Source organism: Eschscholzia californica, unplaced genomic scaffold (assembly GCF_041429995.1).
Source record: "Eschscholzia californica isolate CP2 unplaced genomic scaffold, dmEscCali1.0.p SCAF_6, whole genome shotgun sequence".
NCBI lineage: Eukaryota > Viridiplantae > Streptophyta > Magnoliopsida > Ranunculales > Papaveraceae > Eschscholzia > Eschscholzia californica.
In genome coordinates this window covers 4,598,134-4,702,414 of record NW_028238483.1, presented here as the reverse complement: position 1 = coordinate 4,702,414, position 104,281 = coordinate 4,598,134, and the positions used below count along the sequence as shown (strand labels likewise).

The 104,281-nt window shown below is 36.1% G+C and overlaps 4 protein-coding genes across 9 annotated transcripts; 1 reads left to right on the top strand and 3 right to left on the bottom strand.

Moving 5' to 3' along the window:
- Positions 1-38,162: 38,162 nt before the first annotated feature.
- On the top strand, positions 38,163-43,500 carry LOC147530928 (protein NRT1/ PTR FAMILY 4.3-like). Its single transcript, XM_086650443.1, has 5 exons — positions 38,163-38,472; positions 38,582-38,799; positions 41,186-41,620; positions 42,182-42,297; positions 42,446-43,500. The coding sequence occupies exons 1-5, from the start codon at positions 38,322-38,324 to the stop codon at positions 43,323-43,325; spliced, it is 1,800 nt and encodes a 599-aa protein (XP_086506569.1). The 5' UTR covers positions 38,163-38,321; the 3' UTR covers positions 43,326-43,500.
- A 1,032-nt stretch (positions 43,501-44,532) lies between these two features.
- On the bottom strand, positions 44,533-63,359 carry CAND1 (cullin-associated and neddylation dissociated). Of its 4 annotated transcripts, none has more exons than XM_086648387.1 (29): positions 63,131-63,359; positions 62,117-62,240; positions 61,843-62,012; positions 60,042-60,252; positions 59,599-59,764; positions 59,333-59,462; positions 58,243-58,357; positions 56,900-57,057; positions 56,678-56,801; positions 56,354-56,404; positions 56,183-56,265; positions 52,681-52,765; positions 52,494-52,595; positions 52,305-52,403; positions 51,297-51,407; positions 51,134-51,217; positions 50,885-51,025; positions 50,108-50,200; positions 49,849-49,970; positions 49,570-49,732; positions 49,249-49,488; positions 47,495-47,743; positions 47,213-47,398; positions 46,973-47,119; positions 46,737-46,853; positions 45,956-46,124; positions 45,478-45,555; positions 45,247-45,385; positions 44,533-44,978 (listed from the first exon to the last, which is right to left on the bottom strand). In XM_086648387.1, exons 2-29 carry the CDS (start codon positions 62,156-62,158, stop codon positions 44,882-44,884), a joined length of 3,672 nt encoding a protein of 1,223 aa, XP_086504513.1. In that variant the 5' UTR covers positions 62,159-62,240; positions 63,131-63,359; the 3' UTR covers positions 44,533-44,881. The 4 variants fall into 4 exon arrangements, with proteins under 4 accessions (XP_086504513.1, XP_086504511.1, XP_086504512.1 ...); XM_086648385.1 differs by having other exon boundaries at positions 62,117-62,225; XM_086648386.1 differs by having other exon boundaries at positions 63,178-63,359.
- Positions 63,360-69,557: 6,198 nt separating this feature from the next.
- On the bottom strand, positions 69,558-75,310 carry LOC147530926 (phosphoglycerate mutase-like protein). Of its 3 annotated transcripts, XM_086648106.1 has the most exons (11): positions 75,140-75,232; positions 74,994-75,033; positions 73,886-73,947; positions 73,627-73,734; positions 73,405-73,484; positions 71,921-72,083; positions 71,543-71,617; positions 71,297-71,385; positions 70,965-71,084; positions 70,068-70,112; positions 69,558-69,935 (listed from the first exon to the last, which is right to left on the bottom strand). In XM_086648106.1, exons 2-11 carry the CDS (start codon positions 75,016-75,018, stop codon positions 69,824-69,826), a joined length of 879 nt encoding a protein of 292 aa, XP_086504232.1. In that variant the 5' UTR covers positions 75,019-75,033; positions 75,140-75,232; the 3' UTR covers positions 69,558-69,823. The 3 variants fall into 3 exon arrangements, with proteins under 3 accessions (XP_086504232.1, XP_086504233.1, XP_086504234.1); XM_086648107.1 differs by lacking the exon at positions 74,994-75,033 and having other exon boundaries at positions 75,140-75,310; XM_086648108.1 differs by lacking the exons at positions 74,994-75,033; positions 75,140-75,232 and adding an exon at positions 74,091-74,862.
- A 5,257-nt stretch (positions 75,311-80,567) lies between these two features.
- Positions 80,568-85,416, bottom strand: LOC147530925 (uncharacterized). Its single transcript, XM_086648606.1, has 5 exons — positions 84,859-85,416; positions 83,871-84,032; positions 82,708-83,469; positions 82,330-82,470; positions 80,568-82,147 (listed from the first exon to the last, which is right to left on the bottom strand). The coding sequence occupies exons 2-5, from the start codon at positions 84,021-84,023 to the stop codon at positions 81,545-81,547; spliced, it is 1,659 nt and encodes a 552-aa protein (XP_086504732.1). The 5' UTR covers positions 84,024-84,032; positions 84,859-85,416; the 3' UTR covers positions 80,568-81,544.
- Positions 85,417-104,281: the final 18,865 nt, after the last annotated feature.

The window sequence follows — 104,281 nt, the reverse complement described above, 5'->3', positions numbered from 1 at the left end:
CTTTTGATGATGAGAAGGTAAAGAACAAAAGTAGGCTATTTATACTAGAAAGAAATAGCCAAGAGACTTCTTGAAAATAGATGAAGGGTCATTAAAGGTAAAGACCAAACACATCTCGAGAACACCCAAAGGAATGATGACCGAAGGATACGCACATCTCAAGATGGGTCAGATTCGAGGGGATATCAGCGGGTTTCGAGAAAACACATCAACTCCCCCACTAACAAAGAGCCATGTATCCACGCATGATGACGGAGTTGTCGTGCGCAGTTACCTAAAAGTTTATCGCCAAAAACGCGTGATCAGAAGATCGGATCTATGACGTCACAGAATCACGCATGGAAAGGAAATTAATTGTTAAGCAGAAGGCGAAACGTGTCTTGGGAGAACAAATCACACGTACATCAACCCAAGGCAAACACAACTTGAATCAATTCTGGCAAGTACAACCTTAAGGAAAAGAGGTTTTACCATCTGCAGTTTCTACCAGCTCGGTGTAAATCAGCTCAGGAATATGCAGCTTTGGGAAACCAAAAGAAAGACCGAGCTTCACAAAACAGCTCTGATCCAGGTAAAATCCTTGACTTCAAGGTCTTCAATGTTTAAAACAAACAAGTTACTTCTACTCCTCAGTCTCATTACTTTCGACTAAGGAGTGGCAGGACTCATGATGCCTAAAATGTCCAGACGTTGACTAACGTCTGAAGAGTCAAGATCAGACCTGAAGTCTACAGGGTTAAGCCGGCTTAAGGTAGCAAGACAGCTGAGATCCTGATGGTCCACAGAATATTCCCCTAATTGGGAGGTCGGCCAGAAGAAACCAGCCCTGCAAAACGCCTTTGGCATGGACAGATCAGCCCTGTGGTCTTTAAAGGAGTAAGGGGGTCCGCACAAGTTCGACTAGTGTCTTACGTCTAGAACTGAGGAGGCAGCAGCGCCAAGCGACCTATCGACTTAATCCCGAAACTTTTAGAAGGATCTCAGTCGGCTACACATCTCGAAGTGTTTAAACCAGTTTGGATTCCCTGTCTCTAAAGGAGGAAACTTCTCTTTTAGAGTCTATCACACCGGCAAGATATCTATGGAGAATCCTTGAACTTAGGAACTTCCACTTATCAAAGATCCGGGATAGACTCTGAGAGAAACCTTAGATACTCAAGAGAGGAAACTTCTTCTTCGGTTTGACGGCAACTACCTCACCACCGCCACTAATCACAGTCGGTCTAACATCGCCTATAAAAGGCCCCCCACATCGTCCTTCACAGGACGCGATCTCCCTACCCCAAAAAGATCACAAGAAACTCAGAGTTCTCATAACTCTCCCCCAAAAGGATTAATCAATATTCATTCTTTTACTGCAAAGAGCACCCTGATTGGCTTGAGCGTCAGAGCGGTTTTCGAACCCTTTGCAGGTTTTTCCGCCTTGGGATCAGACGAACACGAACAAGGAGCAAGGAGAAGGAGCAGGAGCAAAGAGCATGAGAAAGGAGCTAGGTGCGAGGAATAGGAAAAGCAGAGAACCAGAGCCGGAAGCAAATTCAACTGCTAGAGTCTGACTTGACTTAAGAAAACAATCAACTTAACGGAGATTGTCATGCATCAACTCTCTGTTTCATGCTGATAAAAGGGAAGGCCAATTTTTGACATCAGCACGCTTGATTGGATAGGCTGATGAGGTTGGAGACCTCTATATTTTACGTCGTAACTCTAAAGCACTTACTTTACATAAGTCGCTTGACATTTGGCACCGTCGACCAGGACATCCGGGTTTCCATCGCCTCAAACACTTATCTCAACGATTTGATTTGATTTTATTCGCTTCGACTCAATGCATAACTGTATAATTTGTCCTTTGGCAAAGCAATCTAACTTGCCCTTTCATAAAAGTACTTATGTTAGTACTTTTCCTTTCCAATTAGTTCATGTTGACATTTGAGGACCCTTTCCCGTTCTATCACTCACAAATAAGCGATACTTTCACACTTTAGTTTATGACTACTTTAGATATACTTGGACATTTCCCTTAGAGTCTATCTTGTATCTAAGATAACAGGAAATTCCTACGTTCAAGGATACTTCGTAGATATCTTGTCGAGGTGATAGATCTTTGGGGTGATACTTTCTCTTTGGAGACTCTTGAAACCCAAGCTTGCTTAAACACTTAAGATCGTTAACTGACTGGGATCTTTTAGGGAGATTCTGAAATTGAGTCAGTAAGCCCGCAGCGTTGTCCTGCCTCCCCAGTTTAGGGTGTGAGGCAGACGCTTAGCTTACATGGACCCTCCCCCATTCCTTTAGAGATTCTTGGGCTGACCTGTCTGTGCCGAGGGCGAGAGGGAGTTGTTACCTCTTTGCTTGTCCCGACCGACCTCCCAGTTAGGGGTGTAGGTGGCAGAGCGTTGAGGGCTTAGTTGTTATGCTGCCTAAACCTAGGTTGACCCGTTGGACTTCTGGTCAGTTCTCGACTTTCTGACGTTAGTCAACGTCTGGACATTTTATGCATCATGCTCCACAACAAAATGGGTTTATTGAACGCAAACACAGACACTTGCTGGATGTCGCTCGTGCCTTGCGATTTCAAGCTAACTTCCCCTCAATTTTTGGGGTGAGTGTTTAAAAACGACAACTTTCTTAACTAATAAGATACCAATTCCAATTTTATGTCTTAAGTCACCTTATGAGGTTTTATATGATACTGCACCAGACTACTCGACCCTCCGTGTTTTTGGGTGTCTGTGCTTTGCTCATAATGTCAAAACTTCTACTAAATTTGATATAAGAGCTAAACCAGGAATTTTTGTCAGGTACCCTTGTGGAAAAAAGGATTACACCATTTATGACCTAAAGACTAATACCCTATATGACTCTCGAATTGACATCTTTTTTTTTAAATAAATTTCCTTTTGAGTCAGTTACTAACATTTCATCTGACTCGCACACTTTTACTCCTTTGAATATTTTGGATGGCCCTGTGCCTTCTCCCCACACTTTTCGTTCTCTGTTGCGACCCAATATTTTTCCGCATCCGCCTTCGGTTGAGTCTTCGCCCTCGCCTTCGGTTGAGTCTTCGCCATCGCCTTCGGTTGAGTCTTCGCCCTCGCCTTCAGTTGATTCTCCTTGTTTTCCTTTTATAGAGACCTCGCCTCTTACTTTGGTTAAGCCCCTGACTCCCTCTGATTTTAACGAGGATTTATCTTTACCATCTCTCGTAGAGCTGCCTATAGTTTCTTCTGACAATGCATCTTCTCGCTTTTGTCATCACTACGGAAGAACCCAAATCTTATAAAACGGCATATGCTTCTCCAGAATGGCGTGAGGTGATAACTAAAGAGATTTCCACTTTCGAGACAAATAATACTTGGTCTCTGACTTCCTTGCCACTTGGCAAGAAACCCATTTGTTCTAAGTGGGTTTACAAAATTAAATATCGTTCGGAGGGATCCATCAAATGTTATAAGGCATGTCTCATCACCAAAGGGTATACCTAGGTTGAAGGTGTCGACTATCATGATACTTTTGTTCCATTTTCCAAATTGGCAACTGCTCGTGTCCTCTTATACCTTGCGTCTACCCAGGGATGATCGTTGCATCAGTTAGATGTCAATAATGTTTTCCTCCAAGGAGACTTGGAAGAGGAAGTCTATATGACCAATCTTCTAGGTTTAGCAGCAAAGGTGACACTAGAGTTTGTCGCTTGAACAAATCATTATATGGTTTGAAACAAGTTTCTAGGCAATGATTTGCTAAATTTTTCTCTGGTTTGAAAGCCGAAGGTTTTTCTCAATCTTCGTCAGACCATTGTCTTTTTAGTTATTTTAATGGTCTGACCGCTATCTATAATCTTGTCTATGTAGATGACATCATCATTACAGGCAAAGACAACAAGGAAATTGGACTCCCTTCGACAACGTCTCGAGAAATGATTTTCTCTTAAAAATCTTGGGCGACTTCAATACTTTCTAGGTCTAGAAGCTTCTACGTCTCCTTAGGGTATTTTCCTCTGTCACCGGAAATACACTTTAGACATTATCCGTGATTCTCGGCTTCTCGGAGTCAAACTGAGTTTATTTCCTATGGAACAACATTTGAATTGGTTACCTACAGATGGTACACCTTTAGACGAACCCACTTTTTTCTGGCGTCTAATTGGTCAACTTCTATATGTCACTGTAACGAGGCCTGGTATCGCCTTTTCAGTGAATTATTTAAGTTATTTTATGCAGCATCCTCGTTCCAGACATATGGATGCAGCGACTCGAGTTCTACGTTATTTGAAAGGGGACCCTCGATCATGGGATCCTCCTTTCAACTTGTAGCTCTTTGACACTTTCAGGTTTTACTGACTCTGATTGGGCCAGCTGCCCTATCACTTCTCGCTACACCACCGGCTACTTCTCTATACTTGGTGAGAGCCGCTATCTTGGAAATTAAAGAAACAACCAACTGTCTCCAGATCATCTGCTGAGGCAGAATATCATGTTGTTGCTTTCCGTACTGACGAGCTCCAATGGTTGAAATACATTTTCCAGCACCTTCGGATTTCCATTCCAGAACCTTTTCAGATCTTCTGTGATAATAAGGCGGCAATGCATATAACTGGAAATCCAGTTTTTCATAAACGCGCTCAACATATCGAACTGGATTGCCACTTCGTTCATGAGATGCTTGAAAGTGGCCTTATTTAGATCTCTCATGCTCGCACCACCAATCAGGTGGTTGATATTTTTACGAAGCCTTTGGGTTTTGACCAGTTTAACAAGTTACTTCCCAAGTTCGGCTTGACTCAATTTCCTTCCTCCGCTCCAACTTGAGGGGGTGGGGGGTAATGAAGTAAACCGAGAGGTGCCGTCAGCATCAACACCTTCGATCAACTCTCCGCCAATCCAAGAAGGGACCTAAGGATACATATTTGTTTCCATGTTATTTGAAAATACCAATATTCCATTTCCAAACTTATGATTATAGTTTCTAGTTTTAATCCTTTCCCATATGTAAATTCCCCACTGGTAAGACTATATATTTGTTCATTGTATTAATAAAATCACATTTGATTCATCTCTAATTTTGCTGCACTTATAATTTTACAAACTTTCCCATGGTTAGTTGTGGCAAGAAGAAAAATGTCTCCCGATTTAGCGCCAAAGTAATGAGGTCGAAAACTGTTTCATTCAGTTTTATTTTTGTTTCTCTCATGCTGATCCAAAATCTAACTCTCCTATCTTCCTTCACTCATCTTCTCTCTAAAACGAAAAGTTACATATTTTTTTCTCTCTCTTTCTATCCCTAATTTGCTAATTTATTCTACGTATTAGTTTTATTTTTGTTGAAATTATTTAAGTGAAGTTATTTCTTTTATTGGGGTTGCTAATAATTTGTAAGAAATCACGTAAATTTTGATTTTAAATCCATGAAAAATGTACATAAATCAATAACAATATTAACCAAAAACGTCTACCATGTCTACAGAGTGCGATGGACACCAAGTTTTAATTAGTTATATTAAATTAATGGATTATTTCCCAAATAGCCCCCAACTTTGTGACCGGTTTCCTGCCTACCTACTTTATCAAAAATACCCAGGTGGCAGAGAGAGGTGATGAGATGTAGGAGAGAAGGTGATGACTAGTTAACGGTGTTATAACGGTAATTGAAAAAGGGGGTCATCTGGGAATTTTTTATAAAGTAGGGGGCTAGGTAGGAAACCGGTCATAAAGTTGGGGCTATTTGGGAAATAACCCTAAATTAATCCAGTCAAGTGTGTCTATTTCAGTAACTTGCCCGCTCTTAGCCTCACTAAGGTGTCGTTTGACAACACTAAAATAAGTTTTTTTTTTACTTATTTAAGTAGAAAAATAAAAAAATTAGTTTGCTAACGTGAAAATTTCAGACTTCACTTAAGTTAAAATTTGACTTTCTTTTGAAGTTCATATTTTCAACTTTTGACTTTAAAGTTAAGTAACTTTTCTTCTGCATATGCACGAATCTTACTTTACCAAAAAAAGTTATTTGTTTATTTCTTCCCCACCACCCCACCGTTGTACCACCACCACCAACCACACATCAAACCTCCACCACCACTGTATCTCAACCACCACCACAACCACCTTCACCACTACCTTACCACCACCACCATTTGTACCTCAACCACCACTGCCACCACCGTATCTCCACCACCACAACCACCATTATACATCCACCACCACTATCCCATACTTCCATCGTACATCCACCACCACCATCATACATCCACCACCGTCGTGCCTCCACCACCACCATCCCCATGCATCCACCACCACCATCCCATACCTCCACCACCACCATCCCATACCTCTATCACCACCACCATCATACCTCCACCCCCTCCACTGCCACGACGACCATCAGACCTCCAACACCTTCATATACCTACCACCGTACCTCCACCACCACCACTCAATCACATCATAACCACCACCGCTTCCATCACTATATCTCAAAGGCTCCACCACTGCCACCGATATCACCACCACCTCTTCCAAAAGAGTAGTCATGAAAACTATAAATAAATTTAATTGAAATCATCTATCTTTATGAGGAAAAGAAAATAGAAAATTAAGTTACATTACCAAACTAAGTTTTTGACTTTTTTACTTATAATAACATTTTCGTCAAACATACTTCTGATAATCTTTTTTACTTTTTTAAAGTAAAAGAACTTCTACGACAAGCAAAAGAACTTCTACTTTTGGTTGCCAAAGGAGACCTAAGGGTCCGTTTGATACGTGTGAAAGTGTGAGTAAGAAAGTCGTTTTCGTAGAAAAATCAGTTTTCGCCGTTTGGTTGGCCACTTTGGGTAAGAAAATCGATTTCCTAAGAAGAAAAAAAAGGTGTGCAAATGGTCTAATTTTTTTTCTCACCTTTTAGATGAGAAAGTTGATTTCTCACTCTCTCTCTCCTCCCTTTTTCTTATCATACTTATGAAACAACTATTTCTTTAATTTCACATGGAAAGGAAAATGACTTTCTTTCCCGTTAGAAAGATTTGACTCTCTTACTCGGGCATTCCCGCGTATCAAACAGACCTTAAGTAAACAAAGTAACCCAACTTATAAGGAGAAAGAAGACCAAATGGAGGCAGTTTTTATCCAATGTTGTGCTCAACCACCGACTAATCTTTATGTCTTTTGACTTTATGTCTTTATATGAAGAAGCAAAAGCAAAAAAAGTAAAAAAGGTGTATCAACTAGAAAGTTTAATGGCCGGTTCATTGTCTTTCTTTAATTTTTTGTGCTTTTGACATTTTATAAATTAGAGTTTATGTATTTGTTAGTAATAATCATCAAAATTGAAAACATAGAGGGTGGACAGTGGACTTGTAGAGGGGTGGCAAAGTGAAGTAATCATGGTTCCCTTGGCGGCACGGAAGATATCAAAAATTTCAACTAAAATTGTTCCTCTTCCACTACTCAAATGTATCCACTTTTTTTCTATTTCCAATATCACTTCCAGCTTAGATGGAGAGGTTGAATTTAACTGACACCTACATTTCTTTTAGGTGGGTATTTTGGGGGAAACAAAATTACTTGGGTGGAAAAATCTGGTTACCTCCAAATCTTTTGAAAAAAAAAGTTTCTTTTTGTATATGACTCCCATTTATTTAGCAATATTACCCCTAAAAACATTTTCGTTTAGGCGTTAACCCCCAAAACCCATTTTTCCGTCAAATAGCCGTTATGTGAGGAGCGTGCGAGTCACATGCTCGATCTCGGACCAAAATACCCCCATCCTAATCCCACTGTTACAAACATTTTAGTATATGACCCTATTTATTTAGCTATATTAAGATTACACTCCCGACCAAAATACCACTTGGAGCTTCACAACCACCTATTTTTCAAGTATCTTCTTCCTCTCAGCCATCAACTTCACAACCTGCAGTACATAGGGAAGGTTGTCTAACCTATTTTGGGAGGAAACCAACTAGACCTATTGGTCAGGTGTTTAAGCCATCCAAGAACATGATGGGTTTTATACATGGATTTTATATGTCATGGCAGGAATCGTTCGACTAACACTTTCTTTTGCTTCCCAAGATATCAAAAGATTTTCAAGTGAAGGTGAATGACATGTCTTGGGTTTGAGTTTTGTAGAGGATGTGTTATGACCGTTGGAGGGGGTGAAGGGCAATTTGGGAATGATGTTCCAACAACTACAAAAAGGGGGATTAGATCAAGACCCTTCATCACTTTAGTTTCCTTCAAAAGTAGGTTAGGCAATCTACCTTATGTACTGAAGGTTGTGAAGTTGGTGGCTAAGAGGAAGAAGATACTTGAGAAATATGTGGTTGTGAAGCTCCAAGTGGTATTTTGGTCGGGGGTGTAGTCCTAATATAACTAAATAAATGGGGTTCATATAGTAAAAATGTTTGTAACCGTAGGATTAGGATGGAGGTATTTTGGTCCGAGATTGAGCATGTGACCCGCACACTCCTCACATAACGGCTATTTGATGGGAAAATGGGTTTTGGGGGTTAACGCCTAAACGAAAATATTTTTAGGGGTGTAGTCTTAATATAGCTAAATAAATAGGGGTCATATACTAAAAAATCCAAAAGAAATATTTGATACCCTCACTTTTACATTGATGTTAGGACTACACCGTCGTTTTCTTTTTAAAAATTTTATTTACACCCCCACGTAAAGAACGGTAACTTCTAGTTAGATGTCAAATGTGCGAATCACACATGTGAATCAAGACAACAATGTCTTTATTTATAATTTTGACATTAACCCCCACTTTTATACCGGTAGTAAGATTAGACCCCCATTTTCTAAAACTTTTGATATACACCCCCACATGGACGAAAAACGTTAACGTCTAGTTAAACGTCAGTTGTGCGAATCACAAATGTGAATTAGGACAGAAATGCCCTTATTTGCAATTTAATTTTCATCTCAATACCTTCTTCTTCTTTCTTCTATTCATCAACCACAGACAACCATTCCCTTTTGTCGACTGCCCCACCCCTACACTGGCACAACCACAATTTATCTTCACAAGCCACCATCACAACCATATATCATCAACCTTAGGGGTTAAAATCAATGATCAAAGTTGCGTGTCTTCTTTGGTTGATTAGAGATAATTGAGTTAGAGGTCAACTCATAGAAGAAATCAAATTTGAGAGTTGATTAAGAAAAACATGATGATGGTGGTGGTGGTGTCATTAGTCGAAGTACGCCATGATTTCAAAACAAGCTCATTCTGGTCCATGTTTATGAAATCAGATGATTCCTTTTTTACCTATTGATACTTATTTTCACAAAATTTCTCAAAATCACTGTTGGGTAGTGCTGATAATGATGGATTTGGAGATGACGAAGATTATAAGATTCATTATCTAAAAAATTAGTTCAAGCAGTTTGTGAAGATGAAGATTGTGGCGGTGGTTATGCAGGTCAGGGAACATGAAGACGACGATGAGATGGTGGAAGTCGATGAAGGGGATTGGTTGTCTATGGTTGATGAAGTTGATTACTGGAAGAAAGAAGAAGAAGGTATTGAGATGAAAATTAAAATGTAAAAAAGGGCATTTTGGTTCTGATTCACATTTGTGATTCCCACGACTGTAATTTAACTAGAAGTTAATGTTTTTGTCCACGAGGGACTCTAAATCAAAATTCTTACAGAAAAGGGGGTGTAGTCCTATTACAATATAAAAATGGAGGTCAATGTCAAAATCATAAAGAAGGGTATTTTTATCATGATTCACATGTGTGATTTGCACAACTGACATTTAACTAGAAGTTAACGTTCTCCGCCCACGTAGGGGTGTAAATGAAAAGAGTTTCTAGACGTTGACCACCCAGTTATTTAGCGATATTAGGACTACACCCCTAAAATGAAAATATGTATGGTGTTGACCTCCATTTTCGATTTCTCCGTTACATATCAGTTAAGTGGTTCAGGTGCCAACAATATGCGTGATTTATGACAAAAATGAAGGTGTAGTCCTAATATCGATATAAAAGTGGGGGTTTATGTCACAATCTCCCTATTTTCTCTGATCTTTTCATCTCTTGTTCCCACTGGTTACCTTCGCCGGAAATATTTTTCTCCAGTGCCTTTTCTCATCATCAGTCTACTGCCTCTTCTCATTATCCCCCTCTCTCGTTGACTCTCTTCTCTTTTTCCTTTCCCACTTTCTTCTATTTTCTTTCTCTTCTTTTCCTCTCTAAATTTCGGGGAGGGGGAGGGTCCCTTCTCCAGAACCCGATTCTGAAAAACCAAAAGAATGAAGGGTTCCTTGGTCTGGTTTCCAAACAAAGGTCGTCTATATATAGAGGTTATCCCTTTTGTTAGGGGAGAGATGGTAGAAGAGAGAGGGATTAGATGAGGAGAGAGGAAAGAAAGTGGTGATGGCGAACAGAGTTGGTGCTGATGTCAGAGTTGCACGTGGTGGTGGACAAAGGAGGATTTACCATATGGCTAGTGTTGGGCTACGTAGTTAACTAGTGTTTTAAGCAGAATCTCAGACCTCTAATATGTCTAACACTAACTACCAGGATCATACTATGCAAGAACTAAACATGAACTAGGATAGGATATAAGCTTACTTGAATCGCTTTACCTCGAACTAAATTTGATGCCTTCATCCCAAAGAAGAGAGCTCTAAATTGCAGCTTCTCTACGTGAGACACCCGAGCAAGTTGACTTTATCTCCCTTCTTTAATGTCAGCTAGGACCTTATTAGAAGATTGATATGAAGAACTTTTCTTCTTTGACTAGATAGACAGATTGGAAGCTTTTTCTCTAAAATCTATTTCTCCACTTGATGTTGTAAAGATAGATTTTCTCTTAAGAAAATTCCACACTTTTTCTGATCTTATTAATGTCCTTATATAGAGAACCCTAAAGTTAGAATTATATTCTAATTAGGATTCAAATAAGAACTCCAAACAAGATAAGACTCAGAAACCTTTTTCTAAGTGGGGTTCCCATATAGGAGTTCTTTCCCACCTGGAACTCTCCTTTCGTGTGGTCGGCCAGGGCAGCCTCTTTAGTGGGTTGGGCATGGCCGCCCCCTTCATATGGTCGGCCATAACATGGTCTTCCATCTTTTTCGATCCAGACCTCTTTTCGGAGTCTGGATCTTCTTATCTTTGCTCGGATCCAATCCAAACCTTTTGGGCTTATCAAATTGGATCTTTCCATCCTTTTGCCTAGGTCCCTCTAGTCAACTCTCTCCTATTAATTCACCACCTTTTGGCGTAAGCCGTTGTAGGATCTGGTCGATATTAGTCGCGAATGACTGAAGTGATCAGACGATCGTAGTTGGCCTCTAGCTAAGCATCACGATCCCTGCTTCGACCGGACTAGATGATGTTCTGGATAAAGTTATCATCATCTTATACGAAAAATTGAGTGCATTACCATCTTGGTCGAAGGACACTCCTTCAGAAGGAAATTTCCTTCAGACCGAAAGGGCATATCCTTCATCTTCTCACTTCTACTTAGAAAAAATGCAATTCTCGATTCCCATGTCTCTTTATTTTTCATGTAATACGTCATACCTTTCAGACTTTATTGATCTAGGGAACAACCGTCAAACAAATGATTAACTTCTAATCATTTGAGCACGATCATGCATTTTTAGCTGTCACTCTTCAAGTGGCCTTGAGATGCTAATCCTAATTTATTTAGGAGGACATAATCCATTCTTGTACTCCCACTCAGCTTCATGTCTATCATGTCTCACTCAGCTTCTACCTTTATAATCTCCTTCTACGGCGCGACGTTTGACGGGACCAGAGTTTGGCATTTCTTACAAAAGATAAATGGAGCATTCATGTTTACGAGGAATCTCTCCAATTTTTCTAATGAGAATGATGACGTTCAACTTTTGAAGATCTCTCATTTGTGGGTTTCCAGTGAACAAGACACCCATGCTATTTGACTTGAATACTTTTATTCTTATTGCCCAAGAAACCACGATATCAGTCAATCTCACATGCTAGTCATTATTGTCCATTCGGTGACCTGGACTAAGGAGCGGATAATAAAATGGTTCCATGTTCACTTAGTAGGGTTTCATTTATTAGATCATGTATCTAATAAACCTATTTGGAACATTCCATTATTTTAGACTTTCGTTTAAACAGTAAACCGAAATTTAGATGACGAAATAAACTTTTATTTCTGATAAAAAAAAGTTTGTAAAAGTGAGTTTTCTGAGCAAACTCTTTTGCATACTCACGAGTCTGGGTCATCCTTGTATGATCCTAATGTCTCAGATTTCATATGACTTTCATGTTTGATCTGAGGTGATAGTTTAGTTTTCGATTTGATCCATTTAATACTTTGCTTATTATCATTTTACTGAAGAACGTTTTTATCAGTTTTTATGATAATATCAGTTACTTAAAAATTAAATTAATGCTTCCAAAGTTTAAATTATTTTCTTTATTAGTAAAATTTGCAACGACTACCAACTTGAATTCTTTCAGCTTGTTGTCTCTCCTAGTCAAGACTGTTATGTCTATAATTTTTGATGATTGCATTTTATGACTCGCTTCAACCTTTTCTTTTCCTGCTTGTTGAGATTTTATCCCAGATGTTGTTAGCGCCATGGGACGTTCTCTGTTTGCAGTCCAAAATACTTTCTTCAGAACTCATTGGTGACGACTTCTTATACTCCAAGTATTTGAGATGTCGGGTAAAAACCAATCACATCTTTCATGATTGATCTTATGTGTAAGACATAAGTATTTCTCTCATGTGTGTGCTCTGCTCATCACCTTTCAGACTCTGAGTCTTGTTGAGCAGTGTGCTATGAGAGTTGGGTAGAACTTTTCTCTTAGAGTCTTTCTTATTAGCCTTCTTCAAGATTTTCTTGAACAAGTCCTATCATCGTCTTGATCTATAATTAAAGACCTTTTGATGCCCAAAAGTGTTTTACCCTTGTCTGGTGTATTTTATTGAGTCAGTTTCTTAATTGCTACAACATTCTAAATGTTGTTCTTAATGTTTGTATGTTTCATACATACATGACAGAACAAAACAGGAGTACTCCCACTTACCTTCTTGTAAAACAATTTTTTTTTTTCATTCTTTTAGGAGATCAAATCATTTTATTTGCCTTTTAAATGTAAGATTCCACACTTTACCAGTTCCATGAGTCAGTTATTTTTTGGATTCTTATCTCCATGTCCAAGTTTTGATCTTTATGGACTTTGATTTTGTGATAGGGACAAAGATTTTATTCATGGTCTTTTACCATAAATTCGTAATCTTTGTCCATCACTAGTTTTTAGAAACTTCGATGTTTCCATCCTTGTCTATTTTTTACTTTGAAAACTCAATTGTTTCTTACTGGAATTACCCTGTTTGAGCAGCAAGTTCTAAACTTGATTTTAGACATGGACTCCATTTTGATCTTATGGCTCTCAGCCAATTTTGGAGCCTGGTTTCGTCATAGCTTTCGTGTGGTCCTCTAGGACTCACAAGGGGTTTTGAACAACTTGTGAAATCTTCCTAACTTTTAAGAAGTTTTCGTGTGGGATAGTCTTAACTTTTAAGATTTTTCTTTTGCAAATCTAATTCGCCTTGGCCTGGAGCCAGCACGTTCGGCTCTGTGCGAAGTGTGTCTTCGTAAGGGTCAGAACGTGCTCCGGGCCTACAGGCTAACACGCATCCTGGGCTTCGGCCGTGACGTGCCTATGTTGGCCCAAACGTATCCTAGGACGCATCAAGCCTTGGGCAGCGCCTATGCCGTCTCGGACTCCAAGTCCACGATGCGTTGGGTTTTCCCAGACGCGTCTTAGGCGCGCCTAATTTTCGTTTTGTCATAGGTCGTCTCGGACTCCAAGTCCGAGACGCCTTAGGAAAACCTAGACGTGTCTATCCTTTGGTGGGGCCTAGGTCTTCTCGGACTTGGAGTCCGAGATGCCTTAGAAATGTGAAGATGCGTCTGGTTCTTTTTTTTGGTCGGATACAGGTCGTCTCTCACTCCAAGTCTTACATGCCTAAGGAATTTCCCAGACGCGTCTGGCTTTGGCCAGTCCTGGGTCGTCTCAGACTCAAACTCCGAGACGCCTTAGAAAAAACAGATAAGTCTGGTAAGGTCGCTCCTTTCGCGTCTGACCCGACGCGCTCCTAGCCAGACACGAGATTTCCAACCAAAAACAAATTGGTTTTTTTTTGTTTTTGTAATTCCACTTACTGTACTTTGATTATTCAAAATCAAAATTCCATATTTGAAAACTTTTTTCAAAATTTTGTAAAGCTTTTTTTATCTTTCTTTTCGAAAACACTTTTCGAAATTCGAAAATCTAAAGTTTAACTTATTGAAACTCTTTCAAATTCTATTTGATTATGCAAAAATCTTATTCAGACTTATCTATCTTACAAAACAAGTCCGAAATTAGTCTGTCCAGCCGAAGTTAGCTAGTGCAAGAGGCTTTGACGTCACAACTGGGTTTTAGTGTCACCTAGTGTTCTACTCGAAATCATATACGTCTAATACTAGCTACCAGGATCACATGCAAGAACTAAAGATGAACTAGAATAGGATAGACAATTACCTGCATCGCTTTCCCTCAAAATAAATCTGACGGCTTTATCCCGAAGATGAGAGCTCCTAATTGCATATCATATACTTGTGACACCCGAGCAAGTTGACTTTATCTCCCTTTCTTAATGTCATTTAGGACCTCATTAGAGGTTCAGATGAAGAACTCTTCTTCTTTGACTAGATAGATAGGTCGGGAGCTTTTTCTCTCAAATCTATTTCTATACTTGATGTTTAGAGCAAGATTTTTTCTTCATAAAATTCTACACTTTTTCTGTTCTTAGTAATGTCCTTATATAGAGAACCCTAAGGTAAGGATCATGTTCCGATTAAGATTCAAATAAGAACTCCAAAAAAGATAAGACTTAGAAACCTTTTAAGAGTGGGATGCCCAGATGGGAGTTCAGTCCCATTTGGGACTCTCGTTTTGTGTGGCCGGCAAGGGAAGCCTCTTTAGTTAGTTGGGCCTGGCCGCCCACTTCATATGGTCGGCCATAACATGAGCGGCCCATCTCTTTTGATCCAGGCTTCCTTTTGTAGCCTGGTTTGTCTTATCTTTGTTCGGATCCAATCTGAAGCTTTTGGGCTTATGAAATTGGATTTAATCCATCCTTTTGCCTAGTTCCCTCTAGTCAACTCTCTCCTATTAAGACACCACTTTTTGGTGTAACCCGTCGTAGGATCCGGTCAATATTAGTCGCAAATCTCCGAAGTGATCTGACGATCGTAGTTGGCTTCTTGCTAAGCATTAGGATCCCTAATTCGACCGGACTAGATGACCTTCTGCATAAAATTATCATCAACATATTCAACAAATTGAGTGCATTGTCATCTTGGTCGAAGGACACTCATTCAAAAGTAAATTTCCTTCAGATCGAAAGAACACATCCTTCAGCTAGGGGGTGCTATAGTACCTGCACAACCCCAACTGAACTTTGAAAATATGTGATCTTAGAACATCTCCAATGCAAGACTCAAGAAACCCCTAAAATACCTATGTGTAAATTGTGAAAAGTGGATCTTTAAATGGTCTCTTTCCTATTTGGCCATTTGGAGATACTCTATGGGAAATACTTCTCCAATGCAACACTCAATAAAAACACTAAAAACCTATATTTCGGTATAAAATTGATTGATTTTCTTATGTGATACTTATATATCCTCAAGAGGACACTCTAAATTTGGAGTGTTTTTTAAAGAATCTCTAAAATAACTACTGCCACCTCATATTAGAGATCCGAATTAAGGTTTCTAGGCAAAAATTCTAAAATATCCTATGTGACACTCTAAATTTTAGAGTGGGAGTGTTGCATTAGAGCTGCTCTTAGCCCCAACTAACAATCAAGATCTTTGTGTTGCAATACTTGTCATGCAATTTGGATTGGCTTAGTGGTTCTTGTTGTAACACTTCATTTACCGTGTGCGGGTTCGAGTTCCATCTTTAGCGTCTTGCAATTTTAATCTATAAATTTGTAAGAATTTTCATGTAGTCGCTTTAACACTCATTTGTAATTTACCTCATTAAATTAAAGGAAGTCATCAATAGGTAATTATATCTTTTTATGATCAAAATTCTCTTGATATAATTTAATATTGGACACCATTGTCCCAAACAATTTATCTAATTTACCTAGTAATCATCTTCTTTTTCACTCTCTCTTGTCACTCTTATGTAGTTAAATGTGCTAGGATATTTATGTTCATCTATTTTGCGAGAAAAAAAGTATATTAGTTAAGTTTTATCTTGTTGGCGCTCAACATATTTTTAATAGAATGAAACGTGTAGACTGTATTTTTGTATATTATGCTTTAGCTGACACAGAATTTATATTACAATCAATTTGAACTTAACGATTGGTTCTAAGTCTAAATTGAGATTAAGCTATGAAATATATATATATATATATAAGAAAATAAATGGTAAAATATAATGTTATTTTCTTGCTTTTATTTCGAAGTAAAAATTATTATAGGTCGCGGTTTTGGGACATAAAGAATAATCTCTAAGGAATAAATTCTCTAGGAAATCCATGTTTTTTTTGTACATTTTCGGAGCCATATTCTTTTTATCCCAAAAATTAACTTGATCAAACATTGCCCCCTACTCTTCATCTTCTCTATCACCTTCACCATCACAACTTCCCACTACTACCATTGCCACCTCTTCTATTTTCTATCTCCTCTCTTTTCATCTCTCACTCACGGTTGCCCTATCTCCTTCCCTCTCTCTCTCGCTCTCCCTATTTCTCTCTCTCACACTATTTCTTTCTCTCCTTCTCCCTTTTCCTCTCCCTTTTTTCTGCTCTATCTCTAATTGTTTTTCTCTCTAAATTGTTTTATGTCTATCTCATTCGACACCTCTCTATCTTACAACTTTTCGCTCTCTCACGCAGCTCCGACAAAGGGGACCTCGAGGGGGGGTTTTGCCAAAAGCTCTCCTTGAGGTCTGATTCCGGCAAAGGGAAGAACTGTGTCTATGTGAGAGGGAGATAGAGATCGAAAGAGAAACATTAAAAGATAGAAAAATAGAAAAACAATGAGAGGGAAAGAGAGAGTAAGAGAACAAAAGAAAAAAATTATGAGAGTGGAAGATAGAGAGAGAAAGAGGTAAGAGAACGATAGAGAAATAGTCATAGAGCGAGAGAGAGAGTAAGAGAACGATAGAGAGATATTAAGAGAGAGAGGGGGAACGAGTAACATAAAAGAGAGAGAGAGAGAGAGAGAGAGAGAGGGGGAGAGAGAAAGAGAAAGATAGAGGGAGAGAGACAGAGAGAGTACGAGACCTAGGGTTTTCATTAGGGGTTTGTTTAGGGTTAAGATCCAATTGAGAATACTTGGATAAAGATCAAGATTAGAGAAGTAGAGAAATTTTCAGTTATTAGATAAAGATCGAGTGGTATCGAAATACAAGGGTTGTTGTCAACAATGGTGATCTCAGTCAGCTTGCACAACATTCTTCTAATTTTTTCAATATTAATTACTTCATTTAACTTTTAAAACATTTCATTTTAACTACAATATAGCCTACTACCTTAATCCAAAGTAACAATACAAAAATGGTCTCGCGTTCGAGAGTATCTATGATCTGACGTGGAGGAAGTGGTCGAAAAACAACTACTACCAGAAGAACATGCATATGGTCTACTGGAGGTTAGCTTACTTATATATTAAAATAATTTTAAGATTATGGAAAATTAATTAATTTTATCTGAGTTATTAAACAACTAAAGCCTTTTAGAGAAGCATCAAGTTCATTTGGTAAAACGTCTGCAGTCAATGGAATTAGATAACTCAACCGTGTAAACCGTTTACAATTTAATATATAAATATTTACAGTTCATAATTATCTAGCTAAATTACTTATTTAATTAAGTGCATGTGCTTGCAGTTGAGCGGTGGCTCTTGTATGGAAATGATGCTCCTCATTTAAGGGTAGTTGTTATGAACATTTTAACTTAGACGACATCTTTATCTGGATGCGAGAGAAATTGGAGCACCTTTGGTCCTATTCATAGTCAAAAGTGAAATCGACTAGGTCATGAATGACATGAGGCTTCGGCTGAAAAACTTAATAATAAGACTACCATCATTCAAGTCCTATGGACCTAGGAGATGTATTTTGCGAAGAAGATAAAGAAGATACATTACATAAATTGGTCAGAGAGGTTGGAGAACCTCAAATGGATGATCCAAACAATAGGCCAAATTCTCAAATTGCATGTACACTGAGATTGAATGATGATTCCTACATTATCACATCACATATTGAAGATTTCAATCGTTTGATGGACTCTAGTACGTCAAGTACTATTTCACCTTCTTGCTCGTTAGGAGATAGTGAGAATAGAGATGATAGACACAATAACTTGAGTAGCGAGAGTATGAGGAAGATAATAATGCTAGAAATGAAACATATGTTCTTTACACAAAGGAACGCAACTTTGATCATGCAACGCAAGATCTGGATCGTGGAGTACTATAGAGACCAATTAAACTTGTATGCTATGCACGTAGAAAGAAAAACCAGTTGACTAAAATGGATGTCTTAAGTACTCTTTCTTGGAGCAGTACTGTTGCTGAGACTTTCAATAGTATAGGTCTTGAGGATCGCTCTTATGGTTATTGGTGGGTCATAAAAATGTCTCATCTGAGTCTTTTAATTTAGGCAAGTTAGTCCATTTCGAGTCTTTATTATAATTAAATAAATGTTCTGCTTGATTAGGTGTATTTTATGGATTCAGTGCAAAATATGGATAAAACGAGAGAAAGATACTCAAAAGGCCATTTTGGTCAGTTAGAGGCAAAGGTAATATGGTCAATTTATCCAAAGTCAGTATATGAGTGAAAAGTAGAGCTAGAGACGGACCCGTAGCCGAAAATGGAAGTTAAATCAAAGTTCGGACGGGCAAATTAGCCAAAGTCAAAGATGTGTCAACTGCATTTGACTAAGTGGGACACATTCGGGTTCAATTTGGGCAGGTGGGACATTGCAGCATGAGGTGGTGTTCTCTGGTGCATTCACAAATTAAATCCGTGGCGCGAGATGCAGCAACCGAACTTCAATGCGTCTGCATTCAGTGTAACGCGCCACAACCTTGCTTTTCGTAGTCCCAAGAAGCGTGCGTAATCTGAATTGTTGCCATCCGCATGGCTCGGATCCAACGCTCATCGTTCTCTGTCGCACCTCAACTCAGACCGCGAAGCACATAATCGCGCCTTTCAGCAAGAGCGATACCATGGAACCTGCTGGAACTTAATTCTATAGCCCCGAGAATGATAACCCTCTAGATATGTGTTCTCTGTGATCTAACGGTTGCTTCTTGTTGCCGAACCGATTGTCAACAACTACGGAGACCAGTAGCACCTGAACTTCTCATCCATTTCCCAACCAGACGCCAAACATCTTTAGTGCGTAAAATTTAGGGTTTTATACTTTTCAAACCCTACAATTACTTTGTACCCCTCTTTTGGTCTCCACTTATTGATCAACCAACAAGTGTCATTTCTTGCACCAAAAGCAAACTAAATATTTTTATTTTACCCTTCTCTACTTTATCTTTTATAACCCTAACCAGCAACTCATATAAATAAATCATAAAATGTCAATGAGAGTTCTCGTCCTCTTTTTCTAGTTCTAACAACAAAAACCTTAGGCTCCATTCTTCTCTTACTCCTTCTACCCTAATTTCTTCCCAATTCCTTTATAATCTATCTTTCTTTCTAAATCTTTTCTTCTTTTCTCACAATTTCTTGCCTTCTTCATTTTTTTTCTAAATCTATTTTCTCTACATCTTCTCAATTACCAAGATCTAGCACTTGGAATTTGGAGCATAATTTGGGGCATATTTGGAGCAAAGATTAGATTCCTTTGGTGACTTCTCTTTCTTTGTCTCTTGTATATTCATGTATCTTGTTTCATCAATGAATATGTTTGTAAATTAAATGAGTAGCTAATTTCATATCTAGGATTGTAAAGGAAACCCATACTTCTTTTTGAGATACGTCATTGATTAATTAAATCCTTTAGTTGAGTTTTAATGTCTATTGGTTGTCTTCTCATATAGTTTTTATCTTTTTTTTCATTGTTCATGTTTTATAATTAGATATCCTATGCTTTCGTTAAGTTGTTAGATGGAATATGCTTGTTAGATGATGAATAACGATTAAAAGAATATAGTCTTTATAAGTTAACCAATTAGATATACATGATTACGAAATGAATTTATCAAGAATATCTTCTGAAATTTAAATAGTCCATTATATTAGATTTCGAGTTATAATGGAAAAGAATTAGTTCATTAATCGCATGTTCAAGGGAGTGAATTTATGTGGCGGAATCGAAAATTCTAGATCTTTTCTCATATTGCTTTCAATCTTCTTTAGTCTATTATTGTTTTCTTATAAAAATCATTTTCAAAATAAAATCAATTTTAAGAAAAGGGTTAATTTCTAGATTTTAAAATAAAGTTAATTATCCTTGAGAATCGATTCCGGACTTTCGAATTTAGTATTACTTGACCCCGTATACTTGCGGGTATAAACCCATTTTGGGCTTATTACTATAGTTCATCCACATCATTTGGATGAAACTTTCCAAGTTATGATGAACAACCGTTTATGATTATGCCTTGAGTACCCGGTCTTTTGTGTACTCTTAATAGCCGTTACTAGGACCATTAAGTGATATTCAAGCGGAACAATACATGCTAGACATGAAACAATATCAGAATTGGTTCCAAAATCAAATGTCATCATAGAAATAATATTGCAGTGCTATTGAAAATGAATCTCATGTACGTCCAAACCAAGACAGTGGTGAAGAGGGTGGGAAATCATTTTTGTTATAATGTTTAATGTAAAAAAATGGAAGTAATTTACATTTCTATCTCAATCAGCTTTCTTTCGAGTCAAGATTACATCTTTCTTATGCTTAATTATGGTGAAAGAGTCTTGTTATGCACACTGGCGGACCCAAAAAATTTTGCTTCCGGGAGAACATTTTAGTAGTAGTAAAGAAATATTTAAACAACACCGAAAAATATTAATAACACAAACACACACACACACGCAAACACACACAAAAACATACACAGACATACCTGCACCGAGTTTTCATGTTCTAACACAAAATTAGATTAGAAAATTCTAAATCTTTAAAATTTTAGTATAGTTTTGAATTAATTATAATATGAATATGAAAGATACTAACTGTTGGAAAGAATGTGGAGTAGAAGTAAAAAAAAAAATAAACAGAAATTAAAAACTACACAAAGTAAACATTGAAAATTGTATCAAGTATTATTCATTGATTATAGAGATGTGAGTGTGATAGAAAAAAGTAAGTGTATGTTAAACTTTCCATGAAATTAAAGTAAGTTGAGGGACTTGAGTTTAAAACAAACATAAACCTATTGGCCAAAAGGAATCCGCAATGGGCAGAGCTCGGATTTTATATCAAGCTTGACTAGCCTAAAATTATTAGACAGTAAATTTTCACTTGTCACCTATATGCATTTGTCAACAATATGCATTTGGATTTTGGAACCAATTCTGATATTGGAACCAATGATAGAAAGATCCAAATGCATAATTTAAAGTCTTTGGATCTTTCTATCATTATTCTACCATATATTTAAATTTTTAGATTCAAACTAAGTTGATTTTAGAACTTCATGTAAGAATAAATGAGATTCGCGTAACTTTATTGATGATTGAATCATCATAGAAACATCATAGGAATGCATGAAACTAACCATTTAATGTTTGTTATATGGAGAAATAATAGATGTCATAGATAATTTTTAGAAAAAAATATAACATGAATAATAATTTAGATGAAGTCTAACACAAATGTAGGCCATAAATTGCATTATAAAAAAATTGGCCGAAAAAGATCCTGTCAAGAGTAGGGGAAAGTTAAAATAGACAAATACAAGGGGCCAACAGGGAAGCAAGGTAAAAATCTATGAGCACTCATTGGATCCGTAGTACGTGAGACCATTAAAACGTACGGAAGTGCTAGAATTACAAAAGATTTTGACAAAAGAAGTTACTCAGCTGATGTGGCGGTTGTGATATTCATCTCTAAACAGTCCAGATTTAGTCAAACTTTCAGACCACAACCGCCACATCAGTTGGGTAGTTTCTTTTGTCAAAATCTTTTGTTATTTTAGCATTTCCCTAAAACGTAAGACCAGCTAGGGAACCACTTCTCTAACCCTAATTAATATTATAATGTTAACTTATTAACTTAATATAAGCTTTACTTGGACTAGAGTCGCGGTTCACCGCACTATGGCTCCGCCCTTGGAATATTTATGTTATATTTTTATCATTTCCATAAATTTGTAAAACTTTCAGACTGACTGAAATATTTCTGCAAATTTAAATTCGGATCGTCAAAAATTTCCATTAAAACAGACATTTTATTCTTTATTTATAATTGTCGTCTCTGCCGGAGTATTTTGCTCCATGATTTGTGGGTAGAGTATATATATATATATATATATATATATATATATAATATACTTAAAAACTAAGTTGAAAATACGATATGATCAACCACGTAATGTCTGAGCTAATTTGGACTGACATACTGCGAATGAAGTCTAGTACTGAATAAAAGATAACTTCACTCAGTCATTGCAGCCAAACTTGACTAGTGTTTGACTCCATCAATTGTATGACCTTCGCTTCGTGGAAAGATCCTTAGAAAGTTTAAGGTCTGTAGGGGTGGAAGGCTCATGATCAAGTAAAAGAATTGTGAGGTCCACCACAAAAGACTAGTGTGTGTTAGGTTAATCCATTGCCACCAATTCTTTACTTCTCAAGTTCAGCAAATATCACGTAGGAAATTCAAAAATTTGATTCCAAATCATATTTCTCATGTTTCATATGAGGTTGTTATATATATATATATATATATATATATATATATCTCATATTCTCTAATATACAAAAAAGATATATTAGAGAATATTTTCGGTTGTTGCCTTGTTTGTTGAAAGCTTGATTTAGTAGACTTAAAGATTATTTTAGACAAGGCAAAGTAGTTTCATCCATAAAAGAAAACAGGGTTGGTGGCTTAGGGGGCTAACAATCCCCTGTGACAACAAACCAAGAGAAGATTACATTGCAAATGGCCTACATCCTGATCTTGACATCCCAACTTCTAACAAATTGACTAAAATGAGTATTGTTAATCTATTTCTAATTCCAGGCTCAAAAATAAATTATTCTTTGCATCTTAACAACTAGTGTATTCTCTACTGATTGTTCAATATCATCTTCTTCCCGCAAGACCCTTCAAAACTCAGTGATTTATCTCTAACCCAGGACCGTGTGGTGGGAGGTGCAGGTCGTGCGCCGACACAGGCCCCCACAACAAGGGGTCAGTTTTACCTTTTTAAGGTGTAGCGACTAGTAATTAAGTAGGCGAATTAAGTAGTTCGGTTGGTTTGATGCTTCACTAGCCACATGAGAGGTCTCTAGTTCGAGACTTACAGCTGACAATTTGCGTTCTTTTTAAAGCCACATGAGAGGTCTCTAGTTCGAGACTCACTAGCCACTTGTATACTTGTGTGCTCGCTAGCTAATTGTGCGATATTGAATTTTAGTTTCATTTGCATACCCTTTTCGTATAGTTTTTGCACATCAAATAAGGAATAAGGACTGCAAATCACAAATCCCTCTTCATCATTCTCTAGCATATATCTTTCTTTAAATTTGTCATTCGCTTGCTCATGGCCCTCAACCCTCTTTTAAATCTGTTCTAAGTCAAAATCATAATGGATAGTCACACATTGAAATGATGATAATTTAATTTTTCTAGAATCTTACGCAACAATAACATTTGATTATCTCAAAAAAGATTATTTTGTCATTATGGAAAAAACCAAACAAGGCTAAATGTTAATTCCTTATTCTCGTAGTTTAATTTTGATTTCTTAAATTCCAAAATGTTGTTGTATGAAATTAAAAGACTCTCGTCAAACCAGAGAAGTTTTACATGAAATGTGTTATGTCAATCATATATTCACATCATACATTGAGTTTGGATTCGTCAATGATTCAATCTTTATTTTATACTTAAATCATTTCAAAAAAAAAAAAATCAGGTAAAAGAAATCTTTCAACTCTCGGTTTTCATGTAAAAGGGCCACGTTTCAAGTTTGCCAGCGGAACCCTAAATTGTCAGCCACAACCCTACTCTAGCCAAGTTGCCCAGATAATGGTTGGAGGGATACACAAATCAATAAAAGACTTTGTATTTGTAATCTTCGTAACTTTCCAATCACGAAGAACTTGAGAAATGGTGTGGACACTAATGGACAGGGCCTGATTAGGATAGGTTGAATCCCAAACCTTATAAGTGAACGGGCAGAGACGAAAAAGGTGAGAGGAGGTTTCACAGTTCAACTCACAAAGAGAACATCTGTTTGGAATATATAATAGATCATCTTTTTATCATACTATCCATGGTTGTCCAGTATATAACATAATAGCCCAAAGAAGAAATGACACCTTTGAAGGGACAAATTTATCCTAAATCCGTTTTGGAATTAAACTTCGATGAACCACATTGTTGTCGGAGCTCTTTATAAAAGGAATTGACAGAGAAACCATGTTGAGAGGGCATTCATACCCGATTATCTATCATGGAGTATAAAAAATGTGAAGCTTGAGTTGTCTCACTAAGAAAAGTTGAAAGATTTTCAATCTCATTACTCTGTATAGGTCTTGAGAGATGGAGGTTCCAAGAGTCATCACTAAATTCTCAACCCCAAGTGTTCTTAGATAGGTGCATATTTTTTCTTGTTTGCTTTCCGAAGAGTTGGAAATCGAATTTTGAAAGACCATTCTTGGTTCAATCGTCTATCCAGAAGCTCAGATGCTTGCCTCTGTTAATCTCTAGCTTCTAAGTTTTAAGATACTTGGGATTATTTTGGTCATTGATTTCCATGGGCCTGAGTGCTTTGATGCTTTTTGAGTTTTAAGGAATCATAAGGAAGAGAAGCTTTTTTTATTTTTCATGTATTATTGATCTTCTTTAGAAAATGTTAAGTTCTTGACCATATCACCAAGGCCATTTTCCTATCATTGCTTTGTTCATAAGCTCCATATTTTGTATGCCTAGTCTTCCAAATTTCCTACTCAGACATAGTTTCGGCCATGCCACCCAATGGTGTTTTCTCTTGGATGAGGAAGATCCTCAAAAGAAGTTTCTGATTATCTTATCAATGAATTTCTAATAGATACTGGCATGAAGAAGAAATAGAGAGGTAATACAAAGGTATAGCAGAGAGATTAATTTTAATCAAAACCATTCTTCCTCCTTTAGTAAGATACCTACATTTCCAAGTTGCTAGCTTCTTCTTTAGCTAATCTATGATTGGATCTCAGAAAGATTTGCGTTTAGAAGATTTTCCTAATGGAATACCGAAACAAGTAAATGAGAATTTCTCTAGCTTACACCGAACAATCTTGCTAATATGTAGCAATAGCTCATCATTAGTATTAATACCAATAATAGATGATTTTTCTCTGCTAATCTTTAGATCTATAGAACATTCAAACTTCTGCAAAATATTACAGAGAGTGTCAACCTTAGGGATATCAGCTTGCAAGAAGATGGCAGTATCATCTGCAAACTGCATGTGTGTAGTCTCACAGGCATGATCTATAATGTTAACCCATGAAGACTATTAGAGGATAAAGCTTCTTCAATCAATTTAGTGAAGATTTCTCCAACTAAGATGAAGATAAAAGGGGACAACGGATCTCCCTGCCTTAATCCCTTGAAGCTTTTGAACAAACAATTTGCCTTGCCGTTAACTAAGATTGAAAAGTGAACTGAACTCATGCCTTTTTAGATCCATCTTCTCCACCTCCATTTGAATCCCATATATTCTAGAACTCAGTCAATTGAATCCCATTAAACATTGTCAAAAGCTTTTTCAATATCAATCTTAAAGATCATCCTTGGCTGCTTAGATTTAATAATAGAGTCAATTACCTCACATGATATAAGGATGAGTCGAGAATTTGTCTTGCGGCAACAAAAGCACCTTGTGTACCAGATGCTAGCCAGATTGGTCAGAAATGGCTTTAATGTATTAGATAGTACCTTATTGGATATTTTTTGTATGCCATTGATGAGACTTACGAGACATAACACATGAGACCTCTTTTTTGGGAATGAGAGTGATGAAAGTGCAATTGTGTCTAAATTTTGTTTTGAATTCGTTCGTAAATCCATCAGGTTAAAGAGCTTTCTTTGTTTTTAGGTTCTTGATAACTGTAAATATTTCTTCTAAAAGAATAGGCTTCTCTAATTCAAGGATATAATCCTTCGATCTGAAGGAGATGTCCTTCTGAAGGAGTGTCCTTCGACCAAGGTGGCAATGCATACAATTTGTCAGTTAGGATGATGATGACTTTATCCGGAAGATCATCTAGTCCGGTCCAATTAGGGATCGTAATGCTTAGCTAGAAGCCGCTTACGATCGTCGGATCACTTCGATAATCCGCGACTAACATAGACCGGATCCTACAACGGATTACATCAAAGAGTGGTAGCTTGATCAGAGAAAGTTGACTCGTGGGAGCTTGCCTATAGATGGATATGATCCAATCTGATAGTGCCAAAAAGATAGAAAGAATCGGGCTCGAAAGAGATTCTCGAAAAAGCGAAAAAGCACACTTTATGGGTCGGGAAGGGAATCCCTTTAAGCGATTCCCTTGGTCGGCCATATAAGATAAGTGGGCCGAGCAAAACATGCCCATAAGGGGCAGTTATGGCCGGCCACACTAAAGGGGAAACCATAATTAGGGTTTATCCTAACTAGGGAATCCCAGAAGAATAAAAACTCTTCTTCTACTTATCTTTTTTGAGGGACTTTTTTAGGATTCCTTATTTGAGTAGGACTCTACTAAGGTTATGCCTATATAAGGACCAGTTCTAAATTCAGAAACGGTGTGGATTTTTTTCAAGAGAAAAACTTCATCTCTCTCACAATATACAGCTAATGCAGAGAGGGGGTTTTAGAGACAAAGCTCTCAATCTATCTATGGAGTCAAAAGAAGAATGGTTCTTCTTCTCAACCTTCAATGGAGTTCTAGCGGATAACAAATAAGGGAGATCAAGTTATTTACTTGGGTGTCTCAAGTAGAGGAGCTACATATGAAGCTCTCATCTTCTTCGGGATAAAGTTAATCGAATCTAGTTCGTGGGAAAGCGAATCCAGGTATTCTTCTTTCAGTTTCTAGTTCATTATTAGTTCATGCATATGATCCTGGTTAATTAGTGTTAAACATATGATGTTTGAGATTCCGCTTACAACACTAGTTAGATGATTAGTATGTATTAGATACGTACAAAACCCTACAGTGGCATCACGAGCCATTTGCATGTAACTAGTATTGACTAGAACGAATTAGATTCATACTTGATTTATTAGATATATTAGTTTGAATATAGATTCGGACAAGTTCTTGAATAGTTTGAATAAGATTCGAACATGTTCTTGATTAGTTTGAATAGAGATTTGAACACGTTTTGATTAGTTTAAATTAGATTTATATGTAATCAAAACGTGATTTTGAAAGGGTTTCAAAGCATAGAAATCTTGGATTTTGAGTTTGTTGAAAAGAGTTTTCGAAAACTAAAGTTCTAGGGTTTTGGGTTTTTGATTTGGGATTCAAAAACCACTGTTTTTTATGAGTTTATCATCAAAAACAGTAGCAATAGCAAGAAAAGGGAAAAAGAAGACGAGAGTTTAGAAGTTTCTAAACTCTTGTCCCGGGCCAAGCAGGCTGGTCGCGTCTAAGACGCGTCCAGGACGCGCTCCAGACGCGTCCAGGACGTGATCCAGCCGCGTCAATGACGCGACATTGTTGCGTCCTCTCGGACATACTCGGACAAGAATCCCGATGGATCCGCGTTCGAGCATATCTGGTCGCGTCTAGGCATACCTAAGTCATCTCGGACTTGGAGTCCGAGATGATCTAGGATACGAAAGTTTCGGTCTAGGACCGAGACCTCGACCATGCTCCTAGACGCGTCTAGGACGCGTCTAGTGCCTCCTTGTTTCTCAGACTTCCTGTCCGAGAAGGCTACAACTCGGTCAGACGCGTCCAGAACGCGTCCTAGGCCAAAGGACGCGTCTCGCCTAGGGCCAAGACGCGTCCGGAGCAATGGGCCCGACACGTTTGGAACGTGTCGGTCCGGTCTGGCCAGTGCTAGGGCTAAGTCCTAAACTTGTCACGGGGCAACCCGGGCTAGTCAAGGGACATGTTGACCAAGTTTGACTTGGGTCTTTCGAGTTTTACTCGGGCCTTAATCCGAATGGGAGGTCTTGATTTTTCTTCTTCCGATTTCACCCAAAAATTTTCGAAATCGACCCGGGCCATCTGAGGGCCCAAGCGGAGTTTTTCCTTGAATCGATTTTAGAAATCATTAAGGAAGAAACATAACGTGCCATTAGTTCACATTTTACGAGAATTGACTTAGTAGCATGTTAGACATAGATATGTCACAATTTCCCACAAATAGCAAAACCTAGAAACAAATCTAGGTCGCGTACTTTATTTATGATTGTCGTATACTACCTCCGTCTCAAAATGAAAGTCCATTAATCCTTTTTGGGTTGTCTCAAAATGAAAGTCCCATACCATATATAACATATAATATCTAATGTTTTGACAAATATACCCCTCCTTAATTCTATCAATATCAAGTGCATTCATTAGGAAAGATAATGCATGCACTACTTTTGTCCAATAAAATTCACTAGATTGAATAACAATAAATGCTAGCATTCTTATTTAATAAGGACAATATGGGAACACACAAAACGAAAATAAATCGGGTGAGTTTCGATAATGGACTATGAATATGAGACTGAGGGAGTATTTTGTATGTATATGTGAATGCGTAGTGTAGTATTGCCTTTAGTTAAGTTGACGACTCTTGTTTCTAAGCACAAGTGAGTATGTGCCCGAGTAATACTTAGAGTATAGGGTCGTAGAATCCATTGATGAACCGAACTATGAGATCATAGTTCAAGTGGGAGTAATCAATGGAGGTTCAAGGACGTAAATCCAAACGAACCATAGACGAACAAGAGGAAACCTAAAAGATTAGATCTTTTAGGGGCTATACTAGGAACTAAGTAATTCCTTACGCAAACTCACATAAACTTTACGTCATAAGTCATGAATGGTTATGATAAAATTCACAGTAACACAAACTTGATAAATTACGTAAAAGTCCCCAAAAAGAATTTTGAGAAAAGCCTACCCAGAATAAGACACCTACTGAGCCCTTTTTCATCGATGGTGGGTCTGCCTCTGCAGGGTGCCATCTTTTACCTCGGGACAGTACGGGTAGATCTATGAAGAGGTCTACATGCCTAACTGATTATTCTCAACGAGTCAGCAAAAGGGTTTTAGATTTCGAGGCAAAGGATGAATTGAACACATAAACGTGTTATTCATCAACCAAGAAGCATAGGAGTATGATCAGTAAAGAGTTACTCATCCAAGACGATGGGGTTAAGGGCAGTGCCCTAGTACGCTTAACCTCAAAGAAATGGGGTCTTGGAATCACATTGTTCAACCGGGGGAGGTGTATTGAATAATGTGGCAAAAACTATGTTTTTGCAATTATAATAAGTTTTAGGATTTTGTTTTTTTCTTTTAAGGTAGAATATATATGACTATTAGAAAATAGTTTTCCAACCTTCGTTTATCCCTTGAGAAGGACTTAAACGAAACTTATTTTCTTGATTGGATTAGAATCCGAGAAACGTTCTCGAATTCGAAACAAAGAAAACGTCCGAGAACATCCTATTCCTAATGTTCGATGTTACCTCAGTTAGTAAAGACAACTGAAAAGAACATTGAGGAACATTTGAATCTAAGAAACAAGTTCTTCAGATTCAGCAACAAAAGGAATATAAGAAGAGTTCTTATAATTCATAGGGACAAAGGGTCAGAGTTTTAAAAGCAATGGCTAGGCCATTACAAGAAACCACCTTAAGTACCTGGAAGACAAAGAAACGGAATTGAGAATTTCGGTTCTTGCATCTTGTTAACAAAGTTAATCTAGCAAGTTTAGTAGATTTCCTTCATGGGATTTACATACTTGACTAAAAAGAGAAAAGATCCAAGAGGGAGCAGAAGCAAGTAATTGCTAAAGATGCTGAATTGGATCAAAGTCTTCTCTTAGACACCGATCTAGCTTAGAACTTAATAAGTGTTATTATGTTCTTCAAGAAACATCTAATGTTTTAAATCAGTGCTAAATTAACAAAGTCGGTTCTAGGAGAACTGAAATGTTAACAATGATACTATAGGCTATGATAAAAGGATTCAAACGGGTCAACTCTGGTTTTGTCATTGCGTCTAATTGACATAAGACACATGAGGAAGATCCAATGATATGGACTTCCAAGTCTAGTGATTTTGAATCATACGACACATGTGAATTTTGTTCAAAAAGACTATTTGACAAAGTCACCTTTTCGAAAGGAAGCTATGACTAGTGAATTAATAAGTCTTCATACATACGAATGTATGAAAAACTATTAATACACTAACGAGAGTTAACCAGAATCCAGTTGACATAAATATAAGTCATTCGACTGGATCGAGATGATGAATATTTAAGTAAAAAATTTGATGACCATCAAGAAGTTGAGAAATAATTTCTCATCTTGCTCCAACAAACACATCATATAGGTGATGAGTCCAGTGGGAGTAATCGAACAAGTTAGACATGAGTAGATTAATAATGCGAATAGGCCAATCTTCCAAACACTTTCGAAGAAATTCGATAAGAGCAACAAACTGACAATGGTATTACAAACCAATGGTGGTATACGAATGTCAGAAATTGCGGTTCCTATCTATTCTAGCCGATAGATATGGAAAGAAAGGTAGAGATAGCAGATCTCGTAGATCCTTCCGCATAAATCGAATTAGATTCGAATGAGAACACTCAAGGAATGGAGAACGTCTCAAAGTTGTTCAAACCCCTAGTAGGCCTTGAAGGCTCATAGATCTGTCTTAGAGGACTAAATCCCACTGAAGAAGAGATGAGCTACCTACACAAAAGCTATGACGGAATCACTCCGAAATATGGCTTGTGGCCTTAAGATTATAATGGAATCCACGTCTGAAGTCAAGTTTGGAACTTGATCTATTTTCTTAAGGGAATAAATATTAAGTACAAATAGGTGTTTCAAAGAGTTTGAAAAACGGACAAGGATGGAAACATTAGTGTTTCCCAGAGATAGACTAGAAAAGAAGGTCAAAGAGTTCTTGGTTTAGACCATGACAAGACCATCTCTCAAGTCACAATGCCTAAAGGCCATAAGGATCAAACACTAGCAAATAGAATGTGTACGTAACACATCCTGGAAGAAGTTAACACTTCTAAAGTTAGTGAAAATTGCAAGCTTCAGAAATCCGTCTGTGGATTGAAGCAGGCAAGTAGGAATAGGAATCTTTGATTCTACAAAGTAATCAAGAGTTGATTTCTTTGAGAATGAAGTGAAATCTTGATTTAGGAAGGTCAAGAAGGTTAGTGGGAGTGACCCAGTATTCTTTGGTCCGGTATGTAGATGACATACTATAAGTCGAGATTAACATACGGATGTTGAAAACAGTTTAGAACTAGCTCAATTAAAAGGACCCCACATAAAGGTGAAAGGCTTTTGGGCATCAAAGATCTATAGGAATAGATCGAGAAGATGATAAGACTCTTTCAAGAAAAGTTTTCAAAGGTCTAATGTGAAAGACTAAAGAAGAGTAATTCTACCCAAGCCTCGGGGAACATAGCTTGGCAAGATTTAGAATTCGAGATATTATGATGAGCAAGCATGCATGAGAAAGATGGTTATGCTCAAGGCATAAGATCGGTCATGTTAGACATGATTAGCGTTTACCTTGACGTCTCATAATACTTGGAGTATCTATGGTCGTCACCAATCAAATCCAGATAAGCTGATATGGATCGCATAAAGTTCTTAAGAAAAACTTATTCACGATAGGAAAACAAAACGGTTGAAAAGTCATATGTTGCAAACTTCTAAAATAAGATGACAATCTTGACTTGGAAGAACAGCAAGCTAGAAGGGTTCCAGGCAAAGACTGTTGAAAACTGTACAAATAAAAGAAAGTAGTTAAAGCTTAAGAAGCTTTAATTTAGTATTAAAATACTAAAGATTATCATAGGGATGATAACCAGCAAAATCCGCACAGATTAGATCTACTAAACTAAACTGTCACCTTAGACTAAGTACGAAAGTCATACTTGGGTCATAAGCATTAAGCTTTCCTAAAAAGCTTAGACTGGTAAACTTGAGGGCGTAAGGAGTTACACGCGAAGGCTCAAGATTTACAAACTCTTATTATCTGAACTAATTTAATTATTTCGTCGTTAAATCGTGGTTTAGTATTTAACCGACAGTCCAAAAATAGTGAAGCATTCTAAGTAAGATTATCAGATACGTGATCTGGTAAATGAAACCCTACTAAGTGAATTTAGAATAGATTCATTATCAATTCCCTGGTCCAGGTCATTGCATAGACAACAATGACTTACGAAGACTAGCATGTGAGATTGACTGATAGCGCAGTTTCATGGGCTATGTTAATTGGGAATTCGAGTCAATTACATGGGTGTATGATTGGGATTATACACTGGATAACCCAACGTGAGAGTTCTTCAATGATTAGTGAAATATGTCATGAACTCTCATAGGCAAGATTGGAGAGGTTCCTTAAACATGAGTGTTCCACTCATCTTATGTAAGGAGTGTCTAACTTTTGGTACCGCCAAACGCCGTGTCGTAAAAGGAGGTTATAAAAACGGATTACCGAGAATGACTTGATAAATATGAAGTTAAGTGGGAGTACAAGACTGGATTATGTCCTCCTAACAAGGTTTGGATTAGTATCTCCGGGCCACTTGAGGAGAAGCAACTGAAAAAATGTACGGCCGTACTCTAATAGATTAATAGTTAATCATTAATTTTGCAGTTGTTCTCTAGATCAAGAAAGTCTGAATAGATATGATGTATCAGATGAGATGCGAACTGACAAGGGAATCGATCACTGCACTTGTTCTAAGTACAAGTGGGAGACTGAAGGATATAGTCCTTCGGTCTGAATGAGCGTCCTTCGACCAAGGTAGCAATGCGTACAATTTGTCAGTTAGGATAACGATGACTTTATCCGGAAGATCATCTAGTCCGGTCCAATTAGGGATCATAATGCTTAGCTAGAAGCCGCTTACGATCGTCGGATCACTTCGATAATCCGCGGCTAACATAGACCGGATCCTACAACGGGTTACACCAAAGAGTGGTAGCTTGATCGGAGAGAGTTGACTCGTGGGAGCTTGCCTATAGATGGATATGATCTAATCTGATAGTGCCAAAAAGATAAAAAGAATTGGGCTCGAAAGAGATTCTCGAAAAAGCGAAAAAGCACACTTTATGGGTCGGGAAGGGAATCCCTTTAAGGGACTGTTATGGCCGGCCACATTAAAGGGGAAACCCTAATTAGGGTTTATCCTAATTAGGAAATCCCAGAAGAATAAAAACTCTTCTTCTGCTTATCTTTTCTAAGGGACTTTTTAGGATTCCTTATTTGAGTAGTACTCTACTAAGGTAATGCCTATATAAGGACCAGTTCTAAGTTCAGAAAAGATGTGAATTTTTCTTAAGAGAAAAACTTCATCTCTCTCACAATATACAGCTAATGGGGAGAGAGGGTTTTAGAGAAAAAACTCCCAATCTATCTATGCGGTCAAAAGAAGAATGGTTCTTCTTCTCAACCTTTAATGGAGTTCTTGCGGACAACAAAGAAGGGATATTTTATTTACTTGGGTGTCTCAAGTGGAGGAGCTACATATTTAGCTCTCATCTTCTTCGGGATAAAGTTAATGGAATCTAGTTCGTGGGAAAGCGAATCCAGATATTCTTCTTTCAGTTTATAGTTCATTATTATTTCATGCATATGATCCTGGTTAATTAGTGTTAAACATATGATGTTTGAGATTCCGCTTACAACACTAGCTAGATGATTAGTATGTATTAGATATGTACAAAACCCTACACTAATAGATTGTCATCTTCCTCTGAAAGGTTGTTGAGTATTGGGAGTTCTGACCACTGAAGGGAATGAGAGGGGGGCTGGAAAATATTAAAGAAATAGTCGACAAAGGATCTTGTTGTCTCATCTGGTTCTGTAGTCATCCCATGATGTGTAGTCATCCCATGATGTGTTTGGATTGATTTTTTTTTAATCTTTGATTATTGTTTGGTTACTGTTTCTTCAAAGGTTTACCTGAAACACATCTAAGAGTACTATCTCAGTATCATTTGAATACTATATTCTAAAAATGTTGTAATCCGAGTGACCTTGTAGATAGCAATTTTGGTCCTACAGATTGTATTACATGAAAATAGAACTTAAGGTGTGCCTGAAGGATTTGATTCTATGACGTAATTATGAGATGAGCAAATCTATCGACATTAGAGAGAGGAAGTCTACATTCAATGTCGTCAAATACTTGAATTTGTTACAACCAAATATTAATATTTTTCATAGATTTATTTGCTCATATACGGATAGAGATAATGGAAAATGATCAAAATGACATATATTCCTGGAAACTAGAGGAACAATTTTATATAAGAGTCCTCCTGAAGAGACTATCAAATTAGAGATAAATGTGGTTCATGTTCCTAAATAAAATTCTCTAAAGAGGATATGTCTGAAAAGAGACAATGGTCCTCAACGAGGCACGAAAAAAAACTCATTGAAATATATGCAGAATGTGGAAGTTTATGAGATCAAATAAAATCGTTAGAAACGATGTATTTCGGAAAATAGTAGTCGTTACGATCGTATTGATCATGCACTACTCAAAGTAATTGACTAAATTTTGACGAATAAATTCATTACGTATGGATTTTTCTTGCAAAATAATTTAATCTTCCGATTTGAAGTCGAAGCACCAACAGTGTTACCTTTAAGGTAATAAAGTAGATATAAGTAAGAAATGAAAAGTCATTTAGTCTATAAAAGGCTTAACATCCATTTATAAATTTTCTATATGAGTTAAAAATATCGAGTTAAATTATGAATACTAATAAATCTCATTGACTCCTGGAGAGTTTATCCGAACCCCAGAGTAGAGTTTTCGAAAAGATTTTTTGAGAAAGGAAAATGTTAAAAGTAATATAGTCAGGAGATAAAGGCTCTAAAATTTAAAGAATCTCATACTATCTCGATTTATCATCTTCATGGAAATTAAGGTCCAGAAGTACCTAATGTAGTATAGGCAATACATTACGCATATGCAATGTGGTTTCAGAATAAGTGACCACAATTCACATATTCCTGTAAAAGGAAGAATTCCATATTAATATTTTAGCAAAGGGAGTATGATGTAAAATGTCTATATTAAACTTTTATGCGTTATACTCTTTTTTCTTCTCAAGGTTTTGTCCCGTCGGGTTTCTGTTGTCAAGGTTTTAATGAGGCAACTATGCGTATTAAAAACTGTTTTAATTTTTTAAAAGTTGTAGTCTTTTTCTTTCGTTCAAGTTTTGTCCTGCTACATTTTTTTGTCAAGGTTTTGATGCAACTAACAAAATAGGATTAGGATTTTATGCTAAGTGGGACCGTGACAAGTCAGGGATTGGATGACCTACGGGAAGATTTTCTATTTTTAGTAGTTTCCAAATTTTATATTTGGGTTTTTTGAGCTTACCCCCTCACAATTAATTGGTAGTTGAGTTTACCCCCTTCAGTAATTGGTAATTGAGCTTACCCCCTTGAATTTAGATTTTTTGTCAAAACTACTAAAGATATGTTTGGTATGTGATAATAAAATCAGAAAGTAAATAATATATAAACAAAATCGATATTTACTAATCATATTCCTGACCAAATCAAACAATAAAATGAGATAGAGTCCCTAATATGAATCATATTGAAGAATAATTGTTCTTGGTAGTAGCAATTATTTCACGTACGCCAAACATAGCCTTTGTGTTTTTGTCACTAATAGTAAGTTCAAGGGGGTAAGCTCAATTACCCATTATTGAAGGGGATAAACTCAATCACCAATTAGTGACGAGGGGGTAAGCCCAAAAAACCCTTTATATTTTCTTAGCTTTAGCAGTTTCAGAATTTTAGTTGCTTTTGGGAAGATTTTCTAGTTTTTAGCAGTTTCCCAATTTTGATTGGTTTCCTAGTTATTAGTTGTTTCTAAATTATAGTTAGTTTAGAGTTTTAGTAATTTTAGACTTCTATTATTTTAGGGTTTCAAGTCTATGAATAGGCCTTTTATGTTAATTGTTAAGAGAGTTTAGTTTATTGAATAAAATTTTGTTTTATTTAATCAATCATAGAGGAGCGATCTTTATACTTTTAATCTCTTACCTACTATGCGTTGCAACAGGTTTTAGCGAGACAACTATCTTATAATAATAGTCCTCGAATGATCAATTTAACACCTATTATGTGTGTCAGGTGGAGTGTACATATAATTTGTAATGAATCACATTCGAATCTGATTAGTACATCGGTTTCACCAAATATTATAATTTCAATGTATATGATACACAAATATGAATCACTAAAAAGTGATTTCAACTGAAATCCTTGAAGAATTTAAAAAGCTTCAATATAAAGTATGCATAAATTTTAAAGCATTATATGAATGCAACTTGAAATCTCGAATGCAAGATAGTATATTTTTGTGTATATATACCAAAAAGAAGCTGACAATAAAAAGTTGAACAATACCCTCATCTTTTATAAGGGGGGGGCAAGTTTATGAAGACAGTGTATACTACTACATTTTCATATTATATTATTTTCCTTGGTTAAGATTTTTTCCACATGATTTTTCCTAACAAGATTTTAATGAGACAGATTATGTGAGCATCGAAGATGAACAGATAAATAGAATTTGTACTGTTTTCCTTCACTATGGTTTTATCTCAATGGATTTTCCTAGTCAGGTTTTAATTAGACAATTTCTAATGTAGTGGGCATCCAGAGGGAGTGTTGTAAATATTTGATTTATGGTGGATGACCACCACACTTTATAACTCCCACCACCATAAGTTCTCCACCACTACTTTGTATTCTAGCACCATTATTGTGACTCTCTGTTGATTATGTAACTCATCAAAAGACTTATATAAAGGGATTCCATGCTATTGAATAAGATGTATTCTAGTACCAAGTAGAGAAATCCTCGACGAACATAATAATTCAAATCTAGCTCTTTTTGTCTCTATCACTTGTTTTATATTTCTATTGTATTTCTTGTTCACTCTTTTATATTTTACAGCAAATGGTAATTTATTGATTCATTGACACAAGTACTTATGGACTTTACTGAGAGGTCATTACACAATTAGAGATATCAACACAATAAAACTTATCTAGAAATTCTAAGATACCATAGTAATGGTGGTTGTGGCCTGCGTCACCCAATTACACATTTGTATGGGAGGAATTTACTATCCTAGTACCTCAGTGATTTGGATATTATTCTAAGATATGCAAGTGCTAAAAGGCCTGAAATTTGGTGTTGACCACGGGCCAGAAGGTGATGTGGTCAGCCCTAATTGGTCAGACTATTTCTCTCTCTTCGTGGCATGACCAATTGGGGCCAGCCACATCGCCTTTCGCTTGTGGTCGTCCACAATAATAATGGTGATGCTACGTTGAAAAAATGTACTCCTTCCGTCCCATTTTATTTGGTTGTTATTCCTTTTATGGATGTCCCAAAATGTTTGGTCACTTTCTTTTTATAAACATTCATTTAATTATTAAAATGTGAAACTTCCAAGACTACCCTTTAGTTTAAATACCATTCAAAAGTTCTAATTGGTTCTACGCTTCTATCAATGTTGTATTTAATGAAATGTTCTATATTAAATGGGGCTAGTTTAGGGAAATTCTTTATATTTGTCAACAATAAATATCATTCCTTAATAAGTTGAATTCCCCAAAACTACAAACAAAATGGAACGCAGAGAGTACTTAATTGGGAAATTATTGGTACCCAGCAATTGGTACAGGCGATTATAAATACAGCTCTACTGCCACACAGAAACCAAAACAAACATGTCTGGATAATTCATGAGAGACTCTGCTAACTAGCTAATATTACTTTAGGAGTAGTAGAAAGAGAAAGAGAGGAACAGTGGAGAGAGAGAGAGAGAGAGAGAGAGAGATGAATACAACAGGTGATGATATTGAGGAAGCTAAATTAAGACAGAGTTCTCAGCTGAAAGAAGAACCAATCGTGTCTTCTCTTAACTGGAGAACTAGACTCTGTAACACTAACAAGCATGGTGGAATGAGAGCTGCTTCCTTTGTTCTTGGTATCTCTCTCTCTCTCTTTCTCTCTCTTTCATTTAATCAAGATTGGAGAAATTAATGGGATTTGTGTTTTTGTGTGTGTTTAATTTGAGTTTAAAAATAAATGGACAGGGCTTCAAGCATTTGAGATCATGGCAATTGCAGCAGTAGGAAACAACCTCATAACTTATGTGATAAATGAGATGCACTTCCCACTGTCAATATCTGCAAACATAGTGACAAACTTTATTGGGACTATCTTTCTTTTGTCCCTCCTTGGTGGATTCATCTCTGATTCTTATCTTGGCAGTTTTTGGACCATGTTCATATTTGGTTTTGTGGAACTCTCTGTAAGTCATCTCTCTCTCTCTCTCTCTCTCATCTTCCATTCATTTGTTTACCAATTATTTTTTTTATTTATAATATCTTAACCAGGTTAACAAATCATTAGAATCAAATTGTCCTTAATTTTTATCAACGGTGATGCTCTGCTGTGCATTTGACCGGCCGGAGTATTTGACCGGACAAGATTTAGAGAGAGAAAATAAAACACTTTTTTACTTTCTAAATTATAAGACCACATACCTGGGCAGGGCAAAGGGACATTTTCTAATTTGTTTTTTTCTTTTTTTTGAAATTCAAATACTTTCATAAAAGGGAGTTACAATAGGTCCTGATACATCGGAAAAATCAGAACAAGGACTAAAAAGTAACTAAGTTAACAGAAAGGGCTAAATGCTCAAGAGCCACCGATCTTGGGTCATTTCAACTTGTGCGAGATTCTGAACCACTTCGTTATTAGTACGACGGCAGTGGGTAATGGTGACGTGGTAAGATCGCAACCGAACACGCAGATTTTTTTAGTTTGGTAGATAAGCCCCAGGGAACCGTAAATTCTGGGGATGAAAGGAAATCTACCATTAATTTAGAATCGCCATAGAGTATAAAAGTTTGAAGCCCCACCTCCTCAGCCAGATTAATCCCTACTGTCGAACCTTAATAGCTCCTCGAAGAGAGGCGACACTCTCTCAGATCTCCACCTTAGCTATTGAAGCTTCCTGATTCGTGTTATTTTGTTAGGTGTTATTTAATTTTTATAAGTGGCTAAAATATTAATTTGTCAATCAATTTTCATATAGCATTCATTTTATTAAAATGTAAACAGTAAAGAAGTTTTTTCTTACCACCCAAAATGTCACTAGTTCAGCAAAATAGGATTAGTTAATCCAACTTGGAGATCCGGTCATCCTCCATTAACGAAACACTAATTATATTTTGGGGAAATGATAGAGTGACTTAGAATTTGGTACTTAGAAGATGACATCTTTCCTCGTTTGAAAACAAAAGCGGTCCCCACCGTAGTCAAACTTTAAAAAAATCTTGTCTTTTTGTGAATTCCACGTCATTATGTCATCCTCTAAAGTAACTCTAGCATCTCCCAATCCCTATGTCTTGAGACATAATAGAGTTTACTACCCAAAAAACTAAGAACAAAAGAATATACTTAATCGTTGTTGTGGCTAATGGTTGTAGAGAACAACGCTGGTAAATTTTGTAAGGTTTCTTGAATGTTGTTTGTGGAGTTTAAGAGCAACCCCAATGTGCATGGGTTGGGGCTCCCAAATTTAAGGGAGCCCCAGCCTAGCCCTTGGACGCTCCAACCTCGGAACCCCAGGGCTAGGCTCCTAGTGGGGTTGAGGCACTCCCACCCCTAATTTCTAACGTTCGGAAATGTAGGAGACCCAGCCAAACTCTTGTACGCTCCAACTCGAAAACCTCGGAGTTAGGCTCTTGGTGGGGTTGAGGAGCTCCCACCCCCAATTTATAACCGTTAGGAGCCCCAACAGCTACTTGGGGACTCCCAACATTGAAATGGGGTGGATCCCCTTTACTTTTCTTTTTTGTTTTGTTTTTTTTTGTTATTTAGATCTTCTTTAGTTTTAAGTTTAATTTCTTTCAGAATCTTTTTTTGTTGTGTTTAAGTTTCTTTTTTTTAGCATTTTGGCTCTAATTATTTTTGTGTTTTTTTTGTTTATCTTATGAAAAGTCTCTCCCTAGAATAATATCAAATTTCAATTTGATATTTAGGGTTAATAATATAAATAGATAAAATTTAAATTAACATTCTACGCGCGTACATCACACACGTATATAATTTGGATCTAGGAGCTCTTGTTGGAAGTCCGACATTGGAGTTGAAAAATTCAGGGGCTCCCAAAATTGTGAGCCCAAGATTGGACTTGCTCGGAGGAAGTAGCTAGACTGAATAGTGAAGTAAGACAAATAAAACTTCGATCACATTTCAATATTTTTTTATTTTTCTATAATAAATAATATTCCATTCATATTTAATCCAAAAATGATGTCTACACAAACATCAAAACTAAAAAGTAATTATTCAAAAAAGCTTCAAAAATATATTTCTATCATATATAATCCCTAAAAATGATGTTTATATATTTATTAGTATAGAAACAACAAAACTAAAATAACCAATTATTCTTGGGTGTCATCATATTATAGTTTTTGGGTGGTTCTTTAACACCTTTACCTTAAAAAGTTGGGTAAAAAGTTTGTCTGTTAATTTATATAAAAGAAGCTTCCAAGAAATGAATCAACCTCACAAAAGCAAAAAAAAAAAGGTAAAATAAACCAAATAAAAAAAAAGTTATCCTTATAATATGGATAATGGTAATACTATTTTCATACTAATAATGATCAAATACATAATTACAGGGTTTCATCCTACTATCACTACAAGCCCATCTTCCTCAACTAAAGCCACCACAATGCAACATGATGAAAGATGACAATTGTGTAGAAGCTAAAGGTCTCAAGGCCTTGATATTTTTTGTTGCTTTATATTTGGTGGCCTTGGGAAGTGGTTGTGTGAAGCCCAACATGATCTCACATGGAGCTGATCAATTCAAGGAGGACCCAAAATCATCAACCAAGCTTTCTACATACTTTAACATGGCCTACTTTTCTTTCTCAGTTGGAGAACTTATTGCTCTAACTCTTCTTGTTTGGATCCAAACTCGCTCGGGTATGGACATCGGTTTTGGAGTTTCGGCCGCAGCCATGGCTATGGGTTTGCTTAGCTTGATTTCCGGTACACTTATGTATCGGAACAAGCCGCCTCGTGGATGTATTTTCACACCCCTTGCTCAAGTAATGATCTTTCTTTCTGAAGTTCTTTTTTTTTCCTTTATTAGCTTAATGTGGTACAGATATATATGTTCGCCTCATTACATTATATGATATAATCTTCAGTATCTTTATATAGTGCGGCGTTTTAGACTGTGGTTTTAGAAACCTTGGTGTACCTCTACTTGTATTAGCTTAACTTGAAGAAGATGATAAACTTGGAGAAATCTTGAGTCTCTTAAGAAACGAGAAAATAGAAACTAAGTTTACAAGAAAATAAACTTACGAAACTTCCGTAATATATGTAAAGTAGACGAGGCCTTAGAACTTGACTAGTGGGCCTAATGGACCAAAAAGAGCAAACCGATTTATCATCGGTATGCTTGCGCATATGGCTTCTCCATCATGTATACCTTAATATCATCTTAAGATAAAATTAGTTTGATTCTTTGTTGTGTATATTTCAACGTACAAGCTACAAACATGGAAGAATCATAACTTCCAATTTTTCGAGATTTTGCTCTTGTTGGCTTCTGTAGCTTTTATAACAATCAAACTTTTTCTTTCTTGGATTTGTTCTTTTAGGTTTTTGTAGCTGCATTTGTAAAAAGAAAGCAACTATCTCCAATCAATGCAGAAAATCTTCATGGAAATCATCAGAATGGAACCGTTAACCGTATTCTCCGTACAGATAAATTTAGGTATAAAATGGAATAATATCTCGTAAATTTTTCATTAAATTTAGGATACATTTATGTTTAGTTTCCTTGAAACCAATTTTACACCAATGATTCCATAGTTTTGTCTATACAATTCAGACATAATTTTGGAGTATGAGATTCTTTTCAGGTTCTTGGACAAAGCTTGCATAAAAGTACAAAATGAAGCTCACATGAAGGAGAGTCCATGGAGATTATGTACTGTGACACAAGTTGAGCAAGTAAAGATAATATTGTCTGTGATACCAATATTCGCTTGTACTATCATTTTCAATACAATTCTAGCTCAACTCCAAACGTTTTCGGTTCAACAAGGAAGCGCTATGGATAATAGGCTCACTAACAATTTCAAGATCCCACCAGCTTCACTTCAATCAATACCTTATATATTTCTAATATTTGTAGTTCCTCTATACGAAACCGTTTTCGTTCCATTTGCAAGGAAGATCTCTGGCAAAGAATCGGGAATTACGTCTTTACAACGTATCGGAATTGGCCTATTTGTTGCAACTTTCTCCATGGTAGCAGCTGCAATAATAGAGAAGAAAAGAAGAATTTCAGCACTAGAATCCAACAAGATACTATCTATCTTTTGGATAACGCCGCAGTTTCTCATTTTCGGGTTATCGGAGATGTTAACAGCAGTGGGTATGATTGAATTTTTCTATAAACAATCTGTAGAAGGGATGGAATCCTTTCTAACAGCCATGACATATTGCTCTTACTCATTTGGGTTTTACTTAAGCTCACTCTTGGTATCACTTGTGAACAAGATAACATCAAATTCATCATCATCATCTGGTGGAGGGTGGCTAAGTGAGAATGATCTCAATAAGGATAGACTTGACCTATTTTATTGGTTGTTGGCTGCCCTTAGTATTATTAACTTTCTCAACTATCTTTATTGGTCTAATTGGTTCAAGTACAACCCATTTTTGTCAACAAATAGTAATACTAATCCAACCCTTAATTCCTCCACTCAAGAATTAGAAAGCCTCAGCTCTTCATGATCAACAAATAGTAATACCCTAGTTGATTACATACTAATTATTATCTATAGGGTAATTTTGACTTTTTTTTCACCTTTACTAAACTATTGTATAAAGGAGATTATATGTAATCATTCAAGAAAAGACCCACTTACCCGGGTGAATATGGGTTACAGACTTTGTGGTGATTTAAAAACCTTGAGCTCTTTCCATCTACTTTCATTTTGCTTTGGTGTTTGACCTTTTTTCAATATAATACAGGTTAATGTTTAAGTTTGACTTTCGTTTGAGAGATGAGAAAAATAATGAGGGCGAATGGATTTTGTGGCGGTGGCCGAATTTTGCGTTGGTGGTGGTAGGTGATGAGGAAGAAAAAGAGTTCCTTTAAGATTTTGCACTCCGAAAAATTAATCAAAATTCACGTTTTCTCTTTAAAATTTTCAACCAAGTTAGACCGTTATTTCTCCTATATATACTTGTAACCTGGTCACACCCCTTGGCTGCAGAACCACCTCTACATTCCAGATGAGCAAGAAAGTCTCTAAGACGGCATTGACGTCCATAAGTCCAAACTAAACAAACGTAGTACAAACGAAGTTGAATCATATGAAACGCAAGTAACATATGATCATGATGACCTTTGTGCTTATGTTTTTTTTATAAATACAGCAGGTGGCTTTACTCGGTTTCCTAACAGGCATGAACGCCTGAGAGCCCGCCACCTGAACTACACCTCTGAGCAGCGAAAAGACCGTGTGCACATTAAGCCCAGCTCGGGCTCACCGAGCCCTTGAAATCAAGTGTTAATTGTAATGACACGGGTAGTTCCTCCCACCTGTGTCAGGCCCGATAAACCCGCACATGAAACACCCATAGGGTACTTTTAGCTCGCATAAATAACCTATCGTATTAATTTAGTCCAAAAATATCATACATCATCTCTATCAACGGGGCATCTCTCTCTAAAACACAGTAAGTACAAAGGAATCACTGGTAGACTTGCCCAAGACCCGTGAAGCCTGTCAGGGTACACTGGCGGGCAATGGGCTCTAAGTCTCTACTTATACCCCCCCCCCCCCCCCCCCCCCACGAACTGTCCAACTAAACTAGTGTGCACTTTGACATCCTGCCCGACCCAACCTCATCCAGCAATCTGCAAACCCGATCTTGAACATACCAATGAAACATTTCCCTCGGACACAGAAAAAAAAAAGATACTAAAACAGTATAGTTAAATTCCAATTCATGATTATATGGATGATTATATAGGACCTACCAAACTCAGGAAGCATCTCAACATTTGTAATGACACCAACAAAACATGGAAAATGGAAGAAAACTGAAGTCAGAACCCCAACCCAATTTACAGTCAGTAGACACTTTCTAGATAATAACAAAAATATAAAGCCACTGTCCAATTGAAAGTTGATTATAAAGGTTGCATTATCCAAAGAAAGGCAGTAGAACCAAGGTCGTACGAGAACCGCCAGCTTACTCCTCTTGGCAAAAGATAGTGTTTTCTTCTTTCCTATCGGACTCATGCACAGAAGGAAAAGGTGATAAATGAACTCATGGTATTACTCGTTATGGATGGAATTGAACTTCTCAGCCAGGGCTGGAGTTTTTGTTATCTCACTCATCAGGCTCTTGAATTTAATGCTGCAATCTCCTCCACTGTAAACATAAATAAACGGTAATTTAGAGAACATGAATCATGAAGAGGAGATAAGTGTGACTTCTAAGAAGGATCGAAGTTCACTTGTAAGAGTTAAGAGGTTCGAATATGAATTTAAAGAATTCCAGAGATGTAATCTTTATTTTAAAGATTGTAAACCTAGTCACTTACGGGGACGCGTTTAATTCAGGAGGTGGGCATGCTCAAGTAATAATATTAAATCTTTTACACAAACAGACTAAAGAATTTGGAATTCCAGTAACAAACCTAATGCGATTCAAAGAAGAAATTGCCCGAAGCGCACTCCTGATCATGTCTTCGTTACGATCCACCTCTTGCTTCACAGCATCTCGCTTTGGCTTGTGATTAATAGTTCCTTGAAGAGGATCAACCAGAGAATCCAAAACTGAAAAATAAAGCAGTTTCCTATCAGATGGAGAAATACGATTTACCGCAAGACAAGAGTGCAAAATAAATAAATCACAGAATTATAACTACCTGCGAGAACAGCAGCAGGACACTTATCCGCAAGCTTCGAAAGAATGAGATGGCAAGGCATTTTGACATCATAGTGATCTGGAAAGGGCAGAAACATCAAAATTCCGAAATCTTGTAAATTAAGACTCTTCATTCAAATATTTTCCAAGAGTAACAAGATATTTGTACTGAGGGCGTCAAAAGAAGTAGGGCAGTGTTAGTAATTACACTCAAACTATTTGTGGATAAACTACACCAACCGAAGAAGTATAGAAACTATTTTACAGATCGCAATTAATGATAATTTTTCTACAACGAAATATAGAAAAAGCTATTAAGGAGATTGAATGTTTATATTGTTTCTTGCATCTGAACTTCCCCTTTTTCAACTAATTGCACAATGACTATATATGAAGTAATTGATTGAGCGCACGGAATGAAATTGATAAATTATAAATACGCAACCAAATACGAGAACACTAATTCAGTCAAAACTCACCATCCAAACCAGATTTAAGGTATGGAACAATGAAGGACGAAGGATTCACTTGATCAAGACAATTATCGAGCAAGGTGTCTACACACTCAAAAGCAGCTTTTCTCAACTCGAGCCCATCATCCACAATGTGCTTAAACGGACCAAGATCAACAGTCCTTATCAATTCTTTCTGCACCGGAAACAGTGACATAACCCAAACAAAATCAGAAAAATGATGACCACAGAATCATGAATTAGCAAGGTATCATAGATGTACATCTTGTGTTTACTTGAACAATAGTACCAGGACCATAAGCAGATAAGCTATCACCCTAGGTTAACGTACTCTGTGATAATAAGACAATAGTTGATATAAAAACAAAAATATTGCAAGTACAAGAAACTTGTAACTAAACAAATAAATGTGTGTGTGTGTCTGTGTGTGTGTGTGTGTGTGTGTGTGTGTGTGTGTGTGTGTGTGTGTGTGTTTACAGCTCAATATCGGACACTTTGTATTATTCTTAGATATTGCCCAAACAAATTCTTCGTCAATCGTCTAATACAGCGAAAGAAAAGAAGTTAACGAAAAGGAAGCGAAAGTTAAACATCAAAAAATATAATATATATAAAGCATTTACCTATGTATATATATAGTTATGATGAATCGCTCTTGAAATATGCTTTCGCAGGTTAACTAAGATTTATTGGCCTATTGGGTTTGGCCAAGACAAGTCCTACTGCCACTTGCCAATACTAGACAATATACAAAAGTACCTCGAACTCTTAAGGAGATATATTTTACCTTCACAAGAGTCTGGTCGTAAAGAAGTGGCAATAACTCCGGAAGAAGACCCTTAATGAGGTTTGGCTTATTGTGAGCTGCTGTACTCAGAGCCAGGACAGCTGCACGTCTAACATGCTGCAAAGACAAGAAATCAAAATGACTCCTATACGTAGTAAAGTGGAGCAAAAAGGAGTAAATGGGCAATCATAGACAATATAAAAGCTGTCCTTCAACGAATAATTATTAAGGTTTACCCTGTCTTGATCCTTGATAAGCATGAGGAATGAGGAGATTTCAGGGTATATAATCTCATCTATTTTTTCTGGTCGCTCGACAATTGAATATTTTACTGCAATAACAACTGTAGCTCTGGTGAAAGCAGCTGGAGATGCTGTTCGGGCCTAAAGAAATAATGTAAAAGAAACATTATTCATCAGGAAATAACAGATAAACATACTGAATGCAAGACCATTTAATTCTATTTTTAAAACTACCTTAAGTGTGGGAACAAGTTTGGCAGGCTGGATAAGCGCAATTTTACCAAGACACTCGGCTACCACATTGCGAACTCCTTCTTCCTCACTTTCACAGTGATTAAAGAGCAGTTTCAGTATCTTCTCAACACTAGTATCTTCAAACTCGGACTGACCAGATTTATTCATGGATTGCCTCGCTATAACCTGTAAATGCAAAGTAGTTTGCAGATTGAGTAACTGTGGATAAACTGAGAAACATTGTCTTTTGCTTTAACAAACCGTAATCTGAAAATAACACACCTCTTTCAAAGAATGAAGCAAAAGATACTGCTTCTTCTGTTGATTATCGATCTGATCCAAGATAAATGGCAAGTACTTGGAAAGGTTTCCTACAGCTATATTTCCAAGTGCATAAGAGGCAGCAGACTTGATCTCTTCAAAAGGAGATTGAAATGACTCAATGACGATATTTTCTATGTGCGCATGTGAACTTAAATCTTTCTTTCTTCCAATTTCTCCCAGACAAAGCAATGCAAGGTGTCGTTTTGCCTGAAACAAATACAACTTCAAGATAAAGAACAAGAAACGCACAGTCTGTGTTTTCCTCTATATATATCTGGTATCTCAAACGGTCACTAGCTATATTTGAAAATAAACAATAACAGGTTTAAACAAATAAGAAAAAAGTGGGTGCTTATAGAAGTGCAAAAATTAAACACATGAGAGCATCTGGATGTAAGTAGCAGTTAAATATAAAATTAAGGGCCTTGTACTCCCAATGGCCAGGTTTAAGGTATCTTATATCAAACAAACTTTGTTGACCAGAATAAAATAATAAAAATAAAAAAGAGAACTAATTCAAGACAAAAACGTATAAGTTTATGCATGTACACTATCGTCTCCTTGTTTCAGCCTTGTTTTTCACTCGCCGTGTTCAACACATCAAACGACTGTGTCAGATAACAATACCCGTAATGACGTCCATCTTACACAAGTTTTTAGCCTTGAGGTGGTTTGGCATAATAACTGTAACCTCAAGCCAGCACCGAGGTGTAAGTATCGTTTAAGACTCGAAACCTAATAAATATTTTACACACCTTAAAACTCTTTACTCCTTTAGTTTGCTCTGTATAATTATGATACACCTTTCCACTTATTTTACCATTCCAGATACTCCATCAATCAGATCTACTTGATAGGACACAAGAGTACTCTCGTTGACCACTCAGTCACTTCAATACGTATAATGTGAGATTTTGTATGCACATAGGTAGGAATGTACACGCCATCATCCTAGGACTATAAAACACTGCTTTAGGTTAACATATTTTGTGACCTAAAAACAAACACAAATATTGGATACCAATTAGGAGCTTTTGTGTTTATCTTTCCTAACTAGCATTGACTTAGGAGAATGTTCTATTGTCTCTTTCCAAAATAATAATTGTGTAACAAGTCAGAGATCATCTTTACAGCCCTAATAAGTGCTTACTGTCCTTTAATCCAACGGTAGTGAAACAATACAAGATTGACGAAACTAAGCCCTAGACGACCTCTTTGTAAGGTTAAGATACCCTCTTCCATAACAGTAAGAAATCTAACTTACCTCGTCTTCATCACATTTCTCTTGCATTCTTGTCTCTCAGTCTCTCTAAAAATCACCAGTTAACTTGAAAGAAAACAAGTTATTTCCGCTTTTGTAAGGATGATTGTGAGAAAGGCACATCCAAGCATAAGAGAAACATCAACTAGAATAACAGACTTGGAGTTTGTGGGAATGAAAATAGATGATCCGAAGCAAAACCAGGTTTTTTTCACTACCAATAGTTTTTGTCTTTACAGGATGTGTACGCCAAATATGATGTACAACTGTACCAGTTCGCAAACGCCCCTGATTCCGGTACGCGCGATCCTGATCGCGGTGCGCAGGAGTGTTAAGCGAATCTGGTAATATTGGTTCAATTGAAAAATTGTGCATAACCAGTGTCGTACTATCACAGATCGATGACTAGACACATGCAATAACAAAACAAGTTTTGATTTCGAACACTTACAGTATTGGCATTAGTGTCATCTTTAAGAATGTTGGTGAGCATTTTTACTGTAGATCGACATTTCTGATCACCTGAGGCAAGGCAAAGTGCAGCAACACACTGAGCTACTGAATACAGAGCCTGTTTAGCAAGGCCACCAGCCTGAGGAGATTGTTTAGCACTTGAAAGAAGAGAATCTAGTAAAGCATCAAAACTTGTGTTTGCTGAAAGGACCAAGGACTCGAAGAAATTTCGCAAAGCCTGCAGAATTCAAGAATATAGTTTCAATACCATAATTATTCATTATCAGCTATAATAGCCATCAGAACTTTGAAAATATACCATAAGGGCTTGTCCCTGCAACAGTGAGCTTCTAATTAAAGCTAGTGCTTGAGGAAGAACTTTATTCCTGACAGTCAACCCAACTATCGGGCTTGACTTTCTGTCTGTCATCAATGTACAGCAGAGTTCCAATGCTAGAGCAGTCATATGCAAGTCTGAATCACTGTATCATCAAAGTTAAAGGTTAGAGGTTTATACATATACGCCAAAAACCAAATCAGACCCAGAATCTTTAAGAGGGGAATTTAATAGGATAGACCACTGAAAAAAGAGATGAACCTAATAAGAGCAGAGAGTTCCATAATGATGACTTCGTAAGTAGAAGAACCGATTTTATCGCCATATGCAGAAAGTAACGAATTCAGTGTTCCTAATGTTGCTTGCCTCAATGCACGGTTAGCCTATTTTGCATGCAAGGGAAAGAAAGTAAAAGATTTATAATTGTTAGATATCTTGATAAAATGATACAGAACAGTCAAACATCATTACGAGAAAAAGTCATTTACGCAATGAATATAGAAGAGAGTTTAGTAAGCACCTTCCGCAGGAATGCTGTTAATTCAGCAATGACATGGTCCAGCACACACGATAGATTAATCTTGAGTGGAGAAGCAGCAATTACAGCAAATGACTACAACAAACAAACGAAAACTATGTTTAAACACAGAGAATCAAATTTAATGGACAGCCAGAAAGTAGCCAAAAGTGCCGTTTTATGGCTCAGAACGATATATTTACAGAGATAAAGTTATGTATAAACGATAGGGTTCAAATGCAAAACAGCCAAAGAAAGTACTAGTTTCCTCCCTTAGAAGTTATACAACCGACTCATCGTGCCACTGATACAACTATTGAAGATAAATTTTGGTCTAAATGATCATAGAAACTTGAAACTCAGAGTACATATGCTAGAAATAAGGAGATAAAAAGGTGCTGTATTGCTACTACATGTAGCAGTGCATACTAAGATTATAAACCTGCATGCAAAATTAGTACCATAGGTGTACAATATTTTACAAGTTCAACTAAATACTTCACGGCTTTGACATGTTTCCAGAAATTGAAAAGAATATACTCTTGAGACGTTTCGACTATTTAGGCAGTTATCAAACGTGATTTTGATCCTGGTCATATTATCTACAGAAATTGCCTAAATTGCGCAGGTTACAGAGTTCTAACTTCTTAGAGTACACGAGCAACCAAAGCTTATGATAACTTGTAAGAACTCGATGTAAGCTTGTGATATCAGACAATAAAAGTGACAGCAGAACTTCTACAAGTAACTACTAACTATTGTGAAGATTTATGGACACACCTTCACTGCAGTAAGTCGAGTTATCTCATTACCCATCCGATCAACAAGAACAGGAAGGCATGTAGGTAATTGTGCTTGGAGGTTATCACCAAAAGTTGAAATGACAAGCCCCATGCAAGAAATAGCACACTCCTTAACTTCCTGGAACAGTAGTTAGTACACGATACAGCAAACAAAGAGTGAGAACTTATCCAGGATATTTTTAGAAAAATAGTTGGGGACTCGACCCTAGTTAAAATTTGTACCAACCTGATCTTGGTCTTGGTTAGCTAGACGCGTTAAAATGGCATTATAAATCGGATGAACATAGGGTTTAAAATCAAAACCAACATCCTGAAAAAGAAGGCAATTCATATGAACACCAGACCATTAAGGATAATATAATGTTAAACTACATCATCTCAACTCTTACAGAGACGTTTGGGCGCACAACACGCACAAGTTCCCCACACACTCTTAATGCTTCAGCAGTTACTTTGTAATAGCGCTCACCAACAGCAGATAACACAGGAGTAGACAGTACCTGAAGAAATATCAATTAAACCTTAATAAAGTATCAACCAACACCACACAAACCATCATTGAGTCAAGTAAAACAATTAACTAGATCTACGTTTGCAACTAGAAGTGAGATACACAATTGTTTTAAAAAGGCAAAGAATGGCAGAGCATTATTTTTTTTATTAATGACACCTCCAATATAGTTAAGAGATTAAGAACAACGATTGGAGCCTCTTCTCTATCCAATTCGACAATACAAGAAAACAACCATCATTAGCCACCAGAAACAGTAACAACCAGGGTCTCTCATACGCAAGTAGAACCGTTAGAAAGGTAGGAAGGGGTCACAACTCCCTTACTCCCCCAGAACTGTGATTTTGTAATCCCAACAATTACTACGACAATGTTTCAAATATCATTAAGCTGACAAAAACTGTGTTCGAATCCTCCTACCTATTCACTAGAAAAGTTAAAAGTGAAGTACAAAATGTCGCAAAATCTCAGGTTGCATAGCACCACATTTTACTCAATCTATTTAGTCATTGACAAGCAATAGGCTCGTAATCGGGGTTTGTTACTACAATTTTTTTACTAACGATTCCCACAAATGGTCCAAACTCTGAACGCAATCAGAATAAGCTATTGAGTTCAATTGCAGTTAGAATCTAAGCAATAATTTTATGCACTTAAGAAAACAAAACATTGACTTCACTTCCGTCGAATAAAGTAAACGTGTAAAGTGTTGTAGTGGGAAAAATGGATATTTCTCATTGATTCACATACCCGAGAAGAAGAAAAAAACCTTGAATATTAATTGGCTATTATATATAGACATAGAACCGTAACAGTAAATCAAGTATAAGTTTCAACAAAAGAGTGAAACAAGTTCAGCCTTTCTACACAAGATTTCTTGTTTTACCTTGACGAAAGGATGGAAAATAGAGGGTGAATGTGAAGACATAATTAATCTTGTAAAGGTGAGAGCCTCGATTTTCAAGTTTGAGGTAGATGATTTATCCTGGGGACGAAAAGAGACATGTTAACTAGAAAAACAGGTAAATCCAAATGGATTTTGACTTGACTTGATGTGCTCAAGAATCTCACTTACATTTAGTGCTCTTTCAATCCCAGAAACAAGGGTCCCAACATGGTCTGCGAGGCAGTCTGGTAGGACAACTACAAGTTCTTTCAAGACAGAAAATGCACCAACCTGCACATAAGAAGAAGGTAAAGAAAGGGAAGAAAAATGTCTCAGTAGTAGACCAACATACATCAGCAATCTTGTGCCCACCAACCTTTGTCTTGACAGATTTTTCACGAAGCTGCCTATTTAGAGATTTAATAATTTTTGGGACTTCTTGCTTCAAGAGCCATCTTGGACTGCTGGACAAAACTAAAAGATTAGAAACATTATCATGAAACTTATCAAAGAAAGCTTTTAAAGGTTGTAAAGACCCACTTGTCAAAACGAAACTTTACACAGTAGGAAAGAGGTAACTTCTAACATTTAGACCTACAGCAAAACTAACCCTGTTTCCAACAGTCCTCATATGCTACGGGCTAAGGGCATCAAAAATACGGCACTCTCAATTACTAAAAGTAACTACAAACAAATTAAGAATTAAATTATTGGAATAATGCAAGGACCGCAGGGTAACAAAACCATTCAAGATGTATTTCGGGATGTAATCCTATGGCTACCAATGTGCGTCATTTGCTAACAGAGTTGAACAGTTACTAATGAAAAATCTACTAAATGGGAACTCTGATTTAGCATTTATGATGCACCAAACATCAGATACTAATATTGGATGCTCAGGTACCCACAGTCAGTTCAGAGGGCATACTATGAGATTTTGTACATACAACTTGTGTGTGATTGTACATAATTCTTTTAGAACCACAAACTACTACTCTAGTAGACTAGTATAAACTGAATTGGCAAATTGTATACCACGAGGGAATAACTCTTGCCCGCTGAGCACGGACAGTTCTATCAAATGTGTAATCTCAACATTGGAGATAAGTTTGAGAGGTGTAATCTTAGCTATCGAAGAGGGTTTCAAGATAAGTTTGGGAGGTGTAATCTTAGCTATCGAAGAGGGTTTCAAAATAAGTTTGGGAGGTATAATCTCATCCCTTTGAAATAAGCTTGGGAGGGGTAATCTTAGCAATTGAAGAGAGTTTATAGATAAATTTGAGAGATATAATCTCAACCCTTGGAGATAAGTTTGGGAGGTGTAATCTTAGCCATTGAAGAGGAGAGTATATTCTAATAAAGATATACTCCTCCCATATTATATAGATATTGCGAATCATTTTATTATTTATACATTTACATTTAAATATATAATATAACTAAGATATATACTTGTTATAATACAAATATTTATATATAGCTATTTGGATACGTGTATACCTCAAATATATGAACCCAAAAAGTTACCTCTTTTTTTACATTGGCTTCAAATACAGATTAATAAAGCGACTTTGCAGACACTCCCCTACCTTAGAGAAAATCCAATGTATGAGGGGTTGGGCTCCGAAACTCAAAATTTAAGAGCCCAGTCCCTCGTACATGGGATCAAACCGGGGGTCGGGAACCCCTCACTCCGCGGGTCGGGAGGCCAAAGGGCCACAAAGCCCTTTTGGGCTCCCAACAACTATAATTGGGGTGGATCCCCTAAAAAAAGGGGACCCACCCAGTTCCATTTCTATATTTTTTTTTTGAAGAACTTAAAATCAAGGAATGAAATGTTGAAATATTTCGGTTTTTCAAATTAGGTAGACGAAACTCTACTTACAGATGTTTCGAGCAAGATATCGTCCGACATCTACAAAATTTCGATTGAAACTTCAAAATCTTCGAAATCAAACCGAAAAATACCAAATCGATTGAACAATAGTAACATTTTTGGTCGATTTGTTCTTCATTTGCTTTACAGTAACAATACTTGTCACCTCCTTGATTGGAACTCCAAGAGAATTGAAGAGATTCGTCTTCTTCATGACTGTTGAATCTTAGAGAGAGAGCGGCAGAGAAGAAGGAAGACGAATCTCTTCCAAACCCTAATGTTTTGTTTTGTAAAGATATTTTAAAAGCGCCCATTTTAAGTGTTAAAGGCGCCTTTCAAGGCAAATTCGTCAGTGTAAGAAAGAGGCGCTTTTATGCTTGCGAGAGCGCCTATAAAACTTCCCTTTTGTGTATTCTGGGCCACTCTTTAACTTTTAAGTCAACATAATTGTTTAGTTTGTAACTTACCCTCTAAAATAACTATGAAAATTAAAATTATTCAACTTAACCCCCCAATCTAAGTGTAAGGTTGCAGATTACCTCTCCAACTAACGAATTGTGTTACAAATCCGCTAATCTTTTTTGTTTTTGACCCATGTGTGCTTAATAATGGTTAAAGAGTACTAAATCATATTTCTACCATTTTGGAAGATTTGTAAAATTTCCACACTGACCGAAACGTTTCCACTTTTGGACCGACCGAAATTTCCACCGAAACTAAAGTTTCATTCCTTGCTTAAAATATTTTTTTTTTAATCCTTCTTTTGTTTTAAATCCTTTTTGTAAGTTCTTGTCTAATTTTTTTCAAGTTTTTTTTTTTGTTTATCCTTTTTAAAAGAATTATATCAAATTTTAGTTTTAAATTTAAAACAATAATTTATAGTTGAAAATGGGATTAAAGTTCCAACACAAACATCAAACACATTTAAGTTTTAGTAGGGAGCTCCTCATCTGGGGGCCCGGGTTGGAAGTGGAAAATTCACGGGCTTCCAGAATTTAGCAGTCTCCAAAAATGGGAGCTCAGCCCCTCTACATTGGGTTTGCTCTTAGTCTTGCAAAAACCACCAGAAAAAGCAGGTAGTGTTTTCTTCACTGTTTTTTATTCTATAACTTCCTCAGATGTGCGAAATGCATTATGGGATCAAAAGTGAATCCCAGATTCACAATTTAATTTCAAGGTCTGATTTATTCAATCTCTGCGACTCGATTTGAATCGAAAAATTCAAATCATGAACCATGCAATTTTGACAACACTGAGTAGAAGTGGATAATAATGTCATAAGGGTTGTTCCATAGGTTTAATAGTTTCAGTAAAGATGAAGGATCAATAAATAAGAAAAGGATATATATATATATATATATATGTGTGTGTGCATCCCCGCACCCATTTTGTCCTTATTCAGGCATCGTATCCGGTTCCTCAAACTTTTTTCCAATGTCGAAAAAAACGTTTTTGCGCCTCGATGCAGTTTACTTTGACAATGTGGGGCGGTGCCTCAAGGAAGCAAAGAGACATAACTTCGCTTTCAAATAATTTAATGTAGTATTAGTATTTCATTCTATTAAGGGTATATATTTTGTAGAATTTGTTACAACAAATTAGTTTTTAAATAGTAATTTTAAGGAATTGGAATGCTTTTAGTCAGTTCTAACTTTTAGACTACCTCCACAAGTTCAAGAAAAGGAGGGGAAAGAATAACAAAATCGTCACCTGTCACTTAAAAATGCAACACGAGGTGCCACTTCACTGCCTTGTCACTTAAAAGGACGACTGACTTGCTAACACGTTTGCCCCTATAACGCATAAAGAGGCACAAGTTCTGATGTCACACCTATGTTTTGCCTCGAGGCTTGCGCATTGATGTGAATCTTATGCGCCTTAATGTTGCTTTTTTCCACTATCATTACCCGTACGATTGTGTATTTTCGTAATATAAAACTATAAATTGGTAAATGCAGAAATATAGAAAATAAGTAACTTTTATGCTAAGAAAGGTACTTGCCTCGACTCATCGATTTCAATTTGACCCTTGGTGAAATTTCCAGTTTGTCGTAGTAGCTCAATGAATGTATTAAACACATCCATCTGCACCAAATAATATCAGATAGTCAAGCAAGTGAACACAAAAAAACTTTTATAAAAGATAAAGTACTGTGAAGTGTAAACAACTCACCTTGACATTTTCTTCCCTTTCTCTAAACCTTTCTATTAACTTAGAGCATGCCTGCGAGTGAGCATCAGGTATTTTAGATAGATATCAACACGAATTGGTAAAAGGTAATCAAATATCTTCAAACACTAGATATAGCTGTTATTTCGAATGCAAGTGCTTTCTTCTGACTTCTTTATACTAATTCACAGTTTCAAAAAAGAGCCAACTCAAATTTTAGTTCTCTCAACCAGTGTATAAGAGATCCCGATTCCCGACAGCGTCTTTTTCAAACTTATGATGCTCAATCAAACCTAGTGCAACCAAACAAACGTTTTCTTTTCATACCTCTCCGTACAGTTTAGAGAGCATCTCGGGACGAGAAACTATGATGGCTGCCAAGCATTTTGCTGCTGCTCTTCGAACTTTCCAACTGCTATCCTCATCATCTGTATACTCGTTTGCACTCTCACTACAAAAAGAAAGCGGTAAACAATCACAAGCTTTATGGTACAATAATTATCTTGAGTTAAGAAGTGGTGACACTCTGTAAATGGCCTAGCAACGTACTCATCTTCCTCTTCCTCGTGACTCTCGTCATCTGTGTCTTCCTCCATGTTGTCAGTGAAGTTCGGATCATAACTTAAAAATTCCAGCGTAAGCTGATGAATTTCATTACAGTAGGATGATATATCTCTGGGACATCTAAGAAGAAAACTTTCTAGGGCCTGCATGCAAAGGCTGCAATCAGGGCAATACAAACTTGCAATAAGAAAAAGCTAAATAACAAACACGTTAAAAAAATCTACAAGAGGGGAGATATCCTCCTGTTTGATTGTTGAGATCTAGACAACCACCCATGTAACGGTCACAGATTAATAAGAAAAAAAAGGTATCTTTTGGCATCTCCTTATATCCCACCCAAATTTTTTTTCGAAGCTTTTTTCCTCAAAACTGCTGTCCATACGACGAAACTGCTGACTTCTCTCTACAATCGCCGGCCAAAGGTACAGTTCAATATTTGCTGATTTTCCCTATCTCCATCTACAAGTTCATGGTTCATGTTTCCTGATTTTTCTTCTCTCTTTATAAGTTTAGGGTTCAACTTTGCTCGAAACTAAGTTTTGAGTAGGTTAAAGCATTAGAGTAAAGAGGGTTCAGATTCCATTTGGATTGAAACTTAAAGCATTTTAAGGTTACTGAACACAGGTTAGAGTGTTTTGGGATTTAGATTTTGGATTAAAACCCAGTTAGATAGAGTTGAGATTTAGGTTTGGCAGCAGTACATACGGTTAAAGGATTCTTCAGTTTGGTTTCAATCATTTTCAGTAAGCCAGTAACATACTAACATCACATGTTTGCTGGTTTTTGTTCAGTTCGCTTCATGCTTGGTTCAGTTTTCTTCCTGTTTGCTTATTCGTGCCATAAATCATTTTGGCAACAATATCTACAACTTAAATTTTTCTGGCTGGTTCGGTATCCACTGGTATCCAAACCAAACCATGAGTGGTTTGGTACGATTTTGACAAATCTAATACCCAAAACCCCCTGGATTGGTTGATGAATGACTCCAAATTACCGGATACCAAACCAACGAACACTCCTAGAAAAAACACAAAGTTTTATGGCCTTTCCCGAGACATATCATCTTAATCACTTGGTGATACAATACTTTGTTCTGCTTTAATAAGTTGTAACAGGTTTGTAACGTTTGTTATATGGCACTGCTCAGTAGTCATTTTGATGTTCGTAAGTGTAACACTCTCAAATATGCAGCTTCCATTAACAGCATCAGTGGAAAAGCTTTACAGTCACAGCCCCATGTAATCTGCTCGAAAAAACTGTATGTGTCCTACGGGCACGTGTTACACCCTCGTACATATATGATTGACAACCAAGGAAATGAAGAATACCTGTAAACTGTATTCACGGAGCTCTTCGTCATTTTCTGATGCACTTATGCAGTAATTTATTACCACCGGAACAGTGTCTCCAAGATGAGGACCAAACCGGTATCCAACAGAACGACTGAAACACCAAAATAAATGAGCATTTTAACCAAAGAAAGGAAAGAAAAATTCGCATAACACTAGTCAATGTTGTCTCGCGTTCTCAACTATAGTGACCATTTTGATAATTGATCCTACTCACATGGGATGGAATGTACTTCCATTGTGCCTGTGTTCTCCAATTATGAAGCATATCTGAGTGATCCTACTCACAGGGGACCAGAACCCAGGTGGTTTGGTCAATTGTGGGCCATCAAATATTGAATGGTGATGTTGGTCAAGCGCGAGGGAAATAAACACTGGATTCTTTATGGAATGAGGAATTTATTTTGGTCATGGTAGTAGAAAATGGAATCCTAGAATGGCACCTTACATCTATCCTTCCTCAACTGCAAAAGGTATTCATGTTTTAGATCTCACTAGAAACTGCTCATTTTGATTGGAAGTTTGTAATTTAGTTTTTGATGCAGCAACGAATTAATTAACAATGAAAGAGAATTTTTTATTGTTGATCGTTCAATCTTGTGATGGGGTCGTGCGATACAATCCAACCTTGTTATAGCACAGTAACAAGAAATGATAGAGATCCTCAAGTTAGAAGTTCACCCACGGATAACACATTATATTGTATCATAATAAAACCAGATTTTTTTGGCCTAATTGTGAATTTGTGATGATGGTAAATAGAACCAGGTCAAAACTATAAAAATACACGCCACCGTTAAAACATGTTATGAAAGAGATTTTGTCACTAACGTCTATACATGAATACTACTTAGATTCTTTTCAATTCCTAAAGACCTCGAGACTCATACACAACCATTAACCATAAGCTGTATGGTCCATATCAACTTTGATGGCTGTCATACATATATGCATGCATAAGAGAAGAAGTCATATCATGAAATTGATCATATAGGCTTACGGATCAAATAAATATATATAAAAGAAAAGAAACATAAAAGAACTAAAATAATAGATATGAAGAACCAACCTTAGAGCACCAATCATCTGAATGTTTGTTCGAGTCATTTCAGATTTTTGGCCTTTGGTTTTTAAGAGCTGAACAACTTCCACTGTTGCTTTTGCTAATAGATCATCTGACAAGCTTGAAGCAAGGGATGCTAGAGGAGAACAGTGCATCGTATAATTAGGCTCAATAATTCAATTGCCCAAGAAGTTCATTTTAAAGAACTATCCTACCTATTAATAAGAAACATCATTAAACAAATCATTTCCCCAACGAATATTGGACCTTACCAAGGCATGCTACAGACTTCTTCCTGATAGAGGCTTGATTGGAACTTAGTTGGGATAATAGTGAACTTAACAGCAACCCGTGGTCTGCTGTCATAAGATTCCCAAATCTATGAAGAACATCACAGAGGATATCGAGACACTCGCACCTGATTTCTGTGCTCATTCCCTTCAAAGATAAGACAGTGAAATATCAAGGAACTCCTGAATCAGAATCGTAGGCAATGCATATAAATATAAATGTATATATAATCGTATTTTGGTGCATATGGCTGGACATTATACATATGCATTATGATTAAGAAAAGAGATCGTGGAATAAATGATAAGAAAAGCGATTTCTCATGATTGCAGATATATCAAATCTGCATTAACATTAGGAAATGCACTACTTCCCCAATTATAGTCATACATATTAAGCCAAATTGATAGCAATCAAAACTTACAGGAGCAGTTATTCCTTTGATTAATTGTGGTATCAGAGATGCAACGATACTCTGTGCTACTGCTGTGCTAGTGACTTCTGAAACAATTGTCTTCAAGGCTATACTAGCAATGTCTCGATGCTGATCTTTGGCATTTAACAATTTCGCACACAGTTTTTCAGTCATTTCTAGTACTCGTGCCTCACTGACCTTCTTCACCAGTGGAGCTAGACTGCAGATACAATTAGATAAAATGTTAATAACAATAATAGATATTTAAATAAATAAATATCGAAAAGGAAATCAACAGAGGATGCAAAAAAATAATTGGAAATGATCTATCAGCAGAGAAAATCAGCAACTAAAACCCTGCTTCTAGATAAGTTTATTTGAGGCAACAATATGCGACAAAGTGCTAAGCACTGCTACTCAACATTTCAATATATACATCAGAAAATCATTTGAGAAAGGTATCCTATCAGAAGAGATGAACAATTTAAACAGCAATCAATTTACAAACAGAAAGAGTAACAAGAAACAAACAGCATGATGAAAAACAAACTACAGCAAACGAATACATGGAATCAACCCACACCCTTTCATTTCTCAAACAATAATTAGTTTCAGGCAACAGAATACCTTTAACTATTAATACAGATTAAGAAGATAACGGGCTTTTGACGCATGGTTCACCTATTCCCTTCTTGAATTTGACACCATGCCATGAATCCCAAAAACCACCATCACCTAATATGTTATGAAACTCTTGGTACTGCTGATTACTCGCTAGTCGACAATCCACCAAGTTGACAATAAAGATTGACAAATTGTCCCACTCATTTCGGTCAACTCCCCAATAGATGGCAGATTCAGAGAAGTTCACCAACTCACTACTAGTAACGTAAATCGGAGATATCGAGTAATGTTCGTTTGGTATATTCCTTAAAACTGGTAACGTTAGGATTTCTGCTGCTTATAGAATGTTTATTTGAGTTGATAAAGCTAATATTATACTATCTTTAACGTAAATTTTGTGGTAATGTTACATAGTTTTATTAAATGTTCGATACTTGGTAAAACCTTTGTGGTAATGATGTACTTTATTACAATGCATATAGAGCCCTTTGTTATAGTGGCTAAGCGACTCCCATTGCTCTTGAGTACTCAGTCATAGTAGCCAGTCCCTTCACAAAAGAGAAGCAGCCGTTTTTAAACAACTGCTAACTTTGAAACGATACCAAAATGCCTTCAGGACAAGAAAATGAACTAGCACTAACCCCAAGAAAACATGACTAAACCTCCCTCTAGCGCTCCCAGGAGCAAATATTACATGAAACTTCACCAGGAAAACCCCATTTTGTTTATTTTTAAGCATCACCACTTTATGAAAAGGCTCGCAATTCAGCCTTTATATCCAGTTTTTCTTTTAAAGAATAACTGTAGGTTCAAGTCAGGGGAAGCGAGCAGCCAACTGGAGGAACGGATAAATGCAAGCTCATAAAATGCCTGAAGTAACTTTGACAGTTCTCAGTCATGCAGTGTAAAAACAAAAGGTCTGTTTTTATGGCCTTGCAGTTGAAACATGATGCACAGGATGTGGAATTATGATCTCACCTATCGAGTGTTTTCCACAAGGAGGAAAGGCAAAATTACAATATAAAGAAAGAATATAGATTTAGTTGAGATAGCATAGTTAACGTAAATTATAAACATATAGCGGAAATAGAGGTAATATGTAGTGCCAAGTATCAAGATAAAAGATTAGCAGCATTTCGTGGTTAAAATACTACAAGACGTGCTAAAATAGTCATAAGGGGCAAACCATTTCACAGCCAGTCCAGAGATATCGCCAGATGCATCATCAAGCTGCTGCAGCACAGTATGTGAAATCTTGACCTCCAAGTCATTATCGGCTTTAAATCCCTCTTTCGACAACTCATTCAGCAAATCAGAAGTTGCCATGTATCTGAAGTCTTTATCTTTACCCGTTATCTGCAAACTCGCCGTGAATGAACAGTGTTTAAATTATTCTTAGTGATCGGAAAAAACAAGTAGTAATGGAAACCTAGTTTTTCAATATATTATTCATTAATTACCTTTTCCAATATAGCCGTTATAGTTGTACTTGACAACGCCATGTTTGCTATAACTTTTCAAAATTGAATTGCTTTCCACTCAATACTTTATCCACTATGTAGAGGTGATCTGGAATAATTTAATCTTCATCAAATAAAAACCATGAATTACAGAGGCTAAACTTTGCAATTTTGATTTGTGGAGATGAACTTGTGACAGAATAAAGACGATCATCACTTCTCTAGATTCTAGAATATCAAACAAGGAGACTATACTACATATACTTTATGACAACAGAGAGCAATAACATAGAGCAGAGATCAAATTTCATGATTGTTCGCAAACCATTACAGAAAGATGAAATATTAGTTATTAGGTCAACAAAAATAATTGTCAATTATAAGAATATGAAATATTGGACTATTCCAATTTATACATATGTTCATATACCACAAAATGGGAACTGGAATAAGAAGGAGACATGGTTCAAAAAGCTTGCGTACTTGCTGGTTTCCTTTTTTAGACTTCTTCTGCAACTAACGAAAAATACAGCTTACTAATTGTTTTTCCAAAAAGAAGAGAAAAATGGTGATGGTGTGACGATGATATGAAGCAATATAGACTATTTCTCCCTCAAAAACATTCACCAATACTGGGAAACTTTCACCAAACACAATTTTGAATGATAATCTCTCCTTTTCTTGAGATTTAGAATGCTAGTCTAGGTTAATGCATTCCTTACTCTGCCCTAAACGCTATTAAGTACTCAAAGCTGATTGATCAGTAAAACTTCAATACTACTAAAATAAACAGTATTTGGATGACAAGTTAAACTTCAAAATAAGGAGATAACCTATCAAATAAGAACTAAAAATTCATTATTTTAATTCGAAATTCCATTAAAGATCAATCAAACTCTCAAAGTGATGAAACATACCAATTTTCTTGTAAAGACAATGTTTGACTAAAATAAACAGAAATTTTAACAACACAAAAACAATCACAAATAGAACAGTAATGTTTATCGATTGTACCCTAGAAGTAAAGTGAGAATCGAACGGGAATGAAGACAGGAACTTACATTCGTTCGAAGTGTGTGTATGTGAAGGACTGAAAAAAAAACCCTAGTTCCGCCCTGATTGAAAAATAGAGATGAATGAAGGTGATTTTGGTGTGTTTGTGTGTGATTTGATCGATTCGGGGTTCAAAAGCGAAGGTGGGAGATACGAACAGAACGAGAGAAACCCTTGCGCAAGAGATTCAGACACTGATAAAGTAATTTAGTAGGCTTTTTAAAGCAAATAAATCCTAACCCAATGAATCCCGAACCCGTTTGATTCAACGTCCCGCCGAGGTAGAGCTGGGAATTGATCCGGGCATCGGACTCTAACTTCATTGGGTCGGTCGGCTCAGACATCTACTGTTGGTGCCCACTTGTTCGTAGGGGTGAAACTAAAAACCGCGGAGATCGAAAGACCGGTGAAAACCGAACCAGACCGGACCAAAAAAACCGGACCAAAAACCACGGTCTAAAATGGTCGGTCTTTTTTTGGTTGAATAGGTCTTTAGGTCCGGTTAGGTCTTTTTTCTGACAAGTCCGTGGAGCCCGAACCGAACCGAAATAAGTGTCATATATAATTATATGTTAAAGATGCAGGAAAAACTCTTATAAGCCTGAAATAAAAGAACTAAAATACATTATAGAATTGGAAGTTTCCTTGTTAGTGGAGGTATTATTACTAAATCTTCACGTTGGGAGTTGAATTCCTATTTCAATAAAATGAAGTTTCCCAAATTTGAAGAATGTAAATAGGGAAATATCACTACCACCAACCTATATGGAATACACTTTTAAGAAGGGACGAATCGGGTTGTACAAGATTCAAATTGTACGTTAGAGCAATTCTTAGAGCAAGATTGAGTAATGATTCCCTTTGTTTTAAGTCTTTCCGATTTAAGTTTTTTTTAATTTTGAATAATCAATCAAGTTAGATATTATTTTTGCTCTTGTTCTCATATTTAATTCGATACACTATTGAGTGAATGAAATTTTAGCAAAGGTTGATATCGTTGTTAATATATAGTTAAATAAAGTTTAAATTAGGTTTAAACCGAAAAACCGGACCGAAAGATCGGTTTTCAAATTGATGGTGTATTTTGTTCTTTACGGATTTTTGGTCGGGTTTTTTCACATATAAAAACCGGACCGTTATAATAGGTACCCGTTCAAATGTGTTAAAAAACCGGTCCACCCGGACCGGTTTCACCCCTACTTGTTCAGTCGAGTAGTCACGTTCAAGGATTGTTTGGTCCATTAACCGTCCAAGCCCAGTCTAAATCCGGTCTTTCCGAGAATACTTACAGGCTTCTTCACCAAATATTTAGAGAACGGAAATTTCATTTTCATTACCACATAAGTGAAAAGACAATTATCTCATAAAAAAAACTGAAAAGACAATTTACATGTTATGTATTAAAAAGATCCCACCATAGAGAAACTCGCAAGTTATAAAACAAAAAAAATGTAATCATCATTTGGCAGATATGATGAAAACATGTGCTCGAGAAAAAAAGTACACATTTGAAACAACTTCAACTAACATGAAGATTTTCTAAAACAAACTAAGTATAGCTCATTTCAAACTAAATATCAAAATTTCAACAAGTGTAACACTTTTGAACAACATCATCTAACATGAAGACTTTCAATACTCATTATAATAAAAATTATTCGAAGTAATGTAGATGTCAAATACTCATTATATAATGAAATGTCAACGAGTATACTCATTATTCACAATAAAGTTGATGTCAAGTTAGTCTGTCAATAGTCATGAACTCGAGATATGCATAAAGATTATAGAAAACATGAAGAACAGACTCGAGATAAGAAAAGGGTTTTCTGACTTTACCCCCTTAATAATTGGTAATTAAGTTTACCTCCTTCAATAATTGTTATTAAGTTTACCCCATTGAGTTACTATTTTGGACAAAATACTAGGGTAATGTTTGGCGTAAAGGAATTGGAATCACAAATTAAATAATCTACGGGCAAAATAAGTCTTTACGAATCATATTTTTGACTAAACCAAACATTAAAGTAAGGTATTACAATTACTAAAATCACATTAACCGATCGTTATTCTTGTTAGCTATATTTTGTTTTCACACATCAACATTGTTTTGTTGTTCTTACTAAATTTAGTAAGTCCAAGAGGGTAAACTCAATACCAATTATTGAGGGTGGTAAACTCAATCACCAATTAGTATTGAGAGGGTACAGTAAAAAAAATCCTCAAGAAAAAGATAAAGAGAAAAACACATTCAGCTTTCCTTTTGCAATTGCCAAAACAAGACAGGAAAGAATACAATTTGATGAAGATATTCAAGTGGGCGATAAGCCAATAAATAAAAAGTTACGGAAAGACTCACAAAATGGGTAAGTATTAGACTAATCATAGGCATTATTTTTTGGGAGGTAAACTCATTTACCAATTATCGAGGGAGGTAAAGTCGGTTACCAATTAGTATTGAGGGGTAAAGTCAAAAACCCCTCAAGAAGAAGATAAAGAGAAAAACACATTGGAAGTACTTGTGAAACAACCATTGAAAGCCGAATTAAACGAGATATTTCCTTTTTGCCCCCTAGTTTGTGACCAGCTTCCTTTTTGTCCCCCTGTTTTTCATAAATTCAAACCCCTTTTAATAAAACCGTCTGTTAACATTAATACCTAAGTTTTTTGTTTCCCTTATTACCCTTCCTTTAAATTGATTCTCATTTCTTATTATTCTTCTCTCTCTAACCTCATCTCTAAATCTTTTTAACTCCAAAATCAATATAACATAAGGAATTGGGTAACACTAATTGACTAACAACATGCAAATTTTTCTGATATAGATTTATAAGATCTGACTTTTGTGGGTTGATATCATTTCTTCTAAGATCTCAAAAGAATATAAACCCCCTTTCAAAATATTATCTAACTATTCACTTTAAAGTAGAAAATTGTAACAAGTATATTCACTGGTCCTTCAGGATCTATAACTGAAAAACTTGAAATTTTGCCCTAAATTTCATAAGCAAATAAATACCAGATCCAGTTGGTGCAAATCAATTAGTATATAAATGTCACTGAATGGAAGATAGAAAAAAACTAGTAATCAAAACTAATATGGGAGGAAAAACTTGCAAAGTATATACAAATGGACCAAGTTTCTAACCAAATTCAATTTTCTCTCTTCAGGGATAAAGGGAGAAACGAATATTGGTCTATTTGATCCATCCACTCTAAATTCTTCCATAGTGATCTAGCATGGATGACGACGAGCTAGACAACCCCCACCCAAAAACCACTCAAATTGTCGAGCCCGTCACCCCAACAACGGAGGTGAGACAAGAAAAATCATCCCTGATGGAGAAGATGAAGAAGAAGGACAAGATAGGGATGTATGGAAGATGATTGGTAAAAGCTTTCGTTGATTTCGAACTGTTTTATATCAAAATTGAATTTTGATTCAACAAGTTAACGAGATCACCAATCGAAAATTCCAGATAGTCTTACAAAGAATGCCTCCATAATTCAAGAGATTAATGATAATATTTCTAAGGTTGTATCTTTTTACTACGATTTCTCGACTAATATCTCAGTTTCTTTCGTCGGCACCGAATCAAAAATGACAACTTGTTGATAAATGTAGATCGCCATGGGATAGGGTTTGAAGATGAACTGGAACCCTTCTCCACATCGTTTTGATTTTATCAAAATAATCACTTTCTCTCTCTAAACTTATGCATTCTTATTTCTTTCTCTCTATTTCTAAGAACTTGTGGTCTTTTGTCATCTCAATCTTATAGCCTTTATTTTTGCTTCTCACGGCAAGATGGGGAAGAATTAATGATCCTACTATTTCACCAAAAATGCTTGAATTTCTTCTTATTCATGTTTTTGGGGTGTGTTTGGTTTGTTCTCTTGTTCATTCCTGATAGTGGGATACTAATTTTAATTTCTTACCTATAAGGGAGAAGAACGAAGAAGAATAAAGAAGTTGGTCACAAATAAAAAAGAGGTTAGAGAGAGGAAGAAGAAGAAGAAGAAGAAATAAAGAACACACAAGAAATATTTTCTGGAAAAAAGGTAATTATGGAACTAAGAAATTAGATGTTAAAGTTAACTGACAATTTCAAAAAAGGGAGTCAATTTTGAATTTACGAAAATAGGGGGCAAAAAAGCAAATAACTCTATTTGTTATTAGAAAATTACGAAGTATTAAGAAAAGATAAAGAAAAAAACATAAACTTAAACAAGACAGGAGGTTTGGACCAAAACTTCGATGTATTTGTGAAAAAACCTCTGAAAGTTGAATCGAACATGAAATTCATGTGAAGCAATCCTCAGGCAGCAAATGATCGAATTGTACCAATAATTATGAATTAAACTAGTAAGTATCAAGCAGAGAAAGAGAAAAACATAAAGACAAAGTAAGACAACCCTTCAAAGTATGATTAGCTATAGATGGAAGTGGAAGTTTTATGCGAAACTTGGAAACAAACAGTAAGAGAGACTCAAATTAGGGTAAAGGTATCCAGGGAGATAACGATCTAGATGGAGTGCTTAAAGACGATCAAATCTAGATGAAGAGGCACGGTAGCACCAAAGAGAGGCGGCAAGGTGTAAAGTGGGAGAGAAAATGGGAAGTGTAGTCGTTTAAGAATTAAGTTAGAACTTACAAGCAAATAGAAGATTTTGTTTTATCCTTGGGGGAGTATTTATATAAAGTTGGGTTAGGCTTTTGGGTTTGTTAGGTCTCTGGACGTTCTCTATCTAAGAAATTCGACGGTCTTTAACCTACCTAAGATTAGGTTTTCGCCTTCGGTCAGTCGTAACTGTCACAGTAACGGGTCATATATGTCGGGTATGTGGACAGATCTTTTTGGAGATCGGTTATCGAACGGTTTGTCGACGTAGAAATTTACCCAAGTCTAGCCTGCCTTTTTCCCATCTGGTGCTCGTGGTCTCTTTTGTCTCGGACAGATGGGTAGGTTGCGGTCTTCCAGGTCTTCTTCCCCCACCACCCAGAAATCCAGGATTGGTAATTTGAGAAACATTCCATTCACGACCAATAATACACTGTTGGATTGAAATCAAAAGAGGTTCCTTTGGTCAGTAAACGATGGGGCTCACATAAATATGCAATTTAAGGAAGGTAATGGCAGATTGGACCAAAAAAAAAATTGGGAAATGGCTGGTGCTGAGCTAAATATTTGTTAGTTTTGACTAAGTCATGATGGCAACAAATCGACTATAATAATACGGGCCGACTCGCATCAAAACCATCCAGAGGGTGGACCCGACAAAACCTTGCCACCTTAGTCCTAACATGAAAGGTCACCATGAGTCTCTATAGGCGACTTCAATCCTCCTCTAGTTTAGACGTAGGCCGAGAGAAAAAGTTAGATCAGTTCTTGCAGGAGCTCTGTCTTGACCCTTAGAATGAAGACGCAGGATCTACCAAAACTAACTCGGCGTCTTGAGCTCCATACTACCTCAAGGCAAGTGGGAAGGTGGATCTGAGACAAAGTTTAACCAACCTAAACCCCGACTAGCTAGGGGTCCAGCGCAGAGAAATCAGCTGCCCCACAACTTCAATTCTTTTGTCGATGTAAATATCTCAAATCAAACCATCATCTTTAAGATCATATTCAAATTACTAAAGCTTTTTGTTGGTGTTTTAAAGGTAAAAATCATAAAAAGGAGAATCTTCACATTCTAATTTTGTTCCAAATGAAACTAGAAATACTGGAGAATCACCCATTAAAAAGGTATAGCAACATCCCATGAATCTTCGTTTTTAGTTTTTCTTTCAATGAAAGTGGTGTTGTTCTCAAAAAGCAAGAAACTTCGTAAAGTATTCTACCGGAGGTGCCAGTCTGACAGATTGCATTACAGGTCGACAAGAAGCTACAGATATGTAATGAAACATATCAGTTTTATCTTACAGACGAAAAGTTATCAAAATTCTCTTCAAAAGTTGTTCTATGTTATCTCTCGATAGGAATGTGCCATGTACATAAGGGTTTCATCTTTCTGACAATTTAAGTATAGCAACGGTCTCATCTTATAGACATGAACTTATCAGAGTTCGAATGAATGTTCCTCTATGTTATGTGTCAGTATGATTGTACCTATGCCTTATGTTACACATCAGTTTCATCTCCCCTATAGTTTGATATAGAATCAGTTTCATATCACGGATGAAAATTGGTCAAAGGCATTTGACAAGCATGTGAGTGTATAGGAATAGCCAGTGTGCTAGGGTAAACATAGGTTTTAAGTGGGAGTGTGAATAACCGTGATGTATCGGATAAAAACCGTAAATGTGTATGACATTTCCTTATAATTTATTTGCGACCATGATCTCCACTGTCCATTTTCTTGGTCGTACCAATCACCACCACAAGGATGAAAAAGAAAATTAATATATAAAACTGACCAAAGTGAAGATAGGCCAGAAGTGACTGTACCTAGTGTTTTCAACAACAAAACGGCATGCAAGAAAAATTAGTCACATTCAATCCATCTCAGCAAAAATGAAATGAATGCCTAATCCTAGTCTCCTGTAAAAAAAATATTAAGGATTTGCCCAAACAAATGGACATCTTCAATAAAGTACACAATTTGAATAAGCCCACTTCAGAATATATGGTGGGATAAGGAATTTGATTCAATTTATGCTGACGAATTCGATACTCCTTTTTCTTGAGCAACGTCGCTAGGGAGATCAAGCCCTCCAGGAATCTTTCCTGGATAATTGGTGGTTGATGAATCGGATCCTCTCAAGCTACGAGTTGAGCAAACACAGATTAATGAACAAAGTAAACAGTTAGAAGGACATTAAAGTCGAGCAAAAACAGATTAATGAACAAGGTAAACAGTTACAAGGACATTAAAGTCCAAGGAAACGTGAATTTACCCTCTGTCGACGATCACCACTGAGCGGAGCTCACAGTTCGCAAAGCTGCGTATAAAAGAATACAAAAACTTAGAAACCATTAATGAACATCCAAGCCAATGTTACATGAAACAATCATAGCGCTCATAAATGCAGTAACCTAAAATGTGCATTACGCAGAATGCTAGAAGTAAGGCATTCAATGACAATTTTGGGTCGTGAAAACTTTTCCCCTGACACTGTAGTTCTATTATCCATTGTGCCCCCATACTACAAAATCCCAGACTTCAAATCTTATGCTTAAAAATTACATTAGACTAACATTTTACAATAATTTAATCAACTGGTTAATCTATATGTACACACAAATACAGACAACCCAAACACACACAAAAGAAAAGTTGGGAGAGGACGAGTTCGAAAATTTCGATGCCACATATAAAGTACTGGACCACTTAAGAAAAGTGGGGAGAGGACGGGATAGTAAAACACAATATGCATTACGGAGTAGATTCTCCAAAAATACCTGATCGAGCCTGCTAAGGATTTCATTAAGAAATTTCAAATTGATTATGTAACTAATACTACTTTCAAAGGTGGTGTTAGGGAAAACATAAGTGTTTTCTCTTACCAACGTATGAAGGCACCATTTCGTAATTAATAGATAAGGAACATGGCAAATACTGAAAAGAAGAAAGAACAACCAAGCCTTCAGCTTTACTTTTGCAATTGCCAAAACAAGGGTAGGAAAGAATACAATTTGATGAAGATATTCAAGTGGGTGATAAATAAAAAGTTTCGGAAAGTCTCACATAATGGGTAAGCATTAGACTAATCATCGGCATCTTGGGATGCCTTATAAATGCAAACTCAATTAACAAACACATTCTTAATTAGATAAAGAAACTGAACACTTACTGTTTACAGATTTCTGTCTGCACCACTTCATGACAGTCCTTTCCAAATGCACTCAGGGTGTGAAACAAGAACCCACTATGGGAAACAACTGCAATCTCCTTCTCTTTTCTCGTCCACAACCTACAAAATCAGTCAACAGTCTTATTCAATAAAAGATTTATTCTATACTGAAAACATTTGCAATTTCTGAAGAAGCATCAGTATTCTGAACATCATAGCACAATAGCATATACCAGAATACCAAGCTGTTCAAACAAATAGATAGATTAAACACAAATGTCCTTATCGACATTATCATTGATTCAATATGTTATGAAAGAAAAATTATTCACCAGTTTATAAACTCGATTCCCCTCGCTGCAACATTCTCATTTAGCTCTCTAGTATCGGGCTTCCACAAAATGTCCTCGTCATTTTCTATCTGAACAAAGGAAGCCAAATATCATGTAAATATGACATTTCTTTCAAACTTACCTTCAAACCTTGTTCAGTCTCCATAATGGAAGTGGTGCCAAATTAATGCATTAAAAGTATTTGCCCAGACTTCAGAGATCCTATAAGCTTCATTAAGTACTTGCCAGTGAAAAATCAATTGCAGGAAATAGCGTCTCGTACTCACTAATGCTTCTCCTCCTATCACATGGGTGAACTCCCTGTAATCAAAATTAAACTAACTGGAAATTCAAGCCTTCAAATGTTAAATGCAATACCCGAAAGGAACTGCCCTAATTACTACTCCTTCACAAAAGATGCAAGTAATACTACAAAACTAGGTAGTAAATAACATTTAGATACAAATGATGTACTAAAATGAACTAGTAATTCGTCATAAAGACTTAAAACAAATTAACTATGCACCAGAAATGTTTCTTTTATCAAAGTCTCGAGGAATTTATCTACTATATCAAGATACATGTTGCTTCCTACTAAATTTTGTTTTACGTCTTAAAACTTACCAAATGCTCTCGACAGAGCTCGACTGCTACGAAAGGTGGGCTATTTAAACTTGAGATTGCAGAACGATCACTGTTCCCTGCATTTGCCACCATTAATGGAGTTACAGTCAACCCATCCACATATTCTTCGCCACCAAATACTCCAACTGCCGTCTGCATCGTCCTGATTCAGTTCGAAGATCCCCACACTTCAAATTTGTAGGAAACTTAAATACAATATTTATAGAGTAATATATCCATCAAAAATCCTCCATGAATACAAATTTTTACTTTCTATACGAAAGTTGAAAAGTTTTTAGTAGGTTAAACTCCTAAGCACATAAGTTTTCCGATCATTACTTTTTTAATACAAGAAACATAAACTTTGAAGCCGGTGAAATCAGGATCTTGGTACACTGTACTCTGTAGAATAGGTAAAGTAGGGACAGATTCGGGGGGGGGGGGGGGGGGGAGATGGGGACACACCCACCTCGTCTCCTATCCGAAACAAAAGTAGTTATAGTTATAAAAAATACATGTGTATATGTATAAATTATATAAGCCAGAGACAGAAATAAATAACGGTTCAGTGCTCAAGAGTATGCTTGACGTGTATTTTGTCAGAGTTTGGATCCTTCTGACACCACTTCGTCTCCTATCCGAAACAAAAGTAGTTATAGTTATAAAAAATACATGTGTATATGTATAAATTATATAAGCCAGAGACAGAAATAAATAATGGTTCAGTGCTCAAGAGTATGCTTGACGTGTATTTTGTCAGAGTTTGGATCCTTCTGACACCACTTCTTTGTCATATTTATGCACACAACCATAACTTCTTACGTTTTTCTTGGTCAAATTGCTCATTGTGTTTAATGATACGATTCAAATTATGAAGCAATTGTGCTCGAAAAAAAAAAAAAGCTCAAATACATTGGTGGAAGCAAAAAGAGATAAAGCATATCCCAAGGGATATTTGCTTATCACTATATCATTAACTTTGGCAGTTGTAACTGCCACCGTTGAGAGAGTTTTTTCAGCTATAAATTGGTCAAGACACACTTACGGAACAAGATGAGTGGTAAGTAATGATTGGTTGAATGATAGGTCAGTTATCTTTATTCAAAGAGAAGCTCTAGTAATATTTTTAACGAATGTGTTATGCTTACATTTCAAAATAACAAAACTCATAGAGGTCAATTGAGTTTACAGTGCTTAATAAATTAATATAATGAATGAATGTAGTCTTTTATTTCTTATTGTGCTTAAACTTTTTTGTAATTTTTCTATATAATTCCACCGCACCATGGTTCAAATCCTGGATCTATCCCTAGGCAGTTGAACCTTTCTACTACTCGTTTTCACTTAATTGAGTACATTCACATAGAGTCACATAATATGCTACCTATTTGAAAGATCATACCGAGCAGCAAAAGAAACACAAGAGTGCAATCAAATAATAGGATAGAAAAAAATATAAAATAAAACGAATGATATATTAATACCTTAGTAAAGGAGATACGATAACTAATTCAACCTTCTTAGCAAGTCCACATGCATTAACATGCTTATGCAAATTATCAACCTGTAACATTACCCAAAAAACTTCTTGAACACTTGATAGTTGATACATCATACATTTAACAGCCTATTCCAAAAGCATAGACACAACGAACAAATAACAATACAAAAGTCAAGTTGTTTAACTAGACATAGTAAATTAAAACCTGCTGCCAGCCCAGAGGGGTAAGTTGTGCATCAAAAAGTTTTTCAGACAAGTAGGCACTATGATCCTTTTCTCCTTCTACGTTGTGAACTCCTTGTGCATGTCTCACCTGGTGGATAGTTAGATATGATCGGAACACACTTATAGTTTAACAAGTAATAGAAACAAAGATTTATATAGTAAAAAATATATTCGGAGATTTCTAAGTCGAAAGACCTGTAATTACTATGATAATGGGAAGCAAAATAAAAATGTGATACCAGATGTAAAGTTTTGGTACGGTGTGATGGAAAAAGAGTTGTAGTTGCTTTGCCATCCATATCTGCAAGGGAACAAAAGAACTGTGTCGTTAGAAGAATAACAAATTTCAAGAGAATATTCTCCACTGGAAGTACTAACTGAGCCATGCAAAGCAATCATAAACTTTCAAGATGACAAAACAGTAACTGCCTAAGAAGATCTTACGAGTAGAGAATTAGTATAAAAGAAGCTCGTCCCACTTTTTCTTTTTGTTTCTTCATGTTGTTTCCATGGAACTCCGTATTGGTAAGAAAAGAATGTATATTTTCTTTTCTTCGCATAAGAAATAATATATTTAATTATGTGTATACATTTTTTTTTTGAAGAGTAATTATGTGAATATATAAATGTATACATATATCTAATTATATGTGAAAGACTTAATGCCAGAGAAAGTTTTTAGCGGAGTGATTCCTGAGTCACGCGACGAGCTCAGTTCCAAGTCCAACTACTTAGTTACTAACTCCCCCATATCGGAAGAACCAAAAGGATCGAGTCAATTATTTCACTACTTCTCCGTCAAATTCTCTTACCCATCCCGTTGCAGATTCGTCATGGAGGGTAGCAACTTAATAAAACCCATAAGCCATAACATCACTTCCATCAAATCTATGACAAATTAAAGAGAAGCTTCTCTAACCGACTCTACAACTTGTGTTCAGCATAACCATGTAATAATAAGCGAATATCCTAAAACTAATCTGGACAAAGTTCATATTACTGCAAAATGCTAAGACAAATCAATTACTAGACCAATCCCATAGTTTCATATATATGATATATCACTAGTGTTTTTTTATGGAAGCCATCTCTTTTTTTAGGACAGCTCTCATTGATATATCTCTATCATATCCCTCAAAATTTATGGAGAACCCTAATTTGAAGATTAAAAGACACCCCTTTTCATAGTCTAAACCATAAATCTAAAGTTCCCAACAAATTATAGAAATTTCTTCCGCAGTATTAAATAACTACAAAAGAAATAATTAATTAGTGATAAATCTCAAAATGAAACAAAAAAAATAAAATAAGGAATCAACCACGATACTTAATTTAAAATAGAACTACCCGGTAAATAATTGAATAATCTCATGAATCAAAACAAAATCTAACAAAAGAAAAGGAATAATCTGATTAGATCCAGGTAGTAACATATGAAGTTCCGAAATAATAACCAAACAGTAGAGATTATAGAGATTATGTTAGTTACTTACCTGAGCGAGAAGAAGAATAAGAAGCAGAGAGGGAAAGAACAGGAGTAGGAAAAGGGGGTAATGCTAAAGAGAAGGTTTACCAGTGACCAGTGTGATGGGGAAAACCGGAAAACGGATCCGGTTCTTTAAAAAAATAGACGAATCCGGTTCTTTAAAAAAAATAAAAAAGACGAATCCGGTTCTTTAAAAAAAAAAAGACGAATCCGGTTCTTAAAAAATAAAATAAAAAGAGGATTCTGGTTTAGTAAGATTGTCATATTATTAATAGTTTTTTGATGAAAGGCCCAAATTTTGGGCCCAAATACAAAAAAAAACCCAACAAGGTTTAATATCTCACCCAAAACCCAATAATCCAATAATAACTCATATCAAACCCAAATACACATCCCAATGTGCAATCCGGGCCCAACTCTTATCTCTAAGATTTCCTATTTTCTTCTAAACCCTCTTTTGCCCTCCTATATATATCCAACAACTCTAACAAATCATATCTTTCTCTCTCAAAAATCTGATTTACTTTCTCTCTCCAAAATCTGTTTCCACCTTCTTATCTGTCTACCTAAACCGAACCCCAAACCCTATTTTCCACCTTCTTCTCTCTACAGTCATCATCTCTTCAATCATCATCTTCGTTTTCACCTTTCTCTCTCTAATATTTTCATCATCTTCGTTCAGTCATCACCTACAGACACAAACCGAGATACAAACCCTCTTCTTCATTCATCATATCTATTCATCTTCTCCAGCCATCAACTTGTTCGAATCACCATCTTCTTCTCCTATAAATCCAGGTAACTTTTGATGATGAAACTCTTTTTTATGAGATTGTATGCTTTTGTTCATCCTTCTCGTGTAAAGCTTAGTTTCTGAAGTGTCCGTACAGTTCTTTCGCTGTCCGTACATCTTTTGTGTTTCTGTTATAACTTTAACGTTTGTGTTAACATTTACAAAAATGTCGGAACATTTCGTTACATGTTACAGGTACTTTATCGTGTTAACACATTTGTTTCTTAGCTATTGAATTAGCAGTTTGACCAACATTTGATAGAATGATCAGACATTGCTTCTTGGACCACCTGATTATACCACATATTCGAAGCATTCAGTAGAATGTTATCCATCATTTTCACATAATTTCACACATTTCATTAAATTATACCACATTCTCCTTGATAACTGAACATTCCTACGCATGTCCAGACATTCTCTGTGTTGCCGCGACATTACACTAGATGTTCATACATTTGTTAACCTGTTAAGACAATCAATGATACTTTCTTAACATTTTATTCAATTTTGCAGTATGGAAACTGAAAGGTCACTTTCTACATCTCAAAATAATGACAAGAAGTTAGTATGTGACTCATGGGGCGACGTATTTACGGAGATTGGGCAAATATTCTCTGGTGGTGTCAAAGCTTTTCGACACGCTCTTGGTCGTTATACCATTGCAACCAAGAACAACTACAAATATATCAAGAATGAACCATGTCGTGTGACTGCCGTTTGTTCCAAACCCGGATGTAATTGGAGAGTCCACGGGGTTGCACCATTGGGATGTAAATCCGTGTTTCTTTTGAAAGAATACGAACCGATACACGATTGTCTCGATGTTGTTCTCAAACCTGCGGATCCCAAACTCTCTAGTAAACTTGTTGGCAGCCTAATGGATGACGACATCAGAAAACACCCAAATTGGAGTACTGCTGAAGTTAAAGAAAAGTTTCAAGACGATTACGGTGTTGAGTTGAGCTATTACTTTTCTTACGGTGGTAAGAAGGTAGCCATGGACAAAGTATTTGGGCAGGAGGGTGATTCCTATGCAAAGTTGAAGTGGTACGTAGATTCTTTGGCGACTACTAATCCCAATAGCATAATTGATTTGCAAATCGAACCCACTACCAATAGATTTGTCCGAGTTTTTATTGCGCTTCACGCATCTATCCTTGGGTTTCAACACTGTCGTCCCGTGATCTATATTGATGGAACATTCGCCAAAACACGTTTTAATGGCTGCATTTTAGCTGCGGTTACCAAGGACGGAAACGACGGTATGTTTTCATTTTGACATCGTACGTTAACATTCTAATGTTCCTGCCAACACTTGACTAAATTTTAAGAACACGATCTACAATGTCGCTGCATCCAGTGAGATGATGCATCATTTATTGGTGTCACTGGACATTACCACGTATGTTTAGACATTGGATCATTTGCTAATGCACTATTGGTTTATGAATCAACAGCACTAATTTTGTATTATTATTTTTTTGTTAGGTCTGTTCCCCATTGCTTACGCAGTTGTGGACATTGAGAATGATCATAATTGGGAATGGTTTCTGCAAAATTTGAAATTAGTGGTGGATCCGATCAAACGTTACACCTTTATTTCGGATAGACATGCTGGAATTCTAAAAGGCGTGAAGAATGTTTTTCCCACCGCTCACCACTCATTCTGTGCTTGGCACTTACGATGTAATCTAAACTTGAGAATACGTAACGGGGCGCGCCAGTCACGTTATTTTCAGAGTCTTATGTTTACGGCGGCACGTGCATTACCCGAGAGCGAGTATCACGCAACCATTAACAAATGGTTGAGATGGGTGGAACCAATGTGGAGAGGTTTTTCCAATCCCTTAATCCGGAATCATGGGCAGATTCCTTTTTCCCCGGAGATAGGTATTTTGTTTACTCATTTTCAATTGAAATGTTGAAACACCACGAACCTTGTTACCGGCACACTTTAAGTTTACACAGTAATTTTTTCACATTTAATCATAGCTTCTGTTATGAAAGGACATTCGCCCTATTGTTTTGTCATTCCAATTAATGTTCATACATTTAGTGTACGGTTGGAACACAACATGATTTAATATAAGCATTCCGTAAACTGTTGTGACAGACGTTATAATGTTGTCTTACAGGTATGGCGCCATCACTTCCCAACTGTCTGAGAGCTTCAACAACATGGTAAAGAAAGCCCGCGTTCTCCCTATTACAGCATTGTTGGATGCCATAAGACAGAAGATTATGAACAAGATGAGAAAGCATAGAGACGCCGCTATTGGATGGAATACATTTCTTTGCCCATCCATTAACTTGGAGCAACAAGCGAAATACAAAGTTGCGGAGACTTGGAGATACGTCGAGGCAGCCCCACTTATTTATGAAGTATATTCGACTCCACGCCATTCCGTAAATCTTGGTACTCTCACATGCTCTTGTCGGCGTTGGCAAGTAGATTCGCTTCCGTGTCAACATGCAATGTTATGCATCAACAAGACTCGGGGTGATAGTACGTGTTTTTACGATCCAGTCTGGACGGTTGAGGCTTACAGAAACACATACCAACATTGTGTTTACCCCGTTCCAAATTATGACGAACCCTATACTTTTGATCCATTAACCAAGACTCTTCCTCCACTAGTTAGAAGGGCACCAGGGAGGCCACGTACAACACGGTTGCAGAGTTCCGGAGATGTTACCAGGAGGAAAAGAATATGTCGCAGGTGCAACCAACCCTCTTATCACAACAGTGCAACATGTCGGGCCCAACTGTAGTTCTCATTTTTCTAAATGCTTCAACATCAACGATATGTCTCAACATGTTACAGACTGTCTGTACATTGTGTTGAATGTTTTAGAAAAATCTTTTGGTATTTAGTACATATTTTGTTCTCTTGTGAAAATGTTATAACATTCTACAAAATGTTCAGTTAATGAATCCTTACATGTCTTACTATTATTTACAATGTGTTAACATTATGGATTTTTTGAATACATTCGTAATAATGAAGGAACATTATTACATATTTCTCAAACATTTATCAATTTGGCCCAGCATTGAAAGGAATGTTCTAACATATCTGTGTATGTTCTTCCCTGAAACAAACTCTAAGTGGACAATGCATGTCACACATGTTGTTGAAGAAAAATAATAATATATTCAAATTTACTTCATATTGTTTTAACATAAACATCCCATCCAAAATCATTGTATGTAATCTAATCAAGAATGTTAACATCCCAAAATAATTTACAAACCATATTTGTTTGTAATCTAATCAAGAATGAAGTCGTTTCGGGTTTAGTGATATGAACATAACCCGTTACCTGAACAACTACTTCATTTTTGATTAAAAAAGATCCTTTACAAAAAAAACATACACAGGGGAAACTACTTCAAGCTCGGGCCATCCTCCAAGATATCGTATTCTCTCTCAAAATGTTGTGGGTTAACTTGGCCCTCTTCCTTTGTGCCAGGGATACCCAATCTGGGTTTTCTGTACGCTGTTTGGGTCCTGTTGTCGTGCAGTCTGCCACGAGCTCTTCAATTTTCAAAATGACAAACAGACCGCAATCCGGGCTGTTCAAGACACAAACGAAATGTTAAAGCATAACCAATAATGTTTCTACAGTCACAGACAATTCTGAAACATAATGTTAAATGAGACTAAATTATTAATAACTACGTGTTTTTTATCAAATTTATAAAAACATATAAGGTTTTGTACCAACATTTCCCGGAATGTTGAAACAATTTCCAACTAATAAAAACATGCATCGTAATGTTGGAACAGATAATGAGTGAGAACACTTACTTTTCTCCCTGAGTAGGGAATTCTGGCTCCCCAACGACATCTGCATATTTTTGTTGGGTTCCAAACATTGTGAACCCAACTTCTTCCATTACATCCTCGACATATGCCGCGTACTCCCTGGCATTTTCGTAGCAGTCCTTGGCCTTCTTCTTGTCAAATGCCATTGAGTCATAATGGGTCCACCTATGGAGAAATACATTGTATATCAATAGTGTCCAGTGCCCCCCCCTTGCTGCGTCCCCCGTTGTTGGGTGGCAGATTGGTGCACACACAAACAATATCTCCGGTTTCCCAGCATTATTACTCAACGTGCGATTGAGCATATGTTCGATTGAAGCTTGGTTGACCTCCGACTTTATCATTGTCTGTCGAACAAACACAAAGTTATCAAAATGTTCACTCATATAAAAGATGACGATAGGAAAACATTCTAATCTCTTCACTTACGTAGATCTCTGATGGGAGGCAAAGCACACACTTTTCTTTCAATTCCTTGTGATTTGTGACGAAGGAACTGGCCCAGTTGATTATCTGTGAATCGCATTCTAGATTCATCATCAACATGTCGAGCTGCTTTCCACATATGTCGTTTATGCCGTCACTAAACCACACTTTAGTACTGGAAAATGTGGAAAAAACAGTGTCACCTTTTGTAATGATAAGACATACCGGACAATGCTAGAACATTACAGTAAGCCAAAATTAATGTTTCAACACAAACAAGAATGTTTAAACATTATTGTCAGTGCATGAACATTACAGTAACCTACTCCTACCTTTTGTTACTTTTCCTGATGAATTCTTCCATCAGACCCTTTTCATCTTCCTTGACATTCTTCCACACCGGGCTTCTTCTCCAGTTACCTAGCTTCTCACCTTCCTCCTCTGCTGCTGACCTTCCGCCTCCCAACTCTACAATTTCTTCTACATTAATTGTCTTTTTCTTCTCGAGTTGTTTTGCTTTCTCGGTCATGGTTCGGGTTCTTGGCTGTGTTTTAACCCTCTTCACCAAAGAGTTTGGTTTGTTTTTATCTTTCTTTTCCACAACTTCAGCCGTTTCAACCTTTGGCTTATCTACAAAATCGTCTTCAGAAGAACTTTCGTTCTCCACGATCTCATAGTTCTCATATACTTTTGCCACTTCACAAACCTCTGAAAAGAAAGCTGAAGGCCAAGTCAGCTGGAAGTCAACTTCTTCCGTCTCATTTTCACCTACATTCAAAAAACTTTGAAAATGCTTTTCACCTGTTCCCACCACCACACATTTAACTAGTCAACATTCGATAGAAAACCAAATCTTAACATAAATGATTATCCAATTCTTGATCAATATATATAAACGTTATCACGTATGTTCAAACATTTTACGTATTTATGTGGGAGAAGAACACTTACTTGTTTGTTTCTTATTTATTACTTAGCCGACCAGTCTATTGTCGTTCGTGGTAAAAGAAAGTCTTCAATTGTCGTGGTAAAAGACATCGTGGGAGTACGATAGAACTCGTTTACTTACCGTTTATCAAAAAACTTGTAACGATGGCGGAACAATTTATGTTCATACCAATCATCTGACAAGTAAGTAAGAATTTCAGAGAAGAGAGATTGATTGCACACAAGTTAATACGTTGCTTAAAAAAAAAAAAACTAGAAATAAAACCAACTTTAATCTAAACAAAGACAATATTCATTACTTTTTATAACAATATCTCAAATGTTGAAGCATTCTGGTGTTTGCTCCAACATTTCCAAATTCTTATAAAGCAAAGACAGGAATGCCAACAGAAGTAAAGATTTGCGTGAGCATTTACTCACTTGACCCAGCAACTTGGCTCACTTTCTGCTCCTGCTTTTGCCCCTCCACGGAAGATTGACCCTCATCAGAAATTGCCTTCTTACCCTTATTGTCTATTTCTGCTCCTTCAGTTTGGGCTTCGGCATCACTTTCTTTTTCGATGCTGGGTTCTACGTTTACTTGTTCCGGATTTTTTGGGGCTACTTCCTGCTCCACTATCTTCTCTCCACTATCTCCACTCTCCACCTCTTGTCTAACCTCCTCTCCAACATTCACCTCATCTCTACCAACAGTCACCTCCTCTCCAACAGTCACCTCATCTCTACCAACCTCTTCTCGAACATCCACCTCCCCTCCGACACCAAAATCAAATTCCAAAACATCATTCTTCTCTCCTCTCTCTCTCTTCATCCTCTCCAATTCCTCTCTTAATACTTCTCTCTCTCTCTTTACCATCTCTTTCTCTTCTCTCAACCTCTCCACTTCCTCCTTCAACTTTTCTACTTCCTCCTTCAACTTTTCTACTTCTTCTTCATTCATCTCCACCACCACCCTCTCAGTGAACTTTAACAACTCTTCCTCTTCAACAGACTCTGGCACCAACTCCACCTTCACCTACAAGGAGGGATACATATGGTTATTATTCAACACCTCTCAAAAAAGTCATACATTTAATTAAATGTGAACAAATTCATACAAATGTTCCAACATTTACCACAATGTCAATCAGACATCAGTTATGTTAGAACATTTATTAAAATCACAGAGACATTTTAAGAAATGTTTCAACAAATTACCTGCTCCTCTGTAATGCTTTCCAGCTCTTCTTCCAGTCCTTTAAGGAAGAATGGCTCGATCATCCATCGAGCTATTCTAGGACTGACCCCTACTTCTCCAACCAGGTCCTCATGGATCCTGGTGTGCATGCAGTACCAGTACTGCAAATAAATTAAGAGAAAATTAAACACAAATAGGTCAGAAGTGTTGTTCTGTATCATCACAAGGAATGGAAAAACATTTTATACATTGCCCAAACATTCTACGAAATGTATCAGCATTACAGAAGCCCCAAAAGATTGATGACACATTTTGGAGAATGTCAAAGCAAAATAACTTGATTTATTTGCACCTTAAGAAATTATGGAAAATTTAAGTGCATTGTAATGAATACTTACGGGGAGAAGAGTCAGGCATCCTGAAGCTTTTGCCGGGTCTTCCGAGTGCTTGTTTATTCTCTCCATCATGTAGGAGTGAATAGCTCTCGCCCATGAAACTCTTTTCATCATTCTCTCCGTTTGGAGATTGTGATAAAAACTCCCGACAACCGAGGAGCCGGCAGCTGAAGCAAACAGGAATGTGGCTGCCATGTATATAATCCATAGTTTCAAAAACTCAATGGCCGGAGCCTTTGTTCTTGCAGCCACATGCAAAGCCTTTTCGATGCTGTGACCCCCAAAAGATGCAGCCTTTCCCTCAACAATACAGTCTTTGAAATACTTGCTCAAAAACTGGTCCTTAGCCACATCTATGGTGACATTGGTTGGGAATGCATCATATATTTGTCCTTCCATTGGGACTCCCAACAACAAAGCAACATCTCCGGGAGTGAACTGAATCAACTTCCCTCCGATGTTGAAGGCTTGGCTCTGTTTGTCATAGCAGTACAGAAGATCATAGATGGCTTTGTTCGGCTTCTCCATCACATTCTCTGTTCGGAAACTAAAACTGGTCACTGCCTTAAATAAGGCCCCGAATGGTGAAGAAAGCAACATCTTCCTTTGCTCTTCAGTAATATATAACTGCAATTCCCGCGCCACCTTGAAAACTGCTTTAAAATTACATTTGTAATTAAAAGCAGTTTTCTTCTTCTGCTCCATAGGCTCTTTTGGTTGAGGCTCCACCATGGGCTCTCTCTTCTTGGAAGTATATCCTCGGTGCTTCACACAAAAAGTAACAGATATGTCAGCACATTCTACAAAATATACAAAACTACACTGAATGCTACATCACTATAAATAATGTCAGATCATTTTGGAACGTGTCCACACAATAGAGCCTATGCCAATGCTGGTCTACACAAGAATGAAGGACCACTAATTGAAACAACATTTCAAAGAATGTCAGCACACTAACAAATATGCCAAAACATTATATGAAATGTCAAACCACAAACATTAAATACAGGACACGGGTCAAAAATGTGTATACAATAAGATACCTTTTTGCTTATTTTACAGAATGACAACACACGAACAAATATGCCAAACCATTTTAAGAAATGTGAGAGCACAAACATTAATTACAGAACATTGACAAAGATGTGTATACAATAACATACCTTAGCCTGTTTAGGACTAGCAACTTTCTTGCCTTTCTTGCTAGGCCCAGCAGATGATGGCTCTTCACTAGCCCTCTTTCTAGGGCTAGCCCTCACTGGAGTCTGTTGTCTTTTTTGAGGATCATCTCCTTTCTTTGTTGCAGCTTTAACCATCTTTGTAATCTGCAAAATTTATTATGTTTTGTATTAGACACCCACATGTTTCAAACAAACACAAAATGTATGTACACAACCAAAAATGTCTAAACACATACTAATTTCGTTTACACAACCATGAATGTTAAAACAAACCATTCATTTCATCAACAAAGACAAACACCCATAAATCCAAAACAAATGACTAAATTCCTCCACAGAAAGCTAACTTTCGTATCACACCCCTAAATGTTAAAACAACCCTAACCTAGAAACTTGATGAAGACTCATAAACACCCAAATGACCTTTCTGTGAAGATGCATGCTTCCGAAATCACAAACAACTATCAAAATGTCTAAACATAATCCAACATTTCTTCAACACAACCTAGAATGATAAAACAAATCATTCACTTCATCAACAAAGACAGACCCCCAAAAATGGAAGACAAAGTACTAAATGTCTCCACAGAAACCTAACTTTCGGATCACAACCCTAAATGTTAAAACAAACCTAACCTAGAAGCTTGATGAAGAACCATAAACACCCAAATGGTTCCGAAATCACAAAACAACAACCAAAATGTTTTATCACAAACTTTAGAGCAACTTAACCCTAAAACTTTTTCGAAAAACAACCCAAAATGATTTATCACAGACTATAGATCAGACTACTAAACTTGAAATCATAAACCCTAATTGTTTGAAAACTCCCCCAAATTTTCAAACACCCCTAAATCTGTACCAAAACCCACAGATGTGAAACAAGAAACCCCAAAAATGTTCCAACAATCCTAATAATTTACCAACAACAGAGAGGGGATCAAGAGTTAGACGAAGAACAGAGATGTACCTGTTTGTGAAAGAGAGAGAAATCGAGAGAGAAGCTTGAGATTCGTTGAAACAGAGCGAAATAGAGAGAAAAAAGAGTAGATCCGGTTGCTTAAATAGGTTTGGTTGAGAGAGATTCGTCGGTAACATTTCGAATCAAAGAGGGTTTAATGGCTTGAGATTGTTTCGCTTGAAAAAGAGAAAGAGGGAGATAGAGATGGACCGGTTTCTGGTTTTGATCGAGATAGAGAGGAGAGATAGAGAGGAGAGAGAGTGAGCAATCGGTTGAATGAAGAGAGAGAGAGAGATGGAGAGTTTTGTGTCTCACCGGTTTGAATGAGGAGAGAGAGCGCGCGGAGTCCGAGAGAGAAGAGAGTAAGGCTGACATGAGTGATGAGAGGGTTGTGTCTAATCAACCTTTTTTTGGGCGGGAATTGAGTGAGGGATAAGAGAGGGAACAAATTGTTTTGGAGGGATAGAGAGGTAATCTAACATTTTGGGTTTTTTTTGAAATATAATTCCCTATTGGATTGGATTTCCTATTTGGGCTCCTTTTTTGGGCCTTAGATTTATCCTCTCTATTATTAATCCATAATTTAAGAGGAATTTTGGATCATCATATCAACTAAATATTATTTAATTAAAAAGATGAAAACAATATACTTGTAAGTAGCTTTCATTTTTTTTTAATATATGTATTTATATACGCTTTTTACATACACATTTAATTGTAAATAGTTTTATTTTTTTTACATCCCTACTTGGTAGTTTCTTAACTGTTTTTTCAGACGTTTTCTAGGATCGGAAGGAACCGCTATAATACGTATTTACTAGTAAATAGTTTTAATTTTTCTTTTTTTTATAAAATTTTATTTTATATATATGTATTTACTTTTAAAGAGTCTTAATAATTTTTTTTTGTAGATAGTTTTATTTTTTTCATTTTTCTTTTTTATATACCTTTGTGTTGGATCATCATATAAACAAGTTATCAACTAAATACTATTTAATTAAAAGGTGAAGACAATATACTTGTAAATAGTTTTAATTTTTTTTATATACGTATTTACTTACGTTTTTTATATACGTGTTTACATGTAAATAGTTTTAATTTTTTTATATACGTAATTTTTTTGGCTTTGAACTGTTTTTTTCACTTTTACTTAGATAAACATTAACTTTTGTAAATAGTTGTAAATAGATTTAATTTGACAAAACTGAATATTTAAATCAAAATTATATATCAAATAAAAGAAAACAAAAGTTATGTATAAAAAATAGTTTAAATAGAATATAAAAATCTAAGACGTCCTTTCAAACAGGATGGGTCAAACCAACGATTCCAGCATAAACTGCATGAACATGCAGGATCACCATGATACGTTTTCGACAAGTTTTAGTCAAAATAGTAGGACCTCTAGAGCTTTGACCTGGTTTTTTGTGAAATTTGTCGTCATATTCCGTTATTCTGCCGTCATAGACAAGAATATACACTTGTTGATTAATAAGTCTAAGTGTCGTAGTTCCTTTCATCGCAACTGAAATATGGAAATTGAAAGGTATAAAAAAATAATCAAAAGATTAGACCTGATTAACGTAACAAACAATTTCTATCCAAATAGGAGTATAAGAATTCTTGATCAACTGAAAAGATACCTTTATTTCTTTCTTTTAGATAAAAAAAATGAAACAACTTGAGAAAACAAACTTTAGCTTGTTAAAAATAAAAAGAGTTTGAAGTATAAACGGTTTTATAATTAAAATTTATATTCTTTTAATATATGTATTTTTTATATACGTTCTTTTACATACTTTTTTTAATATACATATTTACTTGTAAAGAGTTTTAATTTTTCTTTCTTTTATATACATTTCTTTTTTTTATATACGTATTTACTTATAAATATTTTTAATAAATATTTTTGTAATTTTACTTTTTTATTTATGTATTTGTTTTTGTCTTGGGAGACCAAATTTGGTACCTCTCTATTGCAGGGTGGGTCTCGGACCACTACATCAAGAACTGGTGGACACTTGACATAATATTAGAACTTATCACTCATTTTGACATGTTTAAGTTCCACCCTTTCTCTTTTCAACAACAAAAAAAAAATATCCACCCTTTCTAACCAAAGGTCATTATGGTAGTTTTATTACATTTTGACTAGATGTAAATTTTGACTCAAGTAGACCGTAAAAAAAAATAATATGAAAGACTCAAAGACATTCTCATATGCATCATTTTTTTTATCACTTTGCCTTATAAAACCAGACCTCAAAGCCTTTTTTTTGTTATTGGTTGAAATAGACCTCAAAGCCTAGAGTTGTTTCACAAAAGAAGCCTAAGAAAATACAACCACCAAACTTAATACTCAAAGAAGATGAATTCCTACTTAAATATCATGCTTTCCTTCTCTTCCTTCTTTTTCTTCTTTTTGTTTGTTCGTCTTTCACTGGTGGTGGCTCGGAAAAACTCATTATTCGAACCATTAGGTCGAGATGAGATGGTGCAATTAGCAGGATGGGGAGGAGAAACTATCATCGGTGCTAGTAAGTGGTAATGTTGTGTGTAGAGCATGTTTGAAGAAAGAAAATGATCAACATCGTACATGGCCAGTTGCAGGTTCATAAGAAATTGTTCTGCTTCCTGGAAATTGTTCTGTTTACTAGCCATTTTGGTCCTGGAAATTTTCTTGTTTCTTGAAAATTGTTCTGTGTACTGGTCATTAGGTTAATGTACTAGACATTTGTGTACAGGTTACATCTTTGTGTACAGGGAATAAAGTTGTGTACATGGAAGATACTAAACACCATTAAAGCTACAGTTTTACTCTATCGAATCCGATCGGAATGAATCCTTCTTATTTTTTTTTTCTCATGAAAGATGAATCCTTCTTGTTGTTGGTCCACAAGCATCAGATGAGGTAAAATTGAAAAAAACAACGACAACGTCATTAGGTACTGGACATTTTGGTATTGGAAACTTTCTTGTATCCAGGAAATTGTTCTGTTTACTAGCCATTTTTGTACTGGAAATTTTCTTGTTTTCTAGAAATTATTCGGTGTACTGGCCATTAGGTTAATGTAGTAGACATTTGTGTACAGGAAACATCTTTGAGTACAGGGAATAAAGTTGTGTACATGGAAGATACAGTTTTACTCTATCGAATCCGATCGGAATGAATTCTTCTTGTTTTTTTTTTTTTTTCTGATGAAAGATGAATCCTTCTTGTTGTTGGTCCACAGGCATCAAACGAGGTAAAATTGAAAAAAAACAACGACAACGTCATTAGGTACTGGACATTTTGGTATTGGAAAGTTTCTTGTTTCTAGGAAATTGTTATGTTTCTTGGAAATTGTTTTGTTTACTAGCCATTTTTGTACTGGAAATTTTCTTGTTTCCTGGAAATTGTTCTGTGTACTGGCCATTAGGTTAATGTACTAGACATATGTGTACAGGAAACATTTTTGTGTACAGGGAATAAAGTTGTGTACATGGAAGATACAAAACACCATGGAAGATACTAAACACATATTTTCTCTCTCCAATCTTACTACTTTCTTTTTCTCAAACATTTTTGCCTTATATGTTGGTAGATTTTTCAAAAGATTTCCATATTTCCTATTTTTATTCTTTTTATTTTAGAAGTCGATAATCTTTCAAAAAAAATTCTAGTAAAAGAATATAATTGATTTCGGAATAATTTACAGAAAATTGGAAAATGTTCAGTACAACATTCTATGCACTCAACATTTGAATATTCCCAGAACAAATATGTGAAGTGAAATAAGCAAAAATAGTCCAATTCTGTAACACATGTTAAGCTCTGATTCCGAAGACAATTCAGTGTTTTATCATCTACTTACGCCCATTGGATATCAATACACTTTTTCTATCGTATCTTTCTCTTTTTCATATCGTTTTTATCTCTTTTTTGTATTTTTTACAGCACAAATTTTAGAGAGAGGAAGCTTTCAGTAAAAATTATAGAGAGTGAGAGAGAGAGAGGAAGCTTTCAATAAAAATTTTAGAGAGAGATAGAGATTATATCATTGGCATGGGTAAGAATTTTTGGGCTTATAGCCCAAAAAACGGGTCCTAATAGGACATTTAGTCCTCTCTAATCCTATAAAGGGGTTCAAAACCAAAAAAATAATACAAATGGATATCTAGTCCATTTGGTGTCATCTAGAGAGAAAACACAAATCCCTAGAATACCAAATAATTTATAATATCTAAACTAACCTTCCATATATATAAGATCTAATTTAAGCTCAAATCAACCAATATTCGTTTCCCTTTTTTATCTCCCTGTTTCTCTCTCCAATTATCGACTCTAAAGGAAGAAAGAAATCATTGTCTTCCTTAAATTTGTAACCGAAGCCTTCTCGTTCTATTTTTCTCTCTCTCTCTACATCTTCATCTTCTGAAACTATCCTCCATTAAAACAAAAAACTTTGTAACCGAAACCTTCTCGTCCTATATTTCTCTCTCTCTCTACATCTTCATCTTCTGAAACTATCCTCCATTAAAACAGATTGAGTTTCTAAGTTCAGGTAAAACTCAAACCAATTTTTATGTTTTCTGATTATGTTTCGATTGAAAATCTTCCATTAACTTGTTTCATTATCATTAGAGCTATTCAAAATCATCATCTTAATTGTTATTTGATGATTCTGTTTCAGATCAAGAAAGTTATTATTGTCTTCTCTCTCTAAAGTTTGTATAACGATCACGATCTTGATGAGATTAATACTTCATTTCTAAATCTTACAAATCGAGTTTACTTATTGTTTGCAATCAAACGTCATATCAGTTATCAATAGATTTGGAGTTTATGCAAAGTATGATATTCAAATTTTCTCCAGATCTGATTTTTTTCCGTACAGATTGATGAAACGTGATTCTTTCGCACGGTTACTCATAACAGAATTAACATTATATATACTTTAGAATAAATTACCATAATGTAACGTAAATTATATAAACTTTTCCCTGCGATGTTTATCAAATTGAGAACATGATACATGTTCTGGTTCTGCAAATTTTTCACGAATAACATTAACATTATATTATTTTGTGTAAATCATACGTAATTTATGGAACATTATGTATGATTTAATGTGAAAACAGTTCTCGTTTCATTATTAGAACATCTTTGATTTACATATGTAAATCCTGTGTACTTTTCTGTAAAGTACATGTAATTTATTCAAATGTTCATATAATTTACTGCAAATAATATACTTGTATATATAATTTATTTAAATTAATCTATCTCACTTTGTTATCACAGATGGAGTTCCAGGCAGAATCATCAAATCAAAATAAGGAAAACAAACTGAAATCAGATGGTTGGGATAAGATATTTACAGAACAAGGACAGTTATTCCTGGGGGTGCAAAAGCTTTTCGACATGCTCTTAGGCAATATAGCATCAACACCAGTCATGATTTCAAATTCATAAAGAATGATTCTAAGCATGTTACTGCTGTGTGTCCTGTTGAAGATAGCAAATGGATAGTGCATGGATGGGCACCATTGAAATGCGATTCTATGTATATTGAAAGACATGGAAAGGAAACATGATTTCATTATTTGTGATAAATGTCTCATTATTTTTCATAAAGTTTGCATAATTTATTGTAAATTATACATAATATCGTATTTACAGTTTAGGTATATAACGTTTAAAATTATACTTTATCATTAGTATATCAGAATTTGTTGTACATCATTAAATCTCATTGTAAAACATACTTATTGTATATCAGTATACAATATAAATTCCTTCATATAAATGACCACATCAGAAATTACAAGGTTTGATCAATTAAATTTTTTTAATTTTTGCTGTTATCATTGGTTATTTATCAAAAATTACCGTATCCTGCGGTAAATCACAGATACTTGTGGATAAATTATACATACTTTACAGTAGTTTAAGTTATACCGGACAGAAATTGACATAATTTATCAAACAGATCTCTAAAAATTGATTTATGATGAACATCAGAAACTATGTTACAACAGAAAAAACCATAAAAATCAACCCAAAATCTCACCATAACGTTGAAGCAAACTTCTTTATGATGAAAAATAACCATGCAAACTCGGTTTTATATAGATTTTTTACCTGAAAGTGATGATGGTTCGAAACCCAAACGAATCGAGAAACCTTTTCGTTTTAATGGCGATGATACCTCTTCAACTGAATCGGAATCTTGAAAGTTTAAGAATAAAGCCGTTTTCTTACCTTCTGGAAGATGACGATTCAATTTTCTCGTTAGGATCTTGGAGCGTTTCAATTTAGGAAAGTTGTGGTTTTTGCCTAAACAGTACATCTGCTGAGAGAGAAAGTCGATTAAGAGATTTTGTTGTAAACGGAAATAATCCAAAAATCACGCTTCATTTAACTGTTACCAAGATTTGCTCGGCCCCACATTTAGAAATCTCGTGTAAATAGAGTTGGGACATAACTGGAAATAAAATAGAGATGGTAAGGGTTTTTTGACCAAAGAGTAAAAGGACTAAAAATCTATGTTTTGGGAAGATTGGACCCTAAACCCTTTTTTAACATTATTTTGGGCTATATACCCACAGACCCATTTAATTTAGGTAAGGAAGCGGTTTTGGTTTCAGTAAACAAAAATATTTACTCACCACATTATAATTTTAAGTAAATGAATACTGAACCAGTAAACTTATTTATTTACTGGAAATAAAGGAGTACAAAAATATCTGAGTGGGAATTGTAGAGAATTGTAGGGTTATCAGTGAAATATAATCTTAGTCATACTTAAATTTATCTTTCTAGGGTTTGTTCTCATCACCATTTGTTCTTCCATAGCCTTGGATTTTGAATCTTCGTAGGAATTATTTACCATCTACATCATGGAAAGGTGAGAACCGAAACACATTCCTAAGAAGGAGCAAGCAAAATAGGTTGGAGAACAGAACCCCTAAGACCTATGAAGAACAACAACACAAAATCAAATCTCAATATTTCTTCCCCAAATCAACAAGACCAACATATCTGATTTTCTCACCATTAAATTTCTTTACCAATAAACTTTCACCAAACGTGTTCAAGAAACTAAACCTTAACAAAATCAATAACCCCAAATCTGATTTCTTTACCATTAAATTTCTTTACCAATAAACTTTTACCAAATTTGTTCAAGAAATTAAACCCTAACAAAATCAATAACCCCAGATCTGATTTCTTCACCATTGGAACAAACATAGATCTTTGAAGAACATAAGGGGTGTATACAAAAAAAATTACTGTTATCTTCTCACATATTTCTTCACCATTTAAAAACATTTGGAGCATACCAGCCATAAAAGAGATTCAATCATGAAAGAGATTCCGCCATGAGAGGGTATATTGAGGATGAAGAGAAGATCTTGTAGAGAGAAAGAGGAAGAATATATTAGATTTTCTTCCCAGGATAAGACCCTTATTTAATGCAAACTTTAAAAAGAGGGATTTAGGCTCAATTTCCCGTGTAAGGGTAATGTGGGAAGAGAAAAAAGGGGAAAAAGAAAAAATTACTTTCTCTGACATATTGGACTTCCCTCTCATTTTTGGTATTGGCTGGAGGGAAGCCTTATTAACCCCCCAAAATTTGGGCCTCCCACTCATTTATCCATTTGTTAGACTTTCGAATTTGGTTGGCTTCTGGAAGGTAAAACTTTTTTCCCTCTTTCATCTTCTACATTTCAATGTTTTTATCCAATATCATTGTTATATATGTTAAAAAACTATAATATTTGGTACAGGTAGGAAGTTTCTTTCTAGGTTTGTCTTGCTTAGATGGTGCTTAGAAGGTGTTTTCTTAAATGTCAATGGTGAAATATCAAAGAGGGTTCCTTTTTTGACAATATCGTATAAGATTATCATTTCTTGTGACAACTCTTCGACATCTCCTTAAGGACTTGAATAGTACATCATATGTGCACAAAAAACTACAGTGAATTCTCTTTGATGAGGCTGGTAAGTAAGCTTTATTTAGTAGTGCAACAAGAGTTTCACAATTCTGTTTTAATTTTCTTCGTTTTACAGTTTCATGTTAGAGTATGTTTCTGCAGGTTATTAGATGCTTGTGGCATATGAAGCTAGATTGTCTTTGCCTTCTTCATATCAACTTTCTTGCTCTGACATTTGTTCCTTTTATGCAGGATTGAAACTTGATTAATTGAAGTTTGATCCGTGTTATTTGACTTATTAGTAGATTTAGGTGACGGGGTATTTTATGTTGAAGTATAAAGACTAAAATCAAATGTATTAAAATTCTGAAATGCAGGCCATATTATGTAGACATAGAAAGAGACTGAATTGATCTAATATGATTGGTTTTGAGGTATATAATGTTAATTTTCACTACTATTTTTCCGAATGATGTTTTTACTTAGGTGCTCTCTTATGAGATTAAGATAAAATAAACAAGAATTTCACAACATGAAACATTATATCTCAAAATTAAAAGGAACGCTTAAATATAAATTATTGTTTCCAAAACTGTTTTAGGACTGCTTTGACATTTTAGATGTGTTTTATTCAGTTTTGAGTTTATTTTGGTATTATTCAAGGGTTGGTTGAATTGAATGTTCTTATATGTTTTCTGATTTTATTTCTATCAATTACAACCAAGAAAGATTAGAGTCCGTCATTGTTCATCATACGATGTTTTGTGCTGACTAAGACAAGTCGAAAGACAAATCCGGTCGTTCATTGGGATTTTGATAAGATCCACACCCTTTGATCTATTACCCACCCTAATTTTTACAAATTTATTGACCCACTAAACCAAAGAAAGTGAATAAACCAAATCTCACCTCCCCATTAATTTTACAATTTTTTTCCCCTCACCATTAATGGCATCCGTTAGAGAATCATTTGGCTCTACATATTTTACAGTTTGAGGTTACAATTCTACTACAAAACTAGTTAACTTTGTATGGTTGTTTCAAGATGAAGAGGTGAAAATTAGCTATTATCTTTTTAACCCAAGTAAGCAAATCTTTTCGTCACTTATTTTAGGTTTGTGTGATGAAGGTTTAATTTAGATTTCTATGGTGAAAACTTAAGCTTATTGTAGATTTTTTCCCGATGACAGAAGAAAGGGGTGACTTAATTGAGTAAATTTGATGTTTAAATAGTCACTATATTCTGGTTAATTTTTATAGATTTGTTAATTTTCTTGCACATTTTTGTTTGAGGATTTATCAGGTTCAGATTTAGGTCTCCTTATGTGTTTTTCCATCTCGGCATCTGCTGGTCTCACTCAATATTCATCGGAGTTTATGGTAAAAGTATCTCCTTTGTTGATTGTTACAAAGAGATTTTTATTCACCTTCTCTCTTTTGTTGTTCCCATTATCATTATTTAGTTGTCATTGCAAATATTGTAAGATGTTCATATAAAGTTTTTGAAGAAGAAAGCACAGTTTCAGAAACCTGCAGGAAGTAGATGATGGTTTTTTTCACTTTTTGTGGTTGGAAAGATGATGGTTTTCTTACCTATCAGTAAGATAACCGAACTGGATAATTGCACTTCGAAAGCAAACTGCAAAACTTTCAAGACAACAAACTTTGCTGCTACAAGAGATCCATTAATTATAGTTTCTTCACTTCTTTAGACCGGGTGGGTGACTTTGGTGGCGGTCTGATGTGTTGCTTGGGTCATCTCATAGTTGATCCTCTACCATTTCATAGGTGGCGAAAGTGAGTTTGTTGACAATGGATGATGTTTATTGTTTTATACTTCTAGAACAACTCTAAATTGGGGGTTTTATACATCTCTGAAATGGTTCTAGATTTAAGTGCTCAAACACGCGCATTGCACGCGTCAAATTTCCCGTGTCCCATGGGCACGGGTTATATCTAGTCTATTCTATAAAACGCAATGTTTTGTGTTGACTTGAACAAAACAAAAGATAAATCCAGTCGTTCGTTTCCTTTGTTAAATTTTGACCGTTTGATCTCTTACCTACCTAGAAATATCATAATTCTTTCACTCACTCACTAAATCTATTATACAAACCCACGATAAATTTTGACCATCCAATTTTCATAGTTAAATCTCAACCCTTAAATTTTATCCCAAATTATAACCGCTATCATAAAGTTGGTGACAAATTAATTTTAGGGTTAATTCCGTTTTGGCCCCCGATTTGTGACAAACTGGCCGTTTTGGCCCCGAATTGTGTCCGGCAGTTCGTTTTGGCCCCAAAAAGTTCCTAAATGGCCCCAAATTTTTTCAACCTCCCAATTCTACCCCCATGACATTTCTGTAATTATTTTTTTTCTTTTTCTTTGTCCACCTCATCTAACAATTACCACATCACTCTGTCCACCTCACCCTTCTTCTCCGGCGAAAAGTTGCCGGCCGGAATAAAAAATTTCGGCCGGCCACCTTTACCAAAAAAAATAAAAAATCTTCATCTTCTTCATCTCCTTCTTTTCTCTCTCTTCTTCTTCTTTCTTTACCTCTCTCTCTCTAACCCCCTCTCTCTCTAACCCTTTTCTCTCTCTAACCCTTCTCTCTCTCTAACCCTTCTCTCTCTCACCCCTCTCTCTCTCTCTCTATAATCCGGCGAAGGGGCTCCGAAACCAGACCTTCAAGGTCTGGTCGGAAACCAGACCTTCAAGGTCTGGTGTCAAACCAGACTCGGTCTGGTTTCAAACCAGTCCGAGATCTGGTTTCAAACCAGACCGAGTCTGGTTTCCGGCGAAGGGGCGGAGCCCCTTCGCCGGATTATAGAGAGAGAGAGAGGGGTGAGAGAGAGAAGGGTTAGAGAGAGAGAAGGGTTAGAGAGAGAGAAGGGTTAGAGAGAGAGAAGGGTTAGAGAGAGAGGGGGTTAGAGAGAGAGAGAGAGGGGTTAGAGAGAGAGAGGTGTTAGAGAGAGAGAGAGGTAAAGAAAGAAGAAGAAGAGAGAGAAAAAAAGGAGATGAAGAAGAGAGAGAAATGAAGAAGATGAAGATTTTTTTTTTTTTTTTTTGGTAAAGGTGGCCGGCCGGAATTTTTTATTCCGGCCGGCAACTTTTCGCCGGAGAAGAAGGGTGAGGTGGACAGAGTGATGTGGTAATTGTTAGATGAGGTGGACAAAGAAAAAGAAAAAAAAAATTACAGAAATACCATGGGGGGTAGAATTAGGAGGTTGAAAAAATTTGGGGCCATTTAGGAATTCTTTGGGGCCAAAACGAACTGCCGGACACAATTCGGGGCCAAAACGGCCAGTTGGTCACAAATCGGGGGCCAAAACGGAATTAACCCTTAATTTTATACTAATGACCATCTATATAACCATTCACAATTTATTATCTCCATAACTTTTTAAATATCAATTGTGTTTTAGGTTATGAAATCGTAGCCCTTAGATCTTAATCCCTAATATCTCCTTAAATCATAACCCTCTCTATCTCTCTCGAAACTTCTCTATCTCCATAATTTCCCAAAAGTAATTGTCTCCATAACTTTTTAAATATTAAATGTGTTTTAGGTTATGAAATCGCAGCCCTTAGATTGATATCTCCTTAAATTGTAACCCTTGATGTCTCTCTCAAAACCTCTCTATCTCCATAATTTCCCCAAAAGTAATTGTCCTTCGGTTATAAAAGAAGAAGACTCATGGATCATATTCCTCACTCCTCTTTCTATATATATTTTCTTCCTAAAATCTTTATTTCTTATATTTTTCTCTCTCTCTCTCTTACTACATTTCTTATTTGTTAGTAGAATAACTCTCTGTCGACAACAAAATGGTTCGAAATTAGTTTTTCTTAATTGATTGTTTTTCTTAGTTGATTTAGTATTAATTTTTCTTAATTTTGTTAATTGTTAATTAGTAATGTATGATTTAATACATAAATTTTGTTGATTTAGTATTAGTTTTTCTTAATTTTGTTAATATTTATTGGTTATTTTGTGTATTCTCCATAAGTTCAATGAAATGTTTAATTGTAAGTGATAAATCTGTATCTCTACATACAACTTTTTTATCGATATTGTGTGTTCTCCATAAGTTTACTGCAATGCTTAATCGTAAATATAATCTATGATAAATGATAAATTCTCTCTTTCTCTTTCTACATGTATATCTTTCTCTTTCAATATATGATATTTTTGTTTTCTATGTTAATCTTTCGCAAGTGAGGAAATCATTTATTTGAAGTTTTGTTTTCAATCTTTATGTATCGTTTCTTTTAGATTTGAAGAACATCTCTTTTGAAGAGTTAATTTTTATTCTTTTCCAGATTTTACTATCTGAATTTATTATTTTACATCTCAATTTTTTTGAGATGAGTAAGTAGCTGGTAGTGTTATGATCTTTTAGCTAGACTTTACAAATTATATAAACTGGAAGGTACACATCTATCTTTATAGTGATTCTTTAATGGGATTTTCTTTGTTATAAATTTAATTCTCTTGATTTTCTTCTTTAAGATCCATTAAAATATAACTATTCATCAATTCTTTGAACAATTTGAATTACCTCTTGTTAAAAGTAAAATTATTTTTTACCTCCACTAGATGACTTGAAAAATTCTGTGAAATTTTTACCAATAATCGATTTTAGACCTTTTTGGTTTAAAAACTATTAACTTATATTAAATCTTTTGGTTTAGATTTTTGTGTCCGTTAATGTTCTTTTTATTTCTTATTGTTTGTAAATGTAACATACTTCGTTTTCGTGTTCATCGGCTCGAAGCTATTAACTTTTTGTTATTTGTCAGACATAAACGTCCGTGCCTTAGGGGCACGGGTTATAACTAGTATATCTATATAACAAAACAGGACTTGTTAGTGCTGACTGGGACAAAATAAATGCTCCTATATATTTAGTTGGATGCTGACTTGACAGCCACATAGACGTAAGACAACCAAAATTCTTATCTTTTAATCTTGGTCGTTCAAACTAATCTTACAATTATTCAGAACCTTCTATTCAAGGTGTGAATATACACAACGGTGACTCAAGGGTGATTGCTCTCCCTCAATCAAGCTCGAATCTTCTCCTCCCCAGCAATCTTTTTCATTCACGACAAAAACTTTTCGGTTTTCTCTCTCACTTTCCTTGTGATTGAATTTCTTCTGGACAGTTACACTCTCCACCATCGCCATATTCATTGCTCCATCTGTCTCTCTTCCTTTCTCATTAAATCGGGAAACCAAAAGAGTGAACCCCAAATATTGAAACCAAAGATACATAACTTTTCAAGAACCCTAACAGACACAGAAGCACTATCATCAACTGTTGGATTCAGAAAAATCTATATCATCAAACAAATTAAGTGGGTTCTTAACTGGTATGTCTCCTCAATTCCTAATCAAAACTGTTTTGTCTTCCGATTAATATCTCTGTCATCTTCATGTTGGGAGTGACGGACACTGGAGAATAATGGCTGAAACTCCAGTCAGGTTGTGGAGGACATCATTTCTAACCCTAAGGGATGAAACCCTAACTTCTACTTCTCCACCTTCCCTCCACTCTCTTCTTCAGAATCCATGCCTCCCCTCATCTTCCTTCTCACGAGGTACTCCTTTTTCTCTCTCTACTTGTCTGAATTGAAGATGTTTTAATGAGGATCGATTATCATTCCCCTATACGAATATAAAATTTGAATGTCAGGTTACGTCGGATTTGATGCTTCTGGTGGAATTGTTGACAAAAAAAGGTTCCCAGCTGATGTGGCGGGTGTGGTTTCAAACTTTGACCAAATCTAGGCCGTTGAGAGATGAAAATCACAACCGCCACATCAGCTGGGAACTTTTTTTTGTCAAAATCTTTTGTGATTGTAGCATCTCTCTATTATTTTGTTACCAGTCTGTACCTTACTTTCATTTTAATAAAATGGTAAAAATTAAGTTCACTTATGACTGCTAGGTTTTATACGTCTCTTCTTAAGTGCATGCATTTAGTTTCTATCACAAAATCAAGTCATCTTATGTTATTTTGTTATTTACTTTTATAGTTCTTAACGTTTTCAGGTAGCAGGGTTTGTAACGGCACTGCGAATATTTTTTGTATATGGATTTTAGCACCTTAAACAATAATACAAGAATGGTGGATTCCGCGAGGACTGAATCTGGTGCATACCAACCCCCTCACCTACGCAAAAGAGATTCTCGATCTTCCTCAGATAATGAGGCTTCTGTTCTTGGTTTTACGTCATCAGATTCAGAGCACAGTGATAATGATGGATCAGGAACTAATAAGGACTGTTTTTGAAGCTCTCAGGCTAGAATAACTGCTATTATTTGCATACAGGTACTACTGGTCTGTTTAATTTTATTTTTGAACTCATTTGGTTGTTGTGTTTGGATTTCCATCTGTTTAATTTTAATGAGATGATTTGAAGATGATGACCAATAAGGCCATAACTGTTCAACAAAATAATAATAAAAAAAGGCCGCATGCTTTAGGGATTAAAGAATAATCTTCGAGGAATAAATTCGCTACGGAGTCGATGTTTTTTCTGTATATTCTCGGAGGAATATTTTATTTTAGTCCAAAAACTTAATTGATCAAACATTGCCCTCTAATCTTCATCCTCTTTATCACCTTCACCACAACAACTTCACATCACCACCATTCCGGGCACCACCATGTCTACCACCACCGCCACATCTTCTCTTTCCTCTCTTCTCCTCTCTTTCTCACTGTTACCCTCTCTTTCTCACTGTTACCCTCTCTTTCTCTTTCTCTTTCATTGGAGATCACTCTCATGATTTCTCTCGTTGTAGACATATCTCTCTCTTGCAGTCTTTATATATCTATGTTTCGTGACCACGAATTCCTCGAAACACACTTCTCTTAGTCGAAGCCGTGTCTGTGTGAGAGAGAGAAAGAAACAATGAGAGATTGAGAAAAAAAACAATGAGAGATCGAGAGACATTTTGTGGGCACAAAATGTTTCGTGACCAAGGATTCCTCGAAACACACTTCTCTTTGTCGAAGCAGTGTCTGTGCGAGAGAGGGAGGGAAAAAATGAGAGATCGATTGAGAAACAATGAGAGATTGAGAGAGAACCAAATGAGAGATCGAGAGACATAGACAGTCAGAGCAATAAAGAAGATAATAAGAGATAGACAATGAGGATCGAGAGAGACTAAGAGAAGAAGGGGGAAATAATAAGTGAACAAGAGATAGATGGTGCGAGACAGTAGGAGAGAGAAAGAGAGAACGCAATAGGAGAGAACGATAGGGAGAGAAAGAAGAGAGAGAAATAGAGAGATAGGGAGTAAGAAGATGAAGATTAGGGGGAAATGTTTGATGAAATCAATTTTTGGACTAAAAAAATATGTCCTTGAGTCAATATTTATGGAATAAAATCTTTATTCCCTAGAGATTTTTTTAATTCCCAAAAGCCGCAGCAAAAAATAAAACAAAGTAAACAAAAAAACAAAGTAACCCATTATTTTAGTGGGAAAATGGGGTAAAAGCCTAAAAAGGCTATGTTATTGTGGGTAAGATCCATCCTAATTTAGGATTGAGTTGCAGGTTCAATTCTCAGTAGCTGGTAGGCCCCCAACTAAAAAGTACAACAGGTCCATGGGGCCAACTTACTTAATTCCCGTACTACCCTTCTTATCTTAATTCTTTATATATGTCCCATCTTTATCTCTCTAAAAATGACTCATAGCTTTCCCTTATTTTTCTCTCTTAAAGATTTAGGTTGTGTTTGATAGCAATTTGAGGTAAGGACAAAAGACAAAGAAAAAAATTACTCGGAGAAAAATTTTCCCCAAGAAATTTTTTCTTCGTAAACACTTTCCATATTTTTTATTATTTGGTTCGTTAAAGGAAAAATTTGTCGTTTTCCATTTTCTTAATTTTCCACTGTTCAGTTTGCTAGGGGAAAAATATGTTTCCTATTTCTTTACCTTTTCTTATGTTTGTTTTTTTGTTGAATTTTTCTTATGTTTGTTGAGTGATGATTAAAATTAACGTAATCTCCCAAATTACTAGTACAAATGTGATGAGACATGGAAATGTCCCATCTGAGTCTCTTAATTTAGACGAGTTAGTATCTCTAGAGCAGTTACTCTCACGAATTACTCTCTTTTATGTTCAGGTACCTTTTTACAGAGTTACGCGTGCAAAATGGATAAAGTTGAAAAGAACACAGGCTAGGGGCATTTTGGTCATTTGTTGATTCTGACTTCTTGGTCAAGGTTAGTGTTCGGATGGAAAGTAGAGTCCAAGACGAGCCCGTAGGCGAAAACGGAAGTCAAATCGGAGTCCGGATCAATAAAATAGAGAAGGTCAAAGTTCGGGTCAAACTTGGTGGACTAAATGACAAGACGGACACATGGCATGCATCCAGGAAACAATCGCACGAACCAGACAAGACGCGGGCTACATTCGGGTACGGAAGGATGGCATTCGGGATTTTCTGTGGTCTTTGATTCCATATGATGCGGTCCAAGATAAAGTAGTAACCCGTGAGGATCTAATGGCCGGGTTCATGTACGTGACACGTGTGGACATCTAAAGCAGTGCAGTAACGATCTTCACTCTTCCGCGAAACACTAGATGATTTTGCTTCCTCCCCATCAATACGTGAACTGCTTCTCCCGTATTCTCTTCTCCTATCTATCAAATCCTTTTTCAAATTCAAATCAAAACAGAATTAGAGGGAAACCGAGAGAGAAGGTCAGGTATTCTCGGCTGAAGGAGGATCGAGAGAAGTTCGGGGAGATTGGTTTGGGCGAGATTTGTTGGCGACTAACTTTATAAAAGAGAAGAGCTCTCGGCTGAAAGGGGAAAATCAGTTTTAGAGAACAAGAACAGAGGAGAGAGAGTTATAACCGAGAGCAGTTTTTCTTAATTTTTGATTTTTGTTTCTTTTATTGGTAATCATAGTTTCTTAGTGAGAGAAAGAGAGAGATTACAGAGGAAGAGAGAAAATTAGAGAGAGAGACAGAGAGATATTGTAGAGAGAGAGAGAGACTCGGTTGTGAAAATTAAGTTCATCTTTATTTTATTTTCGATTTTCCCTTTCTTTTTGTTTCCTGTTTCTTAGTGAGAGAGAAGTAGATAACATAGAGAGAGATTAGAGTAAGAGATAAAGAGAGAAACAGGAGGTTAGAGAGAGAAAGAAGGTTGAAGAAGATGAGAAAATAAATTTCCCAGAGGGAAACCATTTCCGGAAAGACGAGAAAATCATTTTCCCAGAGGGTGCGTTTGGCAGATTTCCACGAAATACAGACGGAAATCAACTCCTTAAGGCTCTGTTTGGTGGGAAAATCGCAGAAAAGTTAAGTTTCTTTCTTCTTTTTCTTATACTAATTCAAATATTTATGTTTCTAACATGAGTAGCTAAATCTTTTCTATCTAGGGTTTTAGATGAAGTCATAATAATTATTTTCTCGATAAATTTATTAAAGTTTTTACTATTTTAACGATAATATCTTCCGGGTTTTTAGACCGTTCATGGACTAAAACCTGAGTTATATAAAGAACTATCTAATTAGATCAAAATTAAATTGTCGTTAGAATTGTTAGGAAGACGGATTCGGAAACCCTAGGTTCCCTTTTTCTGAATACCGACTTATTTCTTTATTTATTTATTTATTTTTTGAGTTTTATATTTTATTTTTATTTTACCTCCATCAAACCACTTTCGAAAATCTCAATAGTTTTAAGGTTAGAATTTAATTTAACCTAGTCTCTGAGGAACGAACCGGTCTTACCTGAACTATTACTTGACGCCCGTATACTTGCGGGTGGAGACCTTTTAGGGTAACCTTTTAGGCCCATCAAAATGCTAAGTTGAGTGATGAGTCATGAAAATGCCTCATTTGAATCTCTTAATTTGGGTTAGTTAGTCTATTTCGAGCAGTTACTCTGATGAATTGTGTATTTCTCTTTCCCAGGTGTCTTTTATATAGTTCAGTGTGAAAAACAGATAAAATCAAGAGAAAGAACACTTGAGGGCATTTTGGTCATTTGGAGATTCTGGTATTTGGGCCAATATTGATGATCGGGTGAAAAGTATAGTCCAAGACGAGCCTGTGGGTGAAAACAGAAGTCGAATTGGAGTCCGGATGAACAAACTAGAACCGGTCAAAGTTTAAGTCAAAAATCAATTGGTCCAATCACCTAGTAGGCACGTGGCAGACGATCTAACGGTTATAGAAAGTATTTCGGTATATAATTGGGATGTGTGGGGTACACTTGAGATTTTCAGGAATCCTTGCCTTCGTGTAACCCGGTGCAGGTTAACAAAATAGGCCCAGAGATCTAGCGGTCAGTTTCTTCTGCGAACGCGTGGCCTTATCCTGAAGCAGGTCGCATCGTCTTAAGGTACTTCCCGAAGCACCTGATCCTTCCACAACCAGCAACGACCCGTGACCTAGCTGTGTACGTGTCTCCCTCTTTCTCTCTTATCTTCTACAATTAAGGAAACAACCCTAATCCTACTACAAGGAAAAACATATTTCTTTCTCTTCTAAAAGGAAAGAGATAAGATTTTATCTTCTACCAAAAGGAATGTTGGAGATTGTTTTCTGATATCTAGAGAGATGGCAATCAATTTGAAATTTCTAAACCAAGAGGATTCGATTGAAGAGCAAATCTGTGGGAGAGGATGAGCTTTGAGGAGTTTCTTCTTTTGATTGAAACTGAGTTATAAAGAACTACAAAATATATTCAAATAAGGAAATAAATGAAGCAGATTTAGAAAAAGATAAATAAAAAAAGAATAGAGAGAGAAAGAGATTATATTTTCTAGAGAGAGAGAGATATATTCTCTCGGCTGAAGAACGAATTCCCTGGGCTATAAGAAACAGAGAGCAAGAACTGATTGATCATCGGTTTGGGGGTAAAAAATCACCATCTCTAAGTCAACCAAATAGAAAGATTAGAGAGAGAGAGAAACACCATTATCTTCATCTACTTCTTTTCTTCTTCTTCTTGTTCTGTAATTCTTTTAGTGAGAGAAAGAAATTATAAATTGAGAAAGAGTGATTTGTGGAATGAGAAAGAGAGAAGAATCAGAGAACAATAGACATTTGATTTTCGGTTTTATTTATCTATCTTCTTTTCTTCCTCTTCTTCTTGTTGTTATGGTTCGTGTTGAGAAAGAGAGAGATTGAAAAGAAAAAGAAACAAGAAGTGAGAAAACAGTAGAGAGAGAAAGAGGAAATCAGTTGAGGAAGACGAGAAAACTGGTGGGAAAACAGAAGGATCTGTTTGTCTGTGAAACAGTAAAAACACTTCCCTTAGGGTCTGTTTGGTTGAAAAGCAGCAAGAAAAGTTAAATTCTTTTTTCTCTTATACTTCATATTTATTATTGTTAATCTCTTTAATCATGATTAGCTAAAACTCTCCATCTAGGATTTTACGATGAAACTCATTTTTGATCTTTTAGAGATATATTTTTGATTGATTACTCTTGATTATGCTTCATAGTTTAATTTGTTTTAGTTTGT

Coding starts and splice junctions, on each gene's coding strand:
- LOC147530928 (XM_086650443.1), top strand. CDS start 38,322: ATGAATACAACAGGTGATGATATTGAGGAAGCTAAATTAAGACAGAGT. Junction 38,800..41,185: donor TTGGTTTTGTGGAACTCTCT/GTAAGTCATCTC, acceptor ACATAATTACAG/GGTTTCATCCTACTATCACT. Junction 41,621..42,181: donor TTTTCACACCCCTTGCTCAA/GTAATGATCTTT, acceptor TTGTTCTTTTAG/GTTTTTGTAGCTGCATTTGT.
- CAND1 (XM_086648387.1), bottom strand. CDS start 62,158: ATGGCGTTGTCAAGTACAACTATAACGGCTATATTGGAAAAG. Junction 52,404..52,493: donor GGATTGAAAGAGCACTAAAT/GTAAGTGAGATT, acceptor TTTCGTCCCCAG/GATAAATCATCTACCTCAAA. Junction 51,218..51,296: donor TTGTGCGCCCAAACGTCTCT/GTAAGAGTTGAG, acceptor CTTCTTTTTCAG/GATGTTGGTTTTGATTTTAA.
- LOC147530925 (XM_086648606.1), bottom strand. CDS start 84,023: ATGGTTAAAGCTGCAACAAAGAAAGGAGATGATCCTCAAAAAAGACAA. Junction 83,470..83,870: donor CTAGTCCTAAACAGGCTAAG/GTATGTTATTGT, acceptor TTTTGTGTGAAG/CACCGAGGATATACTTCCAA. Junction 82,471..82,707: donor GATGCCTGACTCTTCTCCCC/GTAAGTATTCAT, acceptor ATTTATTTGCAG/TACTGGTACTGCATGCACAC.
- LOC147530926 (XM_086648106.1), bottom strand. CDS start 75,018: ATGAGATTATTCAATTATTTACCGG. Junction 72,084..73,404: donor ATCGTATCTCCTTTACTAAG/GTATTAATATAT, acceptor GAACTGAATCAG/GACGATGCAGACGGCAGTTG. Junction 69,936..70,067: donor GTGGTGATCGTCGACAGAGG/GTAAATTCACGT, acceptor CTCAACTCGTAG/CTTGAGAGGATCCGATTCAT.